This window comes from Anastrepha ludens, chromosome 5 (assembly GCF_028408465.1).
Source record: "Anastrepha ludens isolate Willacy chromosome 5, idAnaLude1.1, whole genome shotgun sequence".
NCBI lineage: Eukaryota > Metazoa > Arthropoda > Insecta > Diptera > Tephritidae > Anastrepha > Anastrepha ludens.
Genome location: NC_071501.1, coordinates 76573163 through 76717341, shown reverse-complemented (window position 1 = coordinate 76717341; position 144179 = coordinate 76573163). Strand labels below are relative to the sequence as shown.

General features: G+C 35.9%; 7 protein-coding genes and 1 long non-coding RNA gene across 13 annotated transcripts; 5 read left to right on the top strand and 3 right to left on the bottom strand.

Annotated features, from left to right (window-relative positions):
- Nucleotides 1–14678: 14678 nt before the first annotated feature.
- Nucleotides 14679–18556, top strand: LOC128863723 (DNA-directed RNA polymerase I subunit RPA2). The gene is made up of 6 exons (XM_054103030.1): nt 14679–14852; nt 14915–15956; nt 16013–16470; nt 16545–17002; nt 17077–17484; nt 17550–18556. Exons 1-6 carry the CDS (start codon nt 14784–14786, stop codon nt 18481–18483), a joined length of 3369 nt encoding a protein of 1122 aa, XP_053959005.1. The 5' UTR covers nt 14679–14783; the 3' UTR covers nt 18484–18556.
- A 5778-nt stretch (nt 18557–24334) lies between these two features.
- Nucleotides 24335–42210, bottom strand: LOC128862735 (AP-2 complex subunit alpha). Of its 5 annotated transcripts, XM_054101428.1 has the most exons (12): nt 42004–42131; nt 33318–33677; nt 33122–33216; nt 29970–30181; nt 29648–29841; nt 28906–29569; nt 28599–28786; nt 27882–28508; nt 27532–27805; nt 25864–26147; nt 25593–25797; nt 24335–25527 (listed from the first exon to the last, which is right to left on the bottom strand). In XM_054101428.1, the coding sequence occupies exons 3-12, from the start codon at nt 33183–33185 to the stop codon at nt 25450–25452; spliced, it is 2790 nt and encodes a 929-aa protein (XP_053957403.1). In that variant the 5' UTR covers nt 33186–33216; nt 33318–33677; nt 42004–42131; the 3' UTR covers nt 24335–25449. The 5 variants fall into 5 exon arrangements, with proteins under 5 accessions (XP_053957403.1, XP_053957401.1, XP_053957399.1 ...); XM_054101426.1 differs by lacking the exon at nt 42004–42131 and adding an exon at nt 42138–42210 and having other exon boundaries at nt 33122–33677; XM_054101424.1 differs by having other exon boundaries at nt 33122–33677.
- Nucleotides 42211–44595: 2385 nt separating this feature from the next.
- Nucleotides 44596–47436, top strand: LOC128863834 (F-box-like/WD repeat-containing protein ebi). The gene is made up of 3 exons (XM_054103202.1): nt 44596–45045; nt 45106–46178; nt 46240–47436. Exons 1-3 carry the CDS (start codon nt 44988–44990, stop codon nt 47083–47085), a joined length of 1977 nt encoding a protein of 658 aa, XP_053959177.1. The 5' UTR covers nt 44596–44987; the 3' UTR covers nt 47086–47436.
- A 1152-nt stretch (nt 47437–48588) lies between these two features.
- On the bottom strand, nt 48589–49348 carry LOC128863558 (uncharacterized). The gene is made up of 2 exons (XM_054102779.1): nt 48996–49348; nt 48589–48941 (listed from the first exon to the last, which is right to left on the bottom strand). Exons 1-2 carry the CDS (start codon nt 49200–49202, stop codon nt 48729–48731), a joined length of 420 nt encoding a protein of 139 aa, XP_053958754.1. The 5' UTR covers nt 49203–49348; the 3' UTR covers nt 48589–48728.
- A 3109-nt stretch (nt 49349–52457) lies between these two features.
- LOC128864008 (homeobox protein prospero) lies at nt 52458–54990 on the top strand. The gene is made up of 3 exons (XM_054103468.1): nt 52458–54053; nt 54131–54259; nt 54324–54990. The coding sequence occupies exons 1-3, from the start codon at nt 52791–52793 to the stop codon at nt 54375–54377; spliced, it is 1446 nt and encodes a 481-aa protein (XP_053959443.1). The 5' UTR covers nt 52458–52790; the 3' UTR covers nt 54378–54990.
- A 1819-nt stretch (nt 54991–56809) lies between these two features.
- LOC128864251 (heterochromatin protein 1) lies at nt 56810–61272 on the top strand. The gene is made up of 5 exons (XM_054103820.1): nt 56810–56950; nt 57111–57279; nt 57363–57482; nt 60282–60396; nt 60465–61272. Exons 2-5 carry the CDS (start codon nt 57166–57168, stop codon nt 60749–60751), a joined length of 636 nt encoding a protein of 211 aa, XP_053959795.1. The 5' UTR covers nt 56810–56950; nt 57111–57165; the 3' UTR covers nt 60752–61272.
- Nucleotides 61273–79767: 18495 nt separating this feature from the next.
- On the top strand, nt 79768–105725 carry LOC128864411 (uncharacterized). 2 transcript variants are annotated; one of them, XR_008454680.1, is made up of 5 exons: nt 79768–79876; nt 83418–83607; nt 93936–94406; nt 104901–104975; nt 105223–105725. It is a non-coding gene; the product is annotated as an uncharacterized LOC128864411 (long non-coding RNA). The 2 variants fall into 2 exon arrangements; XR_008454681.1 differs by lacking the exons at nt 79768–79876; nt 83418–83607 and adding an exon at nt 93569–93658.
- Nucleotides 105726–121068: 15343 nt separating this feature from the next.
- LOC128864187 (inactive hydroxysteroid dehydrogenase-like protein 1) lies at nt 121069–141279 on the bottom strand. Its single transcript, XM_054103723.1, has 5 exons — nt 140377–141279; nt 126687–126809; nt 126408–126518; nt 121940–122388; nt 121069–121339 (listed from the first exon to the last, which is right to left on the bottom strand). The coding sequence occupies exons 1-5, from the start codon at nt 140594–140596 to the stop codon at nt 121232–121234; spliced, it is 1011 nt and encodes a 336-aa protein (XP_053959698.1). The 5' UTR covers nt 140597–141279; the 3' UTR covers nt 121069–121231.
- Between the last annotated feature and the right edge of the window lie 2900 nt (nt 141280–144179).

The window sequence follows — 144179 nt, the reverse complement described above, 5'->3', positions numbered from 1 at the left end:
TTCAAAAGTTGAAGAACATTTTCCTTGCATTTTATTTTTGAAGTTTGGGAACTAAAAGATCTCATTACGTGCTAAATCTGGGCTGTAATTCGATGTTTTCAGTACTTAAGGGGGGAGCCTGGTTTATGAGGTCTAAAAATTGCATCTCTTTGCGATTTTTTTTTTTAAGGAAAAAATTAATTTAGCACTGCAAAGTTTTTTCTATCTTTTAATGAACATTTAAAAAGTATAAAAAATTTTTGTACTGGTTAAAATAAGTTGAAAAAAATGTTTAACATAGAAATTAGTAGAGCGCTGCAACGCTGGAGTTTCCAACTGGCGTACAAGATACAGCTCGTAATTATTATCTAAAGCAAAAAATTCAAATGGATTTCTAATTAACATAATTTTTTATTCTAGATGAACTAAGAAAACTGAGAGAAATTCCAAAATTTCAACTTTTTGGAGGTTTTAAAGAAAAAAAGCCTTTCTATAAAAAAAATTAACTTGAAATTTTTTTTTAACTATTTTGTTAGTTCAAATAGAAGAGAATTTAATACTGAAGGGAACAAGCTATGATTCATTTCAAAAGGTTTATTAGTTTTTTTTCATTCATGTACGCCAATTCAAAGAAATCATAAAAATGAAAAGTCGAGAAAAGAAGATAAAGTTTGTACTATAGCTGTCCGGTCACAGCGTAACTACCTAACGCTCGCCTACCTTTGGCTTTGTATCTGCGGAAATATTGAGAATTAGGCTCTGTAACTTTGTGTGAATATTCTGAAATATATTAGGAATTGCTTAAAACGAAAAAAAAAAATTGTTTTTTTTGACCTTATAAACCAGGCTCCCCCCTTAAAACCTCTCTTGAATGAGTCGATACGTGAGAGCTCTCATTGGCTTGGTGACGTATGATTCGTCTTCGACGGTTGTTTTTCCTTAATTCTCCGAAAACTTTTGTCAGAATTGACTGCTTTAAGTTTCGCTAGTTACATTTTTGGCGCACGACCAGATTTTCCGAAAAAAACAGACGACCATTTGCTTTGAGGTGCTTTTTCCGCAAAGAACTTTTGTTGGCTTAAGCTCGTCTTGGAACACCCATACTGTCATTTTACTATTTCGTTTCCGGGGCTGGATTTCTTCAACATTTCTTTACATTAATGGATACGAGTCCGTTTCATGCTAGTTCCACTAATATCCAAGGACTGCTCGTGATATTACAATTATCCAAGAAACTTACCTACATATTACCTGCGAAATATGAGATCAGCATAGAGTATTTTCCTCAACTGTTGCCAACTTTTCATGTCTACTTATATGTAAATGCATATGTAAGTATAAAATTTACCCATACATCCTTTGCTAGATGTTTAACCGAGCCATTTCTCCGATATTCGTAATTCGTTCATGCGTAATTTTTTAGGAATATTAAGACGAAAGCCTTAATTTATAATAGCCCAATAATAAAATAATATATTGTACTTTTGCAAAATTATATTGTATATATTATACATATATGAGCATTTCCATCATGTCGAACATATTCAAGCTGAGAAAAACCGTCATCGAAAAGTTTTTTTTTTTATTTGAAAATAGGCCCAACTTACAGCTCTTTATTATTCCTGTAATTGATTTTGGGAGATTTTTCGTTTTCAGCGATAGTACAAAAACAAAAAGCTACATACAATCTCTTATTCTACTATTCTTGTTTCTACTGATATCACCTTATGCATTCGTCTTCGCCTTAAAATTCGGCCAAAGAATTCGCACGAGACAAAAACAGAAGTGGTTTTCGCTGCCAACAATTCAAAAGCCGATATCAATCAAGCTGAGGCAATATTTCAAAGTGACTAATTTTAGAATGTTGTGCATTGATCTTTCGCAAAAATGGTTTTGATTTTACCCACAAATTAATTGTGCTATTTTTTTAATTAAATTTTAATTATTGTCACACGGGACATGTTGCACATGACATTTTTTCCATCAGGATATTTAAATTGTTTCTGTTGCTTTTCTTGCGAAATTAGTAAAAAAGAAGCTTAGTAAAAATATTTTTGACAACAACAACAACATCAGAAGATTTTTATACAAATTTTCTTTAAAGGAATAAAGCATGCCCTATATGAGAAAGAGGTAGAGAGTTTTTATATTCTAAAGGAACTATCGCCCTGGTAATTCCCATACAATTTCTGAAAATATTCTGTACTTACGCTGTAGGATTAGGATTTAGGATTAGTGTAACTGGTCGCCCTTACGAGGGGCCAACTTGGACAAATATTCAAAATTCGTCCGTTGTGATACCATACAGGGGAAAAGGAAGAGAGGAAGGGGCCTTGAGATTAGAGGATGACGTACCTACGCTGTAAAGATCGTAAAGAAGGCGGAACCTTTAACTATCCCGAAAAATTCGGATGTAAACTTAAAAAACGGTGTATAACAAACATTATTTCTGCCCTCCTTTACCGTAAGTCTTTGCCAGAATCTTTTTTTATTTATTTATTTATTTTTTTTGTTTTTTGTGTGTTTACAGTAATTTTTATCTTAAATTCATTTTATTTTAGGTTCAGTGTACTTTAATTTTGTATTGGCTTTCGGAAAGCGATATATACGCATACATTTGTATGGATGGTTGTACGTTTGTATGTGTGTGGTGTTGCAAAACACTGCTCACATTTGGACATTCGCTGCGGTGCTGTTCCTTTGTCTGCCACAAAGCAAATAGCATTCCAATGACTGCCATATGTAAGTGTAATTGCAGACGTCTCGAAAAAGAATATTAATCATTTGTTAATGCTGCGTTTTGTAAATACTCCTACAAGGTGGCGCAAAACTAATCAACCAATTTTGCTTTTGAATAACTTTTTTGCTACATATACTCGTAAAAAATGTTGAGTGATGGAAAGCTTTATGTCGACCTCCAACGCGCCGTTGCTTTCTGTTTGTATACTGAAGCTGTTCACAACTATCAAATATGATTGACGTACGATGCCATTTGTAAATATACTCGTATAACATCTTGCGATAGGGTGATTAATTTTGTATATAGATTTGGACGACTGACGTTGCCGAAAGTATTTGTGTGTGACTACCATTCGGTAGTGACCGAGCTCGAAACTCACTGTGGATATGAAAGAGCAAAATTATTGGAATGGTTTTTTCTAATAGCGATCGCTATTCGAACAACAAATAGTGACGAACCTCTGAGTATATTTCTGCTATGAGCAGCCGCCTCATAAAAAACTAGCTGGCATTCGAAGAAACCTCCATTTAAGGAACAACATTAAAACGCGAATACAAAATTGTAAGAGGAGTTCGGCTAAACACCCAACAAAAGACGTAAGCGTTCGTATATGTGAATTTTTCGGAAAAATTTTTGCACTTGTTTCTTAAATAATTCAATAAATTTTCATCAAAATTTCACTTTTTTTAATTAGAACCTTTTGAAAAATTTGTTCTCCATATAACGAATGCTCGATATTTTTTTATAAGGAAAGAAACACCCATCACCATCCACAAAAACTGTAAAAACTCAACGCGATTTTTACGCCACTTCAAACTTACATTTTATTGTACCAAAATTCAATGGACTATAAAACTGCGTACCAGAAATTATTGTAAAGACTCTGATGAAAAAGTGTGAGATTTTGTTAAAAAGTGTTTAAATTTTTTCTTAGATCACACAAAGTATGAAACTCGAAACTGAGAATGAACTATATTTTCATTAAAAAAAAATGAAATGAGAAGCAAATAAATTGTCAAAACTTGCCAATAGGATCCTGTGCTGTAGTTATTTAACGCACGTATGTATAGCGGCCGCGGAAGCCGAATGGGATGGTGCGAGACTACTATAGAACGTAGGTTTGAATCTCGCTTGAAGAAAAAGTTTTTTCTAATAGCGGTCGCCCCTCGGCAGGCAATGGCAAACCTCCGAGTGTATTTCTGCCATGAAAAAGCTGCTCATAAAAAATATCTGCCGTTCGGAGTCGGCTTGAAACTGTAGGTCCTTCCATTTGTGGAACAACATCAAGACACACGCCACAAATAGGAGGAGGAGCTCAGCCAAACACACAAAAAGGGTGTACGCACCAATTATATAATACTCTAGAAACTAATTTAACACTAGAAACTTACACTAGAAACTAATTTAGAAGATAGCCACATTTATTCTCTAGAACTACATGAAGTATATCTGGAAAATCATTTATAAATACAATTGCAACAGACTCCCACACAAAATAACACAAGGCATCTTAAGTAAAAATGTGTTTTGGCTTAGGCAGCTGAACGGCATGGGAATAGACTTCGGTCTGAAGTTTGCAGAAAACATCACCGCTATAGACTGGGAAGATCGCTGTGTGCAACTTCTTACCAAAATGAAAATAAAAGATCTCAGCATGGCAAGGCAAAAAGCACAGTCAAGCGAGGCGCGAATTTATAAACATTTAGACTACTCAAAAGGGGAATCAAATATTGAAGAAGATATGCGACTAGCTGACATAACAACAATTTTCAAAGCAAGATGTAGTTACAGAAAATATGCACTCTCTGCAATTTAAACGAGGAAGAAGATATGCACCACTTCTTAGGAAGATATCCGGTACTGAAGGAATTCAGAACAAGATACCTAAACGCAGCGAAACTAAATGAAGCAGAAGCACAAGATATACTTAATGGCCACAATTGAAAAAGACTAACTTCTTTTATATACTCAGCTTTAGCTATAGAGAATTTCTTATTGCAAGGTTTAATTTTTGATTAATTTTTGAGGTGTGACAGACAACATTGTTATTGCCACAAATTTATTATTTCTTTCTTTATGTAATAGGACTATGAATAAGTTCGTGCGGTTTTACAACAGATGGCGTAACTTGATTATTATTCCATCGATCCACATTTCCAAACATTCATTGGAGAGCTACTGTCGTAAGGCACAAACGTCAGTATAAGTTTTTTATTTGAAGCGTAAACAACAATATTTTTACCACACTTGAAAATGTCGAATTTCGTGCCAAATAATGTGTTTTTGCGGGGAATTCTTCTTCATTATTTTAATATGAAGAAAAAAGCAGCCGAAAGTCATCGTATCTTGGTGGAAGTTTATGGTGAGCATGCTCTATCTGAGCGAACGTGCCAGAAGTGGTTTGCACGCTTTAAAAGTGGTGATTTTGGCTTGGAAGACGAAGAACGCGAGGGTGCGCCGCCAAAGTTCATGGATACCGAATTGGAGGAATTGCTCGATCAAGATCCGGCTCAAACGCAAGAAGAGGTTGCAAAAACTTTGGGAGTTGATCAATCAACCATTTCCAAACGTTTAAAAGCCATGGGAATGATCCGAAAGGTAGGCCATTGGGTGCCGTATGAATTGAAGCCAAGAGACGTTGAACGCCGTTTTATGGCATGCGAACAACTGCTTCAACGGCACAAAAGAAAGGGTTTTTTGCATCGAATTGTGACTGGCGATGAAAAGTGGGTCCATTACGACAATCCAAAACGTCGGGCAACGTATGGATACCCTGGCCATGCTTCAACATCGACGTCGGCGCAGAATATTCATGGCCTGAAGGTTATGCTGTGTATCTGGTGGGACCAGCTGGGTGTTGTGTATTATGAGCTACTGAAACCGAATGAAACGATTACGGGGGATGTCTACCGACGACAATTGATGCGTTTGAGCCGAGCACTGCGAGAAAAACGGCCGCAATACGCCGATAGACACGACAAAGTTATTTTGCAACATGACAATGCTCGGCCACATGTTGCATAGTCCAGACCTTGCGCCATCCGATTACTATCTCTTCCGATCGATGCAACATGGCCTGGCTGACCAGCACTTCCGTAATTACGATGAAGTCAAAAAATGGATCGATTCGTGGATTGCGGCAAAACCGACCGAATTTTTCACAAAGGGAATCCGTGAATTGCCAGAAAGATGGGAAAAAGTAGTAGTAAGCGATGGACAATATTTTGAATATTAAATTTGTAACCATTTTACGTCAATAAAGTTTCAAATTTCGAAAAAAACCGCAAGAACTTATTCATAGTCCTATTATTTCAATATTTAAATGAATTATTATATAAATTATTGAATTGTTAGATGCAATATTTATAAATAAATAAAGAATTAGTACTACTACTATATATATATAGATATGTATGGCCAAAACCTTTGTGACTAGAGAATTAGCTGAATTGCTTGACCACCTTGGCAATTCATTAGACGTTAGAATCACAGAATATGAAGTCATGACTGAGTTATTTAAAAATCCCTAAACGTGTAATTTGTTCTTTAAATAAAGAATGTACACGAAAAAACGGGCGAGAAGCGTGATAACATCAAATTTATATAAGCTATCATTTGTTAAGCGTACTATGTTACACAAAAAACTCATATCACTTTTCTTTGTTATAAACAGAATGGCGCAATTTAGATTTGACTCCTCTCAGTGGGCGGTGGACATCAGTTTTTCATACGGCTCTGTACCAACTCATTTTAAACTGCTGCTGATTTTTTATTTCCTTTTTCGTTTTTAGCAATTTTGTTTTAAAACTTTCGAAATATTTTCTAACGGCTTGTGGACAGTTTGGTGGGTTGTGGTCCTTTTGAACAATATTTACCACGTAATTTTCATACCAGTTCATAGCAAGACGGCTATAACGATACGATGCTAGATCAGACCAGAACAGAACTGAGCCTTTATGTTGTTTTATGAATCGCAGCAAACGTTTTTGTAACCACTCGTTCATATAAATTTCTTGATTTATTATGTCCATGGTAATAAACGTTCTGCTTTTCATACCACACTGGCAGACCAAATATTTGTTAGGGAACTTTTCCGACATTTTTAGCTTAAAAGCACCTGGAACTCCTACTATCTTCGTTGCAGTATAAAACTCAGCGTCCTGAATCTGCTTAAAGTCTGTTTTACGTACATATGTTTCATCGTCCAAAACCACTCAGCCATATTTATGAGTATCTTGACTGTATATTTCCGCGTACGTGTTTTACAGGGTGGCTGATGAAAGCCGCTACCAAAAAAAAATTGAATAACTTTTTTTCTTTTTAAGTTATCTATTCCATTTTTGTTTTAATTTGCAGATTGATCTTTAAAATTTATTAAAATGGATAACTGGGACACGCAAACAAGAATTTGGATAGTCCGCCGCTATCACGCACTGCAGTCCATAGTTTTGGTACAGAGAGAGTACAGGCGGATGTTTGGCGGCGATCCCCCGAGCAGATGGACCATAATGAGACTGGTGAATAATTTTGCTGAGCAAGGAACAGTCGCAAGAAGGCCTTATCATCGAAACCCACCAGTTCGGACGGAGGAAACGATCGCTGCTGTAGCTGCAGCTATACAAAGCAATCCAAGGGTTTCAACAAGAAGCTTATCTGCTCAACTTGGTGTCAGCCGACAGTCTTTGCAAACAATAATGCACAAAGATTTAGACTTATTTCCCTACAAAATTCAAATGGTTAACAAACTGAATGCAGCAGACTTGCCGATTCGCTTGGAATTTTGCCAGAAGATCCTGCAAATGGTGGAAGAAGACCAAAACATGTTAAACTGCCTTTTCATGTCTGATGAGGCCCATTTCGATTTAAACGGCAATGTGAACAAACAAAATTGTCGAATATGTATCACTCTTGTTTTGTTTACCATTTCGATTGGGTCCTACAATCTTTCATTCACAAACCTTCATTTTTGGACGTTTCCTTCGGACATACGGGCCAGTTTTGTAGCATCTCGGAGTGAAAGGTCAGCTTTTTTCGAAATAATGACACCATTCCTTGGCTTTTGTTTCCTAGGGAAATCCTTTTTTCTTCCACTGCCAGGTCTTCGATCCAAAAATGATCGTAAGCCTTCACTTTTGTACACTTCTTGGACATTTCTTTCGGACATACGGCCCTGTTTTGTAGTATCACGAAGTGAAAGGTTAGCTTTTTTCGAAATAATGACACCATTCCTTGGCTTTTGTTTCCTAGGGAAATCCGTTTTTCTTCCACTGCCAGGTCTTCATTCCAAAAATGATCGTAAACCTTCACTTTTCCACACTTCTTGGACGTTTCCTTCGGTCATACGGGTCCTTTTTTGTAGCATCTCGGAGTCAGAAAAGGTCAGCTTTTTTCGAAATAATGACACCATTCTTTAGCTTTTGTTTCCGAGGCAAATCCTTTTTTCTTCTACTGCCAGGCCTTCGTTCCAAACATGATCGTAAACCTTCACTTTTGTATACTTCTTGGACGTTTCTTTCGGACATACGGCCCTGTTCTGAAGTATCACGAAGTGAAAGGTCAGCTTTTTTCGAAATAATGGCACCATTCTATGTCTTTTATTACCGAGGCAAATCCTTTTTTCTTCCACTGTCAGGCCGACTAGGTTTTATTAGCCTTTTTTAACATATACCTAAGTTACCGTAGTTTCCGAAGAATACGTAGAAGTTATCAAAAGTGAATACGCCAAATTAATAATGACAGGAAACACTATAAATATGTATAGATACTTATTTTTTAATTACATTTAGTTTTAAGCAAGTGATGAATTAACACAATCGACTGGTTTGTTTTTTCGTGCCCCTTCTTTATGCAAGTATGTATATGTATTACGAACAGTGCGCCAATGATTTATACCACAATGAGGAAAATATAATAGTAAAATTATTTTTCTTTTTTTGCACCAATAAGAAATATAAACATAAAATAAAATGTATGAAACTAGGTAGGTAGGTGAAATGGTTGAAGTGCACCTGGCACTCCTCCAGTAGCACTAAAGCGCCGTTTTGATACCATTACGAGACCTCCAACAGGCAGATATCTACAGCCAACCAGAGCTGTTGATGTTATGGGGAAGATTGATTGGATTTAGGTTGGCGCACTGCCCCAGGCTATGAAACTAAATAAATATAAAATGAAACATATAAAACTAATTACTAATGCGTCACTAACTAAATACTATAACTCACTATCACAAAAACCTATCGGAGCGCGTGATACGAGTATCAGCTGTAGAATCAAACCTACGACTACAGAAATATAATTAATTTATGTTTTCCATGCATTTTCTTAATACAAATTGTATACTTTTTAACTTTTTTCGTTATTGGTATGGCATATTTTTCATTTGGCATATTCTATTGGAAGTAAAATAAACAAACGCACGAATATGCACTGCCATAAGTTAATTCTAACGAATATTTGAGTGCTGACTCATAGGAAATATATTTATATGTTATGTATGTAGATGCATACCTGCAGTAATATTCGCATTTATATATGTTGAACTTAATTTACTTTGATCAACTAGTAAGTATGTGGTTTTTGTTTTATTTCATGAGTCACCCAACCGAATGTTTAACATGAAATTAATTGAAAAAAAAAAAATCAATATACAATTTTCACTATGTAAAATGAATAGGCTAGCAGTGGAAGTCATTTGAATAAAATTATGTCACTTGTTTAATGGCAAGATTTGCTCTTTCTAGTAAAAAAAAAAGATAAATCGCAACATATTCATGTGTCTTTTATATCATAGCCGCCTAGCTTCATGTTTTTTGCATTTATATTTATATACATACATATATGTTTTTAATTTTCCACCAAAAGCAAACAAGATGCAATTATTGAAGTTTTTTTTTAATGGCGCTTACTACAAAGTGGCGCAAAGCACTGTCATGTTTGTTTTTTTTTTTTTTGTATTTTTCACTTTAGATATTATTTGAATCATCAACTATACATTTTCAATGTACACAAATGGCTAAGTAAATACACAGATATAAAGAAAACAAATAATTTTGACGTTATTCATATCTACGGCGAAAAAATCAGCTGGGCGGATGCCATCACCTAATCCGCCTTTGGTCAAAATAACGATTTCCATCACTCAAAATCATTCTCTCATTTATTTATTAAAAAAGTTATTCAAAAACGAAATAAATGATTACTTTTATGCCACCTTGCATAAAAGTTACAATAGAATTCTTCCAATTATTGAAGAGTTGCCTAAGTCGAACGATGCTGTAAGCGAAAATATATCTACTCTATATACACACGTACAGTCGCTGCAGTAGATATTTGATCAAGCTTCTCCCTCGATATGTGGTATGCATCTTAATGTTGCCCTGGTTCTTATGAGAAACTCTGCTTCATGCAGAAATACACTTACGGGTTCATCAGTGCCTGCAGAGAGGTGAGCGCTATTAGAAAAAAACCGCTCTATCATTTTATTTGTCATATCCACAGTGCTAATCTCAGCCAGAACTAACCAAATGGGAGGCATTCTATCGTTCCCACGAACGTGACCGGAGCAATCCGGACGAGGCAAATCTATACAAGATGGAGTAACTACAGCAAAAACAACATTTAAAAGTACTTTGCTTTTCAAATTTGTTGATTTGAATGTCAAAATTTCAATCAGAGAGTAAAACATTGTTGGTAACAAAAAAACACCAAATCGCAAGGACAAAAAACAAATCAGCTGCTCTAGCAACTTCATCTTATATAAAATCGCCTTGGATCCAAATTTATACCCACTGGCACTTCAGCAGCATACCTCAAATACATATCTATGGGGAATATTTATGATTAGACAACAACAATGCACGAACTACGCAGTCAACGTCAACACTGATTGTAATTTTTGTATATATCGGTCGCAAAAAAAAAATTTTAGCGGCTGGCATAGTTGTAAAAAAATACATGTGACATACTCTTCTTTCTCCAATTTTTTGGCAGGCACCCTTGGTGTGAGTTTGACAGGCAGTCAAGTGTTTGATGGTATGAATGCTTGGTCTTTTGCCTAAGCTAATTAGAATTTTTAAAAACAATTTCGACAGAATTTGAAAATAATATTTTTGGCTTTTTTACAATAACAAATATTTGTACCAAACTTCTTAGGAATAATAATGCCTTTTACTGAGAAATATCTGCATTTTTACGTAATTTTTTAGGCTTTTTGATACGGTTTTCTATGAAATTTAATCATTTTTTATGCAACCATATTGAATAAAAGAGCGTTTAGGAATTAGGTGATCTCAGCTGTGGGCATTTTTTCACAACCAGTTGAGAGTGTGCTTACCTAGAGATCTTTGCAATAACGTCATACACTTAATTGGTATACGGAGAATTAAGTCGGAACTCCACATCATGCATTCTAGGCGTGAAGATCACCAATATTTAGAGGTCTGTAAATTTTTAAATAATGAAAAAGATATTTTCTCTATTACTGTGAATCACGGTTGAGATAATACAGATAATATAGTATATCGCTCCTATTGCGAGTGTCGATTGGCAGTAGAATACATTTTTTCGATGGAGTCAATTCTATTTTATTTTTGTATTGAGTAACTTAATTGACAAAATTTACTCTATTGTGAATGGGCATCTAAATTATAAACAACTGTGCGACCTGGTTAACATTTTTAAGGAATTAGATTTACTTTTTATTACTTCGAAATACAGTGCGCTCGGGAAAACGTCAACTAATTAAAACCACGAGTGTTGACGTTTAACAAATTGTTGACGTTTATGAATGTAGAAACTTTTAATAAAAAAACATATTGATAGTGTGCTTTAAACGTTTTTATTGACTATAAACTTAAACTAAACATAAACAAATACAAAAAAAGAACAAAAAAGGTTTTCAGCCTAACTTAAACTAAAGGAACGCATTTCAAAAGAGATCACATTTCACATACATACTTATGCATCTAAAAAAATCGGTTATTTTTTTCTGTTGTTTTTTCCTTTCCAATTTTTTTCTATTCTACATACATTAATATGTATGTACTTAAATATAAGGGGAATACCTGAATTCTGAACTAATTTCATGAAATAAATGTGTGTGTGTGATCAAAACTGTGTATTTTAACTGTTGCTTAATTCAAAATTTTGATTTATTGAAAGTTGTCGTTTTAGAGCTTTGTGGTTTGGTTGACGTTTTAGAGTAGACAATGTAAAAAATTAAGGGTTGACGTTTTGGGATGTTGACGTAAGCTAGTGTTGACGTTTTCCCGAGTGCACTGTAAATATTTTTTTAACAAAAGCCAAATAAATGAATAGTATTGAACTGTGATTTAGTGATGAGATTAATTCTAATAACGCTATCCTGTTTTCGTTTAAAGCAACATTTAGTTTTTAGTGTTTCTGAAATAGACTGTGGTTCAGGTTCCTGTTTTTCGATGATTTCACAAACTTCTGCAGATACTTCAATTAAATCGCTGTGCCAAGCTGCCTGCTCACCAATGGCTCTTGCCAATTCATCTTGCAACTCGCTGATTCCAATTTCGTTTCCTGGTGAATCGACGCAAACATCATTATTTAAAAAGGTTCTTCCACAGATGTTAGAACATACAAAACGTCTGGGCCCCCACCAGTTGTACGAAGTTCGGGGTTCGAAGTTCTGTCCAAATCTACGTCCAAAATGCCCTACTATTTCTTTTATCAAATATCAATTAGAATATTTTGCCTTTAACCACTTTTCCCATGATCTCACTTTGCTCACGTTGTTAAGGGGGAAAACCAGTTTAGACTGATCAAAAAATCGAAATTTTTTTTATTGCATAAATTGTTAGTATAACTACTCAAGAATATGTGGTAAAAATTTTAAAAGGAAATTCGCATTATTCCCGATTCTATGAGCACTTAAGAGACCGCCCGTCGGTTCAGCACCGTAGCGCGCGGTAGTTAGAACGGCGTTTTTCTCTAAACGACTTTTTTCAACTGGTGGGCATTCTAGCTCAAAAAGTTATCTACCAATCGTTATGAAATTTTTGGGGAGTGTTCTTTATTCAATTCTAATTTATATGAACCTAATTCTGAGCTTGTTAAAGCTCATGTCTATTCAGAAAAGCCTGCTTCAATTAACGCATTGGAAGACAACATTAAAGCATTTATATGTGAGATACCGGCCAAAACATTGGAAAGAGTATGTCAAAATTGGACTAACCGGATGGACCATTTGAAGCGCAGTCGCTGTCAACATTTGCATGAAATACTCTTCAAACATTAAATTATATGGACTGTACTATCGATTTAAATAAAAATTTCATGCATTTTTCTGATTTTTACATGTGTTTTTTTGAAAAACTTTCCCATAGCTCTTAAAAAATCACCCTTAACATTAAAAATATTTTTTTAAGCAAAATAGTTGAAAAATATGGTATAAAAAATGGCATTTTGTTTAAGCGCCTCAAAAACGTGCAATTTTCAATATTATTTTACCAAAATTAGGTTCATATTCTAAGGAAACATGTTGTGAATGAAAACAAAAAAATAGTTGTTGATTACAGAGAAAAATTACAACTTCAGGAATGCCCACCAGCCAGATACTCGGATGGCGATCGTGCATGAACAGCACGCTCTAACGCCACTATTTCCGGCGGAAATAGCTTGAAAAAATGCAAAAGTGTACTCAAAAATATTAATAAAATACCCTCTAAGTTTAAACAATTTGTGAGTATTCTTTCCTTGTTAAAAAAATTCACGAAAAACACAAAATTTTCGGCCTCCTAGACCGGTTTCCCCCCTTAAGCTTTGTTGCTATGGATTCCCACCTTGTTTATGCTTGTGTATTTGCACAGATCCCTTTCCCTAAATCTTGATAAACCTGCAACACCTGGACCAGGCGCACAAGTTGTTTTTTATTGCTTACCACTTTAGTTCTGTAACATACAAATTCTTTTAAAGTCATTTCATTAATTTTGTACCTACTATTTTAAATACAAATAACTTACTTTTTCCATCATTTTACTACTTCCATTGCGCATTTACCTTCAACGTTTAAAAAGTTGTTGTAGAACAATGAGCAGTTGAAAGCTATTCACAGTCGCTGATTTTACGAGCGATCAACAATCACTATAGCATCGATAATCGATAATCACTCAATAACAGTTTATCGACTGGCAGCCGATATTCGCAATAGGGGTAAATATTTATATCGCGGTACCGCTATTCACATCTCTATGAATTTAATAGAATCAGCTGTCATGCCCCTTTATTTCAATTTTGTTTCTAATCCTCTTCCATGTTTTAACCATGTTTCACTTAAACAAATTTTTTATTTTTTAGATAAATTCGATACTTTGACATTTACCGCTTAGTACTCTTTATAAGCTCCTCTAAAATTACACTCAAAATTCAACTTCATACTGCTAAATCTTGTATTCTGTTATTCCTGATTACTTATTATTTTATTTATTATTTAAACACACAACGATAAGTTATTTTACAGTGTTTGAGCTTAATTCTAAAATATTAAAAATAACATTAAAATTAGGGGTGTGTTAGGGAAGAGGATTGGAGAAGAGTATAAAATGTTAGTATTATAATAAATAATATAAATAAATTAACATTGAAACGTCTAGTTTTATTTATAATACCGCAAAATTACAAAACAAAAATTTTCAACAAAAAATTCATCTATGTTCTGCATATAAAAGTAGAGTTAGTTTAAAGGTGCACAAATGAGCACAATATATAATATATATTTGTTATGTAATTAAAAGTTGTATTCTTTTTTACAATTTTTTCTTTACATGGAAAATAAAATTATTTGACTAATTTTCGAAAAAATTGGTCAGATATTCCTCTCTGCAACTTTCATTCAACATAATATTTTATGAATGGACTTCCCAAAAGTACCGACTACAATCGGTACTCGTATTTACATTTGCATTCACACACATTTTTGTACATATTTCACTTTCATAACACGTGCGGACGACCGACTATTTTGACGTTTCTTTAATAACAACTGAATTTTATATGGAATTTCTGGTGTAAATTGTTAAAACAAAAAATCTGAGCCATGAAAGTGTACCCAACGTTGACAAATAGTCGGCCTGACTTCAAAAAAATTCCAGATAAGCTGAACGAGGTAAGATTCACATTTCACAAAATTTAGTCTCACATTACCAAAGTTTTTCTTCACCCTCATAGCATTTGGAAAATTTGGGAGCTCCACATTTGGATTCTTTCAATGAAATGCTCACAATTGGTTTGAACAATTGCGCAAAATACATGACGCCTGTTAGCTTTAAAACGCCAGCTGGTGAACAAATAGAGCTGCGCGTGGAAAGTATACAAATTGCTCGTCCACAAGTTCCAATGGCGGTAATAGATGTAAAGACTCGCTTGATATATCCTACTGAGTCACGACAATCACATACCTCATACATGGGTATGTGCACAGTGCGGGTAGGTTGGACGGTGGATGGTTTGGAGAAAGCTCCAATAAATGTGGATCTGGGTGAAGTGCCGATTATGCTGAAATCCAATGCATGCAACCTTGGTGCACTAACACCAGAAGAAATGGTTAAACATGGAGAACACGATACCGAATGGGGTGGAATTTTTGTCATAAAAGGAAATGAACGAATCATACGTATGTTGCTGATGAGCAGACGCAACTACCCGATTGCAGTTAAACGTTCCACGTGGAAAGATCGAGGAGCAAACTTTAGTGAAATTGGCGTAATGGTGCGCACAGTACGCGAAGATGAAACTTCATTTAATAATGTACTACATTTTCTTAATAATGGCACTGCAAAGTTGATGTTCTCTCAAATGAAAAGGTTGTCTTATGTGCCCATATGTCTCATACTGAGATGCTTGGTTGATTATAGCGATGAGCAGATATACCGTAATTTGGTACGTGGTTATGAAAAGGACCAGTATTATGTTTCATGTGTACAAACAATGCTTAGAGATGTGCATGGCGAGGGGTTGCACACCCATAACGATTGCAAGGCATATTTGGGAAAGATTTTTAAATCGAGATTTCCAGAGGTTCCTGAGTGGAAAACCGATATGGATGTTACGGACTTCATTCTGAATGAAAGAATACTTATTCACTTGAATACACATAAAGAAAAGTTTGATTTGTTGGTATTTATGGTCCAAAAACTGTTTCAATGTGCACAGGGAAATTATAAAATTGAAAATGTTGATGCAGTAATGATGCAAGAAGTTCTACTAGCAGGTATACATTAATTTGCACATTTGTTTTGAAAATCCTTATTTTTCGCGTTGTTTCAGGCCACTTATATCAAAAATTTTTGGCTGATCGTGTCGATCTGTGGCTGCAGTATGCTAAAAAATATGTTATGAAACGTCTAGAGGCACCGGACGCATTAATAACACCACCTTTACTTACAACTTGTTTACGTAATGGAGGCGGCGTCTCGCACGCCATGGAATCTTTTCTTGCCACGGGCAACGCACCTTCGCGTTCTGGTTTGGGGCTTATGCAGAACACTGGCCTTGTCGTGATGGCTGAAAATATCAATCGCATTCGTTATATGTCTCACTTTCGTGCAGTACATCGTGGCTCATACTTTCTCACTATGCGCACAACAGAAGCACGTCAATTGCTGCCCGATGCTTGGGGCTACATTTGTCCTGTTCATACACCTGATGGTGCGCCTTGTGGTCTGCTCAATCACTTGACTATGTCGTGTCGCATATCGCGCATTCCGAAGAAGGAGCTAGTTGAGGTTTGTAGCAGATAATATTGCAAACATATCATATTTTCGTGAATACAATTCAAATATTACTTATTATTTAACAGGCTATACCAAAGTATTTGATAGAAATGGGTATGATACCATTAGAGTCAGAAATGTATGATGCGAATGCAAAATTATTTGTTGTCTTGTTGGAAGGCAAACTATTGGGCCATATACGTCAAGTAGACGCAGAGAAAATAGTAAATAGGTTACGTTCTTTAAAAATTGAAGGATATTTGCCCGAAATGATGGAAATCGCATATATACCTCATAAAGCGAAAGGTCAATTTCCAGGATTGTTTCTCTTTGTTGGACCCACGCGCCTTATGCGTCCAGTACGAAACTTGGCGCTTGGAAAAATCGAATACATTGGTTCTCTAGAACAAGTATACATGGATATTGCAATCGATTTGAAGGAATTCTATCCCGGTTTTACCACACATATGGAATTGTCGAAAACGGAGTTTATGAGCAATTTGGCGAATTTAATTCCTATGCCAGACTACAATCAATCACCAAGGTAAAGCGCATATTGAGAATCAATGATGACTTTTTATAATAATAGAACTTTCATTTATTAAAATTCGTTTTCAGAAACATGTACCAGTGTCAGATGGGTAAACAAACTATGGGTACGCCGTGCCTTAACTGGCCTAAGCAAGCTAGTAATAAATTATACCGCTTACAAACCCCCACAACACCGCTCTTTCGACCGGTACACCATGATAATATAAGGCTTGATGACTTTGCGATGGGAACTAACGCTATTGTCGCTGTGATATCATACACAGGCTACGATATGGAGGATGCCATGATTATAAACAAGTCTGCCCATGAGCGCGGTTTTGCTTATGGCAGCATATACAAATCAAAATTTATCGAACTAGAAGGTAATAGTTACTTTGCGCGCAGTCCTCATTTGCCTGAACTTAGCAAAATATTGGACAATGACGGTTTGCCACACGCTGGCACAAAACTGTACCAAGGCTGTCCTCTCTATTGGTAGGCGAATTAGATGGAATGTTTAAAATGCATGCATATAACTAAATTATCTTTCCTCATTTCAGCTACTTTGATATGGACTCATCGAATTATAAAGTTGTAAAACTAGATGAAAAAGAAGATTGTGTTGTGGATAGTGTACGCTATTGTGGTAGCTTTAAGGCGAACGCACGCCGTTTGGTATGTGTGACGGTACGAATACCCCGCCCACCGACAATTGGTGACAAATTTGCATCCCGTGCTGGCCAGAAAGGCATCTGCTCACAACGTTATCCGGCCGAAGATTTGCCCTTCAGTGAAACGGGGCTCATACCAGATATTGTTTTCAACCCACACGGTTTCCCATCACGTATGACAATCGCTATGATGATTGAAACAATGGCAGGCAAAAGTGCTGCCTTGCACGGACTCGTGCACGATGCAACACCGTTCCGCTTTTCAGAGAAACATACGGCAATCGATTACTTTGGCCGCTTACTGGAAGCGGGTGGTTACAATTACTATGGCACGGAACGTCTGTACTCGGGCGTGGATGGTCGTGAAATGACAGCAGACATTTTCTTTGGCGTAGTACATTATCAGCGACTACGTCACATGGTTTTCGATAAGTGGCAAGTGCGATCAACGGGTCCAGTCGATGCCATAACACAGCAACCCATAAAGGGTCGCAAGCGTGGCGGTGGTGTACGTTTCGGAGAGATGGAGCGTGATGCTTTGATTTCACATGGAGCCGCCTTTCTTCTGCAAGATCGTCTTTTCCACAACTCTGACAAGACGCATACATTAGTGTGCAGCAAGTGTGGTAGTATATTGGCACCAATGCAGAAGATCATCAAACGTACAGAGACTGGTAAATTGCAATCGATGCCAGACACTTGTCGTTTGTGTGGTGATGGTTCTGCTGTAGGTCATATTGAAATTCCGTTCTCGTTTAAATATTTGGTAACCGAGCTGAGCTCAGTAAACATTAATGCGAGATTTAAGTTAATGACTATCTAAGTAGCAGTGTGTTTGTATACAGATGTGTAGGCCTAAAAAGTGTTGAAATAAAAATATTTGTTCATAACTCAAATGAGAATTTTTATATTTATAAATTTAAAATACTTGAGGTGTAATTTGTCAAAGTTCTTGGTTTTTAACTAATTTGGCAATATACGAAAATATGAAGAAAGCTTTGATTACCAAGCAATAATGCTAATGGAATGTTTTTCATCTGACAGCGATGATGAATGACTTAATTCAATACGAAGTAGCTCAACTGAATATTTTTCCATTTTTGTGATTTTTTCCGCCAACAATTTAATCAGCTGTTCGTAAAGCTTACAAATTGTTACTTGTTTTGCGTGCATGTACTTTTTTTGATATTTTTCTTTTTGAGAGCGAATTCTCGGAAATTAATTTACTGGAAATTTTTTGCATGAGCAGGCCTATTTAAAAGTTCTGGAATACGCGCTTCGAATACCTATCAAGCAGTTTTCTATGACGGAAGGTGGCTCATAAATGTTAATCAAATAATATTGGGTTAGCTAAAAAGTTCTGTAATATATTTAGAAAAATTAATGACGTCTTTTTTATTTAAGAACTGTATTTAATTGAGTACTTATTCGATAAGGTATTGCTATTTTTGGATGGACCTATTAGAACCTCTGAGTTTTCTAAGCAAAAAACAGCATCAAATACATTTTGTTGGCCTCTAAACAATCTAATTTTACTCCATTTTGGAAATTCTGTAGAGACTGAAATAAATTATTGCTTTCATAGATAAAAACTTTGTTTCTGTAATCAAATATGTACAAGGTGGCGCAAAATTAATCTCCCTATCGCTGGATTTATATTTAATTTTCGCAAGTGACATCAGACGTCAGTCATATTTGACACTTATGAAATAGACAGATGGTAAAGGTTAAAATAAAGACTGCTATCGCTCAAACCCATTTCTTTTATTTATTTTGTAAGAAACAAAATTCAAAAAACAATTTGAATTATTAATTTTTCGTCGTTCCCACTATCGGTTCTACGTAACCAGAACGACCCGGATTCATAACCGGCCAAGGCCAGTCCCTTCAGCCGCATTCCCCGTATATGTATGGGGAATATTTATGCTACTGCAACAACAACATTAATTTTGTGTATGTTGTGTGATGTTATAATTATAGACCTCGGTGCCTTTTCTGTTGTTCAATTTTGGCTTCTCTTGAATTGCTTGCTGATCTATTCTCATTGAACATTAACTTTAAAGGCCGGATGCAATGGTTTGTTTAGACGGTAGTTGTTCAGCGCGTACCATTTCCTTTCAACCCCACCAAGCATACATGCCTTTGCAGCATTTATGCCATCATTTGCTACCCGAGGAGGAAGGGTTGCTATGATTTGAGAAGCTTCAGGTCGGTTCTTATGAAACTGTCGTATGTGATACATTTTGCATCACCTGTAATCATAAGCTTTAAAATTGTGCGATTTCGCTCCTTTTCAGCAGCGTTTCGAAATTTAGTCTACTAAATTTTTCTCCGTTAGCTTTTGCGCCGCCCACATGTTGGGACGTTTCAAATAGTTTTTTAGTTGCCTAACCATTTCGATACTACTTTTGAGCCGGTCGTTTTCAATTTGTCCATAACTTCGTTGACTTTTGCGGCGATTACTCAATGGGAGAGAGGTTAATTTTTAACAACAAAATTATGCCGGTAAGCAGAATAAAGTTGTCTTTATTGTGTTAAAAAGGGTCCCTATTATTCAAATGCATATAACTCCACTATATAATACGATTGTCCTTTTCTTTTTATATACCCAGCTGCGAAACACACTACTAAGTTTGGACTGCACAACTTATTTCTCAAGAAAGCGCAAAACAGATGGAGCGACACTTCTTCATGTGGTATTTCGAAAACCCTTTGGCTCTAGTACAATAGACGCAGGATGCCGAAAGTCCTGCGGACTTCACGCCATTCAATTTCCAAACTCTTAGGTGTATTTACCAGTCATTGGACGATCGGCGCACACGCAGGAAAGCTAGGGTTATCATTTAATCCCCATTGCAGAAGCTGTGGGAACCTTTCAGAGACGGAAACTGTTGAGCACTTTCTCTGTAAATTTCCTGATTCGACAGCTAAACGATTGAGGTCACTAGGTGCTTCTCCCCTCAACGGCCTAGGGCAGAGCGCCAACCTAAATCCCATTAACCTTCTCCATTTCTTCAACAGCTCTGGTTGGATGTAAATGTCTTGTCTGCCCATTGGAGGTATCAAAACTGCGCTTTAGTGCTACTTGGAGTGTGATAGAGTGGTACTTCAACCATTCCACCTACTTATCTACTAAACTTGAAGTTATCGAAGGCAAACAAGATATTCAAGTTTTAAACAATTAATCAGAAATTCCTTACCGCACTTTTTATAGAACCCAATGGACAATAATAAGTGTTTGTTTTGTTTTTGTATGTATATTTCTGAGTTGTATTTTTATTATTAATTTATATATGTGTTTAAATATACAATATAGATTTATTTTATTATGATAATTCATAAACTGCATCGAATATGTTTATTTATAGGTGTAGAGTTGAACTGTAATATCTAAGTTTAATCTGTTTTTTTTTTATTTTTATTCTTTGCCAAATCATCGAAAATTAATTCGCACCAACAAATATTTTTATGCAAATAAAAAAAGTGTATTTAAATCAGTGAATCAGATATTCAAATACCTATTAATTTGTGTATCTATATTTTCAATATAAATACATAAATTCTATATATATAATATTGTGGTAGGTGTTGTTGGTGTGTTTTACTGTACATAACATGCTGCTGCTGCAATTAAATATGGTTTTAACATTGAAACTCCCATTACACTTTGACCTAAGTAAGATCTAGTTCATAATATATGTGTGTATGTATTTATATAAAGCGTAGTCTATATGATACAGAATAAATTCCATTTTGTGTCTAGAAGAGAATTGAATTTGATTAATTCTACTTAATTGATGATTCGTTCCACGAAAAAGAAAGGGTGACGAGCAACTAGATTCATTCGCATTCAGTTTCAGATTCAGTTTGTTCGAACGTAGAGTCGATTTGTTGAAAAATTAACAATACTATACAAATATGTATAATGTAAATGTATGTAAATATGTGTATTGGTGGCATTTTGAATCTATATATATATATAATTCGTGTATTGCATTTTATTCACATATGGGCTGGCTTATAAACATTATTTAGTTTTAGTATATTATTTTGCCTCTCCGTGTAATGCATTTAACGACGTTGCTTAATTTCTTTTTATTTCGTTTCTTTTTTTTTCTAGGCCATTTAACAAATACTACATTTAATACTATTCATAATTTATATCTATTGATAATTGTCGAGTCGCTCATTTTCCAAATCGATGTCGTAGAAACATGCAGATAAAAGAATTTAATTATTAACAACTTTACTCTTTCGTTAACCTTATAACTATTTTTCTGTTTTTATAAATATAAAATATCGGTTTAACATAAAAATTGAAAGCATATAAACAGGTAAGAAATTTATTCGCATCGATTTGGCATTTGAACGACTCTAATTTATAATGCGTTTTAAAATAATACAAAAAAAAAGAAAATTCTATATCTTCAAACCCCAAGCGGCATGCAGAACATACTATGTATGCATTTTCAGCCGGGAATATTTTGCCACTTGGTAAGTTGCGTACGTGCACAAACGTTTGCACAAACTATGAGAGTTATGCGATTAGACAGTTAATAAAAATAATAATTTGTATACAATTTGGATAAACAGAACGTGTAATTAAAAAAAAATGATGTTTACATTGTACAATATAATTTAGATGAAGAGAAGTTTTAATAAAAAAAATTGTAATTTGTATATAATTTAGATAAACAGAACTTTTAATAAGAAAATTGATTTAGATGAAGAGAACTTTAATAAAATAAATAAAAATTTGCATACAAATTAGATTAACAGAAATTTTATTAAAAAAGTTATTTTTATATTATACAATTTAGATGAAGAGAACTTTTCATAAAAAATTATAATTTGCATACAATTTAGATTAACAGAACTTTTAATAAGAAAATTAATTTTTTATTGTACAATTTAGATGAGAAAAATATTTAATAAAAAATTTATAATTTGTATACAATTTGGACTAACAAAAAATTTAATAAAAAAATTATTTTTCATAATACACAATTTAGATGAAAAGAACTTTTAATACAAAAATGTACAATAATTTGTATACAATAAGATGAAAAGAACTTTTAATAAAAAAATGTAGTTTGTATACAATAAGATGAGGAGAACTTTTAATAAAAAAATTATGATTTGTATACAATTTGGATTAACAAAAAATTTAGTAAAAAAATTATTTTTCATAATACACAATTTAGATGAAAAGAACTTTTAATACAAAAATGTACAATAATTTGTATACAATAAGATGAGGAGAACTTTTAATAAAAAAATTATAATTTGTATACAATTTGGATTAACAAAAAATTTAATAAAAAAATTATAATTTGTATACAATTTGGATTAACAAAAAATTTAATAAAAAAATTATTTTTTATAATATACAATTTAGATGAAAAGAACTTTTAATAAAAAAATGTAATTTGTATACAATAAGATGAGGAGAACTTTTAATAAACAAATTATTTTAGCAAAAAAATTATTTGTTTACAATTTGGAAAAACGAAAATTTTAATAAAAAAAAAAATAGTTTTTACATTGCACAATTTAGATGATAAGATTTTTAAATTTTACAATTTAGATGAAGGGAACCTTTAATAAAAAGAAAATAGAATTTGTATACCATTTGAATAAATAGAACTTTTAATAAAAACAATGATTCTTACATTGTACAATTTAGATGAAGAGAAGTTTTAATAAAAACATCAGCACTTTTAATGAAAAAAAAATTTATTTTTACATTATACAATTTAGATAAGCAGAACTTTAAATAAAAAAAAATGATTTTTATACTGAACAATTTATGTAGTTGAAGAACTTTTAATAAAAAATAAAGTTCTTTCCAGCTTACAATTTAGATCAAGAAAAACTTGGAAACCAACAATACATATATGCAACATAACTTCTTAACGATTATTTTTTTATAGTTGTAAATTTATTTGGAATGCTTATATTAGTAGATTTAACAATTAAATTCGAATATTTTTCATTTTTTTTATTTGCTACAAATAATGCGTTTTCAGCGCTAATAATGAAGAAACTAAAGTCAAACGAAATTAGGAAAATACGCGTTATTAACAGTGATTGTTGTTGTACGCTAATGAACGAGTAGCGAGCGGTAAATAAAACGCTGAAATATGTATTTAATGTATGCTATATATTATCGAACTTTTTAGCAAACCTATTATAATATTTTACTCAGTAACTTTAGCCATGCATTTTGTTTTTGAAATTACCAAAACTGCTGGTATACGTATTTGTAGAAGCTTGCCGAATAGCGATTACGATTATAACGAACACTTTGTGACGAATGCAATAGTTAAACACTTATCGGTTCGCCGTCCACTAAATCACCACTTGTAAAAAAAAAAACACTTTATTGAAGAAGGATAAAGAAACGGCGCATTTTATTAATCTAAATAGCAGATTGAATATATTACACGTTCTTCATCATTATTGTTATTGTAGCGGTACTTGAACTTAGTAATTAATCGTTTAATCGCACAACTCTAATAAATCAGACAATTTGGTATCAATACATTATTTTTAACACTCTTTTCAATTTTATTTGTCTAGTATGAGATTATTCAAATTCTTTTTAATTCCATTACGTTTATGCATGCATATCCTTGCAATTGCAGTAATATAGTATTAAATAGTTCTCAATATTTTTTTTCTTTTTTTTTTTTTGTTCTTTAATGACATAACGATAACGAAAATTGTGTCAGCTATTCTCTACAACAACCCCTATGCCAACTTTTCATACTAAGCATCATGAACTCATATCAAAAAGAAGGTATATACAGTATATTTTTTCGAAAACAATGTTATTGGATTTGGAAATAACCTAAACTAAACGCGGATTAAGCAAAAAGAAATTGTATTTTTATTCCATTGATTTCTACTTTGATCAAAAATTTCCCCCGACAAGTTTCTTTGATTGTAGCACATGTCTTTAGCCCCCGCCCTGTTTACTAGGTAAGTTAGATTCATAATTTTGTTGTAAAAGTATTGCTGTTCTTCCTATTTTAGAGTTCCTCTCCCTCTCGCATTTTTAGTAACAGTAATTTATTATATTCATTTTCTTTTCCATATATATTTACGGGTAATCAAATTTTAATGTAAAAATGATAAAGACTGTTTTATTTATTATTATTTTCTTTTTCTTAATCAGTTGCACGTTTTTTATGAATACTCAACATAATTTTTTTGGTTATTTTAATTCTAAACGAACAAACATTGTATTGTTTATTTCTTATGTTTTTTTTTTTTGTGTGAAATTTCATTGGATGAGAGAGGAAAACATTTATGTATGCTGATCGCTCAATGGTAGACCTAGCTACTTTAACGCAGTTGAAACGATGTACCGCAGATTTCTTTACATTTTAGATTTTCGCACACGTACATGGAAAATTAAATACTCAAAAATGTCCACACAATTAGTTGAGCTAAACGCTAATGTATTGCAAAAGCTATACAATTGTTCATACATTTGAATTTTTAGTTTATGTACTTTTTATTTATATTTGTAAAAAGTTTTGCCTTTAGATTTTTGAATTGTGCTAAATAGGAGAAAGTAGTTTTTTTTAGTAATTTTTTCTTTATTCTTGCATTTTCCTCGCATTTTATTCCGCTTTATATGATCTCCCCTTTGACGTATAACCATAAGAAACGCCGTTATTTAGACGTTCAAATAGCGTCTTAATCAATTTAGGTTATGTTTTCATGATTATTTACTTTTTTAGCCTACACTAAGAAGGTCGTCGTTGCTGTTTATTTATTTTTAGAACTGATCTGAGAGCAGCTCACATACTTCTCGGGTGACTGTTTCTTTGCTGGCGCGTATAGTCAGCCGAAACATCTGAAATTAATTAAAATAAAAACATATAAATTTTTCATACAAATGAATATGGAAATAACACGGACTTGCGCTTGTTTATTCGGCTCCAGACGCAACAGACAGCCAACCTGTTGCGTTTGCGTGTGTATGATACCTGCACACACCATATTATCGGGATTGGGGTCAACATTTTCCAATAGTTGCATGCCGAATCCCATTAGCTTATTGCGCGCACCAGACAGATCCAGTGGTTGTTGTGCCTTGAAGACCTTTTGTGCTCTTTGTTGTTCGCTATCAGTTATTATAAATTGTGATAAGCGTTATTGTTTTAAACATTTTCGTTGCTTCTTCACTTACCCTCCCAAATTTTTCCATCTTGCGAAAAACGATTCCGCATTCATTTCCGTTGGTTCAAAAAATTTATTTAATGTCAGTGGCAATTTAATGCTGAATTTCTGTGGCACATTGTTAAAGCGGAAATTCACTTCGATGGTGGGTGTATCCGCATAATCCTCAATGCATTCAGCGGTGAGTAATTGCTGAATTTGTGCACCAGCTTCCAGTGTGGGGTCCACGGATTTCACTTGTACGTTAAGTTTCAGTGCCTCCTCTGCGCCCCACTGAAGTACTGGCATGAAATTCTGTAGGGAATCAATAAAATTTAGAATTTAGTTTTTGTTTTTGTTTTGAAATCGATTTTTTGTTTTGTTTGATTTTTTTCGTATTTGGGTTTAAAATTTAGAAAAATGGTTTCACATGTGCCTAAAAAATGCACAACAATTTCTAGCAAATTTTTATATAACCCAAAAGTATCACTCGGCCGCTATTTGTTACTTTCAAGGAAGAACTATTATTTTAGCAGGACACAACTTCAGGGCATTCTTAGCAAAAAATGTGTGCTTCTATTGAATTCAACCTTACTGCAACAAGAGATTTCTGCAGAGGCCAAAAACCATTATAGTCTGAGAGTACAAGGTTTGATAAATTTGGTGACACTATTCCTGGCGGGTTATCAATAATGTATGTATGTATGTGGTTTGGCATTGCCATGATGGCAAACGATGTCTGTCCTGTTAATCAATTCTGATTATTGTTGTTGTAACAGCATAAACATTCCTCATGCATGCTACTGGGACGACAGTCTTTCGCGGCATATGAATTCGGGTCATTCCGGTAACGTAGATCCGACTGTTGTACGAATGATTCAATTCTGGTCGATTCACTCGCATTAGTCGTCGGAAGTAGAATCATTTAACCAGGCGACCGCAGCTCCTGTTGGTGTTGTAGCAATTAACAAAATCTGTCTAATGCAGTGGAGTCAGCGCTCGCCGTCGTCTAACTCAAATAACTATAGGCCCAGGATACGGACCGCTTTCAAAGAGTGGGACCAAATGGAAAGTGGGTTCAGATAAGCGGGTTCTCGTGCTTCGCTCCTATTACCTGTTACAATATCCAGAAAGTAATTGTGACAGAATAAGTCACAGTCCAGATCTCGTCAGCCAATTACCGGAGATACCTTTTGACGTGCCTAGGAGGCGGTTGAGCGTACAGCAAGTGCCTACTGGAGTGGTAGCTCATAATGCGCCTTTTCTAATTCATGTAAACACACACAAATCGGATTTTTTTAACAGTTAGATTATGGATGTTTAGTTTCCTAGCGATAGTATCTCTATTTTTCTCACTTTGTTCAGGAATTTTTTGTATTCGTTTTCGTTTATAAACATATTCACTGCTATTTTTCTAGTTTACCACTAGTAAACATAAAAACCTTTTTTAACATCAAAAGTGTTTACAGCAAAAACGTAAAATATGTCAGAAATGTTTAGGAAATAATACGCCTGTGCATTTATTTTATTTTTTCATATCAATCTTAAAAAAAATATCCTTTCATTATGAGATTATTGCCGGAATTTGCTTCGATGTTTTCACACAACCCAATAATATAATAGAACTAAGGATTAGGCGAGTTTGCCTACAGCTAATATCGAATGCTGGAACTAAGAATAAAAATTTTCGTTTACTCACCGTCAACGGTGTTTGTGTCTTGTTGCCATAAAATAGTCCCAAACGTCCAAGGTTTTGCCGGAACTCGCTCTTCACACCGATCTGGAGCATTTCATTTTCAAAGAGTACTCCATTGTTCTTGAAAAGAAACTTCTTCGAGTTGTAAGTCGCCGTATTGTTATTGCCATAAATATCGCCCAACACATCTATTAAAGTGCCACTGCCTCCCGTATTATTTACGCCAGCAGGCGGTGTGCTCAAACCTAACAAATCTGCATTGGCATTACTATTCACCCTAAAGTAGAGTAAGCCAAAATTAAAAGTATATAAAAATCATGCCTACACACAAAATCCATTCAATGTATACGCACTTGTGATTTACAAGTATATTATTTTGCGCCAACGCATTCGGTGCTGGACTCTTCGACTCGCGAATCTCATTCTCGGGCACACGGCCAGGTTTTTTCTTCTTCAAAACAGCCAAAATGGAACTTTCGCGCTCGGGGAATGATGGCATCTCTTCCAATACAGTCGCCAACACATCAGTCGACGCGACAATACTCAGTTGCAAATATTCGCTAGCACGCTGTTGCAACTCGGCATCTGCGGAGCGTAAATTACTATGTTGCCGGAACACTTCCTGAATGTTGGTGCGTATCTCGGGGAAAAGATTTATGAATTTAATATATGTCGACAGCAACAAGGCGCGTGTCATAGGTGAGCAGAGGTGATATTTCGAGTGTAACAATTTGAATTGTACGAGTGGAGCGGAACGTGAATCGCCAGCGATAAGATTGCCAAATTCGCCTAAAATGTAACCGCCTACTTTAACCATATTCTCATGGCAAGCCGGCGCCTGCAGAGCTTCGAAAACAGTTTTTGCTGCATAGCCTTGAACTTCCTCCCGATTGATAACGATCTGTATAACACGATACCAGACTTCCTCAGAGACATAATCGCCAGCAATACGTATCAGATTGAGTATGACATCAACGTACCTAATAAAAAAGTGAAGTAGGTTAGATATATTACAGGAAAAAAATCTGATGCTTTGTAATTTTAATAGTGCCAATGCCAATCTTTCATACCAAGTGTAATCAGTAGCGTATTTTTCAGCTAAAATGGCCACTTTAAGCACCATTTCTTCGCGTATGGAGTAGTCAGCCGTTTCCAAGTAGTTCAGCATTTCCTGCACGATTTCTTCAGCATTACCACGATCGCACATCGCATACAGCAAATCCACAGCCATTTGACGCACCGACACATCCTTCTCCATCTTTATGTGAAGTAAATAATAAGACGGAAAATTATCGCAAATGATGTGACGACAATGGGCAAAACATAGCGTACGTAATCAGTTTCAATAGAGCACAGCCAGTGCTTTGCATGACCTACCTTCATGGATAGGATGACCACCTCCTGATGTTTCTTCACCTCTTCATGTGAGAATTCTGATGTGGCCAAATGACACATAGACTCCAAAGCCAAATAACGCAAATTTGTTTCGCGATTACTCAAAAACTGTCCCAGCTGATTGCAAGCGCGCACCAACAAATTCGGCTCACTATCGCTATGAATAATTAAATTAATGGCCTCGAACAGCACTGCATTCTTGGCATTCGAATGTTGGACTTTTTTACTTTTCGGTGGCTCCTGTGCCTTATTCAGAATCGTCTCGAGCGTTTCATTCAAACGCGCACGCACACCCGGTTCCTCTGTAACTGGATTGTAGTTCTGTAGCAAACGCAAAAGTTTCACCGACAACCACGGCGCTGGCACAAAATAATATGTGTAATCCTGCAAATCCGTATAGCTGGCAGTAACGATGCGCGACAAACGTGACACGGCTAGATTTACGCAACCTTTATACTCTTCGGGATTGCGCTTGACAAGTGCATCAATCAATGAAGTAGCAGCCGTAACCACGCCCATATGTTGATCGTTGAGCAAATGAATGATACGAGATGTCCATTCCCCACCTGGTATTATATCAGGACTGGAGCGGAATAAACGTAGAAGACAAAGTGCAGCCGATTGCTTTACAACGTCCATTGTATCACTGAAACCCGAATAAATAAAAGTGAAAGTTATATGTAAATAAAAAAAAAAAATTAGTACTTAAGTGCAAGTAACTCACCCCGATACCAATAACTTTGGTATTTCATTCGAGAAAGACTCCGCCATATCCCGACTGCCAATATTGGCAATACACTGTAAAGCCAAATTCACATGTACAGGATTGCGTGATTGCAAATCATTTTTGATCGATTGTATGATCAAGCGTATCAAATCGCTATTGGTGTTCACCAACACCGAAATGAATAGGTAGCCCTGGAAGAGTTGAATAAATGAAAATATATGTATGTATGTATGTATGTATGTATGTATGTACATATATATAATTTCGATTGCTTAAATTGTGACAATTATAATTGATTGATATGCAAGGCAGTACATACAATTTGTTTTTCCGAATATTTGTTCGAAGAAAGTAAATTGACCGCCTCCATATGGCCAAAGTCGATGTCGTGTCCCAGCAGAAAAATAAATAACAGCTTACACACATATTTCTTCTTTTGATAACCGTCGAGCGTTTTATCGCCTTTAAATTTGCTGCGAATATTGGCGAGCTCCTTATTGATGCGCTTCACTTCGGCCTCTTTACTTTTACCTATTTGACGAGGAAGTGTAACATTAATATTTTCACATCAAAAACAGTTTGCAGTTGAACTGAATTAAAATACATATACTAAGTATTATAATAGGGATAGTTGGGGATAGCTAGAGGACGTGTAGAGTAAAAAACCATAACCAGAATAGTTAGCTGTTTAGAATAGAATGAATAAGGTGTTGTTGCTGTCGTTGTTGATTGTTGTTGTTGTTGTTTTAACAGCATAGTTAGCCCTGTCAGTGTGGGTATATCATCTGTCGTCTTCGTCTAGCTCATCTAGGGGTAGGCCCAGGAAACATGCTGTTTCGACGGGTTGGGTCCAGAGGGAGAGGGGGGTTAGATGAGTCTGATTAAGGGGGCATGTGAAGAGGTGGTTAGTGTCGTGCAGGGTACCTTCACATGCCGGACATGTGTTTGGTATGTCGGGGTCAATTCTGGATAAGTAGGAGTTTAACCTGCTACAATATCCAGAACGTAATTGTGCCAATGTTACACGAGTCTCACGGGGAAGCTGGAGCTCTTCTTCTGCAATGGGTGGTGGTTGGACTCCGATTACGGCATTCACGGGACGGGAGTTCATGAAGGTGGTAACGGACTCCCGGTGAATGTCGTTTATTGACTGTCTGAATACTGTCCGGTCCAGTAGGTCTCGGTCAGTTTTGTCCTGGAGTTCGTCAGCGTAGTCGAGGAGGTGTCTCCTGACGTGCCTGGGAGGCGGCTCAGGCTCAAGCAGGTGTCTGCAGGGGTGAAACCTGCGGTAACACCCCAGCAGGAACTGCTTGCTGAGCAGTTTGTTGTGCTCCGCGACTGGGAGCATTTGTGCCTCGTTGTGCAGGTGTTGTATGGGTGACATCAGGAGGCACCCGGTCGCTGTCCGAATGGCGGTATTCTGACATGTCTGAAGCTTTATCCACTGCGAATCACTAGTGCCAGGCGACCAGACAGGCGCAGCATAGTTTAGAACCGGCCGGCCCATGGCAGCCGGTTCTACGTTACCGGAATGACTCGGGTTTTTATTCCCGACCAAGGGCTGCCGCCCCAGTACACTAGCCCTGTCTAGTGTATCGTATATCTGTCGTTGTTGATGTTTTGTTATTGTTATTTTTGTCGTTGTTGATGTATTTGTTGTTGATGTTTTTGTTATTATTGTTATTGTTTTTGTTGTTGATGTTTTTGTTATTGTTGTTGTTGTCGTTGTTGATGTTTTTGTTATTATTGTTGTTGTTGTCGTCGTTGTTGATGTTTTGTTGTTGTTGTCGTTGTTGATGTTTTGTTATTATTGTTGCTGTTGATATTTTTGTTATTATTATTATTTTTGTACATGTTGTTGTTGGCTTTGTTATTATTGTTGTTGTTATTATTAGTATTATAGTTTTTGTTATTGTTATTATTGTTGTTGTTGATATAATTATTGTTATTATTATTATTGTAATAGCTAAAATATTTCCCATAATCTTTAGAGAAATGTCGTTGAGGTGATAATTCTTGATTGGCATCGCCTGTCGTAGGAATGACATTAATAGCTTTAATTTTTTTGTTATGTATTTTGCAGCTGCCTTCGAAGTGCATAAAAATTTGTTAAAGAGCAGTAGCACAAATTTTTCAAGTAGCATAAACATACATGTATTTAATTGTTGTTGTTGTTGTAGCAGCATCAACATTTCCCATACATATACTGGAAATGCTGCTTAAATGACAGTCCTTGGCCCGATATAAATTCGGGTCATTCCGGTTACGTAGAACCGACTGTCGTGGGAACGAATATTTAGTTGTCTGAGAAGTTCATCAACAAATTGCTGATAGATGGCTTGGTACAACTAAATTACGTTAGAGCGGTAACATTTTGCTGATGGATATTAAAAAATTACAGCGCAGGCCGCTAAAACGTGTTGAATGCTAGCAGATATACTAGAGAATATAAACTGAAAGCTTCGGTGCTTAGGATTAACCTCACTTTGATCGGTCAATCACAGCAAAAGACAATCAAGTAAATCAAATCAGGGAAGAAATTGAGAAAAATACCGGCACAAAAGTGGTCAAGCCGTTGCTAGGGCACTAAATATCCATCAAGCGTGAAGAAGGATGAGACACTTTGACCGGATGTGGCCGGAAGAAAGGCAGAACGCTCAGCCCAACCCTAATTTATCTTAGCTTCATTAAAGAAACTGGGTTTAGATGAAGAACAGCGCTGAATAGAGGGCACAAATGACCATGAGGTTCAAGTGGAAACCTCATTTTCATTCATTCAGTCAAATATCCATAAACAAAATTTTTTGAAGCATCTCACAACGGCCCAATGTGTTGTTGGCACACTATTAAAATAAGTGAAATTAATTAAAAATAAAATGATTAAATGTACACTGAGCGCGGAGTAAATGTGGCAAGTAAAGCAAGTCCAATGAAGCATAGCGATTCATGCTGCTATCATCAAATTAACATGTGTCTTCTGCGTCGCCCTACGCGCAAATCAATTTTGAAAAACTGGCGCCAAGCAGTACCAGCCACTGATTGTGGTCGCGCAAAATTCATGCCAACAATGGAGACAACAATCATGCGCGTACATTTGTACATATGTATGTATTTATGGAAAATGACTGTGAAGCGCATAACGATGCCATTTCTCCTATCGTTAGCAAACACTCATAAAATCAACAACAACAACAATAACAATAAAGCACACGCTTTAACGTATGAGTGAAAATTGAACAGGAAAATGTAGACGATAAATAGTTCTTGCAACGCATTATTGTACAATTTAGAAAGATTGACGCCCCTATGAATGCATCAACACCATTTAAGTATTGTATGTATGTATGTACATACATATGTATTTACATTTGTACTACTATAGCAGCAGGCAATATGATATTATATATGTATGTATGTATATTACATGCATAAACATCGCTGGTAATTATTCATTAATTATGGAATACTCACAGTTTCTTATATCCGATATAAAAACCGCCAGACCTCTCATACCGTCCCCCCGCACAGGTGCCATTGTTGTTAATTTATTAATTTTCGCTAAGTTACTGCAAAACCGCTGAGATAAGAAAACTTTTCTTTTGTGTTGACCACAAATACAACGTTTACGTGATTACTGATGAGGACGCAGCGCTTCTACTTTACAAACCTTAATATGCTCTATGCGGGAGTGAAGCCGATCAGACACTGCCACAAGACGACTCCGTCGCCGGCGTCTTTTTCGGCGGTTAGGTACTCAGAGAATTTTCACAAAACAAACAATCGTTAGTGGTCTCGACTCTTTCGAACAACGACGTCGTCGTCCACACACTCACTTTAAACGGTCAGAGCTTTCGTTGCGTCCCTCGGCGAACTTGGTTGAGACTAGCACGCTAATAAGCGCCGCAACGGCAACGGAGGCAGATAAGATGCCTACCGACTGACTGGCTGTGGTTGGATTTTAGCTGCGCCCGACAATGGCGACTCGCTGATAAACAAATGCAGTGATTTAATGTACTCTCAAGTCGGTCTGTTCAGAGAAATAAAACAACAATAAGAAAATTAAATAAAGGCAAATTATAAAGTAAGACTTTATAATAATTTAATTCATGATTTAGGTGCCTGTGTAACAACTAAAAACACACACACGCTGTTGAGATTAAATTTGAATTCGAAGATGCAAAATGTATTTTGTACGTGTTGTATATGTATATAGTATGTATGTGAGTGCATACATACATACGTATATTGCAACGCAACGATGCCCGTATCGCTATTCGACCCTCTAATCACCGCACATACTCAGTGCCGACACAACAACATCGATCAAGACAAAAACAAAATATGTGCATAAGATTTGTAAAAAAGTCGAAAGTAAACAATGAAATAAAATTATCTGCAAAACCTTGCCAAAATTTATACTTATAAAAAAAGTCGATACTTCGTATTGTACTAAAAACATATATAAATATGTAGAGAAGTGTGGCTGTGCTATATAGTACATATTGCTGTACCATAAAAACATGAGTGTGTATGTACTCTACATATCTTCTGTTCAAAACGTATCCACAATTACTGATTTAAAAAAACGCGCTAGAAAGATTATCAAAATATTTTTCTTTTCTTAATCACCAGTTAGTTTTGCTTCAGCTTTGTAAATTATGTTTTAGCAACCCACCGTCATAGTGGACGGGCATACGTGGCTTAGTAACACAAAGTGCATGAAACTCGTGCAGGCAGAGAACACGCAAAGAAGAAAGATAGATTATAAGTTTTCGCCATCCGAAACAAAATTATGAGAGTAAATTTGGCTATTAACGTCACGTTGGCTATTACCGCTGTTACATCTCCTGTCAAGTCAGCAAATCAGCTGATGTCTTCAAAATCGCTGAGAGCCGGTTAACGCAAACTCAGCTAATGGGCCGACGTCACTTAGTCACGAAGCGGTTTGTTTATGAAAAAAACTGAGATGCTAAAAAATCAACCAATGACAACACTTCATTGCCATCTGAACAACGACTGATAGGACGAGTGTCTGAATACATCTGAAATGATTATGAAATTGTGTTAGTGACATACGGAAGAAATCAACACAATCTGCACTCACGTTGCTTCGTTGCCATCTAAACAGTGACTGATTGCGCGAGTGTGTGAATGCATGCGAAATGATCGTGCAGCATTCGGTTCTAGAATCTCTCAAGTGACGTAGCAGCCAAATTTCCCCTAACATTTTTTTTTCACCATAGCTAAACCAAATAGGTGATCTATCAACCGCTGTGGTGAAAAAATTATTGTGATAGTAACTTCGACTGCCACCTCAGCGGGGACTCGGCAACAGAATTCTGCCCGCTCATTTCACACGTATTCACACACACGTCCAATCAGTGGTTGTTCGAGCAGTAACATAGTCGGACAGTAACATGAGCGGAGACTATGTGGATTTTTTTTCGTATATCATCAATACAATCTCAGTTCTTCCGTAAACAAACTGCTGTCGTTACCCCTGTTACGTTAGCCAATCAGCTGATTATTTCAAATTTGCTGAGAGCCAGTTAACGGTGTGACTTTGGCCGCTATAAATCTTTTCATCATTGGTTAACAGTCCGATGTTGTACACACATTTGCATTATCTCCATTGTGGAAAGAACACTGAAATCAGGTGATCCCTCTGTCAGCATATACAGAAATTTGTAAAACTTTGTAATTTGTAATCGTTTATTTCTAAATTTGGGGGTTATGAATAAATTTTATAAAGAGTATCAAACCAAACCAGAGAAGGAAGAAGGCCTATTTAGTAAAAAGTTATTGAGAAACGAAATTGAATGATTAATTTTACGCCACCGAGTTTTGAGATTTTGGTAAAAGTTTTAAAAACTCATGGAAGGCAAACATTTTGCACGTTTAAACTCAGCATTTGGAAGAATTATGTGCGGTTTCCTTTAATAACTCGCTTAATTCGGGTCAGGTATACTCCTAAAAACCACAGCAGATATTGCATTTTTTTATTCAAACTCTTTTTTTTTAAGAGTGTTTAAAAGTATTTAATATGAGTTTTTTTAAAGATGCTTCCGTAATTAAATAGTGTATTGTTGTAACAGCATCAAAATTCCCTGTAAATATTTTTTGGAATGCTGCTGGAGTGTCAGTCCTTGACCGCGGATGTATACGCGTCATTCTGGTAACGTAGAAACAAACTCTCGTTATATCGCCCGGAAGAAATGCACACACGCTCAGCCCTAGCTCTATCTTAGGTTTAGCTGGGCTTGGATGAGGTACTGTGATGACTGGAAGAAACAAGAAACCATAGGCTCGAAGTGGATACCTCAAACAAATACATATTATTTAGTTTTCTCTTATACACTATAAAAAAGGTAGGTGAAACGGTTAAAGTGCCGGTCTGGCACTCCTCAAGTAGCACTAAAGCGCCGTTTTGATACCCTATATTCGATAATGATTTTGTATTATCTTAAGTTGTCAATAAATCTATACTGTGGTGCGTTTTCAATCACATCGGACTCCCATGAGTTAGTAAATAATTTTTTAAGGTATTGTGTGAAGTTCGAAATATCGAATTTAGTTGAACATAGTCCAAGATGAATTCATTCAAGATGATGGCACTATATCAACTGATTTTGCGATTGTGCGTCTTGATTGTCAATGTGGCCTGCTTCTTTGCTTCTTCTTCGAATGTGTTTACATTACACAGGTCTGCAAAAAAATGGGTTCGGAATGTTCTATAAAAGTGTAGTGTCATTTCCGAAGTAATTTTTTGCGTAGAATCCGAATCCGGGGTTTAAATTGCTCTATCACGTCAGGACTTTGAGATATTCTAACCTAAAAGTGCAAAAAACGCTGTTTTTGCCCATTTTTTAGGTTATGTAGCTACGAAGAATTTGCTCTTCATAAAAAATTAGACATGGTATTTTAAATTATAAGTCTTCCTCTTTTAAATGCCGTTGAGTTTGCTCAAATATCTTAATTTTTCACTGAGATATCGCATTTGGAAGTCTCAACCTCAAAAATGGGCAAAAACAGCTTTTATGCACTTTTAGGTTAGGATATCTCAAAATCCTGACGTGATAGAGCAATTTAAACTCCGGATTCGGATTCTACGCAAAAAATTACTTCGAAAATGACCCTACACTTTCCTAGAACAAAACGTTGCTGACCTGTGTTATCATTGAAATGTTGATATTAAGAAAAACTTTACAAAAAAGAATACATGTAAGTGTTGTTGTTGTCCTAATGTTACCACCTTGAACAGATTCGCTCTACCATAGTCTATCTGAAATTGTATGTTCCTAATAAAATTTCACAGCGGAAGTATTCAACTGAAAATTATATATAAAGATTGTTGAGTGAGTTTCCATTACCACGAATTCCTCTCGTCAGGTAAAACATGTCATATGACCCATGAGGACCGCAAGAGAAAGCCTAAATGAGGCTAAAGTAATTGGTGGGAAAATGGTCTCGGCCGCAAAGTTGAGAAACAACTCTGTTTTCTTGGCCACGACAATACATCTCATCTTGCTATGACCCTGATAGGGCATGCCTCTTTTACTACGGAACTTACCACTTTATGGAAAATGTTTTCGAGGCAATTAAAAGAGCGAAACTACTCTACTAAAAATATTTGAAGTATGTGAATTTTGTTTAAATTTTATTGACAATTTTTTGGTACTTTTTTAGCAGAACGTATCGAAACACGTGCATATGTACAAAAGAATTCGTTAATTCCGGTTCAGTGCCGGCAATCAATTCCATTATGAATTCAAACCATATTTTATAAAAGGTTAAATTTTAGTGCCTACGCATACATATCGTACAAACATATATAAAATTGGATATGTGTCGGACTGAAGTCTTAGGCGCGCTAGGCACAATGTTGGGAATATCTAATTTTAATGAATTCCATTTTTTTATTCAAAAGCAAGGAGCGTATAGAAATATTACAATCAAAACTTTGAGTTTTGCCGAAAAAAAGTTCCATCTGACGCAGAAGTCTGAAGATACAACAAATTTTATTTAATTTTTTCCGATGAAAAAAAAAACAATACTCGTTAACTTCCCTAGGGACAAACTGATAATGCTCTATTTGGGTCAAACTTATAGTAGAAACAGAATCCACATTTCGCCCATTTATATAGAACCAAAATGAAATTCGCATCAAAAGCAAAATTGATGAGTCTTCAAATTTTCCAATTGATTCAAGTTATAAGTCGCCGGCGGTAGCGAAAAAATTAAAAATAAATGTACTCACGATGAACTTCGTCAGGCGAACTTTGGTTGTGTGCAATCTGTGTGTACCGCAGTATGATTTATTTTTGACTGTGAAGTTTGGCCTAACGAAGTTCGTTCAGCCCACCATCCATATAATAAAGGAATGAGTATTATAAATGCAAAGTTCCTTCGAAATGCATAGATCATGTATGATATAATTAGAGAGAGAGTAAGAAAAAACCTATAAGAAATCTGCAGAAATATATATACAGTAGGTTCTGTTTTTATGCGGTAGATACGTTCCGCAAGAAACAGCATAAAAAAAACAGCATAAAAAAAGCTACCAGTTCTATAGTAAAACTATAGATACGTTTCAAATGCTAAAACCGCACAAATCTGAAATAATGTAATAAAATCGCATAAAAAAGGGCACTAGTCCCATATTATAACTATAGATACGTTCCATAGACCGCATGAATGAAAATAATTAAATAAAATCGCATAAACAAAATATTGTATTTTTGAAAATTATATCTTTATTTAAGAAACGTCAGAATCGAAAAATAAATTTAAGTCAGAAATAGAATCAGACAATACCCACAAGTTGCGCGTTCGTTTAGGATTTGGCGTAAAATCACTTTCGTCACTTTAGGAAATGTACACGTCTGATCTAGATAGTTATGCAGGCGGTTCCATACTTGTAGGGTTAGCATTTCTGATGTAATCTGTGATGAGTTTTTGCTTAGCTGGTTTAGAATCTTGTTTATATGTACAATTCCCGATAGGTCGACATGCATTTTGTAATTTAAAAAAAAACCGCACTATTTCAAAACCGCATAAAAACAGAACCTACTGTATTATACATATTATAATTAAAAAATGAACGGGACGACAGAGTAATTAAAAAAGGACGGATTCTAGTTGCATATGCTTCGAAAGCAACTATACATGGAAAGGAACAACTGCATCTACATATATAGGGTGTTTTTTTAGAGGTTAGGTTTTCAAGTTGGCACTACTTTTTTCGTAGATGGTCTTTTTGACAGATGTCACTTGATTTATGCTCAGTTTGGTTTGCCATTTCATAATGAATAGACTTACACCTGAACAACGTTTGCAAATCGTGCAAATTTTGGCCCAAAACGAGTTGGCCACCGATCCCGATTTTCACAAGAAAATTTTGTTCAGCGATGAAGCTCACTTTTGGTTGAATGGGTATGTCAATAAGCAAAATTGTCGCATTTGGAGCGAACATAATCCACAAGCCATTGCTGAGACGCCGTTACATCCTCAAAAAGTCACTGTTTGGTGTGCTCTATGGGCAGAGGGAATCATTGGTCCATATTTCTTTAAAAATGAAGCCGGCCATAATGTTACAGTCAATGGAGAGCGCTATAGAGCCATGATTAATGACTTTTTCGTATCTGAATTGGACGATGTTGATGTGGACGACCTTTGGTTCCAACAAGACGGCGCTACATGCCATACAGCCAACGCAACAATCGATTTATTGAAGGAAACTTTTGGTGAGCGCATTATCTCGCGCCGTGGACCTGTGGCGTGGCCTCCAAGATCGTGCGATATAACACCGCTGGACTATTTCTTGTGGGGCTATGTGAAGTCGCTTGTCTACGCAGATAAGCCCGAGACGATTGACGTCTTGGAAGAGAATATTCGGCGCGTTATTGCTGACATACAGCCCCAATTGCTGCAAAAAGTGGTCGAAAATTGGGCCTCTCGGCTGGAATTTGTACGAGCCAGCCGCGGCGGCCACTTGCCCGAAATCATTTTTAAAACATAATGGCAAACCCTTATCTTTATAATAAAGCTAAATTCTTGGCCATAACATTAAATTATATACGTTTTATTTCATCTTGAAAACCTAACCTCTAAAAAAAACACCCTTTACATACATACATGTAAAAGCCTGGTTCAATTTGTGTTCAGTTCATTTAAATGTGAGGCCGTTAAAGCGAAAGCTGTTGATTGGTGAGCAATAAATTGTTATAATTTAACATAAAAACATCTGAATCAATGTTGCTATAATTAGTAAACATTTAAATATAAATAGGTACATACAAATGTATGTATATACATAAAAATGTACGCTTACGCCGTAGCCAATTTGTGAATTTTTCGTTTCTAATCAGTGCTGACGAGACGAAAAAAAATCTAAAACCTTTTATCAGGCTTCCAACTGCAAGACATAGCTATTGTTTAAGATAAAAAAACTCAATATGCCACAGAAACCGGGCAAATATCTCTGTTTGTTAGTCATACAATTTTTTTATTTTTATAAAATTTATTTTGAGAGTTTATCAAATTATAGAAAAAAATTAAGGTTAACATGCAGTTCTTATGCTAATAATTTATTAGTTACAGATGGAGGTAAACTATTACAGCCTCTTCAGGCGTTCAAAATATTCAATCAGAAGATCTGTTAAAAATTTAATCCAAAATATAACAGCTTTGAGTAGAATTGCGATAATTCATACAAAATGGAAAGAATTCGAAGTTGCTACTAAGGAATGAAAATTGTTTACATTCAATTGAAATTTGATGGAAATTAATTCTTATAATTCTTGTTTTGTACTCCACTTTTAAGTTACTGGCTCCACCTTTCTATTGCTTATTTTTATATATTTTTTATTTTTTTTATTTTTCGACTATTTCATAAAACCAAGAAATCGTCTATAATTGTTAACTTTTCTTCAGCAGCATCACCTAATGGGGATTAAATAGTTTTTTAACCGAGTTTCAAAATTAAGTCAATCTAAATATTGCATATTTTTAGATTATTTCAATGATTGATTTGTAACAAGTTTGTAAGTTTAGACCAGTAGAAAAGGGCTCTTTTATTACATTATTTTTTAGATATTTTTAAACCGACCAAGAACGGGCAGAGATGATGGAAGAGGCTCATAATCCAGAGATGGCACTTCTTCGCCAACCTCTTTCAGGTCTTCATTTAGACAGGCATGCTTTGAATTACATTATGGATTCGGCCGCCGTAGGCGTGACTACGATTCGGAATTCGGAGAAGGTAGGTTCGAATCTCTGTGAAACACCAAACTGAATAAAAAGTTTTTTCTAATCGCGGTCGCCCCTCAGCAAGCAATGGCAAACCTACGAGTAGTATATTTTTGCCATAAAACAATCTCCTCATAAAAAAAAAGTCGGCTTAAAACTATTGGTCCCTCCATTTGTGAAACAACATCAAGACACACCTCACAAATAGGAGCTCCTGCTCCAGCCAAATACCCAAAAAGGGTGCAAGTGCCAATTATGTGTATATATACTCTATATAGCATACCTGCATTTCTGGCATGAAATGTTCGCAATTATAGTAATAAGAAGTAAATAATACTATAATATGGTTTGTACGTGACTATCTTATAGTTGGTATCAGAATCGTAGCCCACATAAAACATTAAAAAATATAAAACTTGATTTTTTGAGAGCGGTTTTCCCTCTGCCCCTCATGCAACAAGATAGTAGGTATAACAAGAAAATCCCTTAAACCCCATAATTTGAACTGCAACAAAATGCAAACAAAATTCGCCAATGTGGCATTGGCATTGCTTGATTCATCACGCTGTTACCTGACATACTTATTTACATTATACTTAAATACCAATTGCACTGCTTTATTATTTAAATTAATGTTTTCTTCCATAGAGTTCCCCGGCATTTCTGGCATGAAAGACATATTAAGCTGTTTTTCCTCACACATTGCTTTCTTTTACTTATATTCCATTTTTTTGGTAATTGGTTTTAATTTTTTAGTTCTACGTTGCTATTGGCACTGTTTCGCTTTACTAACACGTCCCTATCGATGTCTAGCTGAACGCCCCTAACTGCATTAAACGATGACGAAGGCGAAAACGTTCGAATAAAATACCTTTTTAACGAATGTGCACTTTCATTTAATCGAGCGGTTTACTTTGATCTTATATCCACGGCACGAGAATGAAATGTTAGTAGTTCCGTCTGAATATTTGGGTTATTTCTTACTTTACAAGATTACAACATCGACAAAGAGGACACCGACCGCGACACGACGGCTTCTTTAACAGAAATTGCAATCAATTTCGGCCAAAATGGGCGTATCAGAAACCACTTTTCTTGTAGCTTACGTATTCATGTACAATCTCGTAGTTAAATCAGAAAGAACGCTTTCAGTTTTCAAGCGTTTTAATTTAACAAAATTTCTGCATACAATACAACACAGCACAAGTGAAAATGAAAATTTTTATTGATTTTTCCTTACGTTGACTTTTCACACACTTTTCTCTAACATTCGCTTTTCCCGAACAGTGCTGCCATTGCATCCATGAATTATACTTCTTCTATAAGTGATATATTCACAATAGACCGGCACCGATATATAGCAAAGCTGCCCCTTAATTAGAATTTAAATAAAATTGCAGATTGAGTTTTTATAATCAATATTATTTTGTATTAAAAATTGTTTTGACAATGAAATTAAATGGTAGTACAATTCACGATCTGGCTTGGAACTCAACAACCTAATAAGGTTCTTTAACCCTACAGACTAGATGTAGCCAGTTGGTAACGAGGTTGTGGCAACAATTTGAAACGCTAGTTTCTAAATGAATCATCACTTTAACCCACAAGCAATTCACGTTTTAGTGGATATCTGGTAGAATGGTGTGTGCATTTAGAAGAAATTAATCTTGATTCGAAACAACTGTTGATGCTTATTTCGATTAGTATTATTTTTCTTCTGCATTGGAATAGATGTGCGCAAGCATAAAACTTTTATAATATCGATAACAAATCCTAGTTTTTTGTGGGTGTGAAATTATAAGCAATTTGGATTCGTGATAACTGTTTGAAGTGAAGATATCACTGAAGTTCGTAGAAAATTTGTAACTAATTACTATCAGCTATATATAGCTGAATGAGAACTATCTATTTGACAGCTAAGAATTGCAAACTGTTTTAAGGTTTCCGTTCAGTAAGTTTCGACAGGCCATCATGACTCGTGTAACGCCAGAGCAATGCTTACAAAGTGGGAAAATTTACATTGAAAAAATAAATATGTTCACGAAGCTCATAGAGCACTTCGACCATTTAACGTTTCTACTACATTACATTACATTGTACCATTGATGCTATATGGTCAGATTTATTGGAAAAAGTAGTCAATAATTGGACTGATCGAATGGACCATATAACTCGTAATTGCGGCGAACATATGCCGGATATCATATTCAAAAAATAAATGCCTTGAAATTATCTACCAGGTTATAAAAAAATTCATTCCAACAATATTTCTGTCTTGTATTATCATTCGGCCGCCACAACCGACCGAGTTGGTGCGTGACTACCATTCGGGAGTGCGTAGGTTCAAATCTCCGTGCGTGAAATACCAAAATTATAGATTTAGAAATTATATAGTTTTTTTCTAATAGCGGTCGCCCCCTCGGTAGACTATGGCAAAGCTCCGAGTGTATATCTGAAATGAAAAAGCTCCTCATAAAAAATATCTGCCCTTCGGAGTCGGCTTCAGTTTTAAGGTCCATCCATTTCTAGAACAACATCAAGACGCACACCACAAGTAGGAGGAAAAGCTCGCCCAAACACCTAATAAAGGGTGTAAGCGCAAATTATATATATAAATGTTCAGTAAATGGCTTGATGATATTGTAATTTTAAGATTTTTGACTTTTAAATTAAACAAACTAATAAAAATGAAGTGCTACAGGTTAAATTGAGACCTAATGAATTTAAAAAAAGGACCAAATGCAGTTTTTGTTGTTTTTATTCTGATGATATCGTGGCAAGAAAGTATGTATATCATTTTTCTTCATTTTGTTTGAATACTGAATTTTGAGTTCGCTGTGCCGTCAGGCTACATGAAGAAACAAACAAAAGAAACGGGAATTATATGCTTGGGAAGAGAAAGAGTAGACCAAAGCAATAAAAATTACCTAACCCAAGAAACTGTATACACTTGTCATGGCATCATCCGTATAAAAACCCAAAAAAACTTCATTTGCAGGTTTCATATTCATTTGTGCTTTCACAATTTAACACGCGGCACTTCGTTTTCATTAGTTTATTTAATTGAAATTTCACAAATCACAATATTCTTAAGTTTTGTATTAGAAAGGAACCTGTCGTTAGACTTGTCAAAACCGCAAAAAATAAAGTAATTGTTTTGGGAAGACGCCACCGGCAGAATTCAATTCGTCTTGCTAAGAGGTCACTTTCCATGATTTCGCCATGGCGGCATCTGTTATGAAACGGAATAGCAACTAAGTTAACTCTACAGGAATGGATAAGAAACTCTCAGCTTCGAGAGAGCGCTCCAAAAATGTGCACTCTTTGTAACCTTTTCCAGTGGTGCCATACCAGCAAAAATTGTAGATAGGGGCATTTATAGACATTATTGTGATTTTTCGTATTAAAGAAATGCGCCCAAAACTTAATTATAATTTTTTCAGTGCCGATGCTTCTATTATTACTACTATAATCGTTTAAATGTTGGAACACCATATTGTAGATGTATTTTTGTTATGAATATAAGGTATTTTTGGATTATAAGCGCGGCATTTAGCATAAAAAAGTGGCACTTCACGTTTCATGTGCACTTTTCATATAACTGTTGTTCTTGGCCGAAATCAAGGCGCAATTTATTTAATTTTTCCTAGCCGAACTGTTTTTTTGTTATTATGTTTTTTCTGTTTACTTTATGACTGAAAATTCAACATTTAAACCACCAAATCGCAAAAACAAAATACTTGTAAATTTAATTTTGTATTACTGCTATGCTTTGTGTGGCTGGTAGCATAAGACACGAGATCGTGGGACGCTCTCAGTAGAAGAGAGCTGTTCATTGCCTTGGCTTTGGCCGTAATAACACGTCAAAATATTTAACGAGTTTTAAATTCACAAGGAATTGATTTATTTCGTTTTGCATACATTTAATTTATAAAATGTGCATAAAGGTGAAAAAAAATCTTGATTATTGACTTCAAACAGTGCTCTGGAAATAAAGAGTGTTTAAGGAAATATTTATAACGGACGCTAAAAAGACATCAGATATTAGAATAAAAAGTTGGCCGGAATCTAGAGAATAGTAAATACAAAAATGAGTTTTTCCAGTGACGAAGTGAACTTTTTGGTGTACAGATATTTACAGGAAAGCGGTTTGTTTATCTCGTAAAATCCTAATCTTTTACAAATTAATTAACAAAAAATTTCTCTAGGTTTTGTGCATTCGGCTTTTGTATTTGGCGTCGAGTCACACATTTCACAGAGCAATATAAATGGCGCGTTGGTGCCACCGGCTGCGCTTCTCACAATTCTTCAAAAAGGCCTAATGTATACTGAAGTCGAATGGAGCGTTGGAGAAGATGGAGAAGTGGCACGCCCGGTTGAAGGTCTCAGTTTAATTGATGCTGTTATGCCTGAAGTAAAACCCCCAAAACTACCAGCGGTAAAGTCGGATCCCGGTAAAACGGGTACAGACAGCAGCAGTACTGCTGCATCCACCACTGCAGGAACTGGGGGAGTTAAAACGGAAGTTAAACCTGACAGCAACACTACCGGCGCTGCAACAAACAACGAGCAAACTCCTGGGGGAATACCAGCGACAACTGCAGACTCAAATGAAACAGATAGCAATGCTAATTCATCTACTGGTACTACTGGAACACCGAATGCATCAACAGTTGGAGCTGTCAATTCTACCGCAGGCTCAAGTAGTGATGCTGCTGTCACTGGAAATAAAAAAGCTAACACGACTGAAGGAACTGCCACCAGCTCTATTTCAACAGACGATTCCACACCAAATGCTAGTGCCAATAGCAATAATAGTGCCGGTGCCAATACCAACGTAAACGAGCCAGTGACACCTAGTGTTCCAGCAACCGGTGCAAATACGAGCACAAATATTCCAAGTACTGGTGCTCCTACTGCTCCTACTGGCAGCACGACTAATACCTGCCCCACTTCTGGCAGTTCAGATGTAATATCCCAAATGCAAATTACTAATAGCGGCACAACGGCGGGAGCGGGAGAACCCATGGATATTGATCAAAGCATTGAGATACCAGCCTCTAAAGCTACTGTTTTGCGTGGCCATGAGAGTGAAGTTTTCATTTGCGCCTGGAACCCCAGTCGGGATTTGTTAGCAAGTGGATCTGGTGACAGCACCGCACGCATTTGGGATATGTCTGACGCAACGACTAGCCCGAACCAACTTGTATTACGTCATTGCATACAAAAGGGTGGCGCCGAAGTGCCCAGCAACAAAGATGTTACTTCATTGGACTGGAATGTAAGTTGCATCATATTATTAGGTTAAAAATAATTAATTATCATATATTTATCCAATTTAGTGTGATGGAACTTTGTTGGCTACCGGCAGCTATGATGGATACGCACGTATCTGGAAAACAGATGGTCGCTTGGCATCTACACTGGGTCAACATAAGGGTCCAATATTTGCGCTAAAATGGAATAAACGCGGCAATTTCATACTCTCAGCTGGTGTAGATAAGACAACCATTATCTGGGATGCTTCCACTGGTCAATGCACTCAGCAGTTTTCTTTTCATAATGCTCCAGCACTCGATGTCGATTGGCAGACGAATGTATCTTTTGCCTCATGCAGTACTGATCAGCGTATTCATGTGTGCCGCTTGGGTTCAGACGTACCAATTAAAACATTCAAAGGTCATACCAACGAGGTGAACGCTATAAAATGGTGTCCACAGGGCCACTTACTTGCTTCTTGCTCTGATGATATGACTCTAAAAATTTGGAGCATGAAGCACGACAAATGTTGTCATGATTTGCAAGCACATTCAAAAGAAATCTATACAATCAAATGGTCTCCTACTGGACCGGGTACACAAAATCCCAACACTAATCTCATATTAGCATCTGCATCGTTTGATTCGACTGTACGTCTATGGGATGTGGACCGTGGTAGTTGCATACACACACTTACGAAACATACAGAACCGGTGTATTCGGTTGCATTCAGCCCGGATGGCAAATATTTAGCTTCGGGTAGTTTCGATAAATGTGTGCACATTTGGAGTACTCAATCCGGGCAGCTAGTACACAGTTATAAGGGAACAGGTGGAATATTCGAGGTGTGTTGGAATTCCAAAGGAACTAAAGTAGGAGCGAGCGCATCTGATGGAAGTGTTTTCGTACTGGATTTGAGAAAAATCTAAAACGTAATATAAATTTAAGAGCTAGCTGACACTCGAGCAGTTATTATTTTAAGCAAAAAGTATATTAACATTTTTGTTTCAAAACAGATGATTAAAAAAATGCAAAACATTGTAGCTTTCCCTTGAGTTAATACGGATGTTGAAGTTTGTACAATGTTAATTGTATGTATTTCTATATATTTTGTGTAGTCCCTTCATGTAATCAACCCGAAAATCGTACATAGCGAGTGTTTCTTAAATAGTAAACCAGTCAAACTACTGTAATCCCATTTACAATAATTACTTGAATACTTCGAACACAAGTAATTATATTTAACTGCTTGACTCAATAAATCTTTACATTTCAGCTTAGAGATTCGTTTTTTCAATCAAGGTCCTTAGATATTTTTCGATGTTAGAGCAAAGAATGTTTGCATCTGCCGAATCAGAGTGAGGTATATTTATTGGCAATAGGTTGGGTTGGTTGGTTAAAGTGGTGATTCATCCAGAATCCAACTAGCGCTTCCGCATCACTTTGTTGATCTGCGTGAGACTCTCGAGCAGTGGTCTGCCAAGGGTTGACATTCTCTCCTTCCATAAGGTAGGGAATTCACAGAGGAAATGACAAATAGTTTTTTTTTTTGTCTCTGGTTGCTTAGAACTGTGACAGTGTGTGTTGTGAGGTATACCCATTTTGGCTGCCAGTTATGACCGCCGAGAGTCTGCAGTTATTCCTTCGTTTCATATTTGTTTGTTTGTGGTTGTAGGTGGACTATAACGTTATGCCAACCTTGCATGATGTCTCGTCTCTATCTGCATTTCGTGATTGTAGATATTTTAAGGAAATTGTATTCTTGATTGCACCCAGTGGTATAAATACAGGTTCTGCAAGAATGTTAATCATAGCAGACTCACTCTTGACAGTTCGTCCGCTTTTTCGTTTCCTTCAATTTTTTTTTTGTCCCGGGACCCAGATTAAGGTAACTGTATGGTTTACCCTCGAGGTGGTAAGACTATTTCTGCTTTGTTCCACCAGTTTAGAGGTTGTTTTAAATGAGTCCAGTGTCTGGATTGCAGTTTGGCTACCCGAAGGAAAAGCGATATTGCACCTAAAAGAGAAGTCTGGGATTAGTACCCTACAAGCTTCCCCTATTGCCAATACTTCCGCCTGGAAACACTGCAAATATTGGGAAAGCGCTGAGATTTTTCAATTCTAAGACTATGAGAATATATACCAATGGGTACTAGTTTCAAAATCGCAGTGAGGATCTCAAGCCTCTTGGGGGCCCGAAATAAAAAGCGTTGCGGGCGATATTTAAATCGATCGGCCAGCTGGTTATAAACGTAAATGCTCATCTGATTGCTGATGACTAGCAAAACGCGGTGGACGAAGCTGCCGATCTTTCAAACTACTGCGTGGAGCACCGCCATGAAATATCTTCCGATGTCACCTGAACACTAGAGCTAATGGAACACCGATAGGTTTTTTACATTACGCTATACTTACAAATAAAATCTGCAAAATACTATGGCCATTCATTTTAAGTGAATTAAAAATACGTATTTTAATAATTAAAATATATAAATTCCATGTAACAAATTAACAATGTAACCACAAAATCTATACATGTAAGTATGGGGTAATTAAAACTACTAAAAGGCCTTTAATATAGATTTTTGTCGAGAATATCGGCTATCTGATTAAGAACCTGCCCATCTACTTTACGTAATCCCAAAGCAATTAAGATGTCAGTAGGGCATTTGCTCAGCTTGGTTCTGTTGATCAAAAACTGTATGCCGGCTCGAGCTTCCGCTTGGTCAACACCCAATAAACATTTCATAGTCACTGGCACTGATGTGTGAAATTCGGTTATGTTCTAAGTATTGAAAAAAGGGTAAATTCTCTGTTTATTCCATTAGTCAATTCTTACCAATGGTGCAATGCGTTTTTCATGCTCATCCTTTGCATCGAATTGAATTAAGTACAAGTTGGGTAAACCGCTGTATTGTGTGATCAGCACCATACATTTGTTTGTGAAACGATGAACAACAATTTTTGTTAAACATTCACCAATTTTACAGTTAAATTGTGACTGGAAACCAATATTTTCTTGAATCGTATCGCTAACGCACTGCATATCGTAATCTTTTTGGGAATAATTATTATATTAATGACTACAAATTATTTAATTTCGCGGCATAATAGTACATTTATCCACCAACGAAGTCATGATCTGTAACAAGTCAGAGGAACGTAAATTTGACGACTCATAACTCATACACAGGGAATAACATCAAGGCGAATTCATAGAAGGTGACTTCATTGGAGCAACAACATTTACATATATTCTGATTTTGCATTTGGTTGTTTGATTGGGGAAATTTCAATGAGAATGTTAAAAAACAAATAAGGCATAGCTTTTTGACATTCCAGTTAGCAAATCGAAACAACAAAATGTCAGCAACTATAACGAATACATTTTGTGGAGATTCAAGTAGGCGAAGACCACCGATAATGTATTTATTTTTTACTTTTTGCTGAATTGAGTATAATGTGACTATCAATTGTGCGAGTAAATACTCTTGCGCATAAATATAATTTATTACTTACCTTTTTACTTGGTACAAATGGAGGAATTTCACATAAATTAATGGAAATATGATTATTTTTCTGCAAGTGATGGGGAAAAAATTATACATTTCCAACTGACTTTATTTATGTGCTATTGCTATGAGCTACGGCCATCGACATGGTATCAAGAACGATAGATTACTTTACTACATTCTATAATATCTGCGTTAGTGAATTTTTGTTTAGACGGCATTTTCATAAGACTATATAAGCCGTTCGTTCTACGAGCCGACACTTTCTACAGACTCTACAGGACAAAACTGACCGCAACCTACTGGACCGGACAGTATTTAGACAGTCAATAAACGACATCCACCGGGAGACCGTTACCACCTTCATGAACTCCCGTCCTGTGAATGCCGTAATCGGAGTCCAACCACCACCTATTGCAGACGAAGAGCTCCAGCTTCCCCGTGAGACTCGTGTAACACTGGCACAACTACGTTCTGGATACTGTAGCAGGTTAAACTCCTACATATCCAGAATCGACCCCGACATACCAAACACATGTCCGGTATGTGAAGGTACCCCGCACGACACTAACCACCTCTTCACATGCCCCCTTAAACCGACTCATCTAACCCTCCCTCTCCCTCTGGACCCAACTTGTCGAAACAGCATGTTTCCTGGGCCTACCCCTAGATGAGCTAGACGAAGACGACCGATGATATGCCTACACTGACAGGGCTACCTATGCTGTTGTTGTTAACAGACTCTAAAAGTACTTAATTTGTTTAAATCAAAGAATGCCTTTTTATAGGAGTTTGCTTTTAACAAAAGTAAAAATTAAACATATAAATTTTATAAAAAAAATTTAGCCTCTATACAATTCAAATATGCAAGAGACTTTAAGTCGTTTTTATTTTCAAAAAGTCCTAAATCTGATTGAAACAAAAAAAAAAAAATATACTATTTTGGTCCATTATACAGATTGCACATGCTTAAGATTTAATCTTAAGCGTAATCGTAGTATGATTAAGATCATTCACTAATTCGTCCGAAAGAAAATATTTCCATTCATACTTCGACGTTATACATTACTGCTGTCAAACCACCATATTTGTTTTATACCAAATAGCTCAATTTAATCTGAATTTACGGTACAGTGTAGCCCGTCGTTTGTTTTCGCGCCACTATCAGCCGAACGTGCGACTCGATGAACAAGAGCGTACGAGCTGAGTGGCAGCGACACACGGACAGGTTCCAACCTTCTTTGTTTAGAGAGAGCCAATATTTACTCCAGGTACATTGCAGTTGATTCATATCAAATTTTTATGCGTGCCTATTTTATTTTTAGTTTTTAGTTTTTTAACGAGCGCGAATATCAACAAATTTTTATTAAGAGTTACAAAGGGAAATTGCTTTTAATTTTTTTTTAGGTTGTGAAATGCGATGATCAGAACTGCTGCAGCCCACGCCGGAGTGGGCATATGATTCTTCACGACCGTTTTCTGCCACCTCCATACCCCATCACTTAGGCTGATTGACGTTTGATAATTCCGGACTTTAAAGAACATGACGGAAAGTCATTTGCTCCATTTTTAATACGCCTACCGATTCAACCGCTGAATGCCTTTATCAGCACGTCTATTGATCTCTATTGCCCAAGTATACGTGATGATTTAGAGAAAATATGCCGCAGTACATGCGGTATTTACTTCGCATCTATCACAAGAGCTGCAGAGCACAGGAGAGCAGCTCACATTGCACCAGCTAAGCAAGCGCGTATGTTCCGCAAAGTGCGACCCACACGGATTGTCGAAAGACGAGCTAATGAGTTACTGTGCGCAAGCGTCAACGGCTTAGAGTGGATAGATCAGAACGAAGTTGAAGGAGCAGATGATTTTACTGGAAATTATATGGACATGTTGGTCCCAATAGTCTCTCTTGAAACCGCGCATGATTCTCCATGGACTGAATTAGAGTAGATATTCTTTTTTTAATCGCAGTAGTTACGATTTAAGTCTTCTACGAGTATTGTTAAATTTTTATTACACTTATAACTCTCGGCAATATTGATTACTAGTCTTAACTACAATCTAACGCGTTTACATAAGAAACCCACATTTTGAAAAATCTCACGTGATATTGGGGGATGGGGATGGGGTTGAATAAAATCTCACGACATCTCATCAGGGGGGGAGGGAGGTACAGAAAATTGAAAAAAACACCTCACGTAATTTATGGACGCCCCCCCAAGGCGAAAAAATTACGTGCTAAGATAATGTTGTAAAAAGAGAATGTAGAGAATGTGGTGCGCAATTTTATTTTGAGCAAATTTGACTGACTGCATAGTCCGTCAGTACAGAAACTAAACAAACCTTTGTATTCAAATGTATGGTGTTTTCTGTACTGACATCACGGCCTTTGCGAAAACGCAATCTTGCATTCCATCATTCTTGAACAAGATACATTAAACAGGTAGCAGCAGTATGGTTGCAATTATCTTTTTTTCTATTTATGTGGTCTCTAAATTGTGAAATTTGTATTACTCCACAACTTCAATCTTTGTTTATATATTTGGACATTATGGGAATTAAATGCAAAGTTCCTACCTGTTTAATGAATTTAGTTCTTGGGAAAAGGTTTAGAGACTGAGAATAGCGTGAATTTTCAAAAATTGCCTGATGCTTGTGTTTTATCAGATACTCAACTTTTTCTGGTTATGGTGAAACTACTTAGCAGAGTTCTGATAGCTTTTGACAGTTTACACCCTCTCCGTTCCTGCATTTCATTCTCTGACTGAGCAATGTCAAAAAATCACGAACAAACGTCAAAAACATTTTAAACAAAGTTTCACCTCTCGCTGCATGAATCAAAGAAAATTTAGGCCAGAAACGTAAATTACACACAAAAATTTACACAGAAAAGCCGTTGGCGTGTGTTCCCTGTTGGAGCCGTGGAAAAGTAATAATTGAATAAAAACTGTTTGCATCGGTGTGGTACTACGTGCGACCACACTTTTGGCCGTACACCCATAACGCAGGGCAGTGGCAGGTTGGTATCAGCAACTGGCAAGCAAGGCACGGTGTGGTGCAGTGTATTTGTGTTACTAACAAGTTCATTTGGAGTTGTCGCAACGGCGCTCGATAGGATGGACGCAAAAAATGACGATTCGGCAGGAAGCGATTCGCTGGACAAGTCTTTGCAAAAGAAATGTGTAGTCGATGATGTTGGTCAGGGTGAGGGTTTAACGGCAAATCCTTCGCTGACGAAAGGCATTAGTGATAGAAATGATAAACAAAAATCGGATACTGAAGCTGAAAATCGACCTGCAATTTCCATTAATTCACAAAACAAGACTGAGAAGAGTGCTGGTGATGGCGTATGCGGTAATTTCGTGGAGAATAGTTGCCGAATCGATGGAAAATGTGACAGTAGCATCCTCAGCGCAGATATTACAAACGAAACAAAAACACCACTAGTAGTTGATTCACACGATGCGGCTAACGCCGCCAAAGTCAAAACCAACGCGGTAGAAGGCAATACGGGCACTCGCAGCAGTGATGACACAGCCATTTCCAATAATATAGTAAATGATGCTGCAGAAGCGCCAAGCGAAAGCAACTCTAATAGCAGCAACAACAGCACCAATAGCAACAGTAATTGTAGCAGCAACAATAGTTATGCCTTTGAAACAAAAGTTAAGCAGATCTCCAAGAACCTCAAAGAGACAACTCTGGCTGAATGTGCGAATAAAAAAGCCTCAACAGACGATACCAATTCCACCTCGTCCGCATCTTCAGCCTCCTCTACACCGGAGTGTGAACAGCCGACAATTGATGCCGCGACGGCGGCTTTATACTCGTTGGGTCCTAGCACTAGCGCGGCAGCAGCGGCGGCGGCGGCAGCAGCAGCTGGCGGTGCCAGTGCACAAGACGAACATGATCATCGCTCAAAAAAAGTTCGGTTTCATCCAGATGTTAAAGAAAATGATGGTGGTAATAGGATTATGCCCAAGAAGAAGAAGAAACTGAAAACAATTCAGTTTGGAGCTAGCACTGCTGGTAGCACTGGAAGTGCTGGAGGAGGTGATGAAGCGTCAGGTAGAAGTCAACGGGGCACATCAGGTGCAGATGACATGGAGTTCGATGAGGAGGAATATGTGGAAGAAGAAGAATGTTTCAGTGCATCTAAAATGATAGAAGATGCGATTTATTATTTAATGGAACATCCGTTGACATTTGCCGGTTCCTTTGATAAAAGTAATGTCACCACACAAAGCGGTCTCCTGGAAGAAGAAGACTTACCACAGTTATCAGAAACACCAGAAGATGACGAAGAAGACTTCTGCGGTCAAGAGTTTCCGGAAAATGGAGTTGCATGCATTTTAGGCAAACAGAATAAATGTGGAAAGGTATTAAGATCTAAAATTTGTTTTTGTTATTTTTCGAAATAACTTAAATATATTTAAAATCGTTTTCCTCCAATCAGGTGGAGTTCCTCCTGCGTTATATAGATCGGCCTGGCTTGTTTTGGGAAACAGAGGAATTCATTGGCCAGCGATGTCCCAATTTACTTAATCAGTATGAGCAATGCCGCGAAAGACGTCAGGCGCGCTTAGTGAGTTGTACATAACTAATTTATTGAAAACATTTGTCTTTTAAACAATTACTTTTCTAACTAGATGAACTTCGTCGCGAAACGTCAAAACTTACGGCAACGATACACAGACTTCTAGGGACAGATGTGTTCATGTTGAGGTTGACTTGACTACTGGAATTACAACAATATTTCGCTTTATCGAGTTTGCGATGCAGAAATGCTGCTTACGAAAAAAATAGTATATTCAAAATCAATACAATACAAAAAGTATGAAATTTAACACAAAATTGCTGCTTTATTAGAATGGCAATATGTACAGTAAATTCCATGATGTTCTTCAAAGACAACGAGGGACACAACAATAATTCAAAACCAACTGCAAGATGTGCTACAGCATTCGTAGCAATCATCCCTCCCACATTTTCAATTGAGAAATTTATACGGCAAATGCTTTTTTATAGTACCCATATGACCTTAGTTCACACATTCTGCTGAAGTGTCCATCATGTTGGCGAAAATGACCAGAAACAGTGAAACCAAGAAAAGTAGCTGGACTTGTATATGTAAAGGATTTTTATCAACGTGCTCATTTAATGAAAATGAACTGTTAAAAGAAAATGGAACTTAAGGATCGGGATTTAAAGATATGCAAAACATACCAGCAAAAAAAGCGCATTGCAAAAACCTAATAAATCGATGATAGTAACTAATTAATTATATAATAAACTATAAGCAAAAGTCTAATAAGATGCATACATTTTTTATTAGCAAACACACAGGATTTGAACTAAGAAAAATTTTGGTACGCATTTATCGAAATATCGTGTTGAATTACAACTACAAAGTAAAGTTTTATTTGGGAAAAGTTTCATTTTTTACAGTAAAGTTCTATTTGCGAAAATTTTGACGGAATAACCCCATTTTTTTTTTGTAAATGAAACATGGACCCTTTTGAAGAAGTTATTGACTACGCCCAAGTGCGAGCAAAATGGAAGATAATACCAGGGCTGCAATCATTATTTTAGTGTTGGTAAAGTTCGTAATTTTTTGATAAAACAAAGGAAATTCCAAATAAGCAGATATATGCTATTTGTACCTTGTGAATAATTTGTGACCTATTGTTACTCCAGTAGAACTTATAAGACATTGTTTGTGACAACTACAAAAAATCTTCTATATACCACTACTAAATATACATACTTCTTCCTTCCAAAAATATATGTTTAATATTTAACAGTAATTAAGGGAGAACGGGGAGTTGTGAGACGGGTTTTGTTTTTGGACTCGTATTACTCAAAATCTTAATATTATGCATATGTCAACGATGGAATCTTTAGTCAATGAATACTGGAAGCTATTGGTATGGCCTATTTAACAAAACTACAATTTTCCTTAAAATTAAAATTGTATATAATAATATAAAATATAATACAAAATACAAAAATGTGGGGAGTTGTGAGACACCATGGTTTAAATCAATAAAAATTACTTATTTTAGTTGTTAGTTCTTTATTAAGATGAAAAATAAAAAAGAAAAGACAATTGTTATAAAAAAGTGTATACAAAATGCAATGCCATCAATCTGATGATTCGCAGTGAGAACATGTATAATAACCAGTTCGTAAATTGGCACACTTTAGGTGCACAGCTCGATCGCATACATTGCAATGAATGTAGTTGTTTCTGCTTAACTTTTTCGGCATTGCACCTTTGCAGATGAAAAAATTTCATGATATATATACAAACAATGCATGAATATTGTGAGGTACTTATGAAAGATGCGTTAAAACGTCGAAAAAACGGTGTCTCACAACTCCCCACATTTGTTGTCTTACAACTCCCCAAATCGTTTCTTTTTTTAAATGGCCGCGTAGTCATAAACACATCGAACGTTCATGCCCAAGTGAATGTGTAAGTTCAAAGCTAACAGGACAATTAATAATTTGTATAGATATATTGCGTTAAAAATTTAATATTAATATTTTTTTTTATTATTCTAAATTGATATTCCAGTGCATATTTTCTAAGAATATGTAAAAATACGAAAGAGCCCCATAAATAAATTGATTATAATTATTCACAATTTTGTTTAGATGGTGAAATTCCCTTATTACATTTTCTTAGTGGAAACTACATCTTCCTGTCTTTAAAAATGCTTTCATAATTTATACTATTCCTCTTCTCCCACATCTGCATGCCCTACTAAATGTGTCTTAACATCTCTCAATTCTGTCTCTTGACTTTGTTCCGTAGGCAACTTCACATTTTCTCTTAACACTTAACAAATCTCATCAAGCAAATCAGGTCATTGTATACGTCCATACACATGGCACGGTTAAATGAAAATTGAGTTGTCAAACTACGCGACGATAAGATTATGATGGCAAGAAATTTGATATGACATACCTGTCTACTTTAACATGGGGAATTCGCGGTCTCTATTTGACATTGCGGTTCAAACAGAAGTTTTTAACATTTTTTATAGAAAGACTAGATGTGGGATAAAAACCTACATTGCTGTCGTTTTTCAACACTGTCAAAGTGTCACCGTGCAACTCTGAATTCGTAGCGTTGCCTTCCATAACGTTTTTGCGCTTCATTTTACGTACTGAGTGCGTTTATTCTTCTAAACAGTGTATCTAGTGCTGTAATTTGTTTCCTAATAAGTAATTTAAAAAAAAAATTGACTATTTTAGCAGTAGAAGAATTGTAAGTATTCGGAATATAAGTGGATAAGTTTTTCATATGATTCAACTAATACAATTTCTCGAATACTTCTGGGTGGCTCCGGGTGCGTTGCTGTACTTATTGTTCTTGCTAATGCTATTTTACAACCGCGAAATCACACTTATTGGTTGTCTACAAGCAGTATTTCTTAATTTGCTTAGTTAATTTAACTCAAAACAAAAAGGTATACAGTCAATATGAAATCCAAGAAAACTGACTCTGCAACTGGTGATGCTGTTGCCGACTCATCAGAAGAGGAGGAAGAGTATGCAGTGGAAAAAATTTGTGGTCGCCGCGTGCGTAAGGGAAAGGTTAGTATTCTATGTATATATGCACAATTTTAATAACGACTTTAGATTAATGAATTTTGCCATTTATTTTGAAAACACCATAGGTCGAATATTTTCTCAAATGGAAAGGTTATCCCGAGGAGGAAAATACCTGGGAACCCGTGGAGAATTTGGATTGCCAAGATTTGATACAGCAATATGAAGCAGATCGTGCGAAAGAGGAGGTGAGTTTTGCATATGTAGCTTTATAGAGTATTTGATAGTCATCAGCGCAAAAAATGGCGGGAGTGTATTGCTTTGCCGCTTAAAGTACGTACTAATAAAATCAAGCAACAAACTGGAGACCCCTTGTTAAAACAGTTTAAGCTTTTTTTTTATTGCTTCCTGGGGAGGCAAAAAACTCTGTATTGGAATTGTTTGTGCTTTTTTTTGTTGCTTGCTGGGGAGGCTGAAAAGCCTTTATTGGCATTGTTTATCCTTTTTTGTTGCTTGCTGGGGAGGCGAAAAAGTCTGCATTGGTATTTATTATGCTAGCGGTCGGTATAGAACCGGGGGTCTGGCGTTCACACTGGAATAGGTTCTACGTTGCAGGAACTGTAACATTGACACCTTCCCTAAAACTTAATGGGTACTACATAAATATATCCTGGTTTAATATGCCATATATTGTCTTGAAATTCTTTCGACTTGTTTCATTAATATTCATGTACATTTTTTAATTTTTTTCCTTTTACTTATCTTTGAGGTACAATATAAGTCCATATTTTTATAGTTAAATGAAACGCATTGAATGTTATGTGCAATGGTGAACTTTATCGACCCGTGAGAGTCGGTTCTAATATGGATCGGATACCGCACCAAAATGGCCCTTCTAAAAGCTTACACCCGAAAACAATTTATGTTTTCAATCAAAACCATAAGCCATCCACCAAGTAGTATTTTTTATCTTTGAACAATGTATAAATTTCATTCAAACCCATAGATTGTTTAATGAGTTACAGTGTTCATGGACTACGAAGACATACAAGTGCGAGCGTCCCTCATTAATTTTTGGGTATCTCAGAAACTATGGTTTGCACTTCAATCTAAAGATCTCTTGTGCCCTCTATTCATAAGAATAGCTCATCCATACCCAGTTCGCTCGATAAGACCAGGATGGAGATGGGTTTGGGCTGAGTCCATGTGGCTTTCTTCTGGCTGTATCAGGCCGAAATGTCCATTAACTCTCACAATGTCATTACCTTCGGGAGGAACGTGTGTTGCACTTTCTGCGATTGATCACAGAAACAACAGGATCCGGTGGACTATATTTTGGATGGCTATACAATTATTATTATCAGTTTCTCCTTAGGGCAGCTAATGGGAAGCTTAAATTTCGTTTGGTTACACCTTTCTAATAAGGACAGTCTGTCGTAGCTCCATAGTTTGGAGCCGGTTTATATCTCGTACCCTTACTTCTTCGCTTCCTAACTCTTCCTTGTTGATATGTTGTCTCATCGCAGGAAAGTACTCTGGTGCTAGGTAGCTTCTCGAGCCAATGCATCAGCTTCTTCATTGCCAGGCATTCCCATGTATGCTGGGGCCTATATAAGCCTGATGCGGTTTGCACTTTTAATATGTAAATCTAGTTTCTCTATGCACTCAAGGACTAATGAGAACTTAACCTGAAAGGATGATGTAAGCTCTGAGTGCAGCTCGGCTGTCGCTTAGAAGAGTAATTCGCTCATTCCGTTTATAAATGAATCTTTGCAAATATACAAACGGCAAAAACCGCAACTTGAAAATGCTGTCGGTACAGGAACCTATGTTTTGGGATCCGTGTAGGGTACACTCTTGGAGTTTCCTTTCGGAGATAGGGGTACTCCAATTTGAATTAATACGCAGTTCAATTCGGAACCTCTTCTCAACAACGATCGCCTTAGTGATATCATATCTGAATATTATTTTTTTTTTACTACACAAACGCATTCACGACTTTTGCCGTTTCCACGACAGTCGGTTCTACGTTACCGAAACGACCCGGATTTATATCCGGCCAAGGACTGTCACTCCAGCAGTATTCACCGTATGTAAGTATTGGGAATGTTTATGCTGCTACAACAACAACTTATTTTGTTGAATTGATCATGCAACATTTTGTTGATGCTCCTCGTAATAATGCCCTAGAAGCCTCAATTTCACGGTATGTGACATGAAGACCTCGCTCAAGCCCTACGCGCACAATATTCATATTTTCTGGCATAAAAACTGATTTTGATGATTTTTTCATTTTACCACTTTTTGTGTTACAGTAAAGGCTAGTGCTTGCTCACCGTGTAATGATTTTAGTGCATGGATGCATTCTTGTCTGGTTAATCCACCCCGAAAATTCTGAAAAGTAATCGCATGAAAACGTTCACGGTCTAATACCGTTTTTTTACGGAGATGCATTTTTTTTAGCCACTGTAAACAACACTAATATGGCTCACGTACCAAAACGTGCTGAGTTCCATTGACTGCAAAACAGCAATACGATTTTTTTTCGCGAAATGTGTCTCGTTAAATGTTGTATGGGTGAAATTCGGAAATTGCGAAACAAGAGGGCTCAAATAAGCTTTTTCGGGGGTAGGGCTGAGAAAGGTCTGCTTTGTCGCGCGGAAATCTTTTTTTATACATTTTAATGTAAACTCGCCAACAATCAGAAATGAGCTCATTGCAGCTAAACTTTACAGAAGAAGCCCGAAAAAGGGGCCATTACTACATTTGTAATTATATAACAGCAGAACTATCATTAATGTCGCAATTTTTCCATTGCCGAGGGTCCGTCTGTATAAGTTCATATTTTTGCGTAATGATTTACCCTTACAGATTTGCTGTTACTTACGATGTCAGTTATTTTAAACTCGTCATCCCATAAATTATCTCTCCAATATTGTTTTGGATTTTAATATACTAATAATAATAAAATTACTGCTTAAAATTTACTGAAAAATATTACTACGAAACTTGATTAAACTTAGGTAAATCAATGTAACTCTTTTTAGCCTGCCGCACCTAGTAAACAACCCGAAAAAAAGGATTCCAGTAAAAAAGAAGCTAGCAGCAGTGGACGCACCAGTGCCGCTGGAAACAAACGCAAGTCTGAAGAGAAAACAACAGGTAAATTTCTTCCATCAAAGTAATTAAATTGTTACTTAAACCTAAATTTTCTTGTTCTTTTTGAGCAGGTAGCAAGAAAAAACGGCGTGATTCCTTAAAATCAGAAACGGACAATGAGTCAGTGTCCGATGTTTCTTCGCGTACCTCTGAGCGTACAGGCTTTGATAGAGGGCTAGAAGCTGAGAAAATACTTGGTGCCTCAGACTCGAGCGGTGGCCTGACTTTTCTTATACAATTTAAGGGTGTAGATCAAGCCGAAATGGTGCCAGCAGCGATTGCTAATGTTAAGATTCCACAAATGGTTATAAAGTTTTACGAAGAACGTCTCTCCTGGTATTCCGACAATGAAGAATAAATTTTAATTTAATTAGTTGATTAAATATCTATATATCAGAATATTAAAAAATAGATGCATATATACATACATAAATATTTCCGTATTTCCACATTTCCTTCTAATGGCATCTTGACATCAAAAGGAAACGCTGTTAAAATATAATTTGATATGAGTAAGTTAATTTTACAAATGTTTTAAATGAAGTCCGTCGTATTAAATTATCCTCAATTTTAACTAAGGTTTTTCGTTTAAAACAAATCCGACCACCAAAAGAAAACTAAGTTTTTCAAAGTTTTGCATTTGTGTTTGCATAGTCACAAAATGTTTGAGTAAATTACTATTTTTAGAAGCCATTGAAGTTGAGATTCATTTGTGCAAATTTTTCGAAATGGGGGTTCAAAATAGAGGAAATCGTACAAATGTGTATCACTTTCTTATTCTGTGTGTTAGGAATGTTGATTTGTCAATACTGGACAAAAATCAATGTAATCATGTGGAAAATATGTTTAAATAAAAGCTGAAATCTACCAAAGGTGTTACTACGTTATTTATATAAGAGAGGCGTCATAGTTGATTTGCAAGTACGTAGAGTTTGTAAAGAATATCTTTACATAGTGAAGAAAAATTTTAAATTTTAGCTCTGATCGAGAATTCCAACAACAAATAAAAAAGCAACCAAAAAATTTATACACACATTCCATTACTGTACTTTTCTACGACTTAGGCCCCAACATTAAATCAACACACTCATTACAAAAACAACAATAAAAAAGATGTTTACCCTATTTAAAAAGTGTCAAAAAAATCTTTGCATAACTGATGAAAACAACAAACAATGCACGTTTCCACGACAGTCGGTTCTACGGAACCGAAACGACCCGGACTTATATCCGGCCAAGGACTGTCACTACAGCAGCATTCTCCGTATGTAAGTATGGGGAATGTTTATGCTGCTACAACAACAACAAAAAATGCAGTTATTTTTCGCGAATTTCATTCATTTGGGGGTTTTTTGCAAATGGTATGGAATGTGAAAGGGGTAAGAAATTATTTAGTTATAAAGTGATTGTCTTCAGTGCTGCAAGTGATCTAAGATTTTAATAAAGAAAAAAAAATGCCAGGAAACGAGCTTCAAAAAATATTCAATTAGTGTATTTCAATCACTACAAAGGCAAATCAGCCAGAGAAATCGCCGATATGTTCTCCCTCAAAATTAGAACTGTATATAATATAATAAACCGTGGTGAAAATGAAGAAATACTCGAGTTGAAAGGATCTACAGGCAGACTCGAGTTAAAAGGATCTACAAGTGACGCAGCGAATTGAACGTAAAATTATTAAAACTACTTATAATAGCCCGCAAAGCAGTACAAGAGTATTAGCTCTTCAAGTGGAAAAAGACTACGGGTTAAGAGTTTCTCATGAAACAAAAACACAAATATTCTTCAAGGGTGGTTAGGGGGAAACGCCTGATATCAGCACAAACGCTCATAAAATATTGCGACTTGCCACCGATCACATATCACTTCTCACAGAGTACAGGGATGGCGTTATTTTCTCAGATGAGACGAAAATTATGCTCTACTACCGTGATGGACCCCAGAGAGTTTGACGTAAGCCTCTCACAGCACTACAAAACAAAAATATTATCCCTACCGTAAAGTTTGGAAAACTGTCGGTAATGGTTTGGGGTTGTATATCAATATTGGGAGTAGGTGAAATTAAAATTTTGGACGAAATAATGACTAAGGAAGTACATCTTGATATTTTAAAAAACGAATTGACTTCCAGTATTAGAAAATTCGGCTTTGTTCACCCGGGAAATTCGAACAAATTTAAATACAAATACTATCAAGATAATGATCCCAAACATAAATCTTAATTATGCAGGTCCTGGTTACTCTACAAATGCATCAAAGTTATTGATACTCCGGCCGAAAGTCCCGACATTAACCCAATCGAAAATGTGTGGGTTCATTTAAAAAAAAGTAGGAAAAAGATCGCCAACTAATAAAACTGAATTAATAAGATTCATCAGAGAAGAGTGGGGAAAAATATCATGCTTCTTCTTCTTAATTTGCGCTATAACCGCTTACGCGATTTTTGCCGAGTTTAACAAACAAAAAAATACCATTGGAATATGATATTCCGAAGCTAATTAAATCAATACGAAGTCGTCTTCAAGCGGTAATTGATGCCCAAGAACGATATACAAAATATTAACCCCAAAAGACTGCACTTGTTGTTGTTGTTGTTGTTGTATCAGCATAAACATTCCCCATTCTTACATACGGGGAATGCTGCTGGAGTGGCAATCCTTGGCCGGATATAAATCCGGGTCGTTTCGGTAACGTAGAACCGACTGTCCCAAAAGACTGCATTTTTTGTTGTTTTCATCAGTTATGCAAAGATTTTTTTGACACTTTTTAAATAGAGTAAACATATTTTTTTGTTGTTGTTTTTGTAATGTGTGTATTTATTTAATAACCGCTGGCGCTTAATAGTCGTAGACAAGTACATTAATGGAATATGTGTATACATTTTTTGTTTGCTTTTTTATTTGATGTTGGAATTCTCGATCAAAGCTAAAATTTTAAATTTTTCTTCACTATGCAAAGATATTCTTGACAAATTGTATGTATTTAAATTAGTAACTATAATTTGTTGAAAGTTTTTTAGTAGTAAAAAATGTGGTGGGTCAAGTATAGATTACCAGGCTTGGTAATTAGTTATAGCGTAAAATGAAATTGAGCGAATATTTCAGGCTGCGGCGTGACGGAAGACCGACAGCAGAATTTTACCAAGGGTGATAGATTTACAAGGTTTGCTGTCTTTAATTATAGTGAACAAGGAGATTTTAAGGCAGCCAAATTTTGCAGTGTGTATTCCCACACTCGTCCAATCAGTCGTTCAGATGGCAATTAATCAACATGAGTGAAGGTTGTGTTGATTTTTTTCGTATATCACCAACACAATTTCGGTTTTTTCGTAAACAAACCGCTGTCATGAGCACGGTTACGTCAGCCAATCTGATTCTTTCATTCATCGGCTCGACATTCATCGGGAGACCCTTACCACCTTCTTAAGCTCCCAACCCCCGAATGCCGGTATCGGAGTCCAGCCACCACCCATCGCAGAAGAAGGGCTCCAACTTCCCCTAGAGTCCCGCGTCACCTTGGCACAACTACGTTCTGGATACTGTAGCAGGTTAAACTCCCACTTATCCAGAATTGACCCCAACATACTAAACATATGTCCGACATGTGAAGGCATCCGGTACGACACTAACCACCTTTTCACATGCCTCAACAAATCCACTCATCTAACGCCCCTCTCCCTCTGGACGCAACCCGTCGAAACAGATAGTTTGCTGGGCCTACCGTTAGATGAGCTAGACGAAGATGACCGGTGATTACACTACATTGACAGGACAAAGGTACTGCAACAACAACAACATGTTTTCAAATTTGCTGAGAGCCGGTTAATGGTCTGACCTCTTGGCCACAGCTCTAAAAATCTGTTCAACATAGTGGAAGAATTGTGTTCAAATAGTCAAGAGTGATAGAAACAAGATTGCGCCCATCAGAGAGTGTGTGACGTCGCATTAGCTCAGTTGTGCAGTGTTGCCAACCATTAGTCTTCGCAATAAATTATTTTTTTTTATACCCAAATTGCGAAAATTTTTAAGTTTGGTGTTTGTTTCTTTTCTTTAATTGAGAGCTACCGAAACTGTAACTTAAAAAAACTGTATTATTAAACAAAAGAAGGTTAAAAAAGGTCACTCTGAGAAGTTTTTAGTGCTAATGAAAATTTGTTGATTCTTATAAAATTTGAATTAAATTTTTTAGTAGTGGTGTAATCGTTTCTTCCGGTCCTCAATCCTTAGTGTGTCATACGGGAATAAAGAGGTGCATTCATAGTAAAAATAAACAAAAATACCAGAAAATACTGAAGAAACCATAACGACATTTTTACAAAAAGAGTACCGTACTTTGTTACATAACCTCAAATATAGCAAAAAAGTCGTTCTCTTAACAAAAAAAAACTCATAAATAAATTTTAAATATTTAAAATACGCACATTTTAAAGACAGTTTGTCATGCATACAAAGTTCTTTGAGTAATTCAATAAAAATTTGGTATTTTATTTTCTTTAAATGGTCTACCAGAACTGATAATTTGCTTATTGACCGAGCCATTAAATTCGAAATGCAACATTCACCACTTGTCAGTTTATTTTTATGTATTGTCTACGTGGAGTTCTTCATTACTATACCTTAATTTTCTCACGAAACATATGGCAATCAACAACACTACAATCGACAACAATGGGACGCCCTTTATTGTGTGTCAAGTCCGATATGACATTTAATCATGATTCAATAATAAGAGGTTTGCTCAGTAAACTTCTTTCTCGTTCCCTCTTGACAAATCGGCTCGCTTGACACTGAGTTGTTAACTCTAGAAATTTTGAGTAAAAGTGAAGGAAACGTTATTTTAAACCGTTTCCATTTAAGTAAAAAAATACGTTTTTGTTACCATTTTCTCCACAATTTAATGTTAGAATACTTGCGAGGACTTGAAATAATATTGTCCATGTCGTTGCACCTAATAACTACAAAATTGCTTTTCTGATACCCAGCTATCGCAATATTGCAGAAGTCTTTTCGCACCGAAAGTTTTGTCTCATTTGTTGTAGTCAAATATACAATATTAAAAAACTTACTTTTCCTCATAAAAAGAAACAATGTCGCACTTAGTACAGCTCGAACACACTCTGAGCTTCGTCGGTCTCGAGAAGATACGCGGGAAGGCATCACGATTCGCCAACGATTCAGTTTAGGTGGCTATCGAGAAAACTAAAGCCTCCAAAACTAAAGGGCTCCACGAAATAAGCAGGCTGGTGCTAAAACGCTTGGGTCCAGCGTGAAAAAATCTTTTCACAGCGTGAACAAATCTTTTCACTGTCTATCGCCGCTCTTATAATCCCATACAAAGATGATAGATTTACAAGGTTTGTTGGTGTTGTTGTAGCAATATTCTTAACCTTGTCAGTGTTGTGTAAATCACCGGTCGCCTTCGTCTTGCTCATCTAACGGTAGGCCCAGGAAATTTGCTGTTTCCAGGATTGGGTCCTAAGGGAGAGGGGTGTTAGATGAGTGGGTTTGATCGGGCATGTGAAAAGGTGGTTAGGGTCGTGCGGAGTGCCTTCACATTCTGCACATATGTTTAGTATGTCAGGGTCGATTCTGGATAAGTAGGAGTTTAACCTGCTACAGTATCTAGAACGTAGTTGTGCCAAGGTTACGCGGAACTCTCGGGGTAGCTGGAGCTCAGCTATGGGATAAACCAGCCCTGTCTAGTGCACAGTACAAGGTTTTTTCTTTAACTATGGTGAAACAAAAATTGTGGGGGGAACAACGGCTGCCACTTCACTTGGGAACTCCTCAACCGAATTCTGCAAGATCATGTCACGCGTAGTCACACACTCGTCCAATCAGTCGTTGCTTAGACGGCAATGAAGTGCCATTGGTTGATTTTTTCATATACTCGTATCATCAACACAATCTCAGTTTTATTCTGAAAGGGGAAATTCTTTGTTCGTTTGCAGGTATCAGTACTGAATCAATGGTTGGTATGCGCTTTATTAATAAAGCCTTGATGTACCCGCGCGTTCTAGATATGCTAGGTACTGAAATTGGCTTCGGCTCCATTGGGAAGTCCAAAGAACCTCCTTGAATACTGCAGTGTGCCATATAACTTCAAACTCATTTCTGATTTTATTGCCTTGCTGCATATCCTTCTGATGCGTTTACTTTCAATGTACAAGGACTTAAGACGTCTTGAAGTTGATGTAATAAAATTTTGAATATACTTAGTCCTGCTATACAAGTTAACTCCCTTATAGATATGAAATTATAATACTTTTTTAATGAAGTTAGTTTTATTTAACCATGTAAATACTAAAAAAAAAATAATTTTCATTCGAAATGGTCACCATTTGCTTTCACACAAGCCTTCAAAGGATCAGCTATTGCAGCACGCACGGTTCCATAGATATTGACGTCGCTGCTCGAACCACAGATTGTTTGAAACTGTCCAACTGACAGGCCATGTTCTCCAATTCCGACTCCAATGGATTCAGATCGGGACTTCTAGACTGCCAATCTTCTGCGGCTATGAACCCAGAATTTTTTTTTTTATCCACTGCTGGGTGGTTTTTGCCTTATGGGCTAGAGAAGAGAGCACTGCTCAACTGCTTCACCACACCTTCTAAGACACCCTCCTGTACCCTTTCGCCCCGGTCTTAACCCTTTTTTCGCAGAAATGTGGAAATGAAGAGATGCTACGACTTTACAAGACATTACGTAGGCTGTATAGTGGCTACGCTGACCCCTTGGAACAATTTTTTTTGCATCTTTAGAAGTTTTAGCATAGATTTGGTCGTTTTGCTTATTAGAAACTTCTTCAACGATGACAATTTTCTCATCTGTGAAAACAATATTTTCATGACCGTTGTCCGCATGCCACCGAAGAAGCTGCTAATTTTCGTCAAGCGCATTGTCAAAAGACGACCAGTTGAGAGGCGGAAGGCTTTCATGTGGAGATCATCTCTAATTAGTTTTGACATGAATGTGGTCGATATCTTCATTTTCCTGAACATGATTTTTTGCTTTCTAAGGGGACTTCTGCGAATTCTCTCTCGAAGGGCGTGTATGGCTGCACTGATTCGAAGCACATCTTTTTCTGTCTGTCACTTGAGACATTTGGGAAAAATGATAGATCGTGCGGGGAACAAACTTTCTCAAAATATAACATCTTTTCAGCAATTCGTAAATCTCGTTTGCACTTTTGTAATCACTGCAATGCGATTTTCCTTAGCTCCCCACTCCATTTTTTTTCTGCGAATTTATTCCCGCCATATGCATTGTAAAATTTGTTACAGAACTTATGACAAGATTAAGTAAATCAGCTCATGGTTTATAGAATTATCATTGCATTCTAAAGTTGAAACTCAACGGTTCATAAATTGAATTTTAAGAAAAACCTGAGATCGTCCTGGCTTTGCTGACAGTGAATAATGCTATACCTCATATCTACCTCTATAGATTATGCTGCCTCTGTTGAAACATAAATGCCAGGTGTAGACTGCGAATTTTATTGTTAAAGCAAATCTGTCTTACCGTATTTTTTGCCATTCCTGACTCACCGTTACCTGTCATTTCACAGTTTTACAACAAAATTTCCCTTTTATCGCACCATTGGCATGCGACATTTTGAAAATTAAATGTTAAGACGAAAAGGTACTCACATGAGAAAACGGAACAAAGCCAAAACAGAACTTTGACAGATATTAAGACACATTTAATAGAGGGGGTAGATGTGCGGTTAAGCACCTAAAATTGCGCGAAACAAATTTTCGACACGCCTCCAACGTTTATTGCTGCTTGCGTACTGATGTTGTTAGTGTTGTTTTCAGATGCTTGATTTGCGGCGCACACTTCACACTACTTAGTCGATGAGAAGGCAATTTTCATCTTTTCGGTTGAGGAGAAGAGCGGAGCTCGCACTCATACATATGCACATATGTTGGTTTCCATGAAAATTGATTTAATGACAACTGTCAGCTGTTGAGCGGACGATGTGCTAAGTGAGTTGACGTTGCGGATTTTCCGATTTCACACAGTTGTTTTTTCATAAATTTATATATTATATGTATGTACAATGTACATACTTATTTTTACATACATATGTGCCCTACAAAGAAATTCTTAATTAATGAGTTCCTACTGTATTTTCTCACATGTATTTCATTTTCCAAAGCAGGGTAAGGTTAACTCGGTGAAAACAAGGCATGTTTTTAAGAACTTTTTTTTGCCGATCAAAAAAGTGATAGTTATTCACTCAATTTCCATGTAATAATGCAACATATCAATAAAATTTTCTTAAATTTATAAAAAATATAAAATTTTGCAAAATATTGAAAATAGAGCGAGTAATAGTAATTCTCCGGATGCGTATAAAAAAAAAATATTTTGCGGTGTACATCATAACTCGCAACAGAATCGTCAGAAACAAGAAGATCAAAATGCTTTTTTTCAGGAAAATGCTCTTGAAATATTCCTGGCAGGATTTGTTTCGAATTTTTAATTTTTCGTAGCGCTTGGAAGCCCAGAAAACTATTTTCGGTAAAAAATTTTATTATAAGAATACAAATTATTTAAAAACAAAAGAGTTTCAAGGAATATTTGGTGAATTATTTGATAAATTTCAAAACAATTCGTTCAGTAAATTTTATGCTGCACACGTATTTTAAAAATAACAAGTTTCAGAAAAAATCTTTAAAGGCGAGCTGGACATCAGCTGTCTGTTAGTTGGCTAAATTACAGTCCAGAGTAGTGTTTACAAGCGCGCGGAAGCATTTTGCCGAGAGTAACGCGAAAAAAGAAAATCAGTAATACGTATTCTGGAGGTTGCTTTAATTCCGTGGGCAGACATACATTTCGGTGGCAGATCATGGACGTTTCAACAGAACTCGGCACCGTCTCACAAAGCTCGACTGAACCAAGAATGGCTAAAAAACAGCGTTCCGAACTTCATAACGTCCACATAATCGCTCTCAAATTCACCGGACGTGAATCCGATGGATTGTTGTCTTTGGGTCATTTTGGAGAGCAAGGAAAGATTCACCAGTCTCGAGGCGCTGAAAAAAGCCTTGTCCGCGAGTAGGCCACAATACCTGCAAGTCACATTCGGGCAGCTTGCGATTCGTTTCGGGAGCAAAAGTAAATTGATTCCTAATTTTGTATTATTTTCGCAAATTTTTTACTTTGAATTGAATAAAATAATTTTCCAAACTAAATGTATGGCCTTTTTAATTGGTTACACTTCGAGTGCCAGACCCTGAATATATCGTCCCCTTAGTATAACAATAGCCTATGTGCTCATAGGCTATTATTTTTTTTATTGAATTTTTGGATTCTCCATCGTTGATTTTATGTGTGGTCAAAATTTTGTCAAATTCTAGTTCCACAAAGTGGGTCAAAACGTCAGTCAAAAAATAATAAATATTTACAGACATAACGAGATTTGAGTGAGTGCTACTTTCGACAAAAAGTTTGAAATTAATTTTCTCAAAACATCAAAAAATGTATAGGCTATTTTAATACTAAGGGGACGATATGTAATAAATAATGAAGAGCAGGCGAACAGTAACACCTTCATCGTTCCTTTATGAAATTCATCAGTTGCTGAATGAAAATGAGAAGAAATGCAGACTAGTTATGGTTCTAAATTCACTAGTAGTGCATCAGTTCAGTATTACTAAATTTCGCTGCATTACATTTGTATTTATGTGAACTTACCCTTATGTATATACATACATAGGACCATCCATCATGCTTTTCACGAAACTTCAATGGACATCCCATCAATTGAATATATCAAGGGCAGGGCCGTGGAGAGAGTATTCGGGCCCCGGGGGAAACTTGAGATGCGGGCCCCTTCAAATTTTTTTTATTTACCAAAATGCGTATTATGTTATAGTGATATAACATTTAAACATTGAAACACTCATTGATAAAATTTTCGATAGAATTAATTATGAAATATTGATTAAAATGAATTTTAGAAAACTCTTCAGCAGATCTGAAATAAAAAACGCAACTGAAAAAAGTTAAAATTTTTTATTCATTTTGTGAGCCTTACAAATATTTGAAAGTGACGGCCACGATGCTTAGAATTTTGCTTTATTTGAGGCAAAAGCTCTTATAATATTATCGAAGTCGAGTTTCCTTGCTAACTCAGATTCCAAATACAAAGTTGCCAATCCTGTTACTCGACTCTGAGTTGAACAAGAACGATGGTAGTCTTTGATCCTTGATAAAGCGCTGAACGATCTTTCGGCGCCGGCAACCGATACTGGCAGGGTGCAGAATATTAAAAAATGGAATTAAAAAAAAAAGAAAAAAAGAATTAAAAAATTATTTATATAATAATATAGCCAGTGAAAAATCAAAAATTTCTAGTCTATAAAAAGTATTATTGCTATCTCTACATTTAATTCTTTATCAACGTAAGGACAAATTGCTTTAAAGAATAACTACGTTTCAAAATTGGTCTTCATTTAAAATACAACTATCTAAATTTAATCTAATCATCACTATAATTATTAATTACCTTATAAATCAGTAGCAAAAAATGTTCCATTTTAATAGAGCTCAATAACATACACTTTTGTATCACCATATTATATAATATTTATTCTTCGTAATCGTGATCATAACATTCGATATGGTGACACCAAACAAAGTCTGTGACGGAACTCTGGTAGAAGTATTATTTACTATATTTTTTCAAGCAGGAAATTTCTTGGAATTACCCTCGAGTCCGGGTCCCTCTGAAAACTCCGGGCCCGGGGGAAAAAGTACCCGAAAATATATATAACCGTGAAAAGATCCGCGCCAGCATCGATCAGTGACGGTAGTGCCAGAAGAAAATGTCCAAAAAGTTGAAAAATTACTTCTGACTGATCAAAGCATTAAATTGTGGCAGATAACAGTCGTACTTTGGATGAACAAAGAATGAATTGAAAATTTGATGCGGTGAACAAAAAGTGAATAAGGCCGCAAAAGGAATTCAAAGTGGGAAATTCGGCATCTAAAATTTTATTTATTTATTTAATTTAACCGTTTACCCTTTGTGGGTGTATGGCCGAGCTCCTCCTCCTATTTATGGCGTGCGTCTTTATGTTATTCCACAAATGGAGCCGACTCCGAACGGCAGTTATTTTTTTATGAGGAGCTTTTCTATGGCAGAAATACAGTCGGAGGTTTGCCATTACCTGCCGAGGGCGGACCGCTATTAGAAAGAAATTTTTCTTCATTTTGGTCTTTCACCGAGATTCAACCCACGTTCTCTCTGAATTCCGAATGGTAGTCACGCACCAACCCATTCGGTTACGCCGGCCGACAATATATTAATAGAATAACAAATAAAATGCTAAAAAATAAATTCTCGCCGGAATAAGAAAGTTAACGCGTTGAAAAGAATCGCACAATCGATGCCATCTTCACTTAAATTAATCTCAAAAGAAAGCGATAGAATAGACCTTGTGCACTCAAGCAACTTTAATACAATTAAGGTGTCCCAGTGGTATAGAGCTCGAAAATTTAGGGTATTTTCAGGAACTTGTTTTACAATATAAAAAAAAAAACGAAAAACTATATTTAAATTGTTTAGGCATTTTATTTAACTCCTTTTACATACAAAAATTAAAAACAAAGTTTTTTTTTAGTTTTAATACAATAATTAAAAAAATGGCACTGAAGTTGACCCTCCCGAAATATTGGACCTGGACGGTGTCTTCCATTTCCGCTCTCCTATTTATCTGAAACACAAAAACCAAAAAAATAATTAATCAGTAGCTATGTCCCGTACTAGAATAAAAAAATTTACAAATTGGCGCGGTTTTGAATTTGACACTCTAAAAATCGGGTTTTTTTTCAGTTTGTAAACTGTAAGCAACATATTAAAATTTCAGACGCCAGTTGAGGCCGCGAGACGAATCTTACTTTACCTGCTAAAACGGCTGTAGAATCGAAAATACTGGAAATATCCTTCCAAAAATTTGACAGTATATTCTTAAAAGCCTATACTTTCGAATCGATTTTTTGAAAATTCTAGACCACCGGGACCCCTTAATAGCAAGCGGTAGCTAGAAAAGGAATATGGGACAGAACATTTTAAAGATCTTAGCGCATATTTAAGAAATAACTTTTGTACCCATTCTATAGTGGTATAAAATTGCTAATAAGGTTTCCAAATAAATGAATAGTAATTTCATCGTGTAAGGGTTTGAGAAGTTTGAACTGTTACGTCTAACAAAGAATGATTTTTGTGATAATTTAATTGATATGGCTTGATAATGAAAAATTAGAGTCAAATATTACTCCAAGGCCCTTAATCTCATCCATTGGAGGACATTATTAGAGATATTAATACGACGATTATACTTATAAGTGACTTGAAAACATGTTTTCAAATTTAAAGAGATATGTACGTGAATATGTACGCCAAGAAACGAGTTTATTAAGGTCAGCCAGGGGCCTCAGCACATCCTCTAGGTTTCTTTTTGAGGTAAACAAATTTAAGTCTGCATATAATAGGTGCCTGGCAAATGAAAAGCAGATGCTCAAATTATTTATAAATAAGATGATTATGGATACTATTTTCTGGGATAAAAAAAAAATAATAATAATTGGTGCGTACACTTCTGTTAGGTGCTTGGCCAAGCACCTACTCCTACCATATTCGTGGTGTGCGCCATGTTCTACAAATGCAGAGAACTACAGTTTTAAGCTGTCTCGGAACGGCAAATGATTTCTATGAGGAGCTTTTTCATGGCAGAAACACGCTCGGAGGTTTGCCATTGCCTGCCGAGGGCCGACCGAAAAAACTTGTTCTATCAATTTTTTTTCATGCACGGAGATTCGAACCTGTGCATTTTCGAATGGTAGTCACGCATCATACGATTCGGCTACGGCGGCTTCCGCAGCACTGCACTCACTTTGGAAAAATGCTTGCAGTTATTTCCAATCAAGCAAAAAGTGACTCAGTTCGTTCCGAGGAGGTGTGATATTGGCTGGCACTCAAGGCTTATTCATTAGAGGTGATGTCACTGGACCAACAACAGTATTTTATACATTGCAATGTTACTTAAAAAAACAAAAAAATAAAAAACAAGTAAAGGACGAACTGCGTTGAACAGCCGATATGCGTTTGAAGCTAGAAGTATACCACGATGGTGCAAATGGTACGGCTTTTGGTCATTTCATTTTGTGGTAGTTCTGGATGGACATTGCAAAAAAAAAAAAATAATTCACCTGGCTTACTGATATCTCCATTAATAGATTCGCCTTGCTGACATTCAAGATTTTGCCTTTCTTGTGTTACCCTCTATATTTTATAACTGATTCAACGGACTTATGATACGACGATAGTAGAAAAAACATAAATATTTAAAATATTTCAATGGATTAATCGAACTTATGAATACGAGTAGTTTGATCAAGCAGGCGAAGCCACGCGCCAAATTAAATTTATACCCTAATATATTTGTATATTGTATATATTTGGCATCTTTAAGTTTGCATGATTAATATTTGACCACAGCGTTTTTTTGTTAATATTAATCAATAAATATAGTCGAATGTATAATTTTTAAAATTTTCCAAAAATAAAACTGGCCCCAAATTATAGCAAGATTGGCAAGCGTTTGGTTCTGCATGGACATTTGTTTTTTCGAGCTGATAGAATCGTTTGCATGGATGCTGACACATATGCAAATACATACTTTTGCATGTGTATGTGTGAGTGTGTGAAATTTGAAGTTAAGCCAAAAACATAAAATTGCATTCTGTTGAAAGATGCAAATAAATTGATCTCAGCTGAATTCAATACACTGCTGAAACATTTTACCGCTGAATTGCATTTGCATGTGGTCAGAAACTTGGAATGGTTGGCGTAAACAATCGGTCGATGGCAACAAGCGGTGATAATCCTGTCCAACTATAGAACAAAAAAATTCAAAATACGTACATATTATAAATATATATATATATATATATATATATATATATATATATATGTGTGTACGTGCATGCTTTGTGTGTGTGAAATATTTATGTTGAACGCGGGTAGCGGCACGCAGCCGCTTGAGATCGATAAATCACCTGCTACGGAAAAATCAAAAACAAAAAAAACGAACGAAATAGTGGTGACTGCTTGGGTTAGTTGCTGATTGCGCTGTCAGCTGCCGGACGCGCCTAGAAAATGTCACACAAATCTATGCGTTTGTGTGTGTACCCGGTTCTAAAAGATTTTTTCCCGATTTCTTCAATTTCCTTTCAAATTATTCCTTTCTTATCGTTTCGATTTACGTATTTTTAAGTAAATGAGTTTGAACTTTCAAAAAATAAATTACTCTTATTTACTTTCAAATACATTCTCTTCACGTACTTGTGTATGTATGCGCTTATTTATGCATATTCACAGATTTTTTTTGTATGGATCTTTGGGTGGCGGTATGACAGAGATGACTTATGAACAAACTCGGCATATTTTTGTTGGCAGATATTTTGCGTTCTCCATGTTTCGTTTGTTAATCAATTCTATTCTATATTCCATTTACTTGGGAATTTTTAACACATATTAAGTAAAGGGTGGTTCTAACGTAATTTTTATTTTGTTTTTTAAATATAATAAGCCACATTTTTTGGCAAATTATGACTTTATTGGCATAAGTAAACACTCGCTTTAATGAAATACGATTTCTGTCAAGAGGTTGACATCGCAGCAACCCGTCGTGACCACTCAACTTACTAAGGCATAGTTGGTTTTTAGTTCTATTTAACTACCGGTTGGTGCCAGAGGCTTCGCTTGCGTATAAAATTAAATACTTAACGTGTTTAAAATATTTAAAAAACTTAACAACATTAGATTCTTAAAATAGAAATACACAATTTATGTTTTTGGTTGAAGTTGTTTTTATGTGCATGTTTTTATGATAAGACAATTGTGACTGAATTAAAAATAAGTGGCAACGCCATTCAAAAAATACTTTTTAAATAAAATGTTTTCAATCATACATAGTTTGCATGATGCACACATCTTAATACTAAATTCATCTACCAAATTATTTATCATTTGCGCCTTAAGAGTTAAGTGGCAACGCCTAACACAAATAATGTTAATAAAGCTTTGTTCGTTCTTTTGTACATATTTTGTTTGATGCCTTATTAGAACTTTTTCTTATAAATTTGAAATTATTTTTTAATTAGGTGGCACCACCTTTTAAAAATATTATTGAAATATAAACAACATAAAATATGCAAAATTAATTATTAAATTTTGATTTTGAATAACTTTTTCTAAATTAAAAAAATGATTTTGAGCGTTGGAAACCTTTATTTTTACCTTAACGCGCTTCAAAGCTTATCTGTTTGTATGCTGCAGCTGTCAAGTTCGCAAGTGTCAAATATAATCGGCGTACGACGCCATTTGCAAAATTTATAAATCTTCCGAAAGAGTGATTAATTCTGCGCCACCGTGTATATATTTTTAGAAATTAATATACATTTACAATGTTGAGGAAAGGATGAAAAAGGCCAGTAATGCGTTGTACGCATGTAAAAGAATGCTGGGCGCTACTTGGGGTCTATCACCCTCTCTGATGAATTGGTGCTACACGGCAGTAGTTAGACCGATATTGCTGTATGGGGTCCTAGCATGGTGGACTGCGACAAGAAAACTGACATACTTAATGCCACTGGAGAGGATTCAGCGACTTGCTGCTCTGTGCATAACAGGAGCGATGAAAACCACTCCAAAGGCGGCAATGATACTCAGCATGCAGATCTTATGGCGGAAAACCTGGCAGCGAAATCCGCGAGGAGATTAGTGGCTGCGGAAAACTTCACCTGTAGAACCTTCGGACACAGCTCAGTACGAAAGTGGAGTTCAGGTTGCACAGACTACATGACTCCGTACTTTAATTGGGAGAGAAGGTTTTGTACAACAATTGAAGAGGAGGTATGGCACAAAGGCATGATGCCTGGCTATAGGAGTTTTCACAACTATACAGACGGCTCTAAAACTTTAAACGGAGTGGGAGTGGGCATTTACTGCCCAAAACTAGGCAGCCTATCAAGCTGTCAGACCACAGAAGTATTTTCCAAGCGGAAGTTTTTGCTGTGGGGAAAGCCGCAGAGCAAGAAAGAACTCAACAATTAATATACCTATGTATACGTGGACAGTCAAGCAGCAATAAAAGCAATAAGCTCATATTGTATTAAGTCCAAAAATGTTCAACGGAGCAGGGAGGCTATAGAAAGGCTAGCCGCAAACAGTAGGCTGCATATCTATTGCGTACCTGGTCACAAAGGCATTATGGGGAATGAAATAGTAGATGAGATAGCAAAAAATGCTGCTAAATACTATATACAACGAAATGGACGACTACATGAAAAAACTAGTGGAAGCTAGGTGGACTAATTTGACCACATGCAAAACAGCAAAAGTCATGTGTAGAACTAACGACAAAAAACTGACTGAATTCGTACTTACGCTCTCGCGAAAGGACTGCAGAACTATCATAGGTATGCTAACAGGTCATAATCTATTGGCTGCACATGCGTACAATATAGGGATTGCTAACACGGACAAATGCAGGAAATGCAGAGAGGAGATTAAGGAAACTTTAGAACACATTCTGTGCGTTTGTCCGACATTATTAAAAACGCGTTTAAAATGCCTGGAAGCCCCATTGTTTGAGGGTCTGGAGGACGTCTCAAAAGCGGATCTCCCAGCTCTGCTTAGATTCGCCAAAAGCGCTGACATCCTACATGATGTCTATGTACTTTCAGTATTCATAAAGGTCGGCCTCCATCTGGTATCGCTAGAGATCAAAAGATCTATGCGTGTCTTATTGCCAACCAGGCTAACCTCACCGAACTTAATATATTTTTTTGATCAATTTATAATAGGTGGCAACACCCCCTAAAATTATTTTTTGTTAAAACTTGTTTCAACAGTTTTCATTCGATATCTATAACTTAATATTCAACAAAAATTGCTATTCCTGACACAAAATTCAGGTGACAACGCTATCAAAATATGGGGCTTGGAATAGATTTTCTTAAAAAATATTGCATTGGTATCCATGCTGTAATACTTTTCTCTAGTACTATAGTACTTTTTTCTAATACAAACAGGTGGCAATAACCAGCTAAAATGAGTGTTAGACTGTGTTTACACACGGCAACTTTTGTTGCTTATTTTCAGCGATTTCTCGTTTGGTGTTGCCCGTTCACTTATGACAATTTCATTGTTGCCAATTGGTTTTAGCTTACAGTCAACAACAAAATTAAGAAGAACAAGAACACAAACGCGTTGTCCGAGTACGAGTGATTCGGTATTTTTGCTTTTTCTCGTCACTTTCTCGTTGGTAACTTACGAGTTGCCGCCACAAACGTTGCCGTGTCTGAAAGTAGTCTTACACCGAAACTACGTATGACTCATAGGATTTCCAACGATGAAAAAGAGGTTAAAATCGGCGCTTTAGTTTTTGAGTGATGCTTCTTCGAAGACATTTTCTACGTTTTTAAATTTGTACGCATTTGTATGTAGATATTGGCTCGGATGAAATGCACTCCTCAGAAGAAGTCTTTTTGGAATTCCGAGGCTGCGAAATGATATCCCCAAAGCGGCTGGCAACGCGATTACAGGACTTAGCGTGCAAAAGATCGACCATTTGATGGGTTGTACGGTACAGATATACCAAAACATTGCTTAAATTTAAGATGATTCATTTACATATGTATATCCTCAATTTCAGCTTGCAAAATGGTAGTAATCACGGCCTTGCAGCGACCACTTTTAACAGAAATTATGCTTACAATAGTATTTCCACAGCTGTCAGAGATATTGAAGAGATAAAATAAGCAAATCACTGTTTAGTTTTATCTGATTCAATTAGCGAAGCTGTCAATTCAAAGCATATTTTTCAAGGTCTTTTTGCAACTTTCTCAGCAGACTGGTGCATGATATGCTGAGTTGAGAACGATAACTAGTAGATGTTCCAGAATTGTCTCAGGAACTTTGTATGATGCCTAATGAACTTAAATCTGGGACTTAATTTTTATTGATCGAGCGACTGCTTGTATTGCATTAGACCTTCTATTCGGTCATCCGCATCCCCCTGACTGTTGTTAAAAAGGAATTATACAACTTATTTCTCAGAAAAGTTCAGAAAAGATGGAGTTCGATTTCTTCATGTGCCATTTCGACACCCAGTTGGCTCCAGTACAATAGAAGAAGGACTCAGAAAGTCCTGGGGATTCTACACCATCCAATTTCTAAACTCGTTGCTGTGTTTACCGGTCATTGGACGTAGATGTAGATGACCGGGTTTGTCAGCTAGACCACCAACCTAAACCCCATCAATCCTCTCCATTACATTAACAGTTCTGGCTGGCTGTAGATATCGGCCTGTTGGAGTTCTCATAATGGTATCAGAACGGCGCTACATTTTCAAGCCGACTCCGAACAGCAGATATCTTTTTTATGAGGAGCTTTTTCATGGCAGATAAACACTGCGAGGTTTGGCATTGCCTGTCGAGGGGCGATGGCAATTAGAAAAAACGTTTTCCTTATTTTGGTCTTTCACCGAGGTTCGAATCTACGTTCTCTCTGAATTCCGAATAGTGGTCACGCACCAACCCATTCGGCTACGGCGGCCGTCCATTTGTGGAACAACATCAAGACGCGCAACACAAATAGGAGGAGGAGTTCAGCCAAACACCCCAAAAGGGTATGCGCGCCAATTATATATATATTATATATACAATATATATATATATATATATATATATACATATATATCCGAACGGCGCTTTAGTGCTACTTGGAAAGTGTCACAGTGGTACATCAACCATTTCACATACCTCTCTAAGCACAGTAATCGAACTCAGAGGAATTATTGAGAAAAGTTTTATTCGTGAGAAAAACGCGACATTATATATTTTAATTTCAGTTAAAATTGATCATTGTTCACTAACTTTGTACGAGTACATACATATGCAAATATTATATGTTGGAATTTCGAAAAGTAAGAGACTCATTTCATTACCGACCGTTAGTCAAATGAGACGTCAGGCACGAATGAGCCAACCACGCCATTATAAACTTTTAAAAACCCAACTTGTATTTGGATCACCCTTTATTTAGCTTCGTATTGAAGCATATGCTCATATATGTATGTATGTATATAGTATCTACTAATTTTTTTCTGAATAGCATTTGCAGCATTTTATAAATTTTGGTATAATAGAGTATAAATACATATACACTTATGCACTTATGTACAAGTATAAGTGTGTTTGTAGTGCTTGAGTAATATTATATATTTGAGTAAATGTTATTACCAAAAATTAAATCGCCATACTCACCTCTTTAATGGACTATATGGGTGCAAAGGATTTTCAGTTAGACCCGAAGTCTTCAAACCAACAGTCGTTAGCTCTACAGAGCAATTTAAGTAAAAAAGTTAAAAATTGTGTATATTCAAGTGCGAATAGCAAATAAGGTGCGTGATAAAAATTATAATATAATAAAACAAAAATAATAATAATAATTTACATAAATCTCCTTAACAGCAATGTCAAGTGAATTAAAATAAATGTGCCATTTTTGTATACATACATTTACATATAAGCATATATTTTTGCATATCGTTTGTAAATATTTTTTGGGTTAAAACTTTTTTTTTATAGATGAAACTAAATGATTTTTTTGCTTTCTTTAATTTTTTCATACGAAAGAAAATTTTATTACTACACGGTTATCAATTTGATATCAAACGATTGGGTTTTTTTCTCACATTTCTTTATTATTTAATAAAATTTCTTTTTTATACGTCTTTCACCGGCTCGTGTATTTGCGTGGGTGTATGCTGGCTTTTTTATGTGCTAATCTTGACTAAAATTTAATAATTTAAGTTTACAAAAGTATTTTAATTAGTTATTTATTTATTTTTTAAAATAAAACTCGCAGTATTTTGGCTGTTTTCCAATATAATAAGCACATATGTCAAATTATGTATTCTTATATTAATGAAATTTATATGTTTAACGTTGCCATTAAAAGGTACGAAACATATCGATTATAGCAAATTAATTTTTTCATTACACTGAGTTGATTATTCATATATTTTATGTTGACAAATTCATATGGAAAACTGAAATATATTAAAAAATTATTTTTTTGTAGAATTTCATAGAAGAACCGAAGGTCGTTTGAAAGGTAACTGCGCTGAGCAAAATAGAGCAAATATTTTACTCCATTATATTTAATTTATGTGATCACTGCCCACAAAATCACAAAGCGATCTCATAGAAATCTGTTAGTCTATAGCAACTATAGTAATATGGTACACAATTTCAATCTTTATTTGGCAGCTAAGTTCTACTTACATATCTTGCTAGCCTTTAGTAAACGAAATACTACACTATCCTTGAGCATTATTCATTCAAAATTACTCATACGCAGTGGTGATTTGTATTGATCAAATTTTACTGATATTTGAAAATTAATGCTATTTGTATTTTAACAAATTTGGTAATGTAAAAACATCTTGATTAGCACTAGAGTCTTGTGCAGACCATTGCTTCCATCGTTGCTTGGGTCGGTATATTTTGATGGTATCAGTTATCCAAGCCTGTTGTTGTGGATTCGCGACAATTAATATAGGTGTAATGTTGTCAGCCTTAGATCCCATCTAGAAGAGCCATCTTTTGTTCCCTTTCCTTTCACTAGGGTTTTCCACTTTTGGTTGGTACCTAATCTCCTGCAGTTTTACCGCTAGAAGGATTCAAGTTGGGAGACTGAGGTGATATACATTATATCCCAAGATTAGTATTTAATTTGCTCATTACAGCCATTTATGAAACCTCGTACATACATACGCGCCTCGAAATTATTATAAAGGCACTACATATTGACAAGTTTTGGCGATTTATTTAGTTATTTTTTAATTTATATTATTTTTTTTAGAAAAATTTAGTGCTTTCTATATCTAAAACCATAATAATTCAAGTCCCAAACATTGTGACACATTTAGAAAATTTTTACAAATTTTCATCAAAAGTTCAAAATTTTAAATCAGAATTTAAATTTGTGCACGCAATTTCATAGTCCAATAAATTTTAGTACTATAAAGTAAAAACTAAAAGTCGCTAAAACTTTTGTTTGTTTTTGATATTTGTTTTTCCCTGTCGATGTTTCACATTTTCTCCGTATAAAAAAAATGTCGTGCATTCGTAATTATAAAAAATCAAACGAATTTTCTAGCAATTTCAAACTTGCATCTTATTGTACTAAAATTTAATAAGCTACAAAACTACAAAGCTAGACATTCTAAATAAAACCGTGAAATAATGAATAAAAAGTGCGGAATTTTTATAGTTTTTGTATAAAGTTGGAAACTTGGATTCGAATGGTTTATATACATACATATATTAGACAATGAGCTAAATTTAAAAAAAATAGTTTTTGATAACAAATCAAAATAAAAAAATAACGACCAAAAAAGTCAAATAAAATTAGTCAAACCTGGAAAAATAAATGAAATTCGCTTTCGTGTTCAGCGATCCTATATTAGTCTAAAAACACTTTCCCTTTTTTCGTGTAAACTAGGCTGCGCCTAATTTTCTACACTTCGCCCGCACTTTTCTTCATCACTGAAGATTCGATACACAAAGACTTTTCTGGGCGCAGTGCAGCTATTCACACGTGAAAAAATGGCTTTCCACTACTGTAGTTCACTTCGTACGCCAATTTCCTTGCTTTCAAATAGAGGTGAGTTTTTGTAAGCGTAACTAGGATGGCTTTTTAAACCCACCACAGCACTGGATGCGAGATATCCGGAAGAAACGTATTTTTGTTCCGATTTCATTTATGCTCAGAATATACTATAAATGTGTTTAGTGCAAAGAAAACGGACCTGCTAGGTGTGTTTAGATAGAGATATTAAGAGAATTCTTATTCATCTTATGAAACAAAGTCTACCTGCGGTCGAGATGTTTAGAAAATTTGGTTTTGCGATAAGATTTATCAAAGCACGACACTTTTATTTATAAATATACTCCAATAGACTTGCAAGATTCGCTCACACTTGGACGTGATGCGAATTTTGTGAAGGATAGGGTTAAGAAATGTTGAGCAATACAAATTTTACGCTAGGGTGTGCATAATATAATATTATGTATTTTTTGAAATTTTGCTGGAACTCTGTTTTTGAAGTGAAAGTGTACTAACGCACCTAAGAATTTGTGAGGCAACTATCAGGCGCATATTATAGGCACGTAGAGACCATAATCATACTTTCGTCTGTATGTATGTACAAGGTGGCGCAAAATTAATCATCCAATATTGTTTTTCATTAAATTTTTGTGGAAAAATAGAAGTGCTTGAAATCTTTATTTGGACCGTATGTGTCTCAGTTTAGTTCATGAGTGTCCAATATGATTGACGTACAACGCCATTTGCAAAAATTAAAAATTTTCCAATAGGGTGATTAATTTTGCGCCACCTTACATATTAGGTTGGCAAAAAAAAAACTATTTAATAAGTTGAAATATAAAAAAAAAATGTATTCAGTTTTTTTTGAGTTTTGTTCATGGTATTTTTGCTCTTTTTCTTTTGGTATTCTAATGCCTTTGGTATACTGATGATTTCGTCTTCAATTCTTGCGTATGGCGCCGATGAGAGTTACTCGCACATTCAGTAAAACTCTTTTCAATTGAATCATACAACTTTCAGCCAGCCATCACTATTGTGAGAACTATCTAGTATATACTATAATCATATACTATATACAGAAAAAGGCTTGTCCATTAAACGGCGATCAGTACCTGTATCACTAAACGAATATAACAAAATTTCCTTTTTATAAACTTGTTTAAATAAATTCATGCAAATATGGTTTTGTACTTGTTTTTTGAGTTACAACCTGTGATACTAATACCCCAAAAAATCCTCTCAAAACCGCATATGCCACTCTTAGGGCTACTAACCCCCCGCAATCCGCTTAGGCATTCCCATATTTATAAAATTAATTTCTTTTACAGTTTCAAAATGAGTGAAGTCCGAAGCTTGTTGTCCACCTTCTCTATTTTGGCAGTACTTTTGGTGTGCCTTTGGCTCTTATATGCCATCTTTTAAGCAGCCTTAGCCCAACAAACAATTACCAGCATCGATTGCAGGCACTTTTCCTGTAATCGCATAGTTCATAAGATGTCGTGTCTAGTTGAATAATTGGTAAGTTTAATAAATGGTGTTTTTATTTAATTTGTGGTAAATTATATGTTTACATAATAATTAAATTTTTTCACGCTTATTTGTGAATTTGGTTATGGACATTTTCCAGTAAAAAATTTGTCGAACGAAACAAAAGAAAAGTGCAAAAATATGTGTATTTGACAGATTGAGGTCAAGTTTTTTGAATTTTTATTGATTTTTGCTGAACCGTAGGTTACGTTTATCTGAAGCTTTCTCATGATAGAAATGGATTTCAGGATTGCCATTGTCTGCGGTAGCAGAACAGCTGCTGCTAAAGCAAAATTTGTTTATTATTTTGTTGTGTGTGGCCGATATACCACGCATTCCGCTAAGGCGGCAATTTTTCAATGTTTTTTCAGGGGTTAGCAAAAAGGGCGAGTCAAAATTGAATAAAATAAGTTGTCTATGAGGTATTAATCAGATTATTTTTTTATATGAAAGGCTATATGGATCAATATGTATGCAAAATGACATAGTTGTTATTGTAGCAGTACGGAGAATGTTGCCAGATTTTTCCAGTATTGTAGAACCGACATGGACAATAAATTGTCCCCTGCAGCTTTGAACGGCAGAATTTGAGTAATGTTTTAGGCTATTTTCGCTTTGAGAACATCGGCCGACTACCGTTTATTGGCATACACTTGCGACCTCAGAGAACCCTACAGGAACAAGTCAAGAGAGGGAATTCGTACGATCTTAGAGATAACCATACCTTCAAATCGTTCATAATACAGGTCTAATATTTGCTCGTGTTGCTCAATCGTGGAACTTCCATGGTGATAGACCTATTTGATAGACGCCTCTAAAAAAATATGGTCGCTTCAGCTTATTGACCAGTTTCTAAACCGAATGATTTTCGGAATCATGATTATTGTCGTTATTAGAGAACTAGATCTAAAATAGTTCCAATGTTTTAGTTGTGTACCTGATACAAATTATAATTGAACGCTTCTGAAGTAGAAATTCCGGAAAATTGCAAACAATTTCGTTAGCCTCCTTTATAGCCCGATGAAATTCGATAAAGTAAATTAGCAACCAATTGAAGTGACTCAAAAATCGTGTTGATTTCATAAATCTTTTTTGTTGGCGTCTTGTGGATTTTCTTCATATAACGAATGCACGAAATTTGGTTTATGTGGAAGAACACCCGATATCGTCCCAAGAAAAAAATTGCCGTGGATTTTGAGCCACTTCAAACTTGCTCATTATTATACCAAAATTTCATGCACAATAACTCTGCATACTCGAAACTCCTTCAATAATTTTACAAAACATGTTAATGCTTTATGCAAAAAAAAAAAAAATCAAAAAATTTGAATGCTTTATGCAAATTTTTTGATTTTTTTTTAATTTGCACAAAGTTTGAAGCTCGTATTTATATGGTTTTTGATGGAAAAGGAGTTATATTTTCATACAAAAATTATTAAACTTTAATAAGAAACAAATAAGTTGTTAAAACTTGTCATTAAGTCAAGTTAGCACTGTATTTCCTAAAAATCGTGTTAACATACTTTTCCATTGGCAAATAATTCGATTACGCAAATTTTCTAATACATATTCATCAATAATATGCCTGCTTATAAGCAGGTGTAAACTGGTCTGTAGAGTAGTTATAAGTAAGCATACTTTTTCTATTTTCCCTTAACTTATTGATAGCTTGCTGGGAAATTGTGAGAAATCAAGCAGTTAACATTCACCACTCAATTTGTCAAGTTTTATAAACACTAATGGAATATAAATAAATTGTTAATGGGAATCCATAAAAACATTGCGTTGAAAGGCGTTCATTGAAAAGTGACTAAAGGCAGCCTAATCAAAAGGCTTGCATGAATTTTGTTTTTCTTTCACACATTCCATTATAAACAAATGAGAAATTCCAGTTTGTTGCTGGATCATGCTAACAACAAGTGATAGAGTTGATCATCCAAAGTGCATACATACATATGTACACACGTATGTATGAATATGCTCAGTGGTGTCCATAAGTGAAGCATGCATGTGACTATGTACGTATAAGTAACATCTACACCGAGCAGGAAAATTTGATAGTAGCGAAATGGTCCGTTTCTAGTTAGAATGTAATCAGAATTTTACTTATACATGTAGGAAATGACAGACACGACGAACAGACATAATAGGAGACCGAGATTACCATACCGCGAACATACCCAACGAAGACGTTGACGATACGAACGACAGGACAGATAGAACATTGTGAACTAAACAGCCATCAAGCGAGGAACGCACAGGAACAAATTGTCTAAGTTGAAGTAATAAAGAAATTGTCTAAATTAAAGTAAGAACAAATTGTTTAACTCGGAATCCTACATACATATTTCTACACGTATTTTAGAGAGTGTCAATTCTTTCCAATCGCTTGGGACTTTATTTTACCATTATTTTTATTTTTATTGAGGCATAATGCACTGCGACCTCTAACGTGGTTTATTGTGCTTGCCCTGAGGCTGCAATTGGAAATTTCTAACAAGTTTGAACGCTTTCTTAGAAATACAATTGGGTGAAGAGATTCCGAACAATAATAGTAGAAGAGGGGTGGAAAAGAAGTATGAAACCTAGTCCCAATACGCTTAATATATTTAGTGACGGCTCGAAAATGATGAACGGAGTAGGTGCAGGGATTTATTGCACAGAGCTAGACATCAAGCGGCCAATTAAGCTCCCTGACCACTGCAGTATTTTTCAAGCAGAAGTCTTTGTGGTAGCACTAGCAAAGGCATTGAGCAATTCCAACATATATATAGGGGTTTCCAAACAGAGGTGTTATTTTGAATGCTATTTTTTAATATAAGTGATCGGATGTTTATTTCATTATTAAGAGGAAGGTTTGCCATTAATAAAGGAAAATAACATCAGGCAAATGACCACCTCGACCACGCTTACAGGACAATATCCTTTCCATGACATTTTCCATAACCGAATTTCAAAGTGGCTGCACTATGTCCTCGATAGGCTCCCGAAATCCATCTTTGAGGTATTGAATCGACCCTGGGCTGTTAGTGTAGACCTTCTCTTTCACGTGGCCCCAAAGAAAAAAGTCACAACACAAGGTGTTAAATCACAAGATCTCGGTGGCCAATTGTGATCACCTCTTCGAGAGATAACACGGTTCGGAAACTTTTCCCGTAAAAGATCAATGGTTTCCTTGCTTGTGTGGCACGTAGCGTCGTCTTGTTGAAAATAAACGTTGTCCATAACAATACCATCCAATTCCGGCCATAAAAAATCGTTAATCATCTCTCATACTAGCCCTGTCCAGAAAAAAAACAGAACTATCGAAGGTATACTGACAGCAAGAATTGCAAACAATGATAGCTGCAGATTTTGCAATGAACTAGAAGAGTGGGAAACTCTAGAACGCCTTCTATGTTCTTGCCCTGCATTAGCTAGAACCCGGAAGAAGTGTTTAGGAGCTCTACAATATGAGAGGTTAGAATGTCTCTTGGGGTTAGAACTTCAGAGCTTGCTTCGATTCGCAAAAGACGCAGGCTTATTACAAGAAGCCTACTATAAGGAAAAGTAAGGGTCAAGCTCCATCTGGTACCACTAAGGACCAATAGGTATATGTGATGGCTTTCAGACAGCCAGGTCAACCTAACCTAACTTAACCTTAGTCCTTCATCCGTCATATGAGAGCTAGTACACTCTGAATTCTTTCTTCGATAGCTTCAAACTGCAAGATGGCGTAAAATTAGTCACCCGATCTGAATATTTATAATTTTTCGACGATAATCGGATCTACGTCAACTGAACGACCCGTATTTATATCCGAACAAGAAGTATGGGGAGTGTTGTGCTATTGCAACAACAAGAACAACATTTATAATTTTGCTAATGACATCAAACGTCAATCACATTTGATACTTGTGCACTAGTCAGCTACAGACAAGTAATGCAGCGCATAAAGGCTGAAACGAAGATTTTCCTCACTCAAAATAATTTTTTATTTAGTAATAAAGTAATTCGCAAACAAAATTGGATGACTAATTTTGTGCCATCTTGTAATTGAATTCGACGAATTACATTCCATATATCGATTTGAAATCACGCTGCTGCCGTTGTCATAATGGGCGATAGGGCAGTGTGTCGCTATGTCATTCAAGAGGGGAGAAACAAATAAATTCTAAGATTTTCATATAATTTAATGTAACAATTATAATTACTTATAATTTATAAATTTCACTAACTTTGTTTTATTGAAATCTAAATGTTACACAATTATCGTTATTACTTTGTATTCAAATAATGAATAGAAAACCATTCAAACATTAAAAATGTACTCAAAAGCCATAGTCATCACATATCGTTATATGCTCGTAATTCATCAGAATTAGCGTTGATGCTGTTATATTCTGGAAACAGATGTGGTTAACCGCTATTTGAAGTGGTTCGCAATTGTCTATATCGTACTTGTGTTCAATCATTTCACTGTTCAAAATTTTCCTACAGGGTGCATATCCATACATATGTACGTAAATCTGTAAAAATAATCAAAAATCTTGTAAAATACAGTGCAATATATAATTACAATTTTAAATGTAAACACTTCATGTGTTCCGTATATGAGTGTTGAAGTGGTTCTCATGTTCTCACTGTATTGTACACAAAAAATGGTACATTAGTTCTAACATCCATACATACATAGTATTATTATTGAACATGTTATTTTGTACGAGCGATAAAAGCGGTCATAATTCGAGGAAGAACATATTAGATTATAAATACATATTACAGTACATACATACTTACAAATACGAGGACTGCTTTTTGACTTGCGATATGAAGCAATTCTGCGAACAATATTTGTTTTTATTTACAAAGCAAAATACTCACCATACTTACTTATTTACTTATATGGCCTGATCGAGGACCACAGTCGATTACGGAATTAAGGCCGACGGCAACATGTCTCACCAGTCGTCTCTACTTTGCGCACGCTTTCTCCAATTAGCGATCCCTCCCGATTATAGGGCTCCCTCTACTTGGCCCTTCCACCGGAGACATGGTCTTCCCCTACGTCGTTGTCCTCTAACTTGTCATCTGAACATCTTCTTTGCTAGAGCTTCTGAATCCATAGGTTCGACGCGGCCCAGCAAGCGCAAGCGCTGAATATTGAAGCGGTTAACTATGTCCACATAGTCGTAGAGCTCATATAGCTCGTGGTTCACTTGGCGGCAGTAGTCAGCGCCAACACGAAGAGTACAGACGATTTTCTGTAGTATCTCTTTCTCGTGGTATCTTTCTGTCTGTGACACAACCCATGCTTCAGTGCCATAGCACTGGTATGATGAGCGGCTTGTAGAGTGTGTGGCGAGAGAGGTCTCTGCTGCACATTTGCTTACTGATACCATAGTTACACCTATTAACAAGCGTGATTCGTCGGTTTATCTCCAGGTTGACATCGTTTGTTGTTGTGATCGGAGGATGGTTCCATGTGTAGAAGCCCCTGAGCGCCATTAACTCCAGGACGATTCTTCTGCATACGGTTCAAGCAGCTCACCACTTCCAGGCTTAGCCCAAGTATCCTCTGGGTATCTTGCAACGATCGGATGCAAACTCCACTGAGAAGCAAATTAGTCTTCTAAAAAAAGTCGAGTTATGTTAAAGTATGTATGTAAGTATTTCAATGCGAATAGTCGCTTGATTGGAATAAAAAGCAACAGTGCAAAGCATATATTGCCATTCGAGGAACGAGGAATGCTTAATTCTTAATTATAGGATCCCATTTATTTGACGAAAAGACGTGTGGAAATAAGGGCTATCAGCTACCGAAGGTGAATCATTCATCACCAGGTCAGTGTAGCCCTTCACAATTACTATATTTATGCTAGTTTAGTGTAAGAGTACAGACTGAAGCTAAACACGCGTGGGAACAGCAGCAAAACATTGCTGTGAGATATGTGTATAGTTGCTTTCATTTTGGATATATTTTTGTTCACCTAGTATTCTATTTACATGGTGAGATTAACACCTTCGCGTGTTTGCAAGGACTGCTAAACCTTTCAAGTACATATCTTCATCATGAAATTTTTGATACTGTAAAAAATAACGCTAAAAAATGAAATTTCCGAAGATAGCCAAATAAAAGCAAGGATAGAATTTTTTCTTGTTACACCAGTCTTGGACTCCCAAAATAAAAATAGGAAAACTAATTAAGATTTCCGATAAAGCGAGTATAGTGAACATATCTAAATCATTTCAGGCTTCTTCAGGCGAAGGCGTCTGTTGCAAGACGGAATAAGCTTGTACCTATATGGGCTCCAAGGTACTGCGGTGTTCAAGGAAATGAAATTGCCGATGAATTGGTCAACTGCGGATCGGCGACAATAATCGATTAACAGTTCTATAGGAATCATGAATTGCATTAGTTATTATATATGCAATTTACATAAAGAGTTATGGTCCAGTCTAGAACGCTGCAGAAGTGCAAAATGATTTGTGACAAGCCCGAACAGAAAACAGTCGAACTTTTTTTTTTAAAATTTGGTAAGTAATACATTCGGTTGATGGTCGGAATAATTACAGGACACAACCCACGATTTGCCTGTCTTGCTTAAAGGACCCGGATCATTTTCTCTGTGAGTGTCCTGCCTTTTCTAGAGCAAGGCTACGAATTTTGGATTCTGATGTCATGAGAATGAGTAATATTCGTTCCCTAAAACTGAAGGAAATTTACAGATTTGCCAAAGAATTTCGAAAATTCTCACAGGACTAGCTATGTCTGTCTCTCTCTATTCTATCCTATCTCTTTCTCTCTGTCACTTCGCTCTTTTCCTTCTTGTCTATAAACCCTTTTACTTTCCAGATCTTCAAATGCTATGGGCTTTTTAGACTGAGCGCTTTAGGAATTACCTTAATGCTTCTTAGCTCGCCTTTTTCAAATTTTCAGAAAAAAATTAATTTTAGTGTATACAAGTAATAATAATAATACAATACTAAGATTTGAATCGACTAGTCTCGGTACATTCGGCCTTGACAGCTCTAGCATACACGTAATAGGTAGATAAAAACGTCAAATCAATCATTTGTTGCAGGAGAGCCGTAATCCAAAAAAACAAAAAAATTTGTATGTATTAACAGCACCTCATTAGATGAAAATATATAGATATGCCTTTACGTTCACTTAGGCAGGCATAGCAAAATGAAAACTTCGAAGTCACTTTTCTCGAATTTTTGATATTTTGAGTTATGACGTTGTTTAGCAAATGTGTGGGGTTTAATTGTTTCTTTGACAACTTCCGATATTTATTATTAGTTCTTGTCCTGTATTCCGGATATACAGTGACGGGCAGAACTGGCTAAATGTTTGCCACATTCATGCATTTTTCATTTGTCTGTAGAGACATATTTCAAAACAGTACTATCAAATTTTCAGGTTGAACGCTTCATTTTTTAAAAAATAAAAGGTATTCATTTAATTTTAAAAATAAAAAAGATATTACAAAAATAAAAAAAAAAAATTTGCTCGGCGATTACTTTTATTACATAAAACTCAGTATTTATATTTTGTTCACTGACTTTTAGCCTTCTGACTTTTAGTCTCCAACCCGCTTTTTTCAGGCTATTTTACCTTTATTGCGGCTCCCCTGTGTGTTTTAGCTACTTGATGAGTCAATAATCGCTCCATTGCTCTCGCTTCTCTGTCCGAAAGTAGATTGGGGCGCCTTTTTGTAACCTTTGGAACTTTTATATGATATTTCGTCGTTTATGAAAATTAACTACAATTTGACGGCAAATTTCCCGGCATTGTACTATTTCCCTTAATTACCGACCATCAGCAATCAACACTGCATGAATGTGGCAATAATTTAGCAGCAACTCTAGTAAACTTACATACATACATACCAGGTGTGTTCAAAAAGTAAGCTGAATTTTAAAATTTCGCGGGCTATGTACATTGAACTTTCGATTATTATTTTTTTTTATGTTGGTACATTCGTCTCGAAGATAGGTATGTTCACGATTTTAGCAATATGTGAGAGGCATAAGTAAGACAAGTGTTTTGCGTGTTCGGCGATTTGCTGCTATCGAAAAAAATGGATCAAAGAAGTTGCATCAAAAGTCGTGTAAAAAATGGAATTAAATGCTCAAAAACACTTGAAATGTTGACAGTGGCATACGGTGAGAGTACTCGGAGCCAAAAAATGTTTACAAGTGGTAGAAGCTTTTCACAGAAGGTGGAGAAGATGTGAAGGTCGACGCTCGCTCTGGACGCTCCAGCACATCAACAACCGATGGAAATGTTGAGAAAGTGAAGAAAATTGTTATGGAGAATCGCCGAATCAAAATTAGAGAAGTTGCTGAGGATGTCGGCATATCGGTTGGCTCATGCAATGCAATCTTTCGGAAATTTTGGGCATGAAGCGTGTGGCAGCGAAGTTTGTTCCAAAATTTCTGAATTTTGAACAAAAACAACGGCGCATTAGCATCGCTAAGGAAATGTTTGAATGACGTCAACGATGATCCAGATTTGCTTAAAAGGGTCATAACTGGTGACGAATCATGGGTATATAGTTATGACATCGAAACCAAAGCCTAATTGTCCCAATGGAAGAGTTCAGAAGAGTCAAGACCAAAAAAAGCAATCAAGCTCGATCAAATGTCACGATTTTGCTCATTGCTTTCTTCGATTACCATGGCGTAGTGCATGAGAAGTTCTAACCTGAAGGTCGTACGGTAAATAAGGAATATTACCTTGAAGTTATGCGCGGTTTTCGTGGAGCAATACCAAAAAACGCTCTGAATTGTGGAAAAAAATGCATGGCTTTTGCATCAGGATAATGCACCTGTTCACTCATCTTTGCTTATGAGAGATTGTTTGGCAAAAAACAACACCGTTATCATGCCTCAGCCACCGTATTCACCAGGCTTGGTCCTCTTTGACTATTTCCTGTTCCCAAGGAAAGAACGGCGTTTTGCGACGATTGAGGAGATAAAAACCGAATCGCTGAAAGAGTTCAAGGACAAAAGTGCTTATAAGAACTGCTTCGAGTATTGGAAAACCACTGGCATAAGTGTATTATCAGAGAATGTTAATGCAATGAACATTCTCTGCTAAGGGGGACTACCTTGAAGGAGATAAAACAGAAATTGATGAAAAAATAAATATTTTTTGAGAAAAATGAAAATTCAACTCATTTTTTGAACACTCCTCGTATATAGCGCTGTCAAAGGAATTTGCTTTAGTTAAATTTTACTTTGAGTATAAATTATTTTAGTTTGGTTAAAAATACTTTTTACAAGTCAATGAAGCCAAACTGCCAGTAGATAATACACACATATTTATATGCCTAAATATTTATCTATAAAAATAATGTTCCTTTCCTTTTGATTTCAAAAATTCAATTCCAACAACAAGCATGAAGATCATTTGCGCCCACACAAAACCAAACCGAACGTTTCCGTGCCAATAATCGCACAGAGCCTCCTCAACCATCACCACACATCCGACGCCGCCGTCAACGCTATTGGGGGTAGGCATTCATCCGTATTCCAAACGGCATGTACACGCACTTGAACACGAAGAGTGTTGCGGATCTGCCGAAAAGCAGCGAATGTTCGCCAATGATCCCCTCATATTTGTATGTTTCTATATTCGTGTGTTTGTATGTATAGTACAGATGTATGTAGGCGCTGCTGAGATACATAATTATTTATATGCGTATGCTTGTAAATACTTATGTACGCACATATTTTTGGCTATATCCATCTAGTCCATATGTTCTTACATGAAATTATGAGTTCTAATATACGCTTATATGTATGTGTGTATGCATGATTGTATGTATATATTCTAATATGTGTACAGTTGTATATACGAACTTAAGTATGTATGTATGTAATTCATTCTGCTGCCGGCACACTTTTGATTCAATTCCGATACGATTCCGTGCACTGTGACGCTAATCGGCCTGGTCATTGTGGAGAATTCTTGCAGATGCGATTGCCAGTTTTTCAGAGGCATTCGGTACGAACGGTGTGCTCCGATCAATTAAACCATTTACCGCTAGCGGTGCGTGATTGCTAAATATCAAAAAATAAATATTATCATACAGAAAATTTGTACAAGTATATACATATTAAGGATTTAGAAGAATTCGTGTTCAAATTTGAATTACAAAAAAAAAATCAAATAGTGATTTATTGCTCGTTATATAATATTTCCAGTTTAGTGCTAAGCATTTTTAAAGAATTCTATTTGATTTCCAAAAAACAAAAAAAAAAAATTCATACCAAAATTTGCGTAAAAATCTAATAAATTCTTTATATATTTCACCCATGACCTACAGCTTAAACGAAAAACAACAGCAACAAAATGAATGAAGCGAGGAGTTTGTTTACCACCTTCCTTATCCTGGTCTTCTTGTTGATTTTACTGTGGGCTTTCTATGAAGCCGTTTTCTAAAACTTCAGCTGAGCGTCATTAACAACAAAACAACAGGAACAGCAACAAAAACAACAATAACAACACAACCACAACAACTAGACATGATTTCCATGTTTTAAATTTTATGTACCCTACACAAACACGCATACATCCTGTGTTTAGGGTACTTTATCGTTTGTTTTTATTTTTTTACCATCAATTCATGGCAAATAGTTTGGAAACACATTAAGGATGTCATCATGAAATCTGGCAACAACAACATCATCTTACATGATAGAATTAATACGCGAAAAAAACAATTCCAAATAACATTAAATGAACACTAGTTAGCAAATGGCAAAACCGAATAGAGTTCGTTTAGTTAGAAAATGCGGTAAGTCGAATTTGTTTGTTATTATTTTAAATTATTTAAAAATTGAAAAAGAACATTAATAAATATATTTTAGATAGCTTTAATTTTATTAATTTTTTATACATTTTTTTCGTATTGGTTTTGAAGACCTTGAGAACTTAAATTGTTAATATTAAATAAAATATTCTTGGAATGATGAATATTTATGCTGACTATTAGCATCTGCTAAATAATTTCTTGGCATTTATTTTTTAATATGATATTCAGCATGTGTCCGCCGTGGCTACGAGTCACTTGGCCTATTCGATCAATCCCATTTTTGATTACGATTATTATAGTGATGATTAATTTGTTACGCACGCTGTAGGGTAAGTTGCGCCTTCGTGTTGATACCGACTGTTATCGATGTTTAGCTGATTAATTTATGAAAACTTGATATCGCTTGTCATTCACCGTAACGGCAGCTCTTTCCTCATTTCGAAGGAAATAAGGGCCGATGATGATAACTTGATGACTTGCCAAACCCTACTGAATAGATATGTCGACACAGTTTGCCATTTTAAGCTTCCAATCTATAGTTATCGATAGTTCTAATGCAGCTAAAGAAATACCACAAAACATTTAAACGTTTTCTAGAAAAAGTTATAGGACTCGAGCTCTTCCTTCTTATGGGACAACACACCATCAAGGAGAAGCTTAGCAGTGAAGGCCTAAGATTAAGAGACGTAGGTTGACACCAAATTATGGGGCTACGTCAAGCGAAACCTTTACTCGGAGGATACAATCAAAGAAGGTTCAGGCAACTCATAACCCTCCCTAAGGACGAACAGAGAATACTCACGGGCGTTTTCATAAACATATTATGATCCACTGACTCATGTCGTTTCGGCGACTAGTCTCCGGAGACTCCAGCACACAGCTTCTTCTCGAATGTAATGCTATAGCGCAAAGAAGAATGAGATATCTCGACCGGATGTGGCCGGAAGAAAGGCATACACGCTCAGCCCAAACCAGCTCTATCTTACCTGTAGGTTTACTAAGGGCTTGGACGAGGTACTATAATGAGGTACACTCATTCATTTATTAGACAAAGCTAAGCTGCAGGTACAAATTTCGAAACAAGCTTTCTTTTGATAACTGGAAACACAATTATACGCTATTTGTATTACCTTAACTCTCCACAAAGCTCGTTGTGAGCTTTTTGCTTGCACACTTTTGAAAACGTGCAATTTTCAATTATTGCTCTTTGATATACCTTCTGTTTAAATGAATTACTTAACTGTAAAAGTCCAAACTCAAGATTACTTACATACCGGTCAACTTCGAGGATTTCTGTGATTTTATTGCCATTTTCGACATTATCGACATTTTATTTAACATCAAAACAAAATTGCCCGTAATTGGTTGTTACCGTATCGACACCATTCACAATTTCAGCGGTTTGGCTTGGCGTTTATCAAAGCAAAACTGTAAAATGTACTGAATTTTCTATTTGTTTACTTCCATTGTTAACACCCTGTAACTCGCAACTGAATCGAACAAACGAAAAAAGAACCAAAAAAAAAACGGCAAACAGTTTTTTTAGTGTAAAATGTCGCCTTGACAACGAGCATAAACTTTATATTGTGTGCTCGATAGTTGAAGAGATATCTACCAAGCAAATAAATGATTTCTTTTTCCCCAAACCAATATTCGATCTTCAGTACAGCAAAAAAGTGAGCACAGGAGATAACTTACTAGGCAGCTCTCTCACCTTCTTGAAGTAGCACGAAGAAACGAACAAGGGCACAAAATTTGTAGCTAATAAATACATAGTAAGGTGGCTAATAAATAACGCGGTCGTCTCAATCTAATTCCAAACTTTTGCCCTTCAATATTATTTGAATATTGTGGATTTGGTATTAACTCCTTCTTCTTGCTCCCTTATAATCATTACTTTCATTATTTCATTATTGGGTTTATCGCAGTCTTCGACTATCAAAGCTCAATCTCTACGAGTACCATTTAGAATTCTTCCAGGTGTGCTGGATATACTATACCTAGGTTAGCTGTCTTATGATCCCATATCCTGGTTATTAAATCTGTTACGTTACAGATGGTCGTTGCACTCAAGTTTGGAGACTTTAATCGCACGGCATCGTCGCTATTTGGGCGGTTTTTGTTGCTTGTGAAACAGAGAAGGGTTTCGTGATGCCACAAAAATATTACATGTAATTATAATCTTGTTGAGTTACAATAAACAAAGTGATTCATAGATGGAATTAAGATATTTTTTTATTAAAGTATTTCCCTTAGTACGTACTGCTGTCTGAATATTCTACATTTCTAATTGATCGCTAATGTTCCACTAAAAACGTTTAATTATTAGGCTTCACTTTAATTTGCCTTAGAGGCTCATCTCATACTATTTACGGTTGTCGGTCAAGCACGATTGACCACATTAAGGTCCAATAAAAAATGACTAAGGCATTAATTGAGTGCACTTTACCATACAAGAACTCCATTGATAAATTGTGCAATCAGTTAATTTCACATAAAGAAAATCTGGAGTTTTCATTCATCTCGAAAAAGCGTTCGACTGCGTACGAGAGGCCTGACCAAAATCTTCTATGTAAATGTAGGAGCACATCAACTTTAAGTTTTAAACCCTCTTCTATTTAATCTGATCATGGACTGCCTTAGACGTGGCATTCAGGGCAATCACCCTTGGACATTGCTGTATGTCGACGATGTAGCCCGCACGCGACAAAGCCATTCTTCAAGAAAAGTAGGTACATGCCCTCGAATCTAACGGACTACGAATAAGCCGAGTTTCGTTTTGCAGCAGCGAGTTGCGATTGGTCAACTCTAACAATCGATACCTTTATCAAAATGTGAATAGTTTTAAATACTTGGGTTCGCATGTTCGTAAAGGTGGTATTTTCGAGCGAGAAGTTACATACCGAATTCAAAAGTTATACCCCGCAAATTTGAACAGAAACTGCACGTGGCAGAAATGCGGATGCTGAAGTGGGCTAGTGGCGTAATACTTTTGAACACTCGCTTTCGCTGGTTCCGCCATGTTATGAGAAGACCAGAGAACCACGCAGTGTGTGTTTTAAAAAGAGGGCTAGGCAGACCATCAAAAACATGTAAAAATTCTATAAAAAACGACATGCGATGCAGAAGCATGAGTGAAGAGACGACCCAGGACCGTGTGTCCTGTAGATATTGCGTAAGGAGAGCCGACCCGAAATAGGATAAGGCTAGGCAAAAGAAGAAGAGTTAATTTGGGTTGGGGTGAGAGGATAGTGAAAAAGCTCAATCTCTTTACTCCATCTAATATAAGGTGGCGCAAAATTAATCACCCAAACTGAAGAATAATAAGTTTTGCAAATGGCGTGGGGTGTCAATCACATTTGACACTTGGAAATCAATAACGTCACATTGGTGCAGCTGCATGAGAGAGATGTGAAAATGCCAACAAGTATGCAAGAAGAAAAATTACACAAATAACACACGAATAAAGTGTACAAGTGCGACGTCACACAGTGATTCTGTCAAATTCACTGGGACCAACCTATTTTTCTCTTCATCGTGCTTGTAAATAGACAACTGCAGAATAAAAACAGAGAAGCTATGGAGCGCGTAAAGGTCAAAAAAATAAAGATTTCCAGCACACAAAATTTTTCTGGTTTGTTTTAGTAAAAATATCAAAAACAAAATTGGATGATTATTTTTGCGCCACCTTGTATGAAGTAAAGGGCTCGGAATGTTGTCAGATGTCTTTACTGAGCCTGACAAATTTAGCTTTAAAAGAAAATTTGTTAAAATTCGGCTAAATTTATCAAATAAATGGGAATAGGTGATGTTGTAGTTGTTGCTGCATTATAATTTAATCGGCGCCAACCACATAATCAAATGATTCATGGAATTCGTTAGATCAAAAGTTAAAAATAAAGCTAATTTAATAATTTTTATTAAGATTTGTGGATTTGCCACGCTAAACGAAATTAAGAATCAAAGCATTTTCGCTTTTAAGAAAAATATATACATACCCGCAATATTTTATACATCTTTTTGATTTCTATATGCAGGAGTTTGCCAAGTTTTAGCAATTTTTTCCTAGTTGATTTTCAAAAATTTTGGTTCAGTAATACAAATACACACACATACGGCACATAGTATGCATGATTTAATGATATTATTTTTTAAGGTCTGCCGTCAAATACACACACACATATGATATGTACATCAATTCTTTATTTTTTACTTTTTAGAATACCATCAAATTTAATGAGATGTTTTTCTTCTTAATATCCTTGCACAAATGCGAATATAATATCTGAATAAATATAAACATACACACTTACATATATATCTCGAAAGTGTGAAAGCGTGCACAGATTTTGAATATTATCGTGAACATTCGTTTCATCAGTTTGCCAAAATACTTCCAAAAACTTACGTTTTTACGTAAAAAAAGAAATTGTCAACTTTTTGAGTGATACGTGCGCAGCAACACCGCTACAGTAGTAGCAATATAAAGGGTGATCAATTTAGAGATAACGGATTTTATTTTGAAATAAAACAACGGAAATTCAAACTGATTGGGAATCTTTATAGGTTTTATGTAGAACCATTCATGACATTTATTTTTTAAAGATATTCCCTTTCAAATGTTGGCTGCAACTGCGCCGTAATTCGGCCATCCCCAAGCACCAATTTTGAAAGACTCGCTGGAGGACTTCAGTCGGTATCTCGTGAATAACTTTAGTAATGTTGGCTTCCAATGCCTCAATCGAAGCTAGATTATCCATAAAGCATTTAGGCTTTACATACCGGCACAAATAAAATTCCAAAAGTATGATATCACACGATCTTGGTGGCCAATCCACTGATCCGAGACGAGCGATAAATTGCTCACCGAAACGACGACGCAATAAATCCATTGTTTCACGGACTGTTTGACAAGTAGCGCCGACTTGCTGGAACCAAATGTTGCAGAGATCACCGGCTGTAATTTCTGGCATAAAAAAGTCGTTTAGCATGGCGCGATAGCGTTCGCTATTCACTGTTGCATTGGCGCCAGTCTCGTCTTTTAAAAAATATGGTCATTTGATTCCTCCAGCCCATTGGCTGCACCAAACGGTTGTTTTCAATGGATGTAATGGCTGTTCTTGAAAGGCTTTGGCTTGCTCTTCAGCGCAAATATGGCAATTTTGCTTATTGATGTAGCCCATTGAGCCAAAACTGGGCCTCATCGCTAACGGTTTACACCATAAGTTGGCCCGAGCACGCGATGAACACTTTTTACAGAGATTCGATTTTCGTGATACAATTGTACGATTTTGTAAACGTTGTTGAAGCCTAAATTTTTCCATGATAAAAGGTCAATAAATACTAAAAAAAATTTATTTAGTTTGACACTAGTCAAAAAATCCCTATTGAAAAAAGCACCTCCAATCTGATCACCCTTTACGTATGTGGTATACACCGGAATTAAAAAACAAAAATATTTATGTGTATTTGTAAATATAATTCATATTTTTTAGCCACGTAGAATGGTGGCTCGTATTCGTCCATTGTTACAATTTCGCACTTTTGTATGCACATTTTCGTGGCAGATCATTTGTTTGCAACTTAAGAATAGAAATTAGCGTTATTATTATTTTAGAGAGATGTATACGTAAAGATTTATTTTCATACAAAGCTTGTTTTTCTTCAATTCTTTTAATTTTTTTGTTTGGTTTGTTCGGCCGGCTTGTGTGCACATAGTCCAGCTTGCTTACTGCTTTCACTTTTTTCTATGGTATTATAATGTCCTACGTGATATTATATTTAAGTAGTATTTTTAGCATTTCTTCGTATTTAAAACTGTGACAGAATGAGTTATGAAGCAGAAATTTAAGCAAAAGAAGAAAAAAAGCACAGGTTTCTGTGGCATGGATTAAATGCTTGCCAAAAAATAAAAGTATTTCTTTTTGAACTTTTTTTCAAAGCTAAAAATATGCAATAATAAAAAGATCAAGCGTAAACAATTTCTGCACGATTTCAGCTAAACAAAGAAAATGAATACGACTAAATGAATATTTTTAATTCACAACAAATCGCGCCTAGTCATGGCTCAAGTAAAGACACCCATTACTTAGGTTAATGCCAAAAATGTGTTCTTTCTAATTTTTGCTCTGGCTGTCTGCTAATGGAGAAAATTAAGAAGCCATTAATATGTTGCCAGTGTGCCCACAAAAACTCGCTGTGGGGTGTGCTGGTGGAATAATGAATTAATCAGGTTATGGGCTTGTCCGCGACTCAATCAATGTGGCAATATTGCAAAGCAACATTTTCGATGTAAAAATGTTGCAACTTTTCGGAACGCTTTGCGCAATAACATAAATATCCAGCATTTTCAAAATTTGTGTTGGAAGAAAAAGAGTAAGCAAAATCACAAATTTTTTATTTTTTATTAAATTTTCAGAATTTAGTTTGCCCCAATGCAGGGATTATTGTATAGCGCATTTTATTATTGAATGTTTCTGCATCTGCAGTTGTAAAAAATATATAACGTCTGGAATCAAATCGTTTTGTCACTGGCCTCCGCTTTGAAATTTCGGTCACAATCCACTTTAATTTTTTATATTTTAGTAATAAGCCATTTTCACTGATTTCTTCCGTTAAATTGCCGTTAAAAAACTCATTAAAATCTCATTTCAAGCAAATGCAAACCAGGCAAAAAATCCGCAATATTTGAGCTAAGCATCAGCTGAGTATTTGAAACAGAGTTGAAAAGGAGTGACAGGGTTACAGTATTGCAGCATTTATTGAGCAGCATAAAAATACTAGCGGAAAATAGGCACTAGTGGAAGCAATTTGTTGAGGCCCTATGTTTTATACAGAAATAAAAGGATCAGATATACTATATGTGAATACATGAGCAACCAATTTATTTGTTAGCAGCTGTGGTCAGTGGATAGCTCTCTGACCATGGTTACCGGCTTTGGCCTAGTTTTGAAGGCATTGATTTTCCTTCGTGCTTTGGCGTCAATGAGACGGTGGTGCGATATAGCTTCTATGCGTTACGTGAAGTCCCTGGTTTACAGCGACCGATATACGGTCCTCCTCCTTTAAGAAGGCGACGAGCGTTAGACTCTTACATCGCGCTTCATTCGATTCAGCTGCGGCACCCGCAAGCACTACCAACAAAAAAAAAATTAGAAATAAAGTGTTAGGACACATATTTTTTTTTGCGTAGGAAGGTTAAGAAAGTACTTCGAAGTGCCGAAAATTTAAATTTTTGTAATATATAAATAACCTAGGACTCGCATACAAGAAGCGTTAATAGATTTTGACAAAATGTAGCTCTGATTCAGGTGGATAAAATTTCTTTTAAAGGAAAAATTTAGACAGAGATAGTCGCTTAATCTTAGCTTGACATGTAAAATTAAATTCTATGTCAAAAAGCTTAGGGAAGTGAATTTTTTTATACTAACTAATTTTGATTATTTTGTGGTTAAGTGAAAGGTTTAGTGATCAGTTGCGTGGCGAATAGATGAAGCAACTGGCAAGAAAAAAGATGGCAGCACTGGAAAGGAGATGCCAAAAATGGCATTTTGTTTGGAAGTACTAGGCGAGTGCTTACAGGGAAAATTTTGTTACTTTAATATTGCGAACTCTATTTTGGTGTTGCACGTCGAGTTCACATGTAATTGTTTCAGTTTTTAGTCTACAGATAACAACAATATTAAGAACTTGAAAGCAAAGCGTGTTGACCCGCACGGGCACAGTTTCCCTCTTCTTTCCTCGTCTCCCTTACGAGTTGAAGCAACAAAAGTTGCCTTATATGAAGGCGATCTAATCAATCTTACCTCATATCAGAAAAGGAAGTTGGTAGTATTGAATATAGTTAAATACGTATACCAGTTTTTGAGGTATAACCGTACTCGCGAGATGCGAATATTTACGAGTTTTTCGGTAAGCGAGCAGAGCTCAAACATAGCGAGAAGAGAAGTGGCGATTTGAAGACTCATATTATTTATTTAGTATTGCAACGGCTCCCCGGTTTTATAATTTGGCTAAATTGTAACCCGATTCACAGAGGGTTGCGTATTTCGTGATAGCGCACCCGAGTGAATTAGTCCGAAGCAGTTGTTAAGCTAGGATAATTTAGAGTCCTCTTTTTCTGCCTATTATCTTTTATGCTTGCATTAACCTAACCTAACTTTTCATTTTTCTCTACGAAAGTTCCTTCAATTTACAGCTTTCACGCACTTCTTTTTCATAGTTCATATTGACTCACGTTATGGCAAAATTTCTCTCAAAATTCTTATTCGAAGGTGGTTCGAGTATTGGCAAAAGAAGTCGGACAAGTGTATTAGACCTGATGAGCATTATTTTGAAGGAGACAAAATAGATAGTGATAAATAAAGAAAATAAATATTTTTTGAAGAATAATAAAATAATAAATTAAAAGTCACCTTACATTCAAATTAATTGTCATAGAGAAAAATCACTTTGGGTGGGCTCTTTTGTTATGCTAGACATTTTTGAGCTGGCCACTAATAGGTATGCCGCCGTAGCCGAATGGGTTGGTGCGTGACTACCATTCGGAATTCACAGAGAAAACGTAGGTTAGAATCTCCAAACTGAAGAAAAACACTTTTCTAATAGCGGTCGCCCCTCGGCAGGCAATGGCAAACCTCCGAGTGTATTTCTGCCATGAAAAATCTCCTCATAAAATTATCTGCCGTTCGGAGTCGGGTTGAAACTGTAGGTCCCTCCATTTGTGGAACAACATCAAGACGCACACCAAAAATAAGAGGAGGAGCTCGGTCAAACACCCAAAAAGGGGGTACGCGCCAATTATATAATATATATAAAGGTGTTGATTTTTTATAAATCCCTTATTTTGCTTATAAATCCATGCTAACTAGACGAAGCTAAGTATATTAAATGTGTGAGAAAGACTTTGTAAAAATAAAAATAAATAAAAACAACTAACAAAAAAAAAAAATTTCATATAATTATATAAAAATAGATTGCAAATAAACGAAAGTTAATAAAAAAAAACATATAATATAATGAGCCTGTGTTCACAACAGTAGCAGCACAGATATTGCAAAGTATTCATTATTATCTTTTTGTTAGTTTTATAAAGATATAGTTTATAATACCATAAAAACCATACCATTTTACGTTGCCAAACTTTGTACGCAATTTTAAAAACTTCAACAAATTTTCACCAAAGTTTCAAGCTTTTTAATGCGAATTCTAGAAAAAATTTGGGTAAGCAGTTTTATAGCCATTAAATTTCAGTACAATAAGCAGTAAAAAAGTGGAAGCTTAAAGTCGCTTAAAAACCGCGTAGATTTTTTTTTCTCTGCGCATTTTCTCCATATAAAACAAATTTCGAGCGTTCCCTAAATGGAAGAAAAGAAATGTATATTACCATCAACAAAAAAAGTTATTAAAAATCAACGCGAATTTTGAGCTTCTTTGAATAGACACACAATTTTGCTAAATTTGAATGGGCAACAAAACTGCATATCCAGAATTTTTCTAAAAATTCTGGCGAAAATTTTTGCAGTTTTTTCTTAATTTTGTATAAAGTTTGAAACATTGAGTTAAATGTTTTTTGCTATAAAAGAAACTATATTTTTATAAAAAAAAGATAGTAAGACAAAAAATTAAAAATAGTAAATAGTCAAAAAGTTGCAATATATGCCCTGCTGTTATTGAGAACATAGGTGTACATACGCACACATGTACATATTTGTCCAGCTTTAAGGCATTTGTGTTAGAGGTGTTTCGACAGAATTGCATTTACGTTAAAAGATTTTTTTTTAATAAATAGACAATAATTGAGTTTTTATGAGAAGCTATAAGACATAAAAGCATTCGAAGGTTTGTTATAAAAAAAACGTTACATAAATTTCGTTGTTTTTCAAAAACAAAAATTGAGTCGTGGGGTTCAATATATGAATGTTTATAGTTAATGAATATAAATAAAACGTATGCAGATTCTCTTAATGGTTACCATATGTTTGCCATTTTCAAGTGTTTTAATGGATTTTGGCAATCGTTTTATTTAGGCCATTCAGTCTTGCATAATTCAACATGAAGCGCCACACAAACATTACACCATGAAATATTCGTATTCTGTAAAACTATACACTTTTTTCTCTTTCTCTCTTCGACTTTCCCCTCCACTTGTGTGAGTACGAGTATATGTACATACATATACACAAATTGCTGTAAAACATTTGGCTGTCTGAAAGCAATTTGAATTCAATGTTTTCCAGCTGCTTATGACCGAATAGAAAATGAGCGAACTAAAATTGTAAAACTACTAATGTAAATATAATAATATTTTTATATATATTAGAGCACGCATATGATGTACTTGAAATTTTCAAACTAGTATTTAAATAGGTACTTAGCCGATATTTTCAGTTTTAGTATATTTTTCTTGTTCGAAAATACATTTCTCGCATTTATTTATGTAGATTAAAATTTTTGTTCTGAATTCTGCTCTTGTAGATGACGTCAACGTTTAGGCAGCAGCGGTGTTGCGGAGAGCAAGGGATTTTTCGCTGCTGATACAAAGAAATTTCGGTGAGTTTCTACGTAGCTGCCTAATTCATTGAGAAATATTTAAATTGGTTTTGCGCAAATTTTTCGGAAATTACAAACAAGTGCAAAAGCTATAAATCGATAAATAAATTTTTGGCAATGCAAATTGATGTGTTTATTTTTTTGTTTAAATATATATATTTCCGTTTTTTTCTAAATATTTATTTTCTCTTGTTTGTTTATATATTTTTCACTAAATACATGTCACGTCCATTTCTATAAACAAAAGGCCTTATTGCATCGCGCGAACAGAATACCAGAATAAACAAAGTATCACCAACATCCCTTTGGCAACGCTCGGTGGTGCGGATTAGAAAATTGGCAGATATGTAACCGCCTTAAAATGGAAAATATCAGCTGTCAGCAGTCCAACAGTTAATCATAAGTAAAGATTCCAGCGGACGTTCATGTCATCGACTTCAAAAAATTGCGTTTATTTAAAAGTAAAAAAAGAAAATATTTATGAAAACTAAACAAAAAAAAAAAACTATAAAAACATAAAACCAAAAAAATTTAAAGTAGCTTACACATGAACAACAACAACCATGTTTGAAACGTATTTATTATATAATTTTTCTTCTTAGTTGTATAAGGGTATTTGATATAAGCCATAGTTGTAGCGACTTTATAATATTATGAAATATAAAACAGCAGCAAAAAGGAATAAATAATAAAGAAGGGTATTTATGGAACAAAAAATATTAAAATTTAATTAACTACAGAAAAAAGTAACACTAAAAACATTTTCATTTTTTATCATACAAAAATCAAAGGTTGGGAGAAGATTTATGGCCGTTCTGGTACAAATATTCAGATCAAGTCTTAGTTTGGGTTATGGCCCTAAGATTTGGCGGGAGGTCAAGTTATTATTCCTACCAAAAGGAAGCAATAAGCTTCCTGAATCTCCCAAACCCTATAGGCCAATTAGTCTCACGTCTTTCATGTTGAAAACCATCGAAAAGCTGCTGTTACCTAAGAGAGGAGGTTATCTCGATAATCCCACTCTATAAACTGAAATTTGCATATCAAAAAGGGAAATCCACAGTTAGAGCACTACACACAATTTTTAGCGATATAGAAAAGGCCCTTGACCTAAAGCAAATAGCCCTCTGCGCTTTTATGGACATTGAGGGTGCCTTTGATAACGTGAACTTTTAAGCAATAGAATTGGCACTCTCCAATAGGGGAGCCGATCCAGCAATTGTTAAATGGGTAAGCAACATCCGCAAAGGATGCCCACAAGAGGGATACTATCGCCTCGGCTCTGGTCAATCCTGGCAGACGATTTGGTACAGACCCTTAACAATAAAGCATATGAAACAACCAGGGTATGCAGATGACATTTGTGTAATAATTAAAGGCAACAACGAAAGGAATATAGAGGACTTAATGCAGGATGCCTTAAATATAATCTGGGAGTGGTGTAGAAAAGGGGGATTATCAATCAACATTTGTAAAACCACTATTATCGCATTTACTAGGAAAAGGGTTCTAAATATACCCTCCCTGGGAATAAATGGAATAGACGTACCTCTTAAGGAAGAGGTTAAATATCTAGGAATTATCTTGGATAAAAAACTCACTTTGGAAGCCCACCTTATATATATGTATATGTAATTGGCGTGCACACCCTTTTTGGGTGTTTGGCCAAGCTCGTCCCCCTATTTGTGGCGTGCGTCTTGATGTTGTTCCACAAATGAAGGGACCTACAGTTTGAAGCTGACTCCGAACGGCAGATATTTTTTATGAGGAGCTTTTTCATGGCAGAAATACACTCGAAGGTTTTTCATTGTCTGCCGAGGGGCGACCGCTATTAGAAAAAACTTTTTCTTCATTTTGGTCTTTCACCGAGATTCGAAGCTACGTTCCTCTATGAATTCCGAATATTAGTCACGCACTAACTCAGTAATAAATTAGGCAACGAAAAACCTTTGGACAACAAAACAACTCTTGGGTAAATCCTGGGGTCTGAACCCTAAAATGACCTTCTGGATCTACACCTAAATTGTAAGACCTGTACTATATGGGGTTTGGTATGGTGGGTTAAAACAAATAAAACTACTGCTATATCAAAACTGTGTAAACTGCAAAGGCTTTCGTGCCTAAGTATAACAGGGACCATGAGAACTACTCCAACTACTAGCATGGAAGCGCTTTTAAATTTACAACGCTACATTTAACAATACAAGAGGAAGCTACTATGCAAGCACTCTCTTTTCATATGAAAGAAAAACTTAAACCAGGAGATCTTACGGGATACCTCAATATATTGAACAGGGTTCAACATGCAGTATGCCTAACCCTGGCGAATGACCACACGGAACCGGTACTCAATTTTATAAAGAGATACAAGGTTATCCCGTCTAGGGAAGAGTGAAACACTTACCCGACATGGAAAAATGATGACTCACAAAAAATGGTACACAGATGGTTCCAAAACGCTCCAAGCAGTAGGAGCATGAATATTGGGGCCTAGAGCACACAAATCCCTAATACTAAGTACAAATATCACAATTTTCCAAGCGGAGCTCTTCGCCACAATGGAAACAGTGGAAATCATATCCAAAAGAGGGTTCGAGAAAGTAAAAATTAAAATACTTTCGGACAACCAATTGGTTCTCAAAGCCTTGAATAGCTTCACATTCAAGTCAAAAGTCCTAATAGAGTGTAACAATGCACTCAACAAACTGGCCACTCATAATCAGGTCTCACTGATTTGGGTACCAGGACATGAGGGACACGAAAGAAACGAGAAGGCAGACTTTTATGCCAAAAAAGGAACAAAAGGGCTATTTATTGGCGCAACCCCATTTTTCAGCTTTAACAAAAATAATTAAATTGGAAACCAAAAAAATGGATTCAAATAAAAACCAGGGAACACTGGAACGGCCCAAGTTGCCTTAATCACTCCAAAAAGTTGTTGAGCTTCAATGCCAGCAGAGCGAAATCTGCTCTAACCCTTGATAAAAAGGGACTCAGTATATTCTGTGCTAACCAGCGCCATTTGGACAAACCTGATATTTCCAACACATAGGAGGCCTTCCTCTTCCTCTGCTACCACCAGCGGGTACAGCATCGCATTCGGATGACATGACCCAGCCAATACAGTCACTGGTTCTTTATTCACTGCGCTATGTCTATGTGGCCGTAAAGCTCATATAGCTCATTGTTCCATCGCCTGCGCCTCACCAACGTGCAAGTGTCCAAAAATCTTCTGCAGAATTTTGATCTCAAACACTCCAAGGGACGCCACATCGGATATAAGAGTAATATATTTAAAAATTACAATTTCAGATAAAACACTTTGAACCTAGCTACAACGTTTTAAAAGGAATATCACATACATAAATATATACAGGGTGTCCGGTAGCAGAGTTAGGAATTAAAAGCTAAATTAAAAAAGAATTACTAACGATAAAATTTTATTTCAATAACTATTACAAAGAAGACAAGCGCGCATTTTATTATTTAAAAATTATTTCCTTTAACCCTTTCGGTCCGAACGGGACTTATATGTCCCGGCACATGTTTGAAGATACCTAGGCTGGAAATTAAGCGAATTTAATGGACTTTATTTATCCCATTTCGTAGTTAATGCCATTCTTAACGGTATTTCCCTCCGTTATTTGAAGTTAAATGGTAAACACGTGTTCATTAGTCAAAAAACAAACGCAAAAGTGGACGCAAATTTTGCAAGTGGTGGGTTTTTTTGCGATTTTTCGTGGTTTCTTCAAAGTTTACTGAAAATATATTTATTTATTGTGCTAGTGTTCTATTATTATATTGAGGTAAGTAAGTAAAAGTTTTTGTGTTATATAAAAAGTTACTGGCATTTTTATCCTGGTGGGACGTATGTGTCCCATCAGTATTCTTGTTTGCTCCTTACCATAAGTAAAAATCAATTTTTTTATACTGTATTACTTGCTCATTGTTTTCTTCTTTTCACTTTACTGAATCTAAATATATGTTGAATTCATAATAAAACAAACTTTTACATAAAACAATATTGGATCATAAAATACTAAACGGGACAAATGCGTCCATAAAAATCCTGAGGGGACATATATGTCCCAGCCCCTCCCACCGCCCCTTTTTAACCGAATACAATATTGATGGGACAAAAGACTTTTATTTCACCCATTGCAACTATTAAACATATAAAATAATTTGTATTTCCGTTAGCGGCTTTCCGTACCGAAAGGGTTAAATGTTGATCGTTACGTCACATACTCGTACACTCTTGGAATCTGGCCTTCGCACTCTGTGCTACTCGCTGGAGAAGTGATATACGGTTGCCATTAACCTCGCGAACGATATTTTCTTTTAGTGATGAGATGGTCGCTGGGTTTGTTTCATAGACTTATTTTCGATATACCGGGGTAAGATCGGACTACCTGGATTGACAGGATATGCCGCCGAAAGGGCTTATTAGTTTGTTAGGGAAGAAATTACTCAATATCGCCATGATCTCTCTGATCGCGTGTGGCGTGGCGCCAATAATATTTCATGCACAATAGTTTATGGACGTCACAGGCCAGCCGCTATCTCGGGCACGGACTTTCGCGGATTATCGTGCAAACTTGCAGCGACGAGTTCAATATTTTCATTTGTTTGCCACCGAACTTGTTGATCGGAACCTTCGCACACATGAAGGAATCAAATCTTCACTTGGGACATCACGTAAACTTTGTTTACAGTCACTATAAAGTGGGCTGTATGTTTACAGGCTCGTTTAGAAAATATAGAAAAAGTGTTTTTTCAATAGCGTTCGTCCCCCGATGGGCAATGGCAAACCTCTAAGTGCTTTTCTGCCGTCAGGACTTTCAAACAATTTGGGAGTATTTAAAGATGATGCTCTAAATATCGAATGCAGCTTTACACAGAGTGGAAAGAAAATGAAAAATAATTCTTTCTCCCCCATCGTTCTTGCATTTCTTATAGGAATACTAATGGCATTGGGTATATTCTCACAAGGAGGTAAATTTTGCCTTGAGATAAAATATGCTGTGTTTTGGTTCTATCTTTCATCAGCTTGTCTAAAGGCGTGAGTAGGCATCCTCTTTTTCCAAATCAAAAAAAAAAAAAGGTATGTCTTTTTGATACATATCCTTAAGTAAGGCAGTTCCTCTACATATAATCCATCGTTTTTCGGAGACAAGAAATCACGGGTCAATTGATTATGAATTTTCCAATTCTGGTAAGTACTGTTATATAATTCTAGCTATATACATCATTTCACTTGCCTCCAAGATTGATTTGGTCACGAGGGAAATGGAAATATTGGAACCGAAATTTTTGGTTTTAGTGAAATTCAGATTTGAAAGCGTCTTTGCCTGTCGGCTATTATATGCGTAGGCTAAGTACTAGGGCTATTCTCTATGTCTTGCAGAATTTCACAATAGCAAGAAATGCAAAAACGCTATACTAAAATACGCACCCCAGTTGCAGAGTTGTACCAAATTTAGAACAAATAACAAGGCTTCTTTTTCGCCAAAACTTAGCAAGTGAAGAGAGCTGCCTTAAATTACATGTGCTGGTAAGGCAGTGCGGCATAATGAGCTACGAGTATAGTCATACTCGCTAGGCGGCGAATCTTACTCGATAACTTCGTTGTTGCTTTCGCATGAAAATTTTTCGTACAATTAATTGAGCATAGAGAGAGTGAGCGGGGAAATGGCGAATAGAAGAGGCCTACAATAAACAACTGGCAAAGAATTTAGTCTCAGTGGCTTTCTTACACTTTGTTTCAGGGAAAAGATAGTGAATTTTTCAGGTATTGCATATATTTTCTTGCATATGTTTTGTTGCATCATTGCACATATTGGGTTGCATGAATTTTATAAGACTTATAAAATTTATTTCCATATTTGGTACTAGAAACTATGGAATTCAAAAACAAATTGGTATGTGAAAGCAACAACAGTTTAGCGATGTTCAAGCAACTTTGATTTTATCCGCTTATCTCACAAGCGACATGCACAGTTTCAAATGAAACGCTTTGAAAGGCAATGGAATTACATAACATCTTGTCAAACCAAAATAATGCAGTGCTGCCAAATCATATGCAACATTGGATTCATGAGAAATTTTCGTTTCATTCACTACTCGCTAGGTGGTTGATGAATCGAAAGTGGATATTTTTAATTTATAAATTTCTTATTATTCAAAAGCCTACGAAGAAACATACATGCAGTTACAAATTTTTAAAATTAAATATCTCCACAAGAAAAAATATATTGGACTAAATTCAACGACGTTCGAGAGAAGTGGACTTGTACTACAAAATACTGCATTTGATTTGTTTTATAAAAAAAAAAGAAACCGTGATGCTACATAGCCTCAAATATTGACAAAAGTCACATTTTTTATACTTTTAAAATATCTCGGAAAGCTGAGTCAGAAGAGCAATTATAACTCCGGATTTAATTTCAGTATATCGAAAGCTTTTGGAAAAATATGCTTTGCTTCTTAGTAAAATCTCTTGCTAGCTTCTGTTGTATTTTTCAAGTAAACTCATTTATTCGGTTATTCAATAAGTTTTGCGCTTCTTAAAAAAAAGCATACATTTGGTATGTTGGCATTTTTTTTGATATGTTGGTACACACTTCATATGGACGTATGTGAAGTTTTATCGTTTCATCACTATGGATGAGACTTGGGTCTATCACCATGATCCTGAATCAAAATAATAGGCTATAGAGTGGTGCGAACCGGATTCAGCGGCTCCGAAACGAGTTCGCCTCCAGAAATCGGCCAAGAAGGTAATAGCATCAGTTTTTTGGGATGCGAAGGGAATTTGGTTTGTGGCTTACTTATGAACTGGTAAAGCAATAAATTCCGAATACTATTGTAACCTTTTATACCAGTTGAAGGAAAAATTCCTGGTAAAACACCCAATTGGTAAAAGAAAAAAATCTTTTTCATCAAGACAATGCAGCAATGCAAAGAGCAATGGCTAACATCCATGAATTAAAATTCGAATTATTGGAGCATCCACCGAATTCATCAGATTTGGCCCTTAGCGACTTTTATCTGTTTTCAGACCTAAAAAAAGCATGCGTGGAACAACTATGGAAGCGCATTTTGCAGACCTTCCAAACTCTCACTTCAGTGATTGAATTCATAAATTGGAATCTCGTTGAAACAAGAGTATTGATGTTCAGGGAGAGTCTACTGGATAATAAAGTATATTTCAAACCATAAAATAGTGTTTTTATTATCGAACCGCAAAAGTTATCGAACAACTTAGTAAATAAACTATTGCCGAAATTTACAACGACTTTACTTTTTACTTTTATAAAATGCATTCTCATTATATAAAGAAAAAAATCTTAAAATTTATGAAGACTGAGCTATTTCTTACTCCCGCTCATTCTTAACAGAGCCGACAGTTAATTCAGAATTGTCCAATAGAGTCGATTGTTTAGTATGAGTATTTACTGAGAGATGACAACTGCATCGGTACTCGCACTCGCTCACCTACAGTAAAAATTACAAAAAAATCCTAGTTATGCAGCAGTGTGTGGGGTAATTATTCATTATAAAAACTTCCGTTATTCACTTGTGCTTAAGAATACTCAATTTTATTCTTCAATTATCGATTTGCAGTATTCAAATATCAACGATTATTTCGGAAATAGAATTACTCGTAATATATTGATGTTGTCAATTATAAATAAACAGCATTCATTATTCTAAAATTATTAGAGCTTAACTGAAATACGGCAATAATAATAATTTCAAATTCAAATGAACATACGTATGTACATACATTATGTAGGTTCGTAAGCACTTACTAGCTGTTTACAACACTTACTTACATATATTACATGGTACTCGAGGCAAGGAGCACACATAAACATACTTACGCACATCTTAAGAGAAGGTCACATTTATTAAAGCATGCATGGGTAGTCGTCCAACCGATAAAATACGACATTTGAAGTCAGCAAACTGTGAAAAAACTTGACATTAAATCTCTTAAAATGTAACAGAAGTTGAACTTCAGTGCTTAATTAAGCTTGAAAATATTGAAGGGAATATAACAATGATGAAAAAGAGATATGACAACATACATGCACACATGCACATTAGGGCGGGTGAATTTTTTTTTTCAACATTCTTGGTACATAATTCCATAAAATTATAAGAAAGAAAATAGCTCGAGCCTCCTAAAACTTTAATACGGAGATTAATTTTTATAATACATACTATGAATGTAATTTTTTTAATACAAACTTGTGCTCTATTAATTTTTTGGTACGAATATTTTACTTTTTAGGTTTATTTTTTATTTAAAGTAATGCAAGATGACGCTAAATGTTAAAAATATTTTTTGTTTGATTTTATGCAAGTCAAAAAAATGTTCATGCAATCACTTTTCGTATTACAATAAGAAAACATTACAAATAATTTGCTTTGTTTTGCGCCATCTTACGCCACCTGGCGATTTTTTAAATAAAAAATAGATAATGGAAATACATTTTTAGCATACGATGTTGAGCATTTCATTTATATGTATGTATACAGTATAACCTCTTCTAACGGACTTCTCTATTAGTCGCACACCTCCCTTCAGCGGACATTTTTTTCTATACCAAATCTTATGTATCGGAAGAAGTTACGCTCTTTTGAGTGGACACCTCTCTTACAGGGACTAAAGCTGACTGATGGTGAGTGTCCGCCCAAGGGAGGTTTCACTGTATATATAATTGGCTCTAACACCCTTTATTGAATGTTTGGCAGAGCTTCTCTTCCTATTTGTAGTGTGCGTCTTGTTGTCGTTTCTCAAATGGAGGGAGCTACAATTTTATGCCGCCTCCAAACGGCAAATGGCTTCTTATGAGGATCTTTTTTATGGCAGAAATACACTCGGAGGTTTGCCATTGCCTGCCGAGGGGCGACCGCTATAAGAAAAAACTCTTTCTATCATTTGGTGTTTCGTCACCAGAGATTCGATTCTCTAGTCCCCCATCAACCCAATCGCCTACAGTAGCCGCCATAGCATTTACTTCCATATAAAAGGCTTCCAAGCTTTCTATGCAAAAAAAAAATTCTAAACAAAAGGCTCGATTTTTAAGCGACTTGATTTTTTTGTACTGAAATTGAATCGTCTATAAAACTGCATACCCAGATATCTAAAAATTTTGATAAAATATTTTAAATTTCGGTGCTACTTTTTTGTAACTTTTCTACAAAGTTAGGATCTTTGAGTTATAAGATTTTTGTTATAAAAAGAACTACATGCTTATCGAAAATTAAGAAGAAAAAATGTACCATGAAAATATGCAGATATTGATAAAATATTGAAAGACTTAATTATGTGTGGCTTCTCTTCAAATTTAGGGCGCTCGAAATTGACTTTTTTTCAGAATCCATGTCTGCTAGGAACGATGTCGAAAAAAGTAGATCCATACAAATTGCTCCGCCCTAATGCACACGTATTCACCCTGCAGTGAAATGCCAAATTGCTTGACAAATATTCTAGTGCATGAACCGGTATTTGACGTCAGAAGTCCTACTATGTTAGCTCGGGAGAGGTTAGAATTGGACCATTTGTAAAACTTCCCCTAAGTGGGGCAAAAAAATATTGAACTATTATTTCTGTTGCTTTTATTGCTGTTATGTGTCTAAATAGCAACATTTATTAATAATTATTTGATTTAAAGTTGCTATTGGAAAAAAATTGCCTATGTTTATTTTGATGTTTCATGCAGGGAGATGCGAACCACTGAACGCATTGCCGAATGGTAGTCACGCGCCAACCCATTGGGCTACAGCGGGCGGAATCATTGATGGCATGTTGCAAAAATGTTGGTGCAGAGAGGGCTGGTCAGTACCTTAATAGAAAGAGATACTATTCATAACAACATAAAAAATGTCTTTCCTTAAAAATATGCAACAAAAAATATCATTTTAAGCATTTTTTTCCTGGAAATGAAGGTTGTCAAAAAAGTCTTGCGGTATTTTTATTGAATTTTCAATTGTTCATAAAATTGGTTATAATAATGCGATTTAAGTCAAATATGCGCCGTTTTGTTCGATGACGAGTTCCCAACGAGATGCCAACTTCAGAATGCCCCTCTTATAGAAGCTCGCTTCCCTATTGTCAAAAAAACTCGGAGAGCCAATTTTCACAGGACTCTCTTGTGGACAACTTCCGACTACCAAGCTCGTTCGCCATGTACAGAAATGGGTGGTAATCACTTGGTGCGAGATCCGGACTATACGGTGGATGCAAAAGAACCTCCCATCCGAGCTCCCGGAGCTTCTGGCGCGTCACCAAAGATGTGTGTGGCCTGGCGTTGTCCTGATGGAAGACAATTCGGCCTCTGTTGATCAAAGATGGCCTCTTCTGCATGAGTGCTGCATTCAAGCGGCCCAGTTGTTGGCAGTACAGGTCCGAATTGAGCGTTTGGCCATAGGGGAGCAGCTCATAGTGGATGATTCCCTGCCAATCCCACCAAACACACAGAAGAACCTTCCTGGCCGTCAATCCAGGCTTGGCCACCGTCTGGGCAGCTTCACCGCTTTTCGACCACGACCGTTTGCGCTTCACGTTGTCGTAAGTGACCCACTTTTCATCGCCAGTCACCATCCGCTTCAAAAACGGGTCGATTTTGTTGCGATTCAGAAGCGATTCGCATGTATCCATACGGGCAAAAATGTTTTCTTGCGTCAAGTCGTGTGGCACCCATACATCGAGCTTCTTTTTGAATCCAAGCTTCTTCAAATGGTTTATAACGGTTTGATGACTCATGTCCAGCTCTTGGCCGATGCTACGGCTGCTACTATGCCGGTCTCTTTCGATCAATTCAGCGATTTTATCGCAATTTTTGACGACAGGCCTTCCGGACCGTGGCGCATCTTCGATCACCTCTGCACCAGAACGAAAACGTTGAAACCATCGTTGTGCGGTGGAAATGGAAACTGTATCGGGTCCATAAACTGCACAAATTTTATTGGCAGCATGAGATGCATTTTTGCCTTTATCGTAGTAGTACTGTAAAATATGCCGTATTTTCTCTTTATTTTGCTCCATGTTTGCGACGCTATAACTCACAACCGACTACAAGCAAACAACAATTAATCAAACACGTGTTAGCACGTGAAAAGAGCTTTCCAAAAAGCTCTAGCGTGAACCGATGCGACGACTACAACTAGAACTACGCGCTTGCAAAGACGAGCTTGCGGAAATACCGCAAGACTTTTTTGACAGCCTTTATTTGTTTTCGTAAAAATTTCTTTTAAGTATATTTTACCCTAAAAAAATTGAAAAAATTATAAAAATGTTAAAAAGAATCGAAAAAAATGCACTTTAAAAAAATTATGTACCAAATTACCAACATTGAATAAATGTCGAAATTAAATTTTTTTTTCCAAAAATTTTTCAGGTTATTTCTTATTATTCTCAAGCCAAGGCGAGTTTATTAAAGGTGATTTCCTTTTTTTCGTACTGTACATCCGGATGTCAGCATAAAATAAAGTGAGGAAAAGGCGCTTCATTTGCACTATCATATCGGCTGTGGAACATAGTTAATTCTTTTCCTTTTCATTTCTACCTTCTTTCATCGTGACATTTCTATGTACAAAACCTTGTTGTCTAGCCCACCACCTTAAAGAACTCGCCTGGACTCAAGCCTACAAATAAACTGAATTCTGGAAAAATTTACGTTAATATCTAAAATACTTGGATCACTTGACCTGGCAGCCCTCAATACAGAAATAAAAATGTGGATCCCTACCTTTGTGGAAAAAATTACGAAAGGCATGAGCAGCAAGGTTGTTAATTGCAGCCACACAATAATTAATAAAAAATATTTATTTACGCTGTTTCTTAATTTTTTTTATTCTTGCATCGCCCTGAACGCACTGACCCCAATGCATGCATGACTTTATAATTTATTTACCTCTTTTCGAACAGATATTCATCTCTGCCATGAACGTTTTCTGTGCTATGATGTAGTAAAAAAATGTATTTACATCGATTCGGGTATGACATTGTAAGTTTGTTTATACCCAAGTACATCAATGCGCACACACATACCTACATACACGCATACACATCTCTTTGCAGCGTTGAAGATTACGCAACTCCCATTAAGCACTGTAACAATGCTTGCAGTTAATGCGAAACCGGCAACAAAATATTACCAACGGCCGAAATTATGCGGATACTCGTAAATGCGGTTTAGTCCACCGATAGCGATGGAGGTCTCACAAAACGTGCGCGCACTTGGTGAATGTAATTAAATGTGTGTGTGTTTGTATGTATGTACTCGTATGAATACAAAAATTACTTCGGCAGATTTTTTCTTGCACTATATGGGTAGGTAAGTATTGCATTTTACATTATGACTTGCGCACGCACACATACATTTATACATATTTATAGTTGTACTGTACATGTATGTATGCACATATATACACACGTTGCACATGCAATACGGCAATGCGCCGGTCACTTTGCCAATACGCAATCAACCGGTTTGTTGTCTTGCCTGGCGACCGGCGAAGACAGAATGAAAATAAAAAATTTCCAACAGAAACAATAAAAATTCCATGCATTTGCATTACGCAATTTAAAGACATTTTCAGACTGCGCTGGTGTGCGCATGTTGCAATGGAAATGCAGAAAAAAAATTCTAAATAGTGGTTATGGTTTGCTGCGCGGCCAAATTGCATTGCAATTAAAGGCGAATGCAACTTGTATATGCAGGAAGTTTTCGAAATTTGTTAAATTGATTTCAATTCTATTAAAATATTTAGAAAGATGCTTGCGAGATAGACAGAAGAGACTTCCTGTATTCATTTTATACTGCTTAGATACTAAAGAATTTAGGAATCAAAGATAGGTCCTGCGAGTCCCATAGGACTGAACTATTAAGGTCGCTCGAATGTGAAAGAATGCGCCTTCCAAGAGAGTTACACAGGACCACGCTCGGCAAGGATTCTATTGGGTGGCTACAATATTAAATGGTTTAAACAAATTATAGCAATTTATTAACCTCCAAAAGAATAAAATGAGTGTTTTTGTATTCTGTGTAAGACGGACAGATTTTAGGCTTTCCCCCATACATTTATATATATATATATATATATAATACTTGGCGCTTACAGTACAGCTGCTCCTCCTATTTGTGCCGTGCGTCTTAATGCTGTCCCACAAATGGAGGGATCTACGGATTTCGAACGGCATATACGATATTTTTTATGAGGGCCGTTTTCATACCTGAGGATGTCATTGCCTGCCGAGGGATAACCGCTATTAAAAAAACCCTTTCATCATTTTGCTGTTTCACGGAGATTCAAACCAACGTACTCCGAATTCCGAATGGCAGTCACGCACCAATCTATTCTGCTACGGCGTCATCGAAGTTCGTCGCAAACATTTACATTTGTTTACAAAGGTTTGCATAGTCTGGCAGATTCTGTTAGTGACTTTCGAGGTACATCTACTGATATCCCGTGAAGCCCAAATTTTGCTCAATTCATAAAAAAGTGCTTTGGCTTTTTTCGTACGGTTGGATACGTCCCTTTCAGTACCTCTATTTTGGGAAATTAAGCTAACCAGATAGCAAAACTCACTAACATCTTCTACTTCAATAGTCACATCCGCAGAGTTTACAACCAGAGGCGTGCTTTTGCTAGTTTCACATCGCATTAGTTTAGTTTTTGCAATGTTTACATTCAAGCCTATGGTTTCTGCATTTGCCGTTAATTTTTCAAATTTTGTTCGAATACCAGCAAATGTGTGACTCATGAAGCCTATGTCGTCTGCATAATCTACCAGCCCAGGATAAAGACTGAGCAAAAATAGAAACGACAGAAGCTATGTTCTGATAACTTACGAGTTTATTTATTCAAAATAGTCCTCTCTGACCTCGATAGACTGTTTTGCGCGATCTAAAAGCTTTTCGAAAGAGTGTTTCAGGTCATTGACCGGCATGCCCTTTTGGATGGCCATACACTTTTTTCATCAATTCAAATGTTTCTGTAAACGTTTTACCGATTTTATAAGAAAATTCAATATTAGCTCCTTGTTCGAAACTCATTTTTGTACCGATGACTCAAACATACTGACACTTTAGATGCTATAACTTCGCTTCCACTGAACCGAATGTCTCCAAGCTTTCACTGGGAGTCAGCTAAGGTGATAACTTCCAACGCACTAACTCATTAAAAAGATGGCGCCATCAAAAACATTTTTATGACGCCAATCTTGTTTATTTTGCACTTCACCTTGTAGATCTCCAAGTTTTTGGAACGGCCGCCATTGAATGCCGTCTGGGGCGTCGCAATTTGTTTTCTCTAATATAGCAATTTGCTTTCTCTAATATGCGCCGTTGTCTTATACCATTTACTATAGCAAATCTTTGAAACGAGCTCTGAATTTAGCATTATTGTAGAGCTCACGTATCATACCAAGTATTGTCACTTCAGCAGTTACGCTGTTACATTAACCATAACAACAAATTTTAGAGATCTTGAATATTCTTGAACGAATCGATATATTTTTGACTATTTGCATGAAAACCAAGCTCACCAGCTTTGTCGCCATGTCAACTGCACACTCTTCGGCTTCAAAAACTTTACAGGCTCGGATTTTGATCAAACGACTCTTTTTAATTTTGCGAGTTATTTTCAGAGACACGAACACATGCACTCTTGGAATGCGTTGCCATCTCGAGTATAAGAGGAAAGCTTCTCGTGCTGATTTGACCTAAAGAAAAGCACATGCCTGCATTGCAGCCCAATACCGTCTTAGATTTCATAAGAGAATTGGGACTAGAAAGAAGTTAAGTGAAGAGTAAAGAACACAATAAATCTTTTGGTGGAAATGCACGCCTTCTCTTTCAAATCCATCTATCTATGTATATCCTCTTCAAGGCACGCAAAGCCGAATATTATATTATTAGATGTTTGATTCAGGACAAATTAACTATCAATAAACCCTTGCCAATATAGAGTACGTCTTTCAAGCCTTCCGAAACAGAAAAATAAGTAAAGTCTATTCAGTGAACGACTCGCACTTCGGGAAATGGGTTTCAGATTTTTTGGGGGAATCACTTCGTCTAGGGTAGGGACAGTTTAAGCACATTCTCGCTGGATAAGCATTAACCAAAAGCTCTTGATGAGTTTGTAATAGTGAACTAAATAATGTCAAAGGTATCGACTTGTCACTGGAGCGGCAATGAAAAATTTACTCCGCAGGCATATTCGAGCTCATTGAATATAAAGGGTGGTTAAATTTCAAGGGCCGATGTTGAATCTGAATTTGACGTTTGTCAAGTTTTTTTCTGTATTTCATTTGACATTTTTCAATTTCAGACTAACTCAATTTGAACCATGGAAAGATACACAATCGAACAACGCGTTAAAGTTATTCAGGCTTATTATGAAGAAAATCATCTTCAGTGATGAGGCACATTTTCACCTCAGTGGATTCGTCAATAAGCAGAATTGCCGCATTTGGGCGAAAGATAATCCAAGAGTGATTGCCGAAAAACCAATGCACCCACAAAGTGTGACTGTTTGGTGCGGTTTATGGTCCGGCGGCATCATTGGACCATCGGATGGAGGTGTGGCGGCCATTTGGCTGATATTTTGTTCCTTACGTAATTGAGCTATACCAATATTATCATAATAAAGAGAAAGGACAATAATTTCCTAAAAAAAATGTATTTATTCAAAATTAACACCGGCCCTTGAAACTTAACCACCCTTTATTAATAAGTGTAGTTAAATAAATAAAATAAATAAATATATTGTATTAGGATCGAATTGGGCGCCTGGGTAATGGAATTTTGTGACCAATAAGGGAACTATGTTTTTTAGGAGCAGCGCATCAACCAGCCTAGTTCTAAATATACTCATCTTACATAAACGTAGGTAAATTGGTGCTTCTACTCAAAGTAATTTGATTTTATGTTGACCCTAAACCCGACAACCTCATATGAAATTGATTCAAACCTACACAGGTGAGCCGTCTTGTACTTATTTTGCTGGAAAATTTGACAAACTGAATAGTTCGTAATTCAAAAATTCCCTTTTTTACATACTTTACATTAAAATCTGTTGGAAAAAAAACTTTTTATTTTTATTGCATTTGTCAATAAGAGATGCAATATTGAAAACAATAATGTGAAAGTAAATATACATACATATGTATATGTACATGAGTATGTGTGTATTAGAAAATTAAAATTAAAATTATATGCTTCCTATCAATCAGTCTTTCATGCCTTTTCTCCATGGCTCATCAGGTACTCTCGACGCAGTTTACGTGTCATCATATGGGCAATACGTATGCGAAGCCACTCTGGACCGAGTTTCATGAAGAAGTACTGAAAATACATAATTTAATAAGATAATAAATAATTTTTGGCAACTTCTATTTAATTATACAATATTTTTCCAAATTTCACTACAATTTTTTTATAATTTTTCCTTAATAATTGTTAAAACATTTTTTCAACATTTCGATGAAGACTTAAATTTTTTTTATTTTTGGTACGATTATGTACGAGTCAATATTATTTTAAAATATGTTGTATTGTAAATGTTCATTACCATAAGCAATAAATAGTGCAGTGAAGATAAATAAAAAAAAAAAATTCTCGAATGAACCGAAAATTTCTGAAGTTTTAATGCAAGACAATTTGTGCAAAATTGTTATGCTTCTTCTTTTTAAACTGATTAGATATAGATTCAAAACTATTATGCAGGTTTCAAAAACTCCAAAAAAGAAAAAACCCACCAGCAGAGACACAAACCACTGTACATCCTTGATGATGGGCTTTTTGAGGTTTTATTTAAAAAAAATGTATACCTCTAAGTCGCTCATTCTGCTGGCACTACTTAATTACGAAAATGTGCATGCTCCATTATTTACATTTTTTTGCATTCACTTTCACTCAATAGTCTAACCTTCCCTTTAAAATTACCTGCAATCCATGTGTCCAATAACCAGTCGTCTCAGCTGTTTTGCCCAGTGTGAATACCGCCGAACGTGTGAAATTCTTCACATCCGGTATCAGAAAGCCACCCTTCATAACAGTATCCGAATACTGATTCATTTTTGTAACCAGAAAGAGTGGAGTGACACACTGTACTGTGATATTATGCTCCGCCAATTCACGTTCGATCGCCTGCGAGAAGCATTTCACATAGCGCTTGGTTGCTGCATAAACTGCCATGTATGGTATAGGTTGTAGTTCACTGCCGGACGATATATTAACAATAGCTCCCCGATTCTGTTTCTTTAGCTGTGGTATGAGCATTCGTGACATTATGGTGACGGCAGCTACGTTGATGTTGATCAAATCCCAAATGACGTTTTCGGGTATTTTGGAGAGTTCATCAGGGTAATCATACATTTTGCCAACATTGTTAACTGCGGAGAGGGGAGGAAGTATTACTTAAATATTTTTTTTTACATTTATTAAGTGCAGAATAAATAAGAAGAATTGTTAACTAGGTCTATGAATACTCTCTATGTTGTACCAGTGGTGGTGGAAATGTATGCGATTTTTGATACGAAATTTAAATCTATAATCTATGGTAAGTAGCATTTATTTAAATATTTGTAAAAATACCTTTACAGATGCTGGACATTTTTTTTTACCTCATGGAGATGAGGACGACACATGCGTAACAGGTAGGCTACTGTGACCGCAAATAAATAAGAAAAAGACAAAGGCACTGCTTAGCCTTTCAAGAGAGGATATCTCGAAGGCCGTGGCTTGTATAACCGGATTAAGAGAGATTAAGAGTTTTCTCCCATGAACCTTGTAGAGATGAGGAAGAAACAGTTGAACACTTCCTTTGCATTTGTCTAACTTAAGTTGAAATCAGAGCAAGTTTTCAAAGGTAAATACTTTTCAATTCTCTTACTGAACTGCCTGGGATGGGGATAGGATCAATCCTGCGCTTCATAAGAGCCAAAAATGGTTTCGCGAAGAAAAATAAATGAGGTTCCTGTGTCGCACAGTGGACCTCGCACAGAACGGACTTGTAAGGTCTAAGTGAGTTGGTCGTACAGACCGATTACCACTATAACCTAACCTAAGCTAGATGTTGCCTCGTAAGATAGATTTTTTAAGAGGCCTAATTCCTATGTCAAGGAACGGCTAAGAGGTTTTGACCTCGCCCAGACGAGACAAGTGGACGATGTGCAACAAACTCATTCCGTTAAGTCAACGGCCAATCGCCCTAAGACAATTACTTAGACAGCTTTATCATATCAGCATATGTCCGTCATGAGAAGAAAAGTGTATGCACGGTATATTCCGTGAATGTATATTCACGTGTCTTCGGACCCAACCCGTCGAAACAGCATGTTTTTTGGACCTACCTGGGCAACAACAGACTTATCATATTAGGTTGGGGAATAAGTTCGTAGCGTTTTACCGAATACTTTATTATTATAAAATTCGCCGTTATATATTCGCCGTAGCTGCTTACAATCTCTTCCTACTGAATTAATTTTAATGCGGCTTTGACAATTAGGCAACATGGAGCCTGGCGTTGTCGTGAAGGAGTATGGTTTGACCATGTTGATCAGATCTTTTCCCTTGAATATCCTCATTCACGCGGTGTAGCTGGGCAATAAAGAGCTCCTTGTTGACAGTGGCATTCCTTTCGAGCATTTCCCATTTTCTTCTTCTTTGGATGTAGATCCGGCTTGATTCTCGACTTTGGCGCATCTCCTGTAGCCATCCACTCCTTTCTTTGCTTCATATTGATGTATAGGCACCCATTTGACGATTCGGTACAAAATACGCTGTTTATAACCGCGTGTTGCTCGATGGCGGGCGAGAAGCTGAGAAGTAATTTGAATACGACTTTTTTTGTGTTTTTTTTCGCTGAGCTCGTGAGGCCCCAGGCTTCCAACTTTTCGGTAAATTCCATTGAATGAAGGTGATTAAGAATCGTTTTATGATCGCAGTTCATTTTTTCCTTCAATTCATGACTGGTTTGGCGACCGTTCTCCTTCAAAAGTGATTTTAAACGTCCTTCATAGAGGCCTTCCGTTGGGAGAAGTGTCATCGACGTCAAAGTCTCCATTTTGAGCTTTGCAAACCATTTCCGTGCTGTAGACTCGCCTATGACACCTCCTCCATACACGGCGCAATTGTCCCGGGCTGCTCCGGCACTTTGAAAGTACAGAAAAGCACGTGTCGAAAAAGTGGATTTTTGTTTCCTGGGTATTCCATTTCTAAGCCTCAAAACTAACAAAAAATTAAATAACTCAAAACTACAATTAACATACATAGTTTTTTAGAGCACAAAATAGTTCTATCGAATGAATGCTTACCCTTTACCAAATAGCAAAATAAATCGTTGTAAAATAAAATAAAATATAAAAACGCTATGAACTTATTCCCTAATCTAATATTTATGCAACCAAATTTTTTTCACATTTTATAGATTCGACCTGAATTGGTTTTGCGACTGCGACCAGGTATCAAAAGCGAGGACTAACTGAAACATTTCTTTTCTCTGCGCAATGGAATGATTTGATCTGAGACTGTTGCATAGATACGACGGAATGAGTATCTCTAGAATTTGAGATACAGCTCTATTACCGTGATTTACTAGTGTTACCATGATTTACTAGAATTATACCTGTAAGTTTCAAACTTTTGAGAATCAAGAAATTTAATTTGCTCTTCCGCGTAAAAGTTGTTGTCATAAATAACAATAATGCCAGTAACTCATTTCTGGTTTGTATTGATAGTTTTTGGCCCCATCTCAGGAATGGAATGGACGATATTCGCTGTAAGCACGCGATTGGTTTTAGAGTGTCCGGGTAATATTGATGAAAAAAGTAGAGTACGCTCAAATCGCCGCTAGATTGCTTGAATGGCTGCGTGATGTGGTGCCCCACTCTGTTAAAACAACGTCCTGTTCAGAGGCTGCTCACATCATCAATTTCTGGGCATAAAAAAAATTCTGTAATCGAGAAGTGATTTTCCGTTCAGTAAATGCGTAATATTCATGCCACAACACTCACTTTGAAAACACCAGGTAAACGCTAATCGAAACATAGGTATTCATTATTCTGCTTAAAGTAACTAAAAACCACCTTTTATGAAAGATTACTGCGCCAACGGCGAAAAGCAGTTCCAAATTTAATTTTTCGCATTGGCCAGCCTTACCCTAGACTCCGGTAAGCTTCCACTCTGTGAAGCCTGCGCAATTTGATATCAAATTCTATGCATCTAGTTTTAAAGTTTATTGCTTGCATTCGCCGCCTTTACGATTGTCTCGGCTTTCAGCATCTATTCGACGGGTGTTCTAATATTTATAAGTCAGTGGATGTCATTTTGAAGAAAAAAATTTCTGCTCCGTGTTTGCAGCCTCGCATATAAATGTTCATGACCAAAAGAGCTGATAATCTTAAAGGGCAACGCCTGTAGGATACAGAGAATGGGGCAAAAGTTCTCATGATAGTAAGCCTGTATGGCGCCTCGTTTTATGGCGCCAATTAATACGCTCAAACCAGAAAAAAATACTTTTGGGAACCAAAAACTGTTCTAGTTGGCGCTTTCAACCTCTTTTCAAATTACCGATCTCTCTTGCTCTTACAGAGCAATGCCTGTGGAATACGGAAAATGGGGTAAACATTCTCATCACATTAAGAGACAGTCCTTCGTCCTGAATCTTCGTTTTGTGGTAGATCTTTGAGCTATTTATCACTCCTTCTCTTCCAAACGCTCCATTCCATTTCTTAGAGCCCAGCAGAATTTGCTGTAATTTCTGAACTCCTAAATGCCAAATAGGATTTTCTTTCTATGTCTACATATGCACCGCTTTTCTTGGTAACTCTGAAAGTTTGCCATATTCCCCAAACTTGTACGGGCGAAAAGCGCCTAACTTTCTTCCGTACAGGTAAGTATGATATTGCCAGACAGTCAATACTTTGAGGGGAAAAGCTGTCAGTGCTCCATGTATTTTGGAAATGGTCTTAAATTTTGCTCAAAATTGGTTTAATTGTTGGCTTGAGTATAATAAGAAGTAAGCTGAATAATTCTGTAAAAAATTTAATATTTTTGAGATTTATTCAGCGTTGAAAATTTTGGTAGATATTAATAAAAAAAGGAATAAATCTGAGGATGGGATGCTTTTTACAAATGCCACAAAAAAAATCTTTTTGCAAGAAATTTTGACCAAAAAAATAATATTTTTTTAATTACATTTTATCTTAAAATATGAAAAAAAAATATAGAAATGTCTGGTTAAAAGTTTTCAACATTGAATAAATATCAAAATGATTAATTTTCTTGCAGAATTCCTTTCAGTATACTTCTGAGTATACTCTTGCCTACAAATAAACCAATTCACATGAAATCACTCATTTCTATTTACCCCACCCTGTACGTATACAAAAAGAACAGTTCAAACACTCACCAAGTATGCCAACAGGTATGCCACTCAGTTCTCGCTCAATGTGCGAATACACCTCCCGCCCCTTGGCGAAATCTGCAACAATCCATTTTGTCTTCACTTTGTACTCATATTCTGCAAAGAGATTTAGGAATTACAAGTTTATCCTTTCTCGATTAAACTATAAATAGATATGCAACTCGTTCCAGTTTTCAATAGTTAAATTATTTTTCCCTCCACTGTTTTTGCATTAATTAATATAAATTTTTAATTAATATACAATTTTTTTCAACTCTTGCTTACCAATCTCCTCTGTCACCGCCATGAGCTTTTCCTTTGTACGTGAAATGAGCACCACATTGATGCCTTGTTTGGCCAATTCTTTAGCATATTCCCGACCAATGCCATCCGTTGAACCGGTGATTACTGCAAAGAATACAATGAAGCAAAAATATTTAGTTACGCAAGTATACAAATTGGCTAAAAAAAGGTTGTTGAAGTAAATGGTTGTCATTAGATTAATTAGCAGTAAAATGCTAATTGTCCTCCTTTTTGTGAGTGGTTAATGTACTTAAAGTACTAGACACCACTTCATATAAAAAAAATTATCTAATGTGTTTACCAATATTTTTTAGTTGCATTTTACGGATAGTATTTTTATAATTTTTTATTACAAATCCATTCACTTAAGGCTTACAGTGCCATACGCCCAGCTCAATGGTTCTAATAAAAAATAAATAAATAATTGGCGCGTACACTTCTATTAGGTGTTTGGCCGACCTCCTCCTCCTATTTGTGGTGTGCGTCTTGATGTTGTTCCGCAAATGGAGGGACCTACAGTTTCAAGCCGACTCCGAACGGCAGATATTTTTATGAGGAGCTTTTTCATGGCAGAAATACACTCGGAGGTTTGCCATTGCCTGCCGAGGGGCGACCGCTATTAGAAAAATGTTTTTATTAATTTTGCTTTCACCGAGATTCGAACCAGCGACCTCTCTGTGAATTCCGTATGGTAATCACGCACCAACCCATTCGGCTACGGCGGCCGGTTCTAATAGGGATTATAATTTTTTACATTTTTTTCTAAGTTGCTCGTTTTGTATAATGTAAATGAGTGAAGGTATTTCAGGTCTCATTGTTTAAAAGATAAATTGCATTCACCTGTCATTGTGCAGTATATTAATAGCTTATCTTAATCTGAACCCAACAACAATTTCTTAAGTAATAAACGATTGATTGGTTGTAACTAGTTTCAATTATCACACAGAGGCGCCATTTCATTGTATTCTCGTAGTCAGGATACTCTTAGCTATCGCATTACAGACTTCCTTCCCTTCTATGTCTCAAGAACGCAACAAATATATATTGTCTCCTCGCTGTTGCCGAGACAACACAGCTTACTTTTCTATTGGTCAACGACTAGTGATAGTTGCTAAAAGTGATGTTAAATACTTCTGCTTGCAATAACAATACTTTGGCCAGAGTTTTTTGGTATTCTACTTTTACATATTTGATGGTAGGTATTACAGTGTGGATGTTACAAATGTAGAGCCTATAACTTTACACTCTTTAACGAAAATTAAATGTGTAAAGAACTGCTAAAGTGCCCATAATATTTCTTATGAAGGTAAAATTTTAAGGAATGTTGTCGTGGTATAGAGAAAATTCAAAAATCGGGAATATCCGAAGTCATTCAAAATGAAGTTAAAATTGTTTTTTTACTTTTTGCAATAAAACCTTTGTATAATTTTTATTTAACTATTTAAAAATCTGAGAAAACTTTGTCTGCACTATAACATATGAAAATTTTCGTACGAACGGTTTCAAAAATATTAATGTCTAAAGAAATAGTTAGTAAAGATTTCAATGTAGTGTAGCGAAACATTTTTTTAAAATTCGTAAAAATCTTTGATTTCTAAAAGTCTGTAAGACAATCCCATAATTTTACCAAGTTATAGAAAATTCGGATGATTTTTATTTTTTTGTGTGACTATCCTGTTTAGCAAGTTCAAGCAAGTCCGATCGGATTTATCTTTGGACTTGTCCGAGAGGGCATCCTAGTTTCACCGCTGCGAGTTTCTCCAGGGAAGATCCTGCTTTAGCCAATTCTTTCGCTCTGTCGTTCCCGCTTTTGCTCGGTAACTTGGTTGGTTGGTTGGCTAAAGTTGTGATTCATCCAGAATCCACCTAGCGCTTCCGTATCACATCCTTGCTACCGACTTGTTTTACGGTGTTTTACAGCATGACTAAATCCAATCTGTGCGGTTCAAGAACCTTATTAGGTTGTTGACGTCGCAGCCAGAAAGTTGTTCGAGATTATCGTGGTTGGCCCACGGTTGACATTCTCTCCTTCCATAAGGCAGATAATTCTCAAAGGAAATGGAAAATCTTTTTCCATTTCTGCAGTTGCTTACAACTGTGACAGTCTACAAACTTCTCTTATACTTCCACCTGGAAGACACTGCAGGCATTAGGAAGACGTACAGATTTTTCAATTGTAAGTCTATGAGAATATACATACTTGCTCCAACACCACAATCAATTTTAGAGCCATCTGTAAAGACTGTAGTATGGAAGTAGTTTAGTGAGAATCCCTTACTCCATTCGTCCTGAGATGGAAAAAGGGTGGCTAAATTCCTATTGAATGTAGGAATTACGATGTAGTTAGTTCTCTCCTAGGTGTTCTGAGTTCGTAACAATAATAGACTGGTATGACCACAAGCTTTTCCTTCAAGCGACCCATTTTATTTAACCTCAATGCATTCATGGTTGCCATCTTCTTTATTTGTAGATATATCGGAATAACATGTGTCAGTGCCTGATGATAGCACAGGCAAGAGAGATTACGGCTTGACTAATTCACTCTACTAACGCTTAGTTTCACTTTCCAAGACTCAGTAGACCTCGAATATACTTAATTTATTTTCTAGAATTATCATATTTAAAATTATGTAGAGAACAATTTGTAATCAGCTCATTTTTTATTATTGAGTTACATAGCTCTTTCGGTACCTTACAGCATTTTTTAAAAACAATCAAACTGGCAAGGGATAGCAAAAGCTTTGAGTACCCCAAGTGAAAAAAACTATAATTTTTGAATTAACCGGCACCACTTCGGAATGAACAAAATTTGCTCAACCATGACCATTTGCTAGTCTGCATAGACAGATTGATAGAGAGTAAACAGCTGAAATTGAATATTTCAATCAAGCAAAGTCTACGTGGGCAAAGTTATCTTACCTTTTCCATACCTATTTCCCATTGCTTTTGAAAATTTCCACAGAGCACTTGGCCAGTTGCTAATTTGAGATAATCGAAAGCCAAATATAGAGCATTAAAAACATTTAAGGTTTAAAATACTATAAAAGCGGCAATTGTACAAAATACCTACAGATGCTTGTATGTATTTATATACATATGTATGTATGTGTTTCGGAAGGTCGTGGGGAAAACCCAATTTTTATACCAAAACGGTAATAAACATAAAAAATGTGAGACTCACGCGACCACGCTAATTAATATCATAAAATCAACATTCAAAACAAAAACCGTAAAAAGGCAATAATAACAACAAGAGTAGGACTAGCGGATAATACTCGTAACAGCAAGCCGGTTAGACACTCTAAGCCAAGCCGGTTTGGTGCGTTGCTATCTGAAGCTGCGGTTTGTTTATTGTCAGTGAGGCGCTATCTATGAGTAATATGAAGCTGCTGACGGGTGAATGACTGCAACAACAGCAGCAATAAGCAGAGATTGTTAACATACTATTATACATATATAACAAAATAAGAACAACATAAAAAATCAAAACAATCTAATTGTACGTCGCGTGTATGTGAAATACCAAGCAACAGCGGAAAGAACTTATAACTATTCATAGAATGTTTATTTATATGTACCCTCTAGGGAAATCTGTCGCTTCTGAACTGGAGTTCCTTTCAAGTATTAGAAACCACAATATTTTCGTGGCTGTTGTATTAGGAAGCACTTCCCTGATGCCAAAACCAAATGAATAGTAAAATCAAAATAAGTCAACGAAGACTACAATGCCCCTATCCAGGTTTAGGAGCCTATTTGATGCTCTTCTGGAGGGAAGAATAAACTGTGCAGCCTGCACCTGTCCTAGACTTTCCATCCAGTGCCATATTAATACGCTTTCTTCCTAGTTTTTGATAAAATTCTATGTGTGCTTTGATTAGCCCAACCTGATACCCAGCCCAACAAAATGATTTTCATTGCTCCCAGGATTTTGAGGACAATGAAACATTTTGCGGCGAAATTTAATGTCATTATCAAAGGCTACTTTGTACTTATAGCAGCTGGGAAGGTAAAATAAATAATTTGCGCTTACACTAATGTTAGGTGCTTGATGGAGCTGCTCCTGGTGTGCGTCTTGATCGTGTTCCACAAATGCAGGGACCTGAAGCCGACTCCGAACGGCAAATGGATTTTTATGAGGAGCTTTTTCATGGCAGAAATATACTTGGAGGTTTGCCATTGCTTGCTGTTATTAGGGATTTTTTTTATCATTTTCCTGTTTTATGCATGGAGAATCGAGCCTACGCACTTCCCAATTGTAGTCACGAAGTAACTTCGTTTATTTGGAAACAACCAAAAATGCCGATAATAATGTCAGCCTTGAAACCCAACAGAGAATCTCCCTTTCCAAAGCGTCGTACTTTGGTCTGAGTAGGCAATTGAGCAGTAAAGCCCTCAGCCAATAAAAATAACATTTCATAAATTTCCCATCATGCCCGTCCTATTGCAAAGATGGCGCTAAAGATTGAAAGAAGACAACATCTGATGAGGCGGCCCTTGGTGTAAGAGAAAATTTCTCTGGAAGACGTAATGACTTGTGAGCATTCGCGAAGACGAATATCGCAGACGATCAAACAATTATTTATATGCGCTTTAAGACGCACCCTTTGTTGGGTGTTTGGTCGAGCACCTTCTTCAATTTGGGGTATGCAACTGGAAGTTGTTTCATAAATGGAAAGACACGCACATTTACGCCGCCCTGAACGGCAGAAGTTGTCTTATGAGAAGCTTTTTCATGGCAGAAATATACTCGGAGGTTTGTCATTGCCTCCAAAGGCCCACCGTTATTAGAAAAATATCTTTTCAAACATTTGGTGTTCCATGATCATAGAGGGTTTCGAACCCGGGATTTACCGAATTGAAGTTACGCATCAACTAAGTCGGCTACGGCAACCATCGAGCATAGTATAAAGATCCCCCGGGTCCGCTCTCTAGGTACTGATTATAAACGCTGCAGCCCTAAAAGTAATCGTTAACTGGTGGTGGTAGCGGAAAAAAGTTCAAGTGGCGTTGGAAAGTTGAAGTGGAGAAGCACTTGGCTTTACTTGGTGTGTCCACCTGGTGTTCGTTAGTATGTGAAAGAAATTACTGGCGCGCTTTGTTGAACTTGTCTGAAATCCCTTAATCGGTTATCAACCAATCAAGAAGAAGCCGAGGTACACAGTCCTGAATGCCTGCAGAATTTGCTGTTTACTATTGTAAGCACTCGTTGCACGGAGTTTACTGAAATCGAAATCAAAAATCAATACTCGAGACCAGCAGCACACGAGACCAGCACAGTTATTTATTTAAGTGCTGCATAGATGAAGAAAAGGCAGAGTGTATTCAACATTTTTTGTGCGATTGCTCTAAAAACCACTTCTTTGAAATGCTGGCTAGTCTAAGTACCTTCTCGTGTGGAAAGTTGTCATAGAATTTAGCTGAATTAAAGGATTAAGGAAACCTAACCTTTTTTTTTGCTTGTTATCACAATGGATTTTTAATGCCTCCGATTTTATGCTTTAGAGGCAACCAGTCGAATAACAAAATACTGAAATTATACCGGCGAAACATATAATTAAAATTTGTTCAGAATTTGATTTAATCATATTGTAGATTGTATTTAAAATTTACTCAAATTCTTAATAAAAAAAGGTTTCTAAATTGTTTATTGGCACCTCACGCTGATCTCGAGTTCATTGCTGGTAAAGCCGGCATTTTTTCCACGAGTTAAGGCGTTTCCTGCTGGGTAATAAGGAAAAGAAAACATTGGCACGCGAAGTGTTCGTGTTTGCACCAGTCCACTGAAGCATTATTGTTGTTCTTATCTTTGTGGGCGAGCGCGCTTTCAAGTATGAAGTTTGCATGTGCCAATTCATTCATAAAATATTCGGCTGATGAAACGTTGATGAGTAGAGTTAATCTTCAAAACTTTTACTACATTTTGATAACAAAAAAGTATTGCGAGAATTAATTGTCTTTTTCTTCCTTTTTTTATTTCTGTTTTTTTTTCCACCGAGTTCTAACGCGGGTAGCTGCACTTCCTTAGTTTTGATTGAAGAATTTCTAATTACATTTACCTTGACTTATTTTGTAATCTAATTGGGTCACGATTTTAAGTACAGAAGGTTAACTTTTTTTGTTAACTTATTTCGGAAGTGACTTTTTTCTTGATTGTTGATGGAAAATACTTTTATATTTATTTTTTATTTTATAACATTTTTTCAAAAACCTGATATAACAGTAGTTTAAAGAGCATACCAATTAAAATGCCGTTTGAGTTTTTCAAGGGCGTTAAGTTGCTCGTAAGCAGATTTTTGCTCGGTGCATTTTGGTAAGTTGGCTTGTAAATATGTTTGAATTGTTTTTCAAGTGCAGGTACATAATTTGTTTTTTACATGGGTCGTACTCATATGTTAGGAATTATAATACACCTATGATAATGAACTTGAAATTTGAATGTTGACGTGTTTGAAACTACTTTTAAATTAAACTTTTAATTAAGTACTAACAAAGGAGTAAAACTAAATTCGTATTTTGGAATACTTTGCATTGAAGTGAATGAAAGAGGTGTTCAATCTCAAACTAAAAGTCGTTGCCTCAATATTAACACGAAAAGGTGTTTCGAGCTAATTTGAGTTACATAAGTACTTCTTGAAAGCTTACCCGTTCCAAATATTCAACATTCATGTAATACAATGGAAGCCATGTTGTAAAAGGTAATTAGTTAATTATGTCTTACACAATTTTTGAATTTTTAATTAATATAGTTTTGGAAAATATGCAGAGCCATAAACCAAAAAATTTCAAACTTCGATTTTGACATCGACAATCTAATTTATTATAGCCTTGTCAAGATTGCTTTAATCAATTTTCAAAAATTTAATTGTTCCTGTTGTACATTTTTTGGTAAAAAATCGTATTTAAAATTTAGCAGACTCAGCACTGAGGATAATTCTTTTTTGCTCAGTAAGAGAAGTGACCAACCCAATTGTGAAACTCGATATCATTGAAGCAAGTGACAGATCTTTTAAGCTGGTCTTCGGTTTCTACTGCAAAATAAAAGAAGAAGCCGACGAAATTTAAAAAAGACATTGGCAGTTTAAGAAGAAAGGCGACAGCGGCAAAGCAATGACAAATCGCTGCGTAGTTCGGTTTTAGTTTATCTTGAAAATAAGTCTTTATTTTCAATTTGCCGTCGATTTAATGCTGTTGATTATAACGGGGTCTTTTGCCTGTCATCTTTGACAGTAGTCAAGTACATATACAGATTTATAATTTTCCACGATAGAACAACGCGTGAAAATTATTGAAACTTATTATGAAAATGGTCGATCTTTAAGAACAACATATCGCGAAAATCGTCATTTTTTTGTAAGTTCGAATGAGTCGACTATTCCAAGGTTGGTGAACATATTTAAAAAAAATTGGTTCTGTCGAGAATGGAAAAGGACTGGTAGACCAAAACTTAGGCGTTCTGTTGAGAATGAAAAAAAAAATGGATCAAAGAAACTGTATTTTTTGTTTTAAGCAATACAAAAATCATGAATCAGCCTTCGCATTCTCCCAACTTTTCTCCTTACGAATATTTCTATTCACAAAACCGAAAAGGCCCATGAAAGGAGATTTGCTATGATGAAAGAGAGTAAGAATACGTTCACATATAAGTAGATGATCTACTTTTTCGTGCTTAACTCCCAATCCGTAATTAAAAAGCGAGATTTCCCATACAAAATGTCTCTTCTAAAATCTGAGATTATAAAATAATCCTAGATAATAACCATACTTTTGGACATACAACCCTGTGTTTTCTGTGTAACAGATCATTATTTTTACGCGTCTAAAGAAAAACGTCAACGTAAGAACCAAATAAAATGGATGCCGGCGAAGAAAACAGAAAGAAATTAATAAAATGTTTGTTAGGTATTATTAATTATTCATTCATATAACAGAAAAAAGCGTGTGTTCATAAACCTGAGTCCTCTTATTACTTATTATAAAATGAAATATCGAATTTCGAATGCGTATTGCTGCTATAATTTTTTGAAATTTCAGTAATCGTCGTTTATGGATTCCCTCCAACTTTTTATTATTAACAGCCAATTGCGCCACAAAATTAGCTATTCTTTCTCCTTGTCTTTTCTTCATATCGTTAACAATAATTAAATGAGTGCTTTGGAGCTTGGGAAAAACTATGGCTCAAGTGTTTTTTAGCTGAGATGATTATTCTGAGAGGGGCAAAATAGATGACTTATGGAAAACACCATAAATTGATGAAATAGGTTTGAAAAAATAAAAAATAAAATGTTAGCTTTTTTGCGAATAAACCTCATACGAGTATATGCACATTTTTATTTTCTTTAGTGAATGAAAAATGTTTCTTGGATTAATCTTTGCACAGCGTTTTTCTATTAATTCCGTGTATCAACCCTGAATTTTCAGCCCGATAGTAGATTTTATTCGCACAAGTAACTGGACATTTAAGAAAAAAAGTTTTAAATTTCACAACCACGTTGGGTGTTTACCACCGTATAAAAATTGTTATGTGTCAAAGAAGACTGTCAGCAAAAAAAAAAACATAATAATAATAATAAAATTAAATTAAAAAAATATATATATAGTAATAGGTAACGAATCTTGGATCTATATATACTCATATGAACCGGAAACAGAAACATGGTCGACAGAATGGGTGTTCCAAGATAAACTTTCTCCACTAAAAGTTGTTCACGGAAGTATCACCTCAAAGCAAATGGTAGTCAGTTTTTTCGGAAAAATGGGTCATGACGCAACTGTGCCACTAGGGAAACTTAAAATAGTCAATTCTGAGTAGTATGCAATCATTTGCTTTCCTGAACCGCCGAAGCGGAATCATTCTTCACCAAGACAATGCGATATCTCACGCATCAGCTCATACAGTAGAGTCTTTTTTTTGTTTAAGAACACTTTAATTGCAAGCTGTTTACATACGAGTACATTAAGCAATATTTACATAATAACTTAAGCTAGCAGGTAGAGAACTTCAGTAGTTTATGGGATGCACTCAGTGGTACAACCCGTTTCAGTTTTTCTCACTAGAAGAGAAGATCTGTGCTGGATTTTTTTCTGAGTCGGTTAAAAACAATGGCTATCATTTCCGTTATTAAGGAGTTAGAGTGAGCTTGGAGCCTGAGATTGTGGGATCTTGCATATTCCTCTATTTCTTGCGCAACAGAGGCTATTTGGAGGTCACGGGGTATTTACGAATTTGTAATGTAGTAGGGTGAGTTGGTGATCATTCTTAATGGTTTTGACTGTTAAATTTCGTGTTTGCCGCAGTGCACCAAAGTTGAGTACCATATATCCTCACGGGTTTTAGAACTGCTGAGTATAAGAGCAATTCGCTTTCGACAGGAACTTGGGAATGACGATTTAAAAGCCGAAGGTCTCTGATTTTAATACCAAGTGCTTTTCTTTTTGAGAATATATGTGTTTTCCACGTTAATTTTCTGGTTTCATTGCTTTGTGGTATTTCCATATCGTTGAGTTGGACGGGTGGGTAAGTGTCTGGTTTAAGAGTGAATGTGACTTGTACTGATTTAGTTTCATTGGACTTTATTCTCCATTTTTTGAGCCATAGGTTGATTTTATAGAGTCCCTTTTGCAGTTTAAAAGAAGCTGCTTGGGGAAAAGTGTCACATACTAAAGGGTGATTTTTTAGCTATTATCTTTTTAAACAGTTGGTTTAAACAGCGGACGCACGTTTTGTGTTTGGTTTCACTGTCAAACATCTTCGGTTTGGTCTATAATTTAACCATGAATACTCTTCCAAACGGAAAAACGCTTGCAAATCATTGAATTTTATTATAAAAATGCGTGTTCTGTTAAGAAAGTTTATCGCGCTCATTTTATGGTCAGTTTAATCGACCCACGATTTTTGGATCAATGGGATCGTAAATAAGTAGAATTGTCGATTTTCGAGTGAAGATCAGCCAGAAGAATTGCAAGAGCTACCAATGTATCCAGAAAAGGTCACAGTTTGGTGCGGTTTATGGGCTGGAGGTATCATTGGACCGTACTTCTTCAAAGATGCTGCGAATCGTAACGTAACTGTGAATGGTGAGTGCTACCGTGAAATGATATCCAATTTTTTTTTGCCCAAAATGCAAGAGCTCGACTTGCATGATATGTGGTTTCAGCAAGGGCTTGTTGAGAGGCGAGTGCGGTGAAAATTTTATTTCACGTTCGGGACCTGTCAATTGGCCACCCAGATCGTTCGATATAATGCCTTTAGATTATTTTTTGTGGGGCTATGTTAAAGCTCATGCCTATTCAGACAAGCCTGCTAATGCATTGGAAGACAACATTAAAGCATTTATATGTGAGATACCGGCCGAAACACTGGAAAGAGTATGCCAAAATTGGACTAAGCGGATGGCCCATTTGAAGAGCAGTCGCGGTCAACATTTGCATGAAATAATCTTCAAACATTAAATTATATGGACTGTACTATCGATTTTAATAAAAATTCCATGCATTTTTCTGAATTTTACGTGTGTTTTTTTGAAAAACTTTCCTATAGCTCTTAAAGAATCACCCTTTATGTATGTATGTATCAGTCCTTGACATTGTAAAATATTCAAAAGCAATTTTTTTTTGCAAGTTCATATACCTCTAGTTTCTTAATTACTTTGTTATGTGTGGTTTGGTAAACAGTTGCAAAGCTTTTTGATGTTTAAAATTTAATTGATAGAAAATTTTAATCATTATCTGAATGGCATGTACTTAGTACGGTTATGCTGACCCGGTCATTACATTTTACAATTTTGTAATCAATCAATATAATCCAATCCATAAAACTCGTATGTATGTTTGTGTGGTAATACACTCAGCGAAATAGCTACCAAGGAATAGCTAATCGAAAGTCGAATGTACGTATCCCGCGAAATTTGAAAATTCGCCTAATTTTTTGATCACACCTCGTATAATAAATGGGACAAACCAAGTTCATAGTGTTTTTTCTCAAATTTTCTTGAATTGTCTTATAATGTAAGTATTTAAATGTGTTATGAGGACAAGTGTTTTCGTTAAGATTTTATTTCTTCTTGGGGCAATTGTGTGATATTATTATACAAATTTCACAATTTAAAAGATTCTTTAAGGTAAGTTGAGTAGTTTCCAATAGCAAAATAAATAATTTTCATGCAGGAAAAAACCTTTTTAGGACACTATGCCAGCTATACATCGAATCGGGAGTCTTCGTTCGTAAAATAGCACAAAAAGTAAATTGAAATAAAAATACCATACACAATTTTTGAAAAATCCTGTTGGATATGAAAAAATGAAAAGAACAGGTCCGAAGCCTTAGATTGACGACAGGTGTAAAAGAGAAATAAAACGGTTGGTTGCGAATAAAAAGAACAGCCCTAGCCAAATTCGATATGAATTTTCTCACAATATTACGAAGTAAAGAATACAGCAAATTTTGAGAGAAGATTCGAGTTAAAAATAGCAAAATAGACTAGCCGAACCGAAGCTTACACCACGCTACAATTAGCTAGACTTCAATTCATTACATAATCATAAGGTCTGGGATGATGAATGACAATCTATCTCTTTTAGCGATGAAAAATAATTCAATCTCCGGTGTTCAAGGAAACGAAATTGCCGATGAATAACCAACCGTGGATCAGCGGTTCCCCCACAAGGGCCAGAGCCAATAATCGGAATCAATTCCGGAGGAATCATGAATTAGATCAGCGATTATGTAGGCAATCTACATAGAGAGCGATGATCCGGTCTAGAACGCTGCAGAACTGCAAAGTGGTTTGTGACAAGTCCGAACAGAAAACTGCCAAAATTCCTACTAAAACTTGGAAGGAAAGACGTTCGGTTGATGGTCGGTATCATTACTGGACGCAACCCATGGGATCAGCATATGAACACCATTGGAGACCCAATGTGCCTGTCGTGCTTGGAGGAGGCGGATAGCACTGAGCACTTTCTCTGTGAGTGTCCTGCCTTTGCTAGAGCACGGCTACGAGTTTTGGGTTCCGATGTCATGAATGAGTAATATTCGTTCTCTAAAACTGGAGGATATTTACAGATTTGCAAAAGAATCTGGAAAATTCTCACAGCACTAACTATCTCTGTCTCTATTCTTTCCTATACCTTTCTCTGATACTTTCCTCTTTCCGTCTTTGACTATCTACCCTCTTTCCAGAGCTTTAAATACAATGGGATTTTTAGCCTGAGTGTTTTAGGAGCCATCAAATCTCCTGGTGCTGCTTGGCTCGACCTTTTCAAATTTCAAATTTCAATTTCAGTTATGTTAGTTTTATGTGTAAATGTGTGTTCATTGATTGCTTGCTTCATTGGGTTAACAAATTAGTACCAGCTTGTTGTTTGTTCGAATATGGAGCGTTGTTTATTTTTGAATATTTTTGTTATATGACTTTTAATATCTGTGTGTAGGTTCAGAGTCATAGTTAGGGGCGGTTTTGTGGTTTTTTGCTGCTAAATCTGCTAGTTCGTTACCCTTGATTTGCGCGTGTCCTGGTATCCATATAAGTTCGATTTTATTTTTGAATTTTAATAAGCAGTTTCTTACGTAGTCTATATAATAATTATTATTGTTTATTTTTTTTACCATTTCTAATGAGGCTAAGGAATTGGCACAAATTGCAAATTTTCCAGGTGTTTGGCTAGCATATTGTACTGCTTCAAATATGGCTATCATTTCTGCAGCAAAATTTGTGCTGTAATAAGGTAAGACTTTGCTATTTAATATTTTATCATTGTATATAACGTTGAAGCTTGTTTGGTTAGCGCTTTTTGAACCGTCTGTGAAGATTAGTTTGCATTTTTTTTTATAAGTTTGTTGGTTAATTCTGAGAAGAGTTTTTGCAATATTGTTGAAAGCGTATTTTCTTTTTTGGTTTAAAAGTAGTGTCCCATTAGATGCAATAACTCAGCTTCCATTAAACGATAGATGGATAATTATAACCCCAAAAGATCTAAAATATAGTCCTATTGAGACAGATATATGAAGATATTCCGAGACTTTTGGGACAGACTTTGTTTAAATATAAATATGTAACTATATGTATTAATGTATAAGTAAAAAGTGACTAAAAAGTAATCATCATATCGGAAGATTTGTAACTTTTGCAAATGGCGTCGTATGTCAATCCTATTTGAAACTTGTGACTAAGCAGGCCAGCAATGAGGCGCGTAAAGGTCAAAATAAAGATTTCCAGTAATCAAAATCATTTTTTTATTTAATATAGTATAAAACTTATTCAAAAACAAATTTAAATTGATTATTAATTTTGCGCCACCTTGTACATAGCTAGACAGTGAGTTGAAAATTAATTAAATTCTAAAGTTTTGAGGCAACCTTAAAATTCGAATTTAATGCATTGCTTAATTTTACAAAATTAACAACTTATAAATAAATTAAGACCGGTCACAAATAAGGGCAAATGGTTTGGCAAACTTTGATGGTAAATCAGTGCATTTTGTTGTTGTTTTGTATTGGTAATTTTCAAATAAAATGATGCCAGTTTATGTGAATTCAATCGCAAATTGCTCCATTGTAGATGAACTGATTAAAAAAAATATATAATATATATTTTTCGACTACTATTTCCTTCTACATAAATACCTTTCAAATGAATAAATAATAAATGTAAGTAATATAAAAACAATTACTAACCTGCCCACTTTCCAAATTTTTCCACCAACGTTTGCGGCACTTGCGGCTGAAAATATGGCTCCAAAATTGCCTTCACTATCGACACAAGCGATTTGAAATTATCCAAGAAGAATGTCGCGATGGCCAGCAGACCGACCAAGTAGACACCAAACGAAAGTAGCTGCCAAACGAACGCCATTCTCAGCAACGTATAAATGCTCACTTCATTAAGAGAAGACATTGTGGTATATTTTGTACAATTTGTGTATATTAGCTTAATGATTTTAATTGTGAAACTATTATAAAGCAAATAATTCTTCTGATAAGCGAAGGCGTGAGCAAAATTTTAGCGCGTCACAAGCAGAGTGCACCGAAAGGCCATTAAAGCACGATAAGAAAATAAACGTCACACTTCTACTTGTATTAATCGAAAAAATCCACAGCACTCAATATCTCTCATAAAAGAAAAATACACTCAGGTCCGTAGTTTTTAACATTTCCCACTCTCTTTCAATATAATGAAATTGAATGTATATGCCTTTCTCGCTTGCATTTCTCTCTGCCTTAGGCACTTTTTGTTTGTGCAGCTCTTTAATTGATTGATACACTGGATGCTCTCTATAATTTTTTCGTTTGGTTTGCTGCTAATTTTTTTATTTGATTATTGTCATCAAATGTTTTTTATTTGAATTCTAAATTAATTTTCATGAAAATTTCAATATGTTTTGAAAAATTTGTATGCAAATATAAAACGTAATGCACGCGCTCACTATATGTATGAAGTTAATTAATTTCAATTGAAGCACCACCACAGGTCCCCAAAAGTCATTCAGTCCGATTTTATTTGCAAGTATTTTCGGAGAACTTTATTTTGTAAACCGCGCGTATGGCCGTCGAGTAGGCAACTGATCAACCAGCACTAAATTACAGCTGCAAAAAAGTTGAAAACTTATTGCGCTAAAATGACGGGCTACAATCGCATGTTCCGTCTTCTGCCTTGTAGTAGTGACGGATCTGCAGTTAAAGCTGCGCTCACCAACTAGTAAGCCGTGCATGAAAAGCTTGTTCGACTCAGCTAAGATACGCCGCGTTTACAAGCTCGACTGACAATGCAGCATATGCTGTGCAACTGCAAGCCGCATGGTATAGTATGCATTGCATTATATTATATCTACTGTTGGATGTGTGGGCTTCAAGTATAGCAACAGCTTGCATCAGAGTTTTTCAATGTTTCCATTTTATGTATGTAGCTCGTTAATTTTTGGACCATTGACTATTGTGGTGTTGATGACTAGTGATTGTGTTTTATGCTGGTATGTAAGTATGTATATGTATGTAAGTATTTCTTTACAATTCGTTGTGACCGAAGTTGAAGCGTTTTTTATGCCTTTCATGCAGCAAAATGGGTGTTAAAAATAAGAGTGTGCTGAAAGTCATGAAAAAGAAGTCGATCAGGTAGTTCGATAACTTTGTATTATTTGATTTTTGATTGAAACAGAAAAGTGACCATATAAGCCAGAAAGTTCGTCTTTCATAGTACAAAATTATAGTTCCGCAAGTCTAGGGTTTTTTACAATAGCTTAAATTTTCAAAATTTTGTTATAGAAATCTTTATATTACTTCTAAAAAGTAGCATACGTCCTTTTCTGGTAGTAATAAAATAACATCCAAATAACCCAAGAAGCAGGCTGAACAGTTCCTATTATAAAATCGATTGCTAAGTCGGAAAACACGCATCATATTTTTTCTGTCATGCGATTTTCGAGATATCAGCTAAAAAGATAATTAAATATGTTAACTATATTATACTAAAATTCTCACAATATAGATCGAAAATTTTAATAATTTGCAAAAAATATATGTATAATACTTTTTTCTTCTTCTTGATTGTTGCCATAACTGCTTACGCGAGTTTTGAAGAAATATAATATAATACTTTATTACACTTTATAAATATCTTGCAACGTTTAATTTCAATGACAAGTATTAATTTGGTATATCACTTGTTTTGATCGGATACTCCAGATATTAGAAATATTTATGATCTAACTTTTTTTCATTCATCTAAAACCAATATTTGCTGTTATATCAAAAAGTGCATGAAAGAAAAAATAATGATGTAGGTTTTCGGACTCAGCAATCGATTTTACATAGCAATTGGATGGTCTGGCACAAGAATTAAAAAAAAAATTAATCATTTGTAAACCAGTGTAATCAGTGTTCTTCATCGGAATTTCACGAGGATAATTTTAATGGTATATATCTTTTAGCTTCCTTTTTTATGGGCCAATGCTCACATTGCTCTTTTTTAAAAAAGTTCAAAAAATCCGTTTAAAAAACAAATTTAAGGACTAAAAAGTTCTACGAAAATATTAGACACAAACCATCAATATAAACGTTTACTCGTGATTGTCTGCAATACTCGTAGATAATCATACAATTCTAAACTGCATATATTTTATTTCATTGTTTTTGGTAAAACTGAATTGCACATTCAGATTCCTCGTAATCAAAAATCGGCAGAAAGATCTTTTCATGGTAAAAATATTTGCATTTAAAGCTCTTTCTCGGGAGTCAGCCGAGTCGCAGAACTCAAAAAAAATGTATCACTTTAGCAATATGCGCTAATAGGTCTCAATAGGGCGGCCGCCGTAGCCGAATGGGTTGGTGCGTGACTACCATTCGAAATTCACAGAGAGAACGTAGGTTCGAATCTTCGTGAAACACCAAACTGAAGAAAAAGTTTTTTCTAATAACGGTTGCTCCTTGGCAGGCAATGGCGAACCTCTGAGTGTATTTCTGCCATGAAAAATCTCCTCATAAAAATATCTGCCGTTCGGAGTCGGTTTGAAACTGTCGGTCCCTCCATTTGTGGAACAACATCAAGACGCACACCACAAATAGGAGGAGGGGCTCGGCCAAACACCTAGAAAGGGTGTACGCGCCAAAGGCCGAGAAAAGTCGTTTCAAGATAAATGAGTTTAAAGTTTAAGGTACGGGAGCGCGCTGTTCGCTCTCTACCTACTTTAATGGGCTGTAGAAGCTATTATATTGGTACTTTGAACATATTCCGCATGAAAAATTCACAGTATATTCTTAAGATACTATACTTTCGAAATATCGAAAAAAACACAATCAATTTTTTTGAAATTTCTAGACTGATTCTATAGAGATACCCCAATATTTTGGCTGTTTAAAAGTGTGAGATGATTTGATTGACGTCAAGAAGAGTTCTCTCGTCTCTGTAACGTTGCTATATAGAGTTTTCTAATAGGGGCGGTTTGATTTTGACACATAGTCGAGGCCATGATGGCTTAGTGATGCCTATTGCTTATGTTTCAATGACTGATGTCAAATCACAGCTTTGGGGCATTACTGCTTCTAAAATCGTTATCATACAGAGTACTTTCCAAGATGATTAGGTACTTTGAACATATTGCTCAAACATTTTCTGCGAATACCCATAGTCGATGACGAAATAAAAAATAATAGTGAAAAATACAGACTTGCCCGAACCTTCTTGCTTATGCGCTCGTGGACGCGTCTAGAACGAAGATATCGCCGCACGTTAGAGGGAGATACGTACATCAAAATGAGCTCGTTCAACGGGCTAATAAGCAGTTAAATTAGATTAGGGTACTCACAAGAAATTCAGTAAAAAAACCAGGTGTTTATAAAAAATAATCACTAATTAATACAAATGGGGGTTAATTGGACATTAAGATTATGCAATTTAAGCCCCCGTTCTTTGTAAATTTTTTTGAAGTTACAGATATGTAAAGCATATGCCAACAAGCCGCAACCGATCGATGTCCTCAAAGGCA

Excerpts from the sequence above, each read along its gene's own strand:
- LOC128863723 (XM_054103030.1), top strand. The coding sequence starts at position 14,784 with ATGAAAGTGTACCCAACGTTGACAAATAGTCGGCCTGACTTCAAAAAA. Across the intron at positions 14,853-14,914 it reads TTCCAGATAAGCTGAACGAG|CATTTGGAAAATTTGGGAGC; the intron begins GTAAGATTCACA and ends TCACCCTCATAG. Across the intron at positions 17,003-17,076 it reads GACTACAATCAATCACCAAG|AAACATGTACCAGTGTCAGA; the intron begins GTAAAGCGCATA and ends ATTCGTTTTCAG.
- LOC128862735 (XM_054101426.1), bottom strand. The coding sequence starts at position 33,185 with ATGGCACCTGTGCGGGGGGACGGTATGAGAGGTCTGGCGGTTTTTATA. Across the intron at positions 28,509-28,598 it reads TACGCTACTGATTACACTTG|GTACGTTGATGTCATACTCA; the intron begins GTATGAAAGATT and ends CTTTTTTATTAG. Across the intron at positions 27,806-27,881 it reads AATATACTTGTAAATCACAA|GGTGAATAGTAATGCCAATG; the intron begins GTGCGTATACAT and ends ACTCTACTTTAG.
- LOC128863834 (XM_054103202.1), top strand. The coding sequence starts at position 44,988 with ATGAGTTTTTCCAGTGACGAAGTGAACTTTTTGGTGTACAGATATTTA. Across the intron at positions 45,046-45,105 it reads CAGATATTTACAGGAAAGCG|GTTTTGTGCATTCGGCTTTT; the intron begins GTTTGTTTATCT and ends AAATTTCTCTAG. Across the intron at positions 46,179-46,239 it reads TTACTTCATTGGACTGGAAT|TGTGATGGAACTTTGTTGGC; the intron begins GTAAGTTGCATC and ends TATCCAATTTAG.
- LOC128863558 (XM_054102779.1), bottom strand. The coding sequence starts at position 49,202 with ATGCAGTGCGTTAGCGATACGATTCAAGAAAATATTGGTTTCCAGTCA. Across the intron at positions 48,942-48,995 it reads AAAAACGCATTGCACCATTG|AACATAACCGAATTTCACAC; the intron begins GTAAGAATTGAC and ends TTCAATACTTAG.
- LOC128864008 (XM_054103468.1), top strand. The coding sequence starts at position 52,791 with ATGGACGCAAAAAATGACGATTCGGCAGGAAGCGATTCGCTGGACAAG. Across the intron at positions 54,054-54,130 it reads AACAGAATAAATGTGGAAAG|GTGGAGTTCCTCCTGCGTTA; the intron begins GTATTAAGATCT and ends TCCTCCAATCAG. Across the intron at positions 54,260-54,323 it reads AAAGACGTCAGGCGCGCTTA|ATGAACTTCGTCGCGAAACG; the intron begins GTGAGTTGTACA and ends TTTTCTAACTAG.
- LOC128864251 (XM_054103820.1), top strand. The coding sequence starts at position 57,166 with ATGAAATCCAAGAAAACTGACTCTGCAACTGGTGATGCTGTTGCCGAC. Across the intron at positions 57,483-60,281 it reads CAGATCGTGCGAAAGAGGAG|CCTGCCGCACCTAGTAAACA; the intron begins GTGAGTTTTGCA and ends AACTCTTTTTAG. Across the intron at positions 60,397-60,464 it reads GTCTGAAGAGAAAACAACAG|GTAGCAAGAAAAAACGGCGT; the intron begins GTAAATTTCTTC and ends CTTTTTGAGCAG.
- LOC128864187 (XM_054103723.1), bottom strand. The coding sequence starts at position 140,596 with ATGTCTTCTCTTAATGAAGTGAGCATTTATACGTTGCTGAGAATGGCG. Across the intron at positions 122,389-126,407 it reads CATACCTGTTGGCATACTTG|TTAACAATGTTGGCAAAATG; the intron begins GTGAGTGTTTGA and ends CCCTCTCCGCAG. Across the intron at positions 121,340-121,939 it reads ATTGGACACATGGATTGCAG|TACTTCTTCATGAAACTCGG; the intron begins GTAATTTTAAAG and ends ATGTATTTTCAG.